Genomic DNA, 144,179 nt, shown 5'->3' with positions numbered 1-144,179 from the left:
GGTCGGAAAAGATACTTGATACGATTTCAATTTTCTTAAATTTACCAAGGCTTGATTTGTGACCCAAGATATGATCTATCCTGGAGAATGTTCCATGAGCACTTGAGAAAAATGTGTATTCTGTTGTTTTTGGGTGGAATGTCCTATAAATATCAATTAAGTCCATCTTGTTTAATGTATCATTTAAAGCTTGTGTTTCCTTATTTATTTTCATTTTGGATGATCTGTCCATTGGTGAAAGTGGGGTGTTAAAGTCCCCTACTATGATTGGGTTGCTGTCAATTTCCCCTTTTATGGCTGTTAGTATTTGCCTTATGTATTGAGGTGCTCCTATGTTGGGTGCATAAATATTTACAATTGTTATACCTTCCTCTTGGATCGATCCCTTGATCATTATATAGTGTCCTTCTTTGTCTCTTGTAATAGTCTTTATTTTAAAGTCTATTTTGTCTGATATGAGAATTGCTACTCCAGCTTTCTTTTGATTTCCATTTGCATGGAATATCTTTTTCCATCCCCTCACTTTCAATCTGTATGTGTCTCTAGGTCTGAAGTGGGTCTCTTGTAGACAGCATATATATGGGTCTTGTTTTTGTATCCATTCAGCCAGCCTGTGTCTTTTGGTGGGAGCATTTAATCCATTTACATTCAAGGTAATTATCGATATGTATGTTCCTATTCCCATTTTCTTAAATGTATTGGGTTTGTTATTGTAGGTGTTTTCCTTCTCTTGTGTTTCTTGCCTAGAGAAGTTCCTTTAGCATTTGTTGTAAAGCTGGTTTGGTGGTGCTGAACTCTCTCAGCTTTTGCTTGTCTGTAAAGGTTTTAATTTCTCCATCAAATCTGAATGAGATCCTTGCTGGGTAGAGTAATCTTGGTTGTAGGTTTTTCTCCTTCATCACTTTAAGTATATCCTGCCACTCCCTTCTGGCTTGCAGAGTTTCTGCTGATAGGTCAGATGTTAACCTTATGGGGATTCCCTTGTGTGTTATTTGTTTTTTTTCCCTTGCTGCCTTTAATATGTTTTCCTTATATTTAATTTTTGACAGTTTGATTAATATATGTCTTGGCGTGTTCCTCCTTGGGTTTATCCTGTATGGGACTCTCTGTGCTTCCAGGACTTGATTAACTATTTCCTTTCCCATATTAGGGAAGTTTTCAACTATAATCTCTTCAAATATTTTCTCAGTCCCTTTCTTTTTCTCTTCTTCTTCTGGTACCCCTATAATTCGAATGTTGGAGCGTTTAATGTTGTCCCAGAGGTCCCTGAGACTGTCCTCAGTTCTTTTCATTCTTTTTTCTTTATCCTGCTCTGTAGTAGTTATTTCCACCATTTTATCTTCCAGGTCACTTATCCTTTCTTCTGCCTCAGTTATTCTACTATTGATCCCATTGAGAGTATTTTTAATTTCATTTATTGTGTTCTTCATCATTGCTTGGTTCCTCTTTAGTTCTTCTACATCCTTGTTAAATGTTTCTTGCATTTTGTCTATTCTATTTCCAAGATTTTGGATCATCCTTACTATCATTATTCTGAATTCTTTTTCAGGTAGACTACCTATTTCCTCTTCATTTGTTAAGTCCAGTGTGTTTTGAGCCTGCTCCTTCATCTGCTGTGTGTTTTTCTGTCGTCTCATTTTGCCTATCTTACTGTGTTTGGGGTCTCCTTTTCACAGGCTGCAGGTTCGTAGTTCCCGTTGTTTTTGGTATCTGTCCCCAGTGGCTAAGGTTGGTTCAGTGGGTTGTGTAGGCTTCCTGGTGGAGGGAACTAGTGCCTGAGTTCTGGTGGATGAGGCTAGATCTTGTCTTTCTGGTGGGCACGTCCACATCTGGTGGTGTATTTTGGTGTGTCTGTGGCCTTATTATGATTTTAGGCAGCCTCTCTGCTAATGGATGGGGTTGTGTTCCTGTCTAGCTAGTTGTTTGGCATAGGGTGTCCAGCACTGTAGCTTGCTGGTCGTTGAGTGAAGCTGGGTCTTGATGTTGAGATGGAGATCTCTGGGAGATTTTTGCCGTTTGGTATTACGTGGAGCTGGGAGGTCTCTTGTGGACCAGTGTTCTGAAGTTGGCTCTCCCACCTCAGAGGCACGGCCCTGATGCCTGGCTGGAGCACCAAGAGCCTTTCGTCCACACAGCTCAGAGTAAAAGGGAGAAAAAATAGATAGAAAGAAAGAAAGAGACTATAATATAGTGAAGTAAAATAAAGCTATTGTAAAGCAAAGCTATACAGACAAAATCTCACCCAGAAGCATATACATATACACTCACAAAAAAAAGGAAAAGGGGAAAAATTAATATCTCCTGCTCCCAGAGTCCACCTCCTGAATTTGGGATGAGTCGTTGTCTATTCAGGTATTCAGCAGATGCAAGCACATCAAGTTGTTTGTGGAGATTTAATCCGCTGCTTCTGAGGCTGCTGGGAGAGATTTCCCCTTCTCTTCCCTGTTCGCACAGCTCCTGGGGTTCAGCTTTGGATTTGGACCCTCCTCTGCGTGTAGGTCGCCTGAGGGCGTCTGTTCCCCGTCCAGACAGGACGGGGTTAAAGGAGCAGCTGCTTCGGGGGCTCTGGCTCACCCAGGCCGCGGGGAGGGAGGGGTACAGAGGAGGCGGGGCGAGCCTGCAGCGTCAGAGGCTGGCGTGACGTTGCACCAGCTCGAGGCGCGCAGTGCGTTCTCCCGGGGATGTTGTCCCCGGATCCCGGGACCCTGGCAGTGGCGGGCTGCACAGGCTACCGGGAGGGGCAGTGTGGAGAGTGACCTGTGCTCACACACAGGCTTTTTGGAGGCGGCGGCAGCAGCCCCAGCGTCTCACGCCCGTCTCTGGGGTCCGCGCTGATCACTGCGGCTCGCGCCCTTCTCTGGAGTTCGTTTAGACGGCGCTCTGCATCCCCTCTCCTTGCCCGCCGCGAAACAAAGAGGCAAGAAAAAGTCTCTTGCCTCTTCGGCAGCTGCAGACTTTTTCCCGGACTCACTTCCGGCTACCTGTGGTGCACTAAACCCTTCAGGCTGTGTTCACGCTGCCAGCCCCAGTCCTCTCCCTGCGATCCGACTGAAGCCGAGCCTCAGCTCCCAGCCCCGCCCGCCCCGGCGGGGGAGCAGACAAGCCTCTCGGGCTGGTGAGCGCTGCTCGGTGCCGAGCCTCTGTGCGGGAATCTCTCCGTTTTTTCCTCTGCGCCCCTGTTGCTGTGGGGTCTGCGCTGATAGCTGCGGCTCGCGCCAGTCTCTGAAGTTCGTTTAGGCGGTACTCTGAATCCCCTCTCCTCGCGCACCAGGAAACACAGGGGGAAGAAAAAGTCTCTTGCCTCTTCGGCAGCTGCAGACTTTTTCCCCGGACTCCCTCCCGGCTAGCTGTGGCGCACTAGCCCCCTTCAGGCTGTGTTCACGCCGCCAGCCCCAGTCCTCTCCCTGCGATCCGACCGAAGCCCGAGCCTCGGCTCCCAGCCCCGCCCGCCCCGGCGGGGGAGCAGACAAGCCTCTCAGGCTGGTGAGTGCTGCTCGGCGCCGAGCCTCTGTGCGGGAACCTCTCCACTTTGCCCTCCGCACCCCTGTGGCTGCGCTCTCCTCCGTGGCTCCAAAGCTTCCCCCCTCCGCCACCCGCAGTCTCCGCCCGCGAAGGGGCTTCCTAGTGCGTGGAAACCTTTCCTCCTTCACAGCTCCCTCCCACTGGTGCAGGTGCCGTCCCTATTCTTTTGTCTCTGTTATTTCTTTTTTCTTTTGCTCTACCCAAGTACGGGGGGAGTTTCTTGCCTTTTTGGAGGTCGGACGTTTTCTGCCAGCATTCAGTGGGTGTTCTGTAGGAGGAGTTCCACGTGTAGATGTATTTCTACTGTATCTGTGGGAAGGAAGGTGATCTCCGCGTCTTACTCTTCCGCCATCTTCTCCCTCCCCCCTTCTGACTCTTTTGTTCTTCCTTTGTTCTTTTCTTTTTCTCTTGCTTTCTTCCCTTGTGATTTGATGACTTTTTGTAGTGTTATTCTTAGATTCCTTTCTCATTATCTTTTGTGTGTCTGTGATAGGTTTTTGTTTTGTGGTTACTGTGAAGGTCACATATGCCAGCCTATATAAATATACCGGTCTATTTTACATTGATAGCAAGTTAAGTTTGAATACATTCTAAAACTCTGTATTTTTATTCCCCCCCTCAAAATTTTATGTCTTTGATGTCACATTTTGTATCCTTTTATCTTGTGTATTCCTTAGCTAATTATTGTGATCATAGTTATTTTTATGATTTTTGTCTTTTAACTGTCATACTAGTTTTATAAGTAATTAATTACCTACTTACTACATATTTACTTTTCCAGTGAGATTTACTGTTTTATATGTGTTCTTGTAACCTATTAGCACCTTTTCTTTTCAGTATAAAGAAGCCCTTTAACATTTCCAGTAATGCTGGTTTAGTGGTGATGAACTTCTTTAGCTTTTGCTAGTCTGGAAAACTCTTTATTGTTCCTTCAATTTTGAAAGTTAAATTTGCTGGTTAGAGTATTCTTTGTTGGAAGTTTTTTCTTTTAGGACTTTGAAAATATCATGCCACTCCCCTGGCCTGCAAAGTTCATGCAGAAAAATCTGCTGATAATCTTATTGCAGTTCTCTTGTACATAACAAGTTGTTTTTCTCTTGTTGCTTTTAATATTCTTCTAATTTTTAGGGGAAAAAAACATGTTTCTTATTTTGTTGGTATTCAAGTTTGTAAAGATGAAAAACTGAGGTACATTTGTCATCATTTTGCTGGACATCAAGAACTTTTATAGGGTGACATTATTTTCATGATACAGGTTTGGGGGCTTGGCAAGCACGTAAGCTGGGTTTAATCAGTCAATATGGAGATGATTAGATATACTTTTTAAATTTACTGGAGATATATTTATAATCTAGGATGCCAAATTATTTCTCTACAATGAGACATTTCCCTTTTTGGTAAAAAGACAATGTGCATTTTCTGATAAGAATATTCAGTCTTGATATAAATGTACATGGGTATCTAAATTTAGTAATTATAACAATATTTGGTACAAATGGAATTATGAAGGCAAATAGTCTTGAGTGATATTATTTAAAGTCCAGGGAAAAGTCTGTAATATCTTTCTGCCACAGCAGAATGTGTCTCATTAGTAACTGGATTATTTGTGTCTGCCAGAGATATATTTTAAAGTGCTTGAATGTTGATGAACATGGATTATCAAAGCTTGTTTTAGGACTTGCCTTTTCCATATTTCATTTCTAAATATGACCCTTTGCTGATGTTTCAGTCTTTCCTTAGCTATGTTAATAATACTGAGTAGACTGGATAAATAGCTTGATACCATGAGCGTAGAAGATATTCCTTCTCTTTCATTTTATGTTGTACCAATTAGTATGAATTTTCCAGGGTAACCTTATCTTTTTTTTATCTTTATATCCTTGCAGGTCAACTTACTTTTTAAATATATTTTATATACACCCACCCCCCCATACATACATATGTACATATATACACTTGTGGTTGAAGAATGAGATGTTTGGTAACAATTTAAAGAAAAGATTAAAAATGTAGGAGGGATGGGAAAATAAGATCTCTTGGGCTACAACTGAAAAATATCAGGGAAAATAATGACCAATCAGCTAATACTTGGCCAGAGAAACAAGGTGAGGTAGATAATGAGAGTGATCAATTAAAGTGAATGAAGGTTGTGAATAAGAACTAGAGGTAACTTTAGGTTGGGAAGAGAAAACAGAAACAATAGATTGCACAGCATGAATTAAGTTTTTTTGACAATGCAGCACTGAGACAGTTAAATAAGCTTTGGGTGCATTTTTCTTTCTGTTGGCAGAAAAGAGGTTGAGACATAGGGATAGAAGGCAGCAGAGTCAGGAAATTGTGTTTGGCTAAAATTTATCATTGAGTAACAATCATATCTGTTATATAAATCCTTGTTTTTAGTGATATATTCAGTGAAGTACCACCCTAGACACACCAGAAATATCCCAGAATTAGTCCCACTGGGGTTGTGAATTGGAAAAATTAGAGTCCTAACATAGAATCTTATACAAACCATACTTCATTGTAAGAAGCTCAGAGGATACAGGTTTCAGCAAAGGATACAGGGATATATCTGGATGGAGTTGTTTGGTTAGTGCTGGAATTTTTCCCCATTCCATTAAGGAAAAGATACTCAGGTGGTGGCAATGATTGCCAGCTTCTCCACAGTGAGATCTGCCATGCTAGGAGTTTCTGAATGAAGGTTTTCTCAGCTTCTGGTACCCACATCCATATCACTGAAAGCTCCAGCATAATCTTGTGTAGTTGCAAAAGCAGCCATGGTAAGCCATGCCACCCAGATCAATTTCTAGGTTTAATATCTTACTTTGCTACCAACCTCATGTTGCTCTATTTCGCCTTGAATTATATAATAATGACCAGCTCCTGCTCTATACATTGAAGCAACATAAAAATGACCAGTCTTAGGCAAAACTTCCATTACTTCTTTCTTGTGCAAAATGTTGATGGAGGGGGTGCCAGGGACACCAAATGCAGCAGGTCTTCACCCCATTTTACCTAATGTCATCTTTTGCCGTCTCAAGCACCTAAGTTACCAGAGCCATAGTGAATCTGAAACATGGGTATCAATACAAAGAGCATTAGAAAGAACTGAAATATCAGACAGATGTGGTAAAAACCATGTTTTAATTTTTATTACTTTTCACTTATCTTTAAGGAAATCAATGTGGGAAACAGATTAAGAACCGGGAAACCAGATAGGCTTCATCCTGTATCTCTGCTTTCTTCAGCTGGTTGCAGCACTTGGGTTGAAATGACTAGCTTCCCTCTGGATTTTTATTTTTTATGTTTTAATTTAATGATTCAGATTACTTTTCTTCCTAAATATATAAGACAAAATATAATTTCTACTATTTTTTGTTAAATTGGCTTTACTATATTCATATAAAGATCAAATATAGATGATGAAGGAAAACAGGCTACTTATTGATTCCTTCTCACATTTTATCGTGCACATTCCTCCCACCCAGTGTGGTTAATTCTGCTATGATTTTTAGTTTAAAGCTAAGAATACAAAGGTCCAGAGAAAGCATGTGACTGCCTATGGCCACTACTTTATAAGTAACATGGATGTGACTAGAATCAGGTACCCTGATTTTAAAGACTGCTTACTTTCTACAATACTACCACCTTATTATATCCACTTTTGTAACTTCAGTGTCTCATTCTAATATTTTAATTCATTTACTGTAGAGCTCTTTCACAAAGATGTTACAGAAATATCATGGAAGGTTGATTACCAAAACTTTCTACCTCTGTTGGGTCCCCAGGACATATAGATTCTCTTACTGTGCTACCAGAGGGATAGAGCCAGCTCCAGTGTATGTGCAGTTGTGTTGCTGTCACTCATGCAAAGGCCTTTCGGTACTTGGCCAACTATATGTCAGCATGGCTATGCTTTCAAATCTTGAAATTTGTTTGTTCCATTCTGAAAACATGAATGTTCAATTTAAGAAAAATGTAGAGGCATCTATTCAGAAAACAGATCCTGTGAAAAAAGCAAACATTTCTTACCAGCGGTGGCTTATAATTTAGTTTTCCACATAAAGAAATGTTTCAGTGTTACACATGATAAGAAAAAAATCGAGGTAGAAGCAATATACACTTAGCAAGGAGGGTGAGGAAACATGAGGCATGAAGCATCTGTTAGTCTATCAAATCAAGTGACGGATACAACATCTAAAAAAAGAAAGGTTTTGTGAGATGAGTGTGAAAACTTTTAAAATAAAAAGAGCCTAGAAATTGAAACAAGTTCCGTATCTGCAGGTAATAGCACAGAGGGCTTGTGAGACCTCCATCTATTTTATTGCATATTTTTGCTACACCATTATTAAGATGAATTGTCAGTTATACATAAGTAACTGATATTTCCTCTTACAATTTTGTTTTAAAAATAACTATTCTAAAATCTTATCCAGCTCTTTTGCCATCATTAATTCTCAGAATAAAGCTTAATAAAATATTCTGAGCCAGATTCATAGGCAATATCAACATGATTCAGATTTGCTTCTTACGTATTATTTTTGTTGGAGGCTCTTCTTTTGGATTGAACGAAGAAATACTTATTGAAATGCAGATTCCTTGGCCCTATAACAGACTTGTTGCGTCAGCAGGTCTGGAACGGGGTCTGAAATCTGGATTCTTAAGAATCTTGCCAAGTGAGTCTTGTAGTCATGCAGGTGTGGGAACATCTGCGCTATGCAGACCACTTTTGATAGTAACTGGATTATGAAAAAAATACGGTAGTGTTTAGCAGCAGGGATGTTTATTTTAATGGCTTTGTGTTTTGTTGGAAATATGACCGTGGGGTAGGAATGTGTAAGAAGAACTGTGGTAGTGAGAAAAGACCAGCCATTGCTCTTGAGCAAATGAAAGAAACTTTTAAAGTTTGGGTGACATAGGGATGTTTAGCTTCCGGATGCGATGTTTAGTTTTTACAGCTTTTATGGTTATAAAAGCATTTTTTAATTTAAATATTGCAGGAAAAATAACTTTTTTTTTTCCTGGTCTGAAGTTCCCTTGCCCTTAATTTTTTTCACTAGTTTTATTAGAAAATAAATGTAATAAAACTGTTATATTAATATTTTGATTTTGTTTTGAGTTCTCTTAGGAACTCACGTTATAGCAGAGAAGGCTGCATGCTACTTTAATACTCACACACTTATGAGATACCCATTATTATTCTCATTTCATAGATAAATGAACAGAGCCTCAAAGAGGTTAATTAACTTGACCAAAATCACACAGCAAATAAGTGGTAACGCCAACACTGATTTCAGGCTGCCTGGCTCCAAGTCCAAGGAACTTTCTGTAACATCATGCTACTCACTTCAAGGAGTGTACTTGTTGTTCTTCTTTAAAATGGACATTCTTGTCTTCTGTGCCCCATAAGCAATGTAAAAATCCACAAATTGTATTCTTTAAAATCAGTTTGGTCAGATGGTTTGATGGTAGTACTCTTTTAAATAGAAATTCTAAGAACAAGTTCACAAAGGACCACTGTAGTGTGTGTGTGTGTGTGTGTGTGTGTGTGTTCTGTGCTGCAAAGTGAATGAGGGGTGGTTATGCTATGAGCAGTTTTGTCTAAATAGGCAGATAATTTTCCATTCTGTCACCATGTACTCTTTCCCTCATGATGTTTTCATATCCTTTATTGCAACTTTCCAAATGGAAATTGCATGATGTCAGGCTAGTTGTACAAGCATGCCTTTTCCATTTTAAAAGCATATGTGGAACTCTGCAAGAAATCAACCACAGACTACTAAAATCTTCTCAGATTTGAGCCTTCTGCACTATTCCAATTAAAGTGGATCTTTCTCTCCACCATGGGAATTACACTGTATGACTGATTACCAAGCACATCATGTAAACGGCTCTTAGAAACTGCAAACAGCCATTATGGAGAATGCAACTTATTAACAAAGGTCATATTAGAATTTCACCCTGGTAACTAATCGCATCAAAGGTACAGTACATCAATAGGCACATAGACTAGGAAGCAGTGTTTTCCAATTAAGTGCATCAGTTTCACCTTTTGAACTATAAATAAACTGCAGCAACAGCTCCTGATTAGGCTTAAGGAGTCTGACTTCCATGGCAAACAAATGCCTCAGAACTTAAGCATACTTAGAAAGTTAATCCTGTAAGGAGTCAATGAACAGATTTAAAGTTTCAGCATTAATGCCTTGGACCTGAGTTTCCTCAAATTTCTGCAGTGCAGGCAGAATGGGAATGTATCCCCCTGAATAGATAAACAAGTCCTGAATTAGTTTTCAGCCTCCCTCAGGATAACTAATTTAACAGAAGTAAACCCATTCTCAAAACAGAATAAAAATATTTGCTTCCCTAAGTATTTTACTTAGCAAATAAAATATTTGCTTTCCCAAGTAATAGCTTGGTTGGGCTCCTGCCCCTTCATGAATAAGTGCAATTAACTATACTCAGTGGAAATTTTAACAAGTATGTTAAAAAACAGATTTTGACCCTTGTTTATTTTTATTTGATGTCTGTCGTTAGAACTAATTCAAAACCCATTCATTCAGTTTAGATCTGAGTTTAAAATGTACTCCAGTTCCTTAATTTAAAAGCATTGTACTTAGTAGTTATATAGGGCCGACAATGCTGGCCCATCTTCAAGGGAGGGTACACTTGAGCTGTTTCTCTAATGTTGGTACTGGATTTCTGTAACCTTTGTAGGTCTCAGTTTTCTCATCTCTTAAATGAAAGCCTTGGACTAAATAAGATTTAAGCCTCTTGTAGCTAAAATTTCTATGTATCTATGTACATACATAGCTAACAAAAGTTCAGACATTATTTAACCAGCCCGGATAGAAATGATTAGTTTTCAGTATCTACAGTATTCACTGTAATTTTTGTTATAATGTATGGGAGAGAGATGATAAATACATAAGCATGTAAATTTCTGCAAGTTCAAGGAAATAATGGTTAGTATATTTTCCTATTAGGAAGATAAGAGATTTATTAATTAGAAATACAAGCCCACTTTACATAAAAATCATTTTAGAATTTTTATATAAAACATTCAATTTCTGAAAACAGCTTTGAATAGCTATTTGTGCTCTTTAAATTTGCATAAAAAGTCCTAGCCTAGGGCTCTGACTGATGATAGGAGATAATAGGAACTGGGTTTTTTCATACCATTTCCTCTTTTACAGAAACACTGGAAACAAGAAACTGAACTTAGAAATCTCCCATATCAAATCCCATTATTTAAATTTATAATCTCTTTACCTACTGGGTTTAACAATTCCAGCAATTCCAAGGCAGGGATAGAGGAGGGGAGAAACATTTCCTTTTTTTTTTTTTAACTTTTTATTTTATAATGGAGTATAGCTGATTAACAATGTTGTGATAGTTTCAGGTGCACGGCAAAGCAGAAACATTTCCTTGAACTAAGATTCAAGAGTATTTATTTCAAGTGTTGAGAAAGGGTAATGTGAGGTTGATTGATCATACAGTAGGTGGTTTTGGGGACAGACAAAATTGACCTGCATCCCATGAAGTTGCAGATTGAATGTTTTATTTGACATAGAATGGTCCACGACTTGGTAATAGTTTGACTTACGACTTTACAGTGATGTGAAAGCGATACACATTCAGTAGAAACCGTACTTAGAATTTTGAATTTTGAATGTGTATCTTTTCTGTGGGCTAGATATACTCAGTATGATACTCTCTCACGATCACGAGGGTAAACAACCAGTATGCTTACACCCATTCTGTACCCACACAACCATTCTGTTTTACCCTTTCAGTACTGTGTTCAATAAAGTAGATGAGATATTCAACACTTCATTATAGAATAGGCTTTGTGTTAGGTGATTTTGTCCAACTGTAGGCTAATGTAAGTGTTCTGAGCATGTTTAAGGTATGCTATGCTCAGCTATGATGTTCAGTAGTTTAGGTGTATTAAATGCATTTTTGACTTACGATATTTTCAACTTACGATGGGTTTATTGGGACATAACCCCATCCTGAGCTGAGGAAGATCTGTAGTGCAATGGTTGGAAAATGAACTCATCATCTAAATATTCTAGGGTAAAATCTTGGCTTTTGATAAGGTTTTTCCTTAAAGTTTTATACACATGAATGCAGAATTACTTACCATGACATGCATTGATGTGTGAAGTGAAATTATAAGGTGGGAAATGTTTCTTCATTTTGCCCTCTGTCTGTGTACCTTTTTTGTGTCCTTAAGCACTCTTGTCCTCTAGATACCACTTTTTTTCCATCTCAAAGAAAGACATCTGACAGGTAGATTTACAAGAAGCTCTCATGACTTAATATATCATTCCTTCCAGAAGATTTAATATACTTAATTTAATATTTAATGTATTTAAAAGAGGGTTAGAGGATTAACTCAAGTGACTGAATCTCTACTAATAATATGCTACCTGGATCCAGGAGATATTTCTAATCAAAAGGATCTTCTGGATGCTCTTCTTATTCTATAACACAGGCAGGTAGCTATTATTCTTTCTTTTCGCAAAGCTGTGAGAAGATGCTGAGATAGTGTAAGCTCATCAGGGTTAGCATTTTTGTTCACTTCAATGACTATTTTTCCCTAGCACTTAGACAAGTGCCTGACACAGAGTAGGCACTTAACACATATATATTAATTTATGAGTCCTTACTATCTCTTACTATCAAAATTCAGGTATGTCAACTCAGGGCCAGTAGGGACTGCAGCCATCTGTCTGTGAAGCTTAGTATATTGGGAAGCCCAGATATAAGTGGAAACTGGATGAAGAACGATAATGGGCCAGTGTGGTGGAGACTGCCATGGACGTACCAAAATAATTTTCTCTTCTTTCTGAGCAGATAGCTAGACTACATTTCCCAGCCTCCCTTGCATTTAGATGTGGTGGCCATGTGACTAAGTTTTAGCCACCTGAATGTGGGCTGAAGTGATTTGAAATATTGCCAGTCCTAGTTCTTCAAAACCTCCTTTATGATTCTTTATACTTCCTCTTCCCCCATTTGCCATCTGGAAAAGGATCCTACAGAACATTTCACTTTCCTAGGGGAAACTGGAAGGAGACTGGATGCTGAAATGATAATGTGGAAATCACCCTGACTGAACAGGAACATCTGTGTTGGATTTCGTGTGTGTGAAAGATAAACTTTTTTACTAAGCCATTATGACTTTTAATTTAGGGGAGAATGGAGGACCATTCAGAAAAGGAGTGGTGAAGCAAGATAGGGCAACAGGTAGGAGCAAGGCCGGAGGGATAGAAATGTGGTTGAAACATTAGTCTGGGGAGTATGAGAAGTAAGCAAGTGGATAATTTGGGGTCAGAGTCTGATGCTAGGGAATGAATGACAAGAAACGGAGTTACTGGCTGAAAGCTACTGATATTAGTTAGTCTTAATATTTTGGGCCAGAGTCTTCCTTTGAAGATAATAGTTATTACATAAGCTCAGCCCCAGCTATTCATGAGTGTTCATCATTCTACCACATAAAACTTAAGATCTCATGGCCTTATTGCCTAATAAGTCTTCTCTTAGCAGATAAAAGCTTCTCCAAAGACCTTGTTTAGAGGTAACACTGAAGTAATTTTCCTTTTATCCATTAAAGTTTTAATTAACAGTTACTTTGTCCTTGAACCTTTCATATTTAGTGAGAATTTATTTCCAATAAGTCATTAATGTCTTAAAGTCTCCAGCTGTTGCGCTTAATTTGTCTGGTTTATGTATTTATGGAGAAAAGCAGTGTAATAATTTTTGATTCTTCTGCCAACATACTTCAGTGACATTTTTTTGGCCATTTTTAAAAAGTTTCTTTACTTAGATTTTAATCTCCATAAGTGTGTGTCAAGCTCAACCATCTCCTTAGGGAGGCTTTCCCTAATACTCCACCCCTCAGACTTAGTTGTTGACCCCACTTATGTGTTTAAAAAACAACAACAACAAAAAACACCGAGCTTTGTCTTCCCTAATCATAGGAATTCTACCCTGATACAACTGTACCTAAGCTTATATGTCTCCCCATACTAAACTGTGAGCTCAAGAAGTATTATGTCTTATGCCTACACTTTCCACAAAGTAGATGCCCCAAAAAGTATTACTGAAGAAATAATCAATGAACTAACTAAATATTGCTATTGTATTATATTATTTTAGTGCTTAAAGCTAGTGCTGTATAAAATTTCAAGAATATAATAAATGCCACTTTTGTGATAATGATAAATGAAAAAAAAAGCCTTAAAATTTTTTATCAAGGTATAATATATATAAAGCATATAGAGTGTGCTAATCTTAATTGTACAACTCAACTAATTTTTCATATATATTCATGCATTAGCCTCTACCTGTTTCCCACACCCCAGGAGTTTCCTTTCTGCATCTTCCCAGACAACACCAATCCTTTCCTCTTCCTGAGATAAACACTATTCTTACTTCTATCAATTATTTTCATACTTAAAAAAAACTATACTACAGTCAATACCAAATATTGTTGTTGGTGAAATAAATTACTGTGAAGTAACAATAATGTGAAGACCTGACCTACAATACAGACTACTGCCCAATTCCCAAATAATCCCTTGGGGCATTTGATATAAGATAAAAATTTAAAATTAAAAAACTCAATGCAAAACAGGATAATTTCAAAGAAATACACACCCAAACTACCGAAAAACAAGGATAAAGATAACAAAGATAAAGGTTCATTCTTTATACATGCATACACCACTTATTATCTATTGCTATGGTAATCCCAAAAGATTGTCAATGACTGAAAGCTAAAGGAACATAAAAATGTGCTTATAGGAAAAAAATGTAAAGTGTTAGTAAGATATATTTTATGAGAATGGGACAGTGGTGACACAAATCTTTGAAAACCAAGATTTGATCCTTATACCCTAAGTGCTATGTTTCTCAACAGAAAGATGAAAGAAAGGGAAAATAGAATATCATGAAATACCAAGTCCACTTGGTGTTTAATTCTGTTTTTTTTTTTTTAATGTTGGAACCTTCAGCAATATTAGGTTAAAATTTCATTGCTCTTTACAATGTGGAATGGACTTCAGTTCATCACAGTGCTAGACAAATGCTTTGAAGAAAAGAAAGTCATAGGTTTGTCCCATGTAACTAGTTATTTTGGGATGTAGTGAGGGAGTGTCTGTCTGCACTTTAAGATGCAAAAAGAACATGAACTGTGAGAGGCTTTCCCATCAGGGCAAAGGCAAGTATACAGACTGCTCCTTTGTGTTTTAGTAGGTAATTTCATCTTTGTCATAGGTTTTTTTTTTTTTTTTTTAGGGTATTAGAATTCTATAAAGTTGAATTTTCAGGTACTGAATGGCAAGTTCCCGGAAATAGGAGAGGAAATTGTTCTAGCTAACTCTGCCTCTGAGGCAAATGTTTACTGAAGAACAGCCACTAATTAATCTTGGAACAATAAAGCCCTTTTCCTGTCCTGTCTCCTGTTAATAATGCATGACTGAAAGTTATGTTCTAACTGTAAATCAGGACAAACAAAACATACCACAAACTTATTTTCCTCTCAAGTCCAATAGCTTGATATGTGTGTTGTTTTAATATTCCCACTTGGGGCTGTACATCTAATGTTATCTTTGAAAATGTGCTAACAAGCCTGAAAGTATTGGGGCTTTTTATCACATTTTTATTACAATGGAGGATTTTGAAAAATGAAATCTGATGCTTCTTATTCAGAATGTAATGTGAAAGCAAATTAGGAAATAAGAACATGGCAGTAGAATTTATGCCACATGGTAGAATTGTCTTAATTCATTATCTTGCATGAAGTACATTTTTTCTTTCATCTATGACATAGCTATTTTTATGTTGCTAACATATTTTTAATAAGAATGCTGTTCAGTGTACTTTTTTTATTTTCCTCCAGAAGATCTTTTATAGTTAAACAGATCTCTAGGAAGGGGGCTTGGATGACCCAATAGTAATGTGTTAAGGCCACTGTCATTGCCTTTAAAAATGTAACAGACTATTAGGAATAATACTGAGGTGAAGTTTTAAAATTCTAGAGAAGATATTTTGGAACTCTGGGGAGAATTGTTGAGTTGGAAATTAACTCATCATTCAGATACATAGTAGTCTGGTTCAAACGAAATGGACTTCTTTACAAATATCAATAATGCTGACAATTATGAGTTATAAATTCATAAATTTACCATAACAAGAAATGTGAGGCCACATTGAATACTCTAGGACAGTCCAGTTTAATTACTAAATGCCTTTGTAAAGTGGATAATTTACTGAATTCCATTGAGACTTATTTCTACATAGTAAAATGCAAAGATCGAATTAGACCTGTGTTATAAAAAATACAATTCAAGGACCCATTAGGTTTCATAGACTGATATCTGGGAACTTGGTGGGGAGAAAACTTGTGTGGTATTAGGATCTAAATTGAATACCCAATTGCCATAATTGGAATTAATATAGCTTGTTGTGTGGATCTCATGCCTCCAAAGATTTTTAGGAAAAAAAAAAAGAAAAAGACATGATAGATCTATTGGTTTTCTCCTTACCTTAGGAAACAGACATTCATCATAAAGCTACAGATAGTGCACCTTAGTTAAAGTGAGGATGAATCAGATTGTTTATCCTAAGCCTAGTTGTCATCAGAGATGATGTCAGAAAAGAAAGAACTATGGGCAATATCTGTGATAGTTTCCCTTGGTGAGGGGTCTTCTCTGGATCCTAATAGGGGAAACTTTCAGCGGTAACAGAGGCCTCCACTGTGGCTCCTGTGTGTATGGATATTTCAGGAGCTTCTGGTCAGTCATCTGGGCAGGACTGGAAATATCTGGAGCAATAATCTGGGCAGAAAAGCAGCAATAGAAGCAGGCATTCAATCTGCCAAAAGTAAAAAGAGATGCAAACTCTAGTTGTGCTGCTTCAAACAGGCACTTCCAGTAACAATGGGGATGGTAACATCGCTGGCAATCAACTGTTCGTTATTTTACAAGAACTTTCCCAAAGATGGAAGTAAAGTATTTTATTTTTGCACAATTCATATATCAATATATCATTCTCCTTTGACTTATGAAAGAGGAATGAGTTTGATAACTGAAAGAGCTCATTTATCTAACAAAATTTAAAATTAGCTGTTTCTACATGACAGTCTTATTTTTTATTTCTTTGGAATTGAAAGGAAAAAGATTCTCCATTGTAAGTGGATTAGTTAAGTTGATATATAATATTCTCCTTTACATCATCTTGCCATATGTTTATAGGACAAAGATCATATTGCTGAGTTCACAATATAAATTACAAGTATCTTTGTTATTACATGAACCACTATGTAATAACTAATTATCACTTGTTGTGGTAGTTAATTTTATGTGTCAGTCTGGATCATGAGATGCCAGGTATACGGTTAAACATTATTTCTGGGTATGTTTGTGCAGGTGTTTCCAGAAGAGGTTAGCATTTGGATCAGTGGACTGAGTAAAGGGAAATGACCTTCCCAATGTAGATAGGCTTCATCCAGTGGGTTGAGGGCCTGAATAGAACACAAAGGTGGAGGAAAGAAGGTCTTTCTTGTTCTAGCTCTCTTTTTCTTTCTCTTATTCTCTACCTGACTACTGAGCTGGGGCACTGATCTTCTCCTGCCCTTGGCATTCCTTGTTCTCAGGCCTTCACACTTGGACTGAAATCTACACCACTGACTCTCCAGCTCTCAGGCTTTGTAACTACACCATTGGCCTTCCTGGGTCTCCAGCTTGGAGACTGAAGATCATGGGACTTCTCAGCCTCCATCATTGTATGAGCCAATACCTTATAGTAAGTTTCTTTATATATATTCTTTGCTTCTGTTTCTGTGGAGAACCCTGACTAATACACTTAAATCACAAAACAGACATTGCATAGATATAAATTATCATAACTATAAGTACTTATAAATTATCAGGTAATCGGTCAGTTGTTTTTGAGCAAATGTTCTATTGTTGGAAATTTTGTCAGTGCAAAAATTATCTACTGTTAAAATTTTATGAGTAGGGGCTTCCCTGGTGGCACAGTGGTTGAGAATCTGCCTGCCAATGCAGGGGACACGGGTTCGAGCCCTGGTCTGGGAAGATCCCACATGCCGCGGAGCAACTAGACCCGTGAGCCACAACTACTGAGCCTGCGTGTCTGGAGCCTGTGCCCCGCAACAAGAGAGGCCGCGACAGTGAAAGGCCTGCACACCGTGATGAAGAGTAGCCCCCGCTCGCCGCAACTGGAGAAAGCCCTTGCACAGAAACGAAGACCCAACACAGCCAAATAAATAAATAAATAAATAAATAAATAAATAAATAAAGTTATCTCCTTACCATGAACCCCCAGTAAAGATTAAAAAAAAAAAAAATTTATGGGTTTATTATGTTCATATTTTTTCAAACTGTTACACATTTAAAAATAATTTCTAAGTTATTATATGGTATTTTTCTCATATGTCAGGATAAAAATGTAGGTTTTAGAAAACAAAATGGAAAGCCATCAGAGAAGTAAACAAAAGAAAATATTTTGTATTATTTAGATACATTTTTGGAGAAAATAGATGTAATGCTATAAAAAGGAGATTTCAGAGCTATCAATCTCAGTGTAATGTAGCACTAATGTGTCACTGATGAAGAAGGATGCGAATTTAGCTTCTAGCTTCATGTCAACCAGAAATGGTAAATTTCAAGAAAAACTGGGATAAAATGTACATGAAGATTCATGAAACCAAATGTATTTTCTGGAGATCTGGATACTTGATGTAACATGAATATTAAAAAATGGAAAATTTAAAAATTACCAAATGACAGAACAGACTTTAGAGGCATTAATGAGTTCTTCCAAATTGCTAAAAATATACTAGATACTTGTTACTTTATTACAAACCAAAGGATTTTATATATGTTTTTCTATTTTGCAAATTAGGTGGGGATGTAAAATGTTCAACTGAAGAATGAGAAGGGGCAAAACATAGACAACATTCATGACAACATCTTGACAAAGATGAAAAGAGTGAAAATAGCGTTGTGTTCAAATTTGAAATCCGATAAACTATTGAAGCTTTCTAAACAGAGTAGAAGTGAACATAAGAATACTGGCAAGGTTTTGTTGAGCAAATTATATACAAAATTTAGTTTTTGCCAAGGCAATGACTAGTGTTCAGAGGATAATCCAAGAAGCTCTATGATATTTATATCATGGGATTTTCTTCTACTGTAGAAAAATGTATCAAAATGAACATTTTAAGTTTTCTTTTAAATCCAGCAAAAGACATAGTCATAGAACAATCATACATATTCTTGGAAGAGTACTTAAAGAAAAAAAGAACAACCAAAATCTAGATATAAAAACATAATTTGAGGTGTAAGAGATACAATAATACTGCACATATGCTTGGAAAAGAGAATGGGTAGAAGATACTCAAAATAGTTAAAGATATTTTACACGTCTGTGCATTGTCTAAATTAGTGGTAAATAGTAAGGTATTGGGTGGGCCAAGAGTTTCGTTCGGTTTTTTCCGTAAGATGGCTCTAGTAGCACTTAGTTGTCTTTAACTTCATTCAGTTTTTAGATTGTATATGAAAGCTGTCATATGAGCGTGCATTTTGAAAAAGACATCAAAATTGGTGAATTTTTGTGTAGCCATTTTAATATTGAAGATGGAAGAAAAAAAGCAACATTTTTGGCATATTATGCTTTATTATTTCAAGAAAGGTAAAAACGCAACTGAAACGCAAAAAAAGATTTGTGCAGTGTATGGAGAAGGTGCTGTGACTGATCGAAGATGTCACAAGTGTTTGCAAAGTTTCGTGCTGGAGATTTCTCGTTGGATGATGCTCCACGGTCGGGTAGACCAGTTGAAGTTGATAGCGATCAAATCGAGACATTAATTGAGAACAATCAATGTTATACCACGCGGGAGATAGCCAACATACTCAAAATATCCAAATCAAGCATTGAAAATTATTTGCCCCATCTTGGTTATGTTAATTGCTTTGATGTTTGGGTTCCACATAAGTTAAGCGAAATAAACCTTCTTGACTGTATTTCTGCATGTGATTCTCTGCTTAAACATAATGAAAATGTTCCGTTTTTAAAACAAATTTGATGCGTGATGAAAAGTGGATACTGTACGATAATGTTGAACATAAGAGATCGTAGGGCAAGGGAAATGAACCACCACCAACCACACCAAACGCTGGTCTTCATCCAAAGAAGGTGATGTTGTGTATATGGTAGGATTGGAAGGGAGTCCTCTATTATGAGCTCCTTCCAGAAAACCAAACGATTAATGCCAACAAGTACTGCTTTTAGACCAACTGAAAGCAGCACTCTATGAAAAGCATCCAGAATTAGTCAACAGAAAATGCATAATCTTCCATCAGGACAACACAAGACCGCATGTTTCTTTGATGACCAGGCAAAAACTGTTAACAGCTTGGCTGGGAGGTTCTGATTCATCTGCCGTATTCACCAGACATTGCACCTTCGGATTTCCATTTATTTAGGTCTTTACAAAATTCTCTTAATGGAAAAAATTTCAATTCCCTGGAAGACTATAAAAGGCACCTGGAACAGTTCTTTGCTCAAAAAGATAAAAAGTTTTGGGAAGATGGAATTATGAAGTTGCCTGAAAAATGGCAGAAGGTAGTGGAACAAAAGGGTGACTACGTTGTTCAATAAAGTTCATGGTGAAAATGAAAAATGTATCTTTTATTTTTATTTAAAAACCTAAGGCACTTTTTGGCCAACCCAATAAAAATCTATATTGATTCCTATACATTTAAAATGCTTTTCAGTGTGAACTAATATTGAAGTATACTAAAAATATATTTACCTGCATAAGTTTGCCACCATTGTCAAAACAGCAATGAGAAAGTCGAATTGATGCCTTTGTGCCATAGAATACTCGTTAGTGGATACTCTTCTAATGCTCTTTTAGAAATTGTTGATGTAATGAAAAACAAAGATATATTTTAAAAATATACTTTAAAAATTTGTTTGGTCTGCACTAATGATATTTTAAGCAAACTTAATGTTATAGGCAAAATGATGCATGAACAAAAATCAGTGTATAACAGTCCCTGAAATCATTGAAAAGATTATGAAATTCTTTGAAGAAAACAAATGGTTGACATTTATGAAAAATATTATTGATGCCACATAAATTACACACTACCATTACTGACACCAGTTTATCCAATTCAAGAAAAAGGATAAAGAAGACTCATTTTGAGTGTGAACCTCATAATCAGCACATCTGTGATTCAAATATAATCTGAAAATCAATTTTTCCATGTCAAATGCAGTTTCTTCCTTATGAAAGGCTTACTATGTTGAAAGAATTAGATTTTATATGTTTAAAGTAGCATATATATTTACCAATAAAATTGACTGATGAACATAGTAAGAAATGTGCTATTGATGATACCTCTATTCTTGAAGAACTAAAATGCTTAAATTTTATAAAACCTAGTACAGCTTTCATTATCATCTTGTGATATATTTGGACACAAACTTGCTGGACATCTTTTAAAATACCTTCATAGCCCTTGTTCTATATTACCTTTGCCAGCAAAGGAAGAAGTTCCTCATAAAATATATTAAAAATGACTTAAGATCCACCCTGTCACATTAATCAAATTTATTTTTTGATAGAAAACAAATATTGGAGCAAGTATGCATGGAAGTTGTAATAAACACTTTCATTTCCATGAAAGCAAGGAGTGTAACTCACAACAAATTATTATATCCTAGTGACCTTAACTTTTAAATAACTGTAATTAAAACTTCAAATTTGTTACATTATTTTCAAATTTTGATTGATAGTAGTTGTACAGAATGACTTTGTTTTTTGTCACTGTTATTATTAAAAATGAAAAAAATACTTTCACTTCTTTCTTTGAGTTGAGGATGGTATGATTCTTTTCTAATTTGCCTAAAGACTGTCTGCTCCAAATACTCCCTTTTACATTTCTAGAGCCGTGTCTGGGGTTCTCAAATCATAGAATTTTATTTTTAAGTCATAGTTAGGATTTAAGATATGATGGAAGGAAAGTTTCCACCAGACAAAGAGGTGAAGGAGAAAGTGCTGTGCTTTTGTAAATGGGGCCAGAGGAAGGGTGACTATGATGAGAATTTTGCCTAAGACCACCATGGAAATAAGGAGAAAGCAGAGTTTCTTTGAAGAAGCAAGAATATCTGCATAGATAGGATATTAGATTTTTAAAATTTACTGTGTATTTCCCAAACAGCAACAGCAAAAAAACAACAACAAGCGTCCAAAAACCACTGTTTTAAAACTGAGATAGACTAAGATAGTTTTGGTGCCGAGTTGAAGGTCTCGTCACACTGCTTCCCCTCTTCCCACTGTTGAGTGGGAATGGGGAATCTGTAGTAGAGATTAGATCTGTTTCTGGTAAAAACACAAACAACATGTTTCAGCCATCTAAATTGTAGAGTGTAACTTTAAACTCATGCTACATTAACATTTAACGTTTATTATGCATTAAAAACGCTCTAAGTCTTTTATATCTGTTCAGTTATTGTTCATAAAAACTTATGAAGTAAGTTTAAAGAGATTAAGCAAATGCCCAAATCATAGAAAATTACTTGCTCCACCAAAAATGTGTGCTCTTTGCACTTTATATTACCTCTTGATAACAAAAGTTTATTTTATAATTATTTCTGGAGAAAGAAAAGCAGATGGCAGTGGGGGGGTGGTGGTGAAAGAGAAGTAAGCCCAGGCAGAGGGAGGATGGGAAGGAAGGAAAGAGTGAAGAGAGGGAGGGAGGAAGGAGGGGAGGGAGGAAGGGTAGAAGGGACTGAGAGAGGAAGGTGAGAGGGAAGGAAGGAATTGAGCCCACTCCTTGGGTTTAGAGGTATAAATACACATGAGAAAGATGTGAAGAGATTATAACTGCTCAAATTGTTGTCCTCTCACTCAAAGCAAATACCTGGAAAGGAAGACAAAGGAGAAAACACCTCCAAAGGATGAAGAAATTGTAAGGGAATGATTGGATTCTAAAAGTAAGTTTTTACATTTCTTTTATTCTAGGATTAGATTCTGTTCTATGAAAGAACTTGTAGAAGGAATATTAGAGAGTAGCTTCTAAGAATTTTAAAGACTAGGAATTCCCTGGCAGTCCAGTGGTTAGGACTCAGTGCTTTCACTGCCAGGGCCCAGGTTTGATCCCTGCTGGGTGAACTAAGATCTCACAAGAGGCATGGCCCGGCCAAAAAAAAAAAAAAATTATGAAGACTAAGATGAATGTCAGAAAAGGATATTGGAAATTGTAATTTGAATTTTTACCATGGTAATATGGGTCTAGAGAAAATAGCATTATCAGATGGATATATAAAGGATTGATGGTATCTAAGCAGTCATGATGAATAGCTTGATATTAAACTGGAGGGAGAATTTTAATGCAGAAACAATGAGTTTGCCTCTCAACACTGGCAATGGCCTACATTTTGTAGCAATGAGCTATATGGAGAGAGATGTGCTATGTTTGAATTTGCAAATTACACAAAATTGAGAGGGACGGTAAAATACTGCATGATGAAGAAAACTAGAGGCAAATTAATGTCAATATGTTGCTGTGATAAATATAAAAAGATATAAACCATTCTGCAGTTTATTTAAAGAAAACACAGGACTTTACAAGTATAAAATTGGCTTAGACCAGTGAGCTTTCAGGTGACCTGCAGCTCAGTATGAATTGTTATTGTCATGTGGCTGCTGGTAAATCTACTCTGAGCCTGGACTTCATTAAAAAGAGGCACATCATCTCAAAAAAGGAAGTGCCATGGCTAGTTCCGTGCCCCATTCTTTCAAAGAGACACAAGAAGACAAGCAAAGGGTCGATTTGGAGAAAGTGACCAGTCCAGAGGCAGAGAGCATTGCAGGCCTTTAAGGAGCCAGGCTTCTTTCAAACTGCCTTCTGTATTTAAAAGCCTGTGTGGTGAAAAGTCAGCACACTTACTCAGTAGGCTCTCTGGTTCTGTGGAAATAGTGTTAATGAATAGAAATTGCAAAGTTAACTCATTTTTTACTTAATTTAAGGCAGTATTTCTCACATCGCAATTGCCTGAATGAGCTGCTCCAGGAGGTAGTAGGTTTCCTTTCACTGGAGGTCTTCAAATAGAAGTTTGACGACCAGTTGGGGGAATGTATTTAATACTGTTCATTGCTTTGTCACCTGTCCCCAAAACAATGTGTGCCACACATTATTAGCCACCAACAAATACTTACTGAATGAATGATTGAATAGAAGGAAGTTACTTGTAACTAACATTTATGGAACCCTCATGATTGGTCAGTGACAGCTAATTTTCCAAAACTTGATAGGAGGGGACAGTTACTTTTTTCATTTGGCAGATCAGAGAAGTGAAAGCTAGCAAAGGGAAAAACACTTGCTCAAGTCACCCAGAAGTGAGTGGAAGAGGCAGGATTTTGATTGTGCTGTATCAGTGTCCTGAGCCTGTTTCAAGTTTCAGAATGTGGTTGACCTAGATAATTTATAAGATTCCTTCATCAAACACTCCCTGATATATGCTGTTATTAATTAAACAAGGAGGCCAGGAGATGAGGTGGTTCTAACACCTTAGCAGCCTTTATAACAAAACCAAAACCTAAGCCTGTAAACACCTCAAGGTTGAGAAATCAAAACCTAAGTGCAATCAATCACAAACAGCCAATTAAACTTTTCCAAATAAGGCAAAAGCTTAAGCTATAGCCAATCAAATAATTTTCTTGTTTTGCTTCTTCCTTTTCTCCGTAAAAATGTCTCTCCTATTTCCTATCAGTGGAGAGCTCTAACCACTTCCAGTTTGCTACTGCCTGATTGGAATTGATTTTTGCTCAAAAAAACTCTTAAAAATTTTAATATACCTTAGTTTCTCTTTTAAAAATGCTGGTAGGAAGGACTTGAATTTACCAACTCTTAACTGCATTAGAACCAATTTATTGACAGAATTTGTTACCATTAAAATAGGTGGGTAGGGATTTGGTCTCTGAGACAATTACATATATGTTATGGACATTATACTTAATTAGCAGGAAGAAGCACAGGAAGGCAGCCAGGCAGATTAATAACAGTGTATATATAGGTTTGAGTAGCTGGAGGCCAGGATGGCTCTGGAGCTCTGTTGTATCTTGGATGCCTAGAAGAAGTGTATGGCGATAGTGGAAGGTGGAGCTAATAACAGATTGCACTACTTTGCAGTCTTGCTGGGTTTAAGCTGTTAGTTACATTTTGAGGATTAATGCAGAGTGTGAACTCTTTGAGGCCAGGTTTAACACCTTACTAATATTTACATCCTTTGAGCCTTACACTGTGACTTTCAGAAGTATTGCATGAAGGATATAGTCAGGATAGGATAAATGTGTGGTGATTGCCATTGTCCTTAGGGCAGCTGGAATGGTACTGGCTTTACTTTGTAACTCTTACTAGTAACAAGCCCTTGCTTGTTATGGTAACCCTACAATTTACTAGTAGCTTATCTTTAAGATTTACCTCAAATTTTATTCTGGAAAGTATTACATGACCTACTTGTTTAACTACCTTGGTTTGTTTGCTGTTTTTAAAATTATTTATCATTCTGTGTATCCATTTTATAACACCACTATGACAGATTGTAATGACCTCTTTAATTATCTGCATGCTCCCACTTCCCTCGCTCCCAACTCCGAACTCCTTGATGGTGTGGTAAACATGCTACTCATCTAGGGTTACCCTCAATGTCTAGCAAAATGCTTAACAAGTAATTAATGCTGCCAAAGCAAAAATTGCACCAAGATAGGCAAGGAAGACTTTATTTGAAGCTACTGCAATAGAGGAGAGAGGCCAAAACTCAGTCTGAGGTCAACCCTACTGAACCAAAGGGTGGAAGAGTTTTTAAGAGCTGGGTGGAAAGATAAACTTTTTCCTGTCTTCATGACGGAGGGTCGTTTTACAGCTTGGAATAAGTTAGGCTTCTGCCTTCCCACAGAAACTGAGAAATAGGGTTCTGTCTTGCTTGATGATTACATTTCAAAGGGATGGCTTGTAGGTCCTTGAGAAAGACATTCTTGGGTTGTAAAATTAGAAAGAGTCTTTTAAACAAATTACAACTCAAAGGGTTAGAGAAATAATTTATTATTGCAAGTTTTCTAAAGTAAATTCTCTAAGTAAAGGGAGTTCAAGGGCATAGAGTCAAGAAGAAGCTTGTCTAAAGTCTAGTTAAGCTGAGGGGAACATTAAGGCCATTTTGGTCAGTGCTCACTCAGTAAGTTGTTGAATGAACGAACAAATGAATAAATAAAGTTCATTCCTTAGGATCCTAATATTAAATGTGTCATCTTATTGAAAAAGTAATATTAAAAGTAATTAAAGCAAATTAAAATAATATTTAAAAGCCTTCTTTTATCTCTTGTTGTTCATTTGATACTTCATTTTGTAAGTTCCACACCCCCCAAAATATGTTACATGTTGAATATGCATAAGGTTTTAAAAAATTTAAAAAACTCCCCCATTTTTCAACTAGAAGCATCTTTATAAATCATTTCTTGCAGTGGAACACACAATGATATATTAAATAACTTAAAAAAAATTTTTTTTTCAGAAACTGTTGTATTTTCAACATTTTTCTTCATTCTCAAATCAAAAACATTACATCAGACTCTGAAATATTATGTACAAACTTTCTCTGTGGTAGCTACAGCTATAAAATAGAAATAATAATGCTTTCTCTTCCTACCTTGATGGGTTGTTTATAAGGAGCAAATGAGAATGTGAAAGCACTTTAGAACTATAAAAATAATTGTAGAAATGCAAGGATAAAATGAATAATGAATATATAAAGTCGATTATGGAGATATTTTTATTTTCTTTAATAATAATTTCTAAAGATATGATATGAAGACTCAGGCTATCTCCTAGGACATGGAAAATAATATTTGGTAACCATTACCTTAAAATTATTGGTAAGTCTGAGTTAGTGATATGTTTATTGAATTTTTAACAATCAATACAGTTAATGTTTCAAATATACTGAGTAATGGTCTCTCAAAACACTATAATTTCTAGAAGAATAATTATCAGGGAGATAGTGTCAAATGCTTGTTAAGATTACAGACTTTATTATTTGGATCCTGGTAGTCTATTTTCAAATCCCAGGTCTGCTACGTTTTAGGTCTATAATCTTGAAAAAGTTATATGAACTCTCTAAGCCTCTGGTTTGTCATTTGTGAAGTAGGAAAAATATCTACCTCCTTTGGTTGCTGTGAGGATCAAATGGGATGGAATATGTAAGGCACTGACTGAGCACAGTGACTGACTCATAGGGAGGTCTCAAAACTTGTATAAAATACACACACACACACACACACACACATACACACTTATACATAATTAGACCTAAAGCACATATATGTAATCCTAACCTGTACAGATTAACTTTTGGTTATATGTCATTGGAACTTCCAGTGGTCTTGAAACAGTTCATTTTTAAAAATTTAAATGCCAATATTTATAAATCTTTATCACACAATCATTTGATGTATGTTTTCTGTTTCTGCAGAAATTTTGATGGTGCAGAAATTTTAGCAAGCCTCATATAATATATCATTAATTTTAAATTACTCTTGAAATAAAGACATTTACCAGACCATATTTGGAAAACGTATCAGAGGTACTGTAGTACAGAAGCAATAATACTGGTTGGAGTTTTTGAGATATAGGCTTTTCATTTACCATCTGCCTTTGAGGAAGTCACTCATATTCTAGAATCCCAGTTTACGGATCTGTAACCACTTAGATAATTAAAACCACCTGAAAGGATTATTGTAAAGATCAAAGAGTTAATACATTTAAAAACACTTTATAAAATTTAAGAACTTGTTTAAGCCATCCCTCAGAAAAATGATGAACCCTCCTCAAAATTTGGTTTGGATGTCAAGACTGATGTTACTACGTACACACCAAGAGGGTATAAAAAGGTTTATGACTCACTGAAATGAGGTTTTCTGGGCAGAGCAAGACAGACTCCCAAGATGGTTAAAAAATGGCTTGAGAAAGCAGGGAAAGGAGGCTAGTAAGGGGTTTTTATGGTGGTTAGGCAATGGAGCCAAGGTGAGGGTCCCATGGTGCCAAATGTGGGAGTGCCTGGGATTATTTCTTATCAGCTTGTCCAGATGGGGGGCAGAAGGGGTGGGCCTTAAAAAGCTGTCAGCGACCAAACATCAAAAGTAGAGCCAAACTATCTGTTTAGCCAGTGCCAAATTATGAACTTTATTATTAAACTGTCAATGCTGGTACTGTGGTGCTGTTTGCTGCTCCACAGCCACTTCCTTTCTTCCTCTTTGTTGAGAACTGATCTGCCACAATAAAGGCTGAAAATGAAACCTGGCCAGTGGGACCTGAGGGGAAGTCTGCTGGAGGGCTATTAGGAATGATTTTACTCTCTAATAAGAAGAGTTGCATAGGAGTCAAAATGCTTCATTTCAAAATATCATCAGGATATTTTGTGATTCAAATTCACAATTGAATACATTAATAAAATTTAGATTTATTCAAGAACATTTCAGCATGAATCCAGAAAATCTAATGTGTTCCAGAAAGTCTAACCTGAGCAACTTAAGAGAAAGATAAGTAAATGAAGGCAAATATGATGTTTCTTTGTGGTACCAACTCATTGTAATAACAGTAGCTACCTCCTGGTAATCAAATGATCTAATTGTTGGTAGTAAAGTACTTTGATTGATAAAAGCACAATGAATTTCTGGTCACTTAATAAATATACTTTGTAGACTAGATACAAAATTTCAAAGTATGGACTCTGTGTGTGAAGCATTCTTGGCTGTGATCAGTTTAGATAGATTGATTTAAAGTATGACTCCTTTCTTTGAGAATCAGTACTTTAAAAGGGGATTGTAGTAGACAGAATAAAATGGCTTCCTAAAGATGCCAAACCAAAAGTCCGGAACCTGTGACCATGTTACATTACACTACATCACTTTGCAGTCAGTGAGGGAAAGAGAGTTTTAGGTGCAAAGTCCTGCATTCTTCAAACACTATCACAGACTTGGCGGTCTAATTTCGTTCTCATAATCTTAACCCTGAAGTCATGGGCAAACATAACTGTATTTAACTGACTTTATGGGTTTCGTCCCCCTGCCAGTCTTAGTGAGGTGGCATCATGGAGATATAACTTTTGAATATCTATCTGACAGTTTTCCAACCAAAATTATTTATGTAAATAAAACAGCCTGCATTCTCATGGAATTATTTAAATGTATTGAGGAGAAAAGTACTATTTTCTTCCTCAATTGAAGCCCAGGAAAGTAAAGAATTTGTAGATCCTTCTTTGTTCTTAAATCCTAACATCAGCTTTTGTATATTTTTAAATGTTAATTATTGGAAATAGACAAGCTGTGAATAAAAAGCTTCAAATGTTTTTTTTTATTTAAAAATTTCCAAATATCTTTTCTACTTCAGAACCTCTTTTTTAAATTCCACCTTCTCCATTTTCCCTTTTTCTGTGTGGCATTTGAGGGAGAAATGTTGAAAGCTAAAGTGCTGTTTTGCTTCTTGGTAGTTGTAGCTTCTACTGGGTATCCTTTGACAATACAATTATGTAATGATAATAAAAATAATAATGCATCATCATATACCTTAAGGTTATGTTTCTGATTTCTCCATCCAGTCATCTTGTTAAAGGGCCCTCAATTCAGAAACTATAAGGAAACATAAGTCAACAAATCTATTTTTTTCCCTTCTGTTTCTTAATTCTCCATTTCTTAAATTACATGGCAACATTTCTGTGTTAAATGTTTGGAAAATTGTATACTTGTTTTTGCATGAATAAATAGGAAATGAGGCTGGCTTAGTTTTTCCTGAGGAATGGTCCCTGTCTTAGAGTCCCTTTCTAAGTATATATTGATCATTTTATAGTTATACAGGCAGCCATGCATAGCTGAAACATGATCATATTAAAGTTGTTTCTTAGATATACAGTTTTGGCTGGTAAATTGCAATTCTGAAACCATATCTGTAAGTTACAGTATCTGTCTTAGAATAGCATAAAACCTGACATCTTATTTCATCATTTGGGTTACTTGTCCCTTGCCTTATAACCCTTATCATTAACAATGAGGTGAAGAAATAAGCAACTGATTTTCCCTACAAAAACCATAAATCTCATGTGCTTAGTTATCCCAGATGTATTCTGAGAGAATTTATGCCAAAATGATAAACTTGGAAAGTCCATGTTATGTCAAAAAATATTCGTAAAGGAAAACTTTCCAGTATTTTACTATTAAGTGATAAATCTGCATTCCTTGTGAACTTTACTGTAACTGTTAATTGCCATGACTCCTATGTGTGAATCAAAGTGTCAGCACTGTATTGGTATCTTTACATTCAGAAGACGTTATATACTTCTAGAAGTCATATTTCCTAGTCCTCACCTAGGAAATATGAGTCAAAATATCTTTTGGCTCCATTGCATACCATAAGAAACCATTTTTGATATATCTGGATAATATACACCATTGTGGGTGGTGGGATGTGACCCCAGGTAGCTCATTTAATAATAATATTCATAGCATATCTAAATTGTGCAGTTGGCTTGAGATAAGCGTGTTGATACATAACATCTATTTTAAGAGACCAGTAAAATGTGGGTAAACAGAGGCCTTCTGTAACTATTGAAGAACATTATTATATTCCCAGGAGTAAAAACTGACTCACAGACACAGAATATGTAATGTGGAAAAGAGTGTTGCAGTTCTAATCCAATAAATCAATCCAGTTAAGTTCCACTGTAGCACTTATTCATCTCTGTCTCATGGCAGAGTTAGTCATTTTATATGTCTCTCTCTTCTACTAGACTACCACTAATTGAAGGGTATGTCATATGTATTTAAAAGCAAAGAACAGGTATTCAGTATATGATTGTGGGATTCAGTTGCTTAATGTAGTAGAGAAGAGAGAAAAGTTGGTGAAAGGGGAAAAAAATAGACTAAATTCAATTTGTGGTACTTGCCATTGATGCTTTATGCGCAAAAGACCATTGAAAGAAATTGGAGGTTATTACACAGAGTACCAAGCACCTCACTTATTAGTAAGTCTCCTCTCTGGCAACGTCAACTACATAGAATCCAGATGCCTTGGACATATGCTTTTCTGTCAAGCATCTCTTTAGGGAAATGGCCCCACTTTATTCTTGGTCTATGTGTTTAATGTAAGGTTGATCTCACCTGCTAGGTCTAGGTATGAGAATATCCTGTACAAAGTCTGTGTAATCACAGCACCTCAGAGACAGGTTCAGGAGTTCATGACTCAAGCAAAGTTGGTAAGAGACCTACTCAGAGGATTTTGTTAGAACTCTTAGAAAATAACATCCCTTTATTTCCTAGAATTATTACCTCTCCAAAAATTTAAGCCTAGAGCTGCCAGGGATCATCCTCACCATCTCATAGAAAGAATTTAGCCCATAAATAAGCCAACATGGGAAAAGTAGAGTAGAGCGATAGAAAGAGATGCTCAGATGACTTGTTTAAATCATCCATTGAGTTCAGCAGCCCCTCTAGCCAGTTGTACCCAGAACTTTAGATTTATGATATTTGGAAACATAAGAAACCTAACCAATATTATAAATAGGAAATGGGCTTGTACTTTCCAAGTGGCAGACCCTAAAATGTGGAATGTGCTGAATAGAGATAGATTGACTGGCAATGGAGATTTCCCTCCCAAGGCTGCAGTGTTGGCATATTTTTATATACATAATCGAAGTAGTCATCAAACTGCTACCTATTTTAGATAAAATGTCTTTCAAGGTCTATATTTTAGGTCCCTAAAAATTGCCAGACTGTGAATAGCTTCTTGTCAATGGGACTTGGTGAAATAGACATCACTCACAGGTGTTAGTCATCGAGCTAGAGGCAATAATTAGATAAAACCTTGGGTTAGTTCCCTTTGTAGATAGAGTGTTTTGTACTTTATTTTTTATTTTTTATAAATTTATTTCTTTCTTTATTTATTTTTGACTGTGTTGGTTCTTCATTTCTGTGCGAGGGCTTTCTCCAGTTGTGGCGAGTGGGGACCACTCTTCATCGCGGTGCGTGGGCCTCTCACTGTCGCGGCCTCTCGTGGCGGAGCACGGCTCCAGACGCGCAGACTCAGTAGTTGTGGCGCACGGGCTTAGTTGCTCCGCGGCATGTGGGATCCTCCCGGACCAGGACTCGAACCCGTGTCCCCTGCATTGGCAGGCAGACTCTCAACCACTGCGCCACCAGGGAAGCCCGAGTGTTTTGTACTTTTAATTGAAGTTGGAATAGTAGAGTTATGTTGAAACTAGAATTTTGAAATTCTGTGGGAAGAGAAGTGTGCATTCACAAAGTTTGGAACGTAGTGGACACAGTGACCACAATAACTATGTGAAGCCACGATTCCACCATTTTTAAATCATGGGGCTCAAGGTAACCTGACTCACCCTGTGAGTTCAGGAAAAAGCATGAGGCACAGTCCTGACTATCAGAGTAAGATGGAGGTTAGTTCAAGGATAGGGATACAACCAAACCAGGCCAATCAGTGCCCACCTCAAAACATTTGCAGCATAAGAGCACTCTTCTTTTTTTCTTTTAAATTTTATTTTATTTATTTTTTATACAGCAGGTTCTTATTCGTTATCTGTTTTATACATATTAGTGTATACATGTCAATCCCAATCTCCCAATTCATCCCACCACCTCCACCACCTCCCCCATCTCCCCTTGCTGTCCATATGTTTGTTCTCTACATCTGTGTCTCTATTTCTGCCTTGCAAACCGGTACATCTGTACCATATTTCTAGATTCCACATATATGCTTTAATATATGATATTTGTTTTTCTCTTTCCGACTTACTTCACTCTGTATGACAGTCTCTAGGTCCATCCACACCTCTACAGATGACCCAATTTTGTTCCTTTTTATGGCTGAATAATATTCCGTTGTATATATGTACCACTTCTTTATCCATTCGTCTGTTGATGGGCATTTAGGTTGCTTCCATGACCTGGCTATTGTAAATAGTGATGCAGTGAACATTGGGGTGCATGTGTCTTTTTGAATTATGGTTTTCTCTGGGTATATGCCCAGTAGTGGGATTGCTGGGTCGTATGGTATTTCTATTTTTAGTTTTTTAAGGAACCTCCATACTGTTCTCCATAGTGGCTGTATGCATTTACATTCCCACCAGCAATGCAAGAGGGTTCCCTTTTCTCCACAACCTCCCCAGCATTTGTTGTTTCTACATTTTCTGATGATGCCCATTCTAACTGGTGTGAGGTGATACCACATTGTAGTTTTGATTTGCATTTCTCTAATAAGTAGTGATGTTGAGCAGCTTTTCATGTGCCTCTTGGCTATCTTATGTCTTCTTTGGACAGATGTCTATTTAGGTCTTCTGCCCATTTTTTGATTGCATTGTTGGTTTTTTTTATATTGAGCGGCATGAGCTGTTTATGTATTTTGGAGATTAATCCTTTGTCCATTGATTCATTTGTAAACATTTTCTCCCATTCTGAGGGTTGTCTTTTCATCTTGTTTATAATTTGCTGTGCAAAAGCTTTTAAGTTTCATTAGGTCCCATTTCTTTATTTTTTTTTTTATTTCCATTAATCTAGGAGGTGGGTCAAAAAAGATCTTGCTGTGATTTATGTCAAAGAGTGTTCCGCCTATGTTTTCCTCTAAGAGTTTTATAGTGGCCAGTCTTAGATTTAGGTCTTTAATCCATTTTAAGTTTATTTTTGTGTATGGTGTTATGGAGTGTCCTAATTTCATTCTTTTACATGTAGCTGTCAGGTTTTCCCAGCACCTCTTACTGAAGAGACTGTCTTTTCTCTATTGTATATCCTTGCCTCCTTTGTCATAGATTAGTTGATCATAGGTGCATGGGTTTATCTCTGGGCTTTCTATCTTGTTCCATTGATCTATATTTCTGCTTTTGTGCCAGTACCATATTGTCTTGATTACTGTAGCTTTGTAGTATAGTCTGAAGTCAGGGAGTCTGATTCCTCCAGCTCCGTTTTTTTCCCTTAAGATTGCTTTGGCTATTTGGGGTCTTTCGTGTCTCCATACAAATTTTAAGATTTTTTGTTCTAGTTCTGTAAAAAATGCCATTGGTAATTTGACAGGGATTGCACTGAATCTGTAGATTGCATTGGGTAGTGTAGTCATTTTCAAAATATTGATTCTTCTAATCCAAGAATATGGTATATCTCTCCATCTGTTTGTGTCATCTTTGATTTCTTTCAAGAGTGTCTTATAGTTCTTCTGAGTACAGGTCTTTTACCTCCTTAGGTAGGTTTATTCCTAGGTATTTTATTCTTTTTGTTACAGTGGTGAATGGGATTGTTTCCTTAATATCTCTTTCTGATCTTTTGTTGTTCGTGTATAGGAATGCAAGAGATTTCTGTGCATTAATTTTGTATCCTGCTACTTTACCAAATTTATTGATCAGCTCTAGTAGTTTTCTGGTGGCATCTTTAGGATTCTCTGTGTATAGTATCATGTCATCTGCAAACAGTGACAGTTTTACTTATTCTTTTCCGATTTGGATTCCTTTTATTTCTTTTTCTTCTCTGATTGCTGTGGCTAGGACTTCCAAAACTATGTTGAATAATAGTGGTGAGTGTGGGCATCCTTGTCTTGTTCCTGATCTTAGAGGAAATACTTTCAGTTTTTCACCATTGAGAATGTTGTTTGCTGTGGGTTTGTCGTATATGGCCTTTATTATGTTGAGGTAGGTTCCCTCTATGCCCACTTTCTAGAGAGTTTTTATCATAAATGGGTATTGAATTTTGTCAAAAGCTTTTTCTGTATCTATTGAGATGATCATATGGTTTTTCTTCTTCAGTTTGTTAATATGGTGTAATCACATTGATTGATTTGCGTATATTGAAGAATCCTTGCATCCCTGGGATAAATCCCACTTGATCATGGTGTATGAGCCTTTTAATGTGTTGTTGGATTCTGTTTGCTAGTATTTTGTGGAGGATTTTTGTATCTATATTCATCAGTGATATTGGTCTATAATTTTCTTTCTTTGTAGTCTCTTTGTCTGGTTTTGGTATCAGGGTGATGGTGGCCTCATAGAATGAGTTTGGGAGTGTTCCTTCCTCTGCAATTTTTTGGAAGAGTTTGAGGTGGGTGGGTGTTAGCTCTTCTCTAAATGTTTAATAGAATTCACCTGTGAAGCCATCTGGTCCTGGACTTTTGTTTGTTGGAAGATTTTTAATCACAGTTTCAATTTCATTACTTGTGATTGGTCTGTTCATATTTTGTATTTCTTGGTTCAGTCTTGGAAGGTTATACCTTTCTAACAATGTGTCCATTTCTTCCAGGTTGTCCATTTTATTGGCATAGTGTTGCTTGTAGTAGTCTCTTAGGATGCTTTGTATTTCTGCAGTGTCAGTTGTAACTTCTCCTTTTTCATGTCTGATTTTATTGATTTGAGTCCTCTCCCTCTTTTTCTTGATGAGTCTGGCTAAAGGTTTATCAATCTTGTTTATCTTCTCAAAGAAACAGCTTTTAGTTTTATTGACCTTTGCTATTGTTTTGTTTGTTTCTATTTCATTTATTTCTGATCTGATCTTTATGATTTCTTTCCTTCTACTCACTTTAGGTTTTGTTTGTTCTTCTTTCTCTTGTTCCTTTAGGTGTAAGGTTAGATTGTTTATTTGAGATTTTTCTTGATTCTTGAGGTAGGATTGTATTGCTTTAAACTTCCCTCTTATAACGGCTTTTGCTGCATCCCATAGGTTTTGGGTCATTGTGTTTTCATTGCCATTTGTCTTTAGGTATTTTTTGATTTCCTCTTTGTTTTCTTCAGTGATCTCTTGGTTATTTAGTAAAGTATTGTTTAGCCTCCATGCGTTTGTGTTTTGTACGTTTTTTTCCCTGTAATTGATTTCAATCTCGTAGCATGTGGTCGGAAAAAATGCTTGAAATGATTTCAATTTTCTTAAATTTACTGAGGCTTGATTTGTGACCCAAGATGTGATCTGTCCTGGAGAATGTTCCATGTGCAATTGAGAAGAAAGTGTAATCTGCTATTTTTGGGTGGATGTCCTATAAATATCAATTAAATCTATCTGGTCTATTGTGTCATTTAAAGCTTGTGTTTCTTTAATAATTTTCTGTCTGGATGATCTGTCCATTAGTGTAAGTGATGTGTTAAAGTCCCCTACTGTTATTGTGTTACTGTTGATTTCCTCTTTTATAGTTGTTAACGTTTGCCTTATGTATTGAGGGTCTCCTATGTTGGGTGCATATGTATTTATAATTGTTATATCTTGTTGTTGGTTTGATCCCTTGATTATTATGTAATGTCCGTCCTTGTAACTGTCTTTATTTGAAAGTCTATTTTATCTGATATGAGTATTGCTACTCCAGCTTTCTTTTGATTTCCATTTGCATGGAATATCTTTTTCCATCCCCTCACTTTCAGTCTGTATGTGTCCCCAAGTCTGAAGTGGTTCTCTTTTAGACAGCATACATATGGGACTTGTTTTTTTATCCATTCAGCAAACCTGTGTCTTTTGGTTGGAGCATTTATTCTATTCACGTTTAAGGTAATTATCGATATGTATGTTCCTATGACCATTTTCTTAATTTTTAGGGCTTGTTTTTGTAGGTCCTTTTCTTCTCTTGTGTTTCCCACTCAGAGAAGTTCCTTTAGCATTTGTTGTAAAGCTGGTTTGGTAGTGCTGAACTCTCTTAGTTTTTGCTTGTCTGTAAAGCTTTTGATTTCTCCATCAAATCTGAATGAGATCCTTGCTGGGTAGAGTAATCTTGGTTGTAGGTTCTTCCCTTTCATCACTTTAAATATATCCTGCCACTCCCTTCTGGCTTGTAGAGTTTCTGCTGAGAAATCAGCAGGTTAACCTTATGGGAGTTCCCTTGTATGTTATTTGTCATTTTTCCCTTGTTGCTTTTAATAATTTTTCTTTGTTTTTAAATTTGTCAGTTTGATTACTATGTGTCTTGGTGTGTTCCTCCTTGGGTTTATCCTGCCTGGAGCTGTCTGCACTTCCGGGACTTGGGTGGCTATTTACTTTTACATGTTAGGGAAATTTTCAACTATAGTCTCTTCAAATATTTTCTTGGGTCTTTTCCCTCTCTCTTCTCCTTCTGGGACCCCCATAATGCAAATGTTGTTGAGTTTAATGTTGTCCTAGAGGTCTCTTAGGCTGTCTTTATTTCTTTTCATTCTTTTTTCTTTATACTGTTCCACAGCAGTGAATTCCACCATTCTGTCTTCCAGGTCACTTATCTGTTCTTCTGCCTCAGTTATTCTGCTATTGATTCCTTCTAGTGTATTTTTCATTTCAGTTATTGTATTGTTCATCTCTGTTTATCTGTTCTTTAATTCTTCTAGGTCTTTGTTAAACATTTGTTGCATCTTCTTGATCTTTGCCTCCATTCTTTTTCTGAGGTCCTGGATCATCTTCACTATCATTATTCTGAATTCTTTTCCTGGAAGGTTGCTTATCTCCAGTTCATTTAGTTGTTTTTCTGGGATTTTATCTTGTTCCTTCATCTGGGACATATTCCTCTGCCTTTTCATTTTGTCTGTCTTTCTGTGAATGTGGTTTTTGTTCCACAGGCTGCAGAATTGTAGTTCTTCTTGCTTCTGCTGTCTGCCCTCTAGTGGATGAGGCTATCTAAAAGGCTTGCACAAGCTTCCTGATGGGAGGGACTGGCAGTGGGTAGTGCTAGGTGTTGGTTGTTGCTCTGGTGGGCAGAGCTCAGTAAAACTTTAATCCTCTTGTCTGCTGATGGGTGGGGCTAGGTTCCCTCCCTGTTGGTTGTTTGGCCTGAGTCGACCCAGCACTGGAGCCTACCTGGCTCTTTGGTGGAGCCAATTGCTTACTCTGGGAGGGCTCACGCCAAGGAGTACTTCCCAGAATTTCTGCCAGTGTTCTTGTCCTTGAGGTGAGCCATAGTTACCCCCCACCTCTGCAGGATACCCTCCACCACTAGCAGGTATGTCTGGTTCAGTCTCCCATGGGGTCACTGCTCCTTCTCCTGGGTCCTGATGCACACACTACTTTGTGTGTGCCCTCCAAGAGTGGAGTCTCTGCTTATCCCAGTCCTGTGGAAGTCATGCAGTTAAATCCTGCCAGCCTTCAAAGTCTGATTCTCTGGGAATTCCTCCTCCTGTTGCCAGACCCCCAAGTAGGGAAGCTTGGTGTGGGGCTCAGAACCTCCACTCCAGTGGATGGACCTCTGTGGTATAAGTGTTTTCCAGTTTGTGAGTCACTTACCCAGCGGCTGTGGGATTTGATTTTATTGTGATTGTGCCCCTCCTGCTGTCTCATTGCAGCTTCTCCCCTGTCCTTGGATGTGGGGCATCTTTTTTGGTGAGTTCCAGTGCCCTCCCATCGATGATTGTTCAGAAGTTAGAAGAGCACTCTTTTTTAACCTGCTGTTAGCTAAGCTGCTGGTGACTACTTTTACAAATGTGGAGAAAGCCTATTTTAAAGTGAAAACAAAACAAGAAATCAGAGGTGAAAAATGGAGAAAAAATGATGGTGAAAGAGAGAGAGGAAAGAAGAAAAGGAAGGAAGGGAGGAAAGGATGAAGGAAGGGAGGGAGGGAGGACAGAGAGGAAATCTGGCAGTATTCTTGGATCCAGTCTTTATTGAGGCTAGACGTATTTCTGATATTGTCTACAATGTGAGTCAATAAATTGTCCTTGGTCTAGTCAAATTTGAGTCAAAAATAAAATCGAGTTGTATTTCTGTTTTTTGCAACCAAGAGAGTAGTTACAAAGATCACATTTTAAGAGACAGATTTCCAAGTAGATAAAAGAAATATCAAAAGGTTCAACTTCAGAAGCTCATGTGTTCCTCTCATGTGAAAAAAACCTTAGATCTTAATCCACAGCCAATACGATAGTATAATTTTGCAAGCAATTCCAACAAATTTGATTTTTTGAGTTTTCAGCTTTAAGTAGATAAAATACAGCTGATTTGTTATAGGGAAAATGCTATGGACAGGCATATTAATGACAGTAAGTTATAACTGACTGTATGATATAAAAGAAAAGATATAAAATCTGTGAAAATTTTACACAAATACTAGAAAAATCTATAGTTATATAAGGACAACTAAAATATGAATAAAGTCCTTACAATGAGTGCCATTTATTGAGACATAATCAGTTAATTTTATTGTTACCTCATTTAGTTCTCATAACCATTCTGCGAGTTAGTTGTGATTATGTTCCCTATTCTCCAAATTGGAAGCTGACTCTCACAGAGGTGGCCTTAATCATCATATATTGCTGGTGAATTAGTTAGGGTAATACAGGTGAAGCTCTAGTAACAAATACATCTCAACATTTCTGTGGCTTAACCCTGTAAGTCCTTGCAGGACATTTGGTCCTATCCAAAACATCCATAAGACATTTGGTTTATGCCGAAACTTCCTTGATATTTCATCGTATCCAAAACCATTTGGCATGGATCAAATATGCTCATGTATGTTTTGGATAGGACCACATTTTTAGGACCTTTTGGCATGAACCAAATGTCTTATGTACATTTTGGACAGGACCAAATGATTACTAACCCTGTAAGTGTATTTCTTGCGTAAGAGTTTTGAGCAGATAATAAGGTCTGCAGAGTAGCTCTCCTCTCTGCTATCCTCCGTACTTGACTTTGAACATCCCAGTCACAGAAAATAGAGAGACCATGGAGGAGCCTGTGAGGGAAGAATTTATGCACCAGATCTTGAAGTGGCACATACCATTTCCATGATATTCCATGCACAGAACTTACTGCAAGGGAGGCTGCTTTATGTTGCCTAGCTGTGGGCTCAAAAAAGAACGGACCATTTTTAATGGATAGCTAGAGGTATTGCCTTCCTTGTTTACTTTAAAAATTTTAGTTAATATAGTGTTAATAAAATTACAGAGAAAGGTGCACTGGAAGAAGAAGAAAACAACCATAAAAAATTTAAAAATAAATCCCGTTCAAGACACTAGAAACTAGAACAAGTTCCTGGATGGATAATTGTCAAAAGTAAAGATAGGGTAAAACTGAAAATTCCCAAAGGAAAAATTATTATTAAGTTGCTTCTGTTTTCACATTTCAGAAGATCAGTAAAGTTTTAGAAAGAGCATGGGATTTGAGATCAGAGAGAACTGGGTTTAAATTCTAGCTTGAACATTAACTAACCATTTGATTTTGGATAGCTGTCTGTCATCTCTGAGCTTCTGTTTCTTTGGTGGAAAATGGGTACAATACATACCAAATAAAATTCTTGTAAAGACTAAGTTGATATAAATAAAGGATCACTATGTGTTATTTGCTACTCTTAACATCGTGTGTAAAAAAAAATTGAGTAGCTAGTTCATTTTAATTGTATTTCACTGTTTACAATGCTCAGCTGTGGATTTTTATATTTCCCCTGTAGTACAGAATTTACCTTGAGCTGGGATTTGGGGGAGGGAGGGATGTGGTGAACAAATAGTTTTAGATGGAAAAAGCAAAAGACTGTAGGGACAGAGAATGAGGTGGTTCAGGGGTGTGTTTTGTCCTCTAAAGCCACATAAAATTCATGTGACTACTCTAAATTTCTGTGGTGGACTAAATTGTTTGTCGTGTTTTTAGATTCACTGAATTAAGTGGCTTCAAAGCTTGGTTTTCTCACTTTCTTGGAATCCAATCTCATATAGTGTTTATGGGAATATTTATTTGTCCGTCAGGATTTCAGCAAGAGTAAATACTGTGAGAATAAAAGCTAATTAGAATAAAACAAACTGTCACTAACTCCCCAACAATAATAAAAATTAAGCTTAACTGTGGACCTCAGCTGTCCTTGAAGATTTAATTTGCTTTTTCTAATTCTTTGTTGTTACCTTATTTTTGGTATCTGCATTACTAATTGTGAAATACTGAAGTAATGCTTTGAGGTATAAATCTTTATAGTTTCATTATCTCTAGCATAGAGCATAATGCCTTACATGAAGCAGATTTTGCATGTACTTATGTATGTATGTATGTGTATTCAATGTTTAATGTACTCAGCCTATGTCTCAGAAAATGTGAGACTGAAGAAATGCAAACACAGTATGTGGTTAATTGGTTGCTTTTAAAAATAATGTTATCATTTACTTTCATTGTTATATTTTAGCACATTAAACTCCCTTGACCAGGAAGTGTTCTTTCTTACTTTCTAGTTGGTAACCAGGCATTCATCCATTCATTCATTTATTTATTCATAATTAATTCATTTATTCATTTGTTTAGCATAGAACTCTTTTCTCCTCACCATTTTCTCTTCAATGACTCTTATTTATCTTTCAAGTCTCAGAGTATAGGTTTCTCCTTCTGGAAAACCCTCCCTTATCCCAAATTCAGGAGAAATATTCTTTTTTTTTTTTTTAACATCTTTATTGGAGTATAATTGCGTTACAGTGTTGTGTTAGTTTCTGCTGTATAACAAAGTGAATCAGTTATATATATACATGTATCCCCATATCCTCTCCATCTTGCGCCTTCCTCCCACCCTCCCTATCCTACCCCTCTAGGTTGTCAAAAAGCACGGAGCTGATCTCCCTGTGCTATGCCGCTGCTTCCCACTAGCTATCTATTTTACATTTGGTAGTGTATATATGTCAATGCTACTCTTTCACTTTGTCCCAGCTTACCCTTCCCCCTCCCCGTGTCCTCAAGTCCATTATCTACGTCTGTGTCTTTATTCCTGCCCCTGGGTTCATGAGAACCATTGTTTTTTTAGATTCCATATATATGTGTTAGCATACGGTATTTGTTTTTCTCTTTCTGACTTACTTCACTCTGTATGACAGACTCTGGGTCCATCCACCTCACTACATATAACTCAATTTCGTTTCTTTTTATGGCTGAGTAATATTCCATTTTATTTATGTGCCACATCTTCTTTATCCATTCATCTGTTGATGGACACTTAGGTTGCTTCCATGTCCTGGCTATTGTAAATAGAGCTGCAATGAACATTTTGGTACATGACTCTTTATGAATTGTGGTTTTCTCAGGGTATATGCCCAGTAGTGGGATTGCTGGGTCATATGGTAATTCTATTTTTAGTATTTTGAGGAACCTCCATACTGTTCTCCATAGTGGCTGTATCAATTTACATTCCCACCAACAGTGCAAGAGGGTTCCCTTTTCTCCACACCCTCTCCAGCATTTATTGTTTGTAGATTTTTTGACGATGGCCATTCTGACTGGTGTGAGGTGATATCTCATTGTGGTTTTGATTTGCATTTCTCTAATGATTAGTGATGTTGAGTATCTTTTCATGTTTGTTGGCAATCTGTATGTTTTCTTTGGAGAAACGTCTATTTAGGTCTTCTGCTCATTTTTGTATTGGGTTGTTTGTTTTTTTGATATTGAGCTGCATGAGCTGCTTGTATATTTTGGAGATTAATCCTTTGTCTGTTGATTCATTTGCAAATATTTTCTCCCATTCTGAGGGCTGTGTTTTCGTCTTGTTTATGGTTTCCTTTGTTGTGCAAAAGCTTTTAAGTTTCATTAGGTCCCATTTGTTTATTTTTGTTTTTATTTCCATTTCTCTAGGAGGTGGGTCAAAAAGGATCTTGCTGTGATTTATGTCATAGAATGTTCTGCCTATGTTTTCCTCTAAGACTTTTATAGTGTCTGGCCTTACCTTTAGGTCTTTAATCCATTTTGAGTTTATTTTTGTGTATGGTGTTAGGAAGTGCTCTAATTTCATCCTTTTATATGTAGCTGTCCAGTTTTCTGAGCACCACTTATTGAAGAGGCTGTCTTTTCTCATATTCTTTTTTAATTTGATAGAGCTGAGTAGTTCCTCTGTTAAACCATACTGCATTTGCATATTTGTCTCTTCTCATATTAAACTCAGTAGAGAAATCAACAATCAAATTATTAAAAAGAGATCCATTCTTTGCTCACTGTTTCTCAAAGAAGGCCAACTCTAATTTTTAACCAAAGCAATAGTTCTTAAAATTGTTTTCCATAGTAGATGCCCTTGAAGCTTCTCTCCAAGCCCTATTTTTCCTTCCTCACCAAAAATACTTCCCCAAATTGAGGCCAAAGTACTCTTGGCTCTTTCACCCCTCCTGTCACCTACCTGGGCCTATGGTTTTCTTTTCTTCCTTCTTCAGTATGATATCTTCCCATGCAGTGCTCTTCTCAGAGCACTGTGCAGATTCATACTGATCCTAGAAATAAATGTGTGCTGCCAACAGAAATGAGAAAAGTACAGAAACTGAAAGGAAACACTTAGAATCCTTTATAGCATATTGGTAAGTTCTTTTGTGTGATGAATCTAGTAACCAAACATGGGCTTTAATTTTGTCTTTTTTAATTTCATTTTTATATTACTTTATTTTTATTGTATTTAAAAATTATATTGGTGTGTGATGAATTGGGGAAAAAGCTAGTCCTTCAGCACAGTTTGAGAAACATTGTTCTAGTTTCTTTTGGGGTTGATATCCAATGTATTTAACTACCTTTACAGCACATATACCATCTAATTGGAGTGGAAGCCAAAACAAACCATGTTTTTTACCTTCTGAACAAGTGTTTGAATATCATCCCCACCTCTCCTAGAAGTCTCTCTTTCCTGATTTCCCCAATCCTATAAAACAGCTCAGGAACAAAGCAAGCCTTTACATGGTGAGGCAGCAGGAGAGGCCAAGAAGCCAAAGACAAAGTCCTCTTTTGCAGCCTGCTAAAAGTCTAGGGAGGGTGGCAGGCAAGAGAAGTAGAAAGGGTCAGAGGCTAGGGTTTGTCAAGTACATATAATTTAGCATCTTTTCTTCTATACTTATTACAAAATATAAAATTATTTTAGAGGAAAAGGACCGAAGACCTGATATACATTTATATATAAGATTAATCTCTTTTGTTACGGATTTGAAATTTCAGTTTTTTAAGAGATAATAGCAGATATCCAAAGGGAAGGATGTTAACAAAGATAATGCAGGAAGATAAGAAGAGATATTGAGTTTAAAAATGACTTTAGTAGATACTTTGTATTTTGTGCTTCATTATAAAGATTTTGAATAAGACCATAGAAGTCAAGATGATTAACCAGAAGGAATGTTCTGTTTAAGTTAGGTTACTTTTCATGTGTCTGTTATTATCCAGTTTATTTGATTGTGTCTGATTTTATAACAAAAATTCCACAAACGCTCTAGCTACTGCTGTACTTTTAATCCACACATGCTATATATTCTACTTTAAAACAATTCCTTTAATGGTCTATTGAGCTGTTTAAATTCTTAGATGGCAGTGTTTCTAAAAATAAAATGTTTATGAGATAAATTGTCTTGAGAGATATGTATTTGTAAGGCCATTTGCATCCCATTTTGAAAATGGCTTCAGGTTGGCTTTCTACCCCGTCCTTTGTTTTCTAAAGGCATTTCCTTGGGACCCACATACTTTGCTTTCTCAAAGCTTTTATTATACAGGAAATACTTTGCATTATTTAGGAAGGCATTTGAAAATAACATGGTTAGCCACCTTCCTTCTAGCGTCAGTAATCTCTTCCTTTTGCTCACATCATCGTTAGATTTCAAATGTTGATCCATGTTATAAGTTGATCATTTTATGAGGTAAGTAGGCTGTATAACCCATTCTCCACTCATATACGCTGGCTACATCTTTCTCTTCCATTCATATTTACTGCTTAAAATATCATCACATTCAGACAGCTCTCAAATCACCTTCAGTTGTAAGCATTTTCCTTGTTGACAATCTCAATTGTCAGGAGCCTAATGAATACCTTTACTTGCATATACCTGGGTTCCTTAAACACAGTACAGTTGAAATGAAATGAATTTTCTCTACCCACTCTCATTCTCATCCCTGATGGAATAATTTACTCTTTTTTATTGTCATTATTTTTATTAGTGGTGACACCAATCTTCCAGTTGCCTAGGATACAGTATCTTATCCTTCTCCCTTTCCCCTTTATGTGATTAGTCACTAAATCATGATTTTACCTCAAAAATGTCTTTTGTATCTTATCTCATCTTTTCTCTTCTCACTTCTCTTCCTTTGGCCTGCACTTTACTTCTTACTTTAAATTTCTTGCCATCAATTTCACTCCCCATTCTACCACTAATATTTTCTTTCTGAATCACAGGTTGGTTCATAATGACCTTTCCTCATCTCAAAAATCTTCCAGTTTTCTACTACTTGCAGAATAAATCTAAACTCTTTAGCATGGAATTCAAGGCCTTTCAAGATATGTGGTTTAATATAAATAAGAACCTCACTGAATTCAGTATCTTCCTCATTTCTAGGACTTGCCCTTTCACATGTCTCTATCTTTTGGAATATTTTTCTTTCTAATTCTTTTGTTCACATATCATTGTTCTCGTAAACTTTCAAAGTTTACCTGAATTGCCTCCTTATTTCCTGTACATAGGAGGCTCATTCCTGTGAAATCCTAGGGTAATTGGTTTGTATCGCTGCTTTGCTTTGGCTTTATTACAAATATAGTGTAGTTTTATCACAGATTCATTTAACTTAATCACCTATATATGTGCTCAGAATTTCAATAGTACTGTTGAATCTACCTCTACCTGCCATCCTTTTCAAAGAAAGCATGAGTTGAAAGTCGTAGATTTTGAGTTCTCCATATTGGTCTCAGTTCCCACGGGCTTTTGGTAGCAGTATCTTGCTGAGTTATGGCCTGATGTGGTCCTTGTTTGGAAGAATGTAGCATATTTTGTGTATTTTAACAATGTCCCAAAATACTAGTCAAATGGTAAAGAAATAATTCTTACTACGTCATTCCTTCTCAGCCTGTGCTGGACTAATTTAGAGATGTATGTTCATTTCCAGTGTGGCATTTTCCTAAGGAGATTTTTGATTTTTGAATATGAAGCAAATCTGCAAACTTTTAGGTTTTAAACTTTTAGTTTTAGAGTTTTGAATTTCATGTGGGCATCTGTATGTCATTTGTTTCCTTTTTAGTACATATTGCAATGCTCTACTCATAGTGTTTGGGGCATGCTCTTTAAGCTAGATTTATTTTGGCTGTGTCTAAACAACATGGGCCTCAGAGAGAGCAAATAGTCTCAAGCAATATTAGGATTCTTCTATTCTGCTGTTTTTGTTGTATGGTAGGAATTCTATATATCCTCTCCTTTAACACTACATGATCAATTGAAACATGCTACAGGAAGCCCTTACTACTGCTTTTGTGAATTACTAGAATTGGTAAGAATCTTAACTTCTTGTTTCAGTAAGTAAAAGTGCTGGGCTGATCTCATTGGATTTGCTTGAAATTTAAGGAGAAGAAAGTTCACCTCAGCCCTCCAAAGAATCAGAAAACAGTGTCAAGTGGCTCACAAATGTGGTGAATTTGTGTCACGTGGATTCAGACTCACATATTATAGTTAACTGTGACTTCCAGGCATTCTCAGTGCTTTTAGTTTGATCAAGAAAACAGTGGTTTAATGTACTTACATGAATACATATACATATATATATAACTTTATATATGACATATAACCATATAACATTATTACATTTTAGAAATAATAAACTCTCCTTTTCTATGATGTTGTGACATTTTAATGCCTTTGCAGGAAAAAATGACATAGAGTCTTCTGCAAGTTATAGCATTTCAGTTTTACACTTTAGAGATTTCATCTTTTGATGGAATCCTTTTTATAACCTGACTAATGTAAGGTTATGTTGTCTCTCATTCCACCTTTGATCATCCTCTCAGCAGAGCAAGGCTAATGTCATCATCATTAAGCTCTGGAAGAATTTCCTGCTGGTTTTTTAGATAATCACAATATTTTTCATTTTATGAAAAGCATGAAAGGAGTTTCTACTTCTCTCTCTTATTTCTTATATTGAGTGTTTGGGATGGAGGCAAAAAGGAGTAATAAAATAAGGATCCTGAATAAGGCAATCTTAACTATCCTTCTAAATTAAACCTTCTCCCAGAAGTATTATCCCATGTGATTTCTGGATGGGCCTCTGCCTGAAAATGAGGCTTTGGATTTAGGAACCAGGTTAGATATTTATCTAAATTGTCATATTTCAACTAGATCTTTAAACCTCATCGTGGATAGCCAAGTACAGTAGCTACCAGAAATCTAGCCTGAAACTGAAAGCTTATTGTTTTTAGTGTTTGGCTTGCTATCCTGCCTAATATTTTCTACTACTGTTCACATTCCAATTAAGCTATTGAGAATAGATTACAGTTTTATTATGTTAATGCCATATTTTGGATTGTTTTTGTAGAACTTTTTCATAATTGGAATATGATAAATACTATATGAAATTATTTCATTTATGCAAAGCATATCTGCTGTGCTTATATCAATGTCAAGGAATATTATTAGTATCTGGACTGCTCTAGAATGATGGTGGAATCTGAATAATTAATTGTCTGCTGAAAGGTCAGCTTGGTTGTCTTCACAAACGTTTTGGAAGGCACATTATGTTTCAGTCATAAAGTACTTAACCATAGCTTTGATTGTTTATTTCTTACCGCCATTATATGAGGTCAGAAAGAATTATCTTTGTTGCTGTGACTCTATGAATAGAGGAATTGAAGGATAGGGAAATAGATGGATACTGTGCTTAAGCCAGTTACCAAAAGTTATAACCAAGGTCACAGATACAATAGAAATCTGAAATTACGTGTCTAAGCCCCTGTGTGTTGTTTCATTGTTCAATCAAAGGAGGCAGATTACTTCTTAGATGTGGTATGTTTGCAATTTTTAGCTTGGAACAAAACAATATCTTATATTTATATAGCACCTTTAAACTTCATCTCATCCAATCATTCAGCAAATACTTCTTTAGTGTCTACTATGTGAACTGCACTGTGAAGGAGTGTGTACATGACAATGTCATATTTTCTGTCTTTAAGGAGCTTCATATAACTGATTCATCTTAATATAAGACATAAAGGAGGGGAAAGACACAGTAACCATTGAAAGGAAGCATTGAATCAAAGATCAAAGGGCAGAAGTTGATTTTAAATCTTTTAAATCTTTTAAATCTTTCTTTGCTTTCCTAAGTTCAGATGTAGGCCTGAGGCCAGGGTGTGTGGCCACCTGGACAGCAAGTGATTTGGCATGCCTTTGAATTAATAATCTTTAAATAGTTGTTTAATATTTATTTGCGTAGATAAGAAAAGTTAATTTCCTATTTACTAAACTTATAAATCTTCTTTTAGTTTCAAAATGAGCAATTTATAAGTTGCTAGGATGAGTGAATCTTGGTTCAGAGTCTCAGATGTGAGATTTAACGTTTTAAATTTTTAAGTCATCCATTTAATTTTTGCTTTTGAACCCTTGGTTAGTGCTATACTGATGAAAAACTTTGGGCCTTCCATGAGTTCCTGCCATCCTAGGGTCATGTCATAGTGACAAGAGAGGGATAGAGTATATTAAGTTCTCAAGTACTGCTACAAACTGAGTGCTAATAAAAGAAATGGAAAAAAAGTAGGAGCAAAGTGTGCACAGATTAATATCTCAGAATATTATTTCAGGCACACTCTCTTTCAGTAAATTGTTGTATAGTCATCAAGTTTTTTCATCTAGGTTCTTTTTCTCAGAGCTGTCCAAGAAGACCAGACATGACTTCTTATCCCAAGAAAGTAACTAGCAGGTTTTGCAAGTCTAATAGAGTTGAGTAGGTTCCTCAGCAGGTGATGCAGCCCCGTTTCCCCATGAGATCCTCTTTCCTCCCAGCCTTGGGCCTCTACTCTTACCCCTCTTCAGAGAGCCAGGCACAGGCAAGCAGAATTCCCCTTGCAGGACTGGAAGAAAAACAACTATCTGTGGTTTAAAGCCATCCATGTGGGAATTTTAGGTGTTAAGCTGCCAAAGGCATTATCACTTACTTAAAACCCTACTGTCATCTCTTTCTTTTAATATCCCACCAACTCTCTGGACTTCTTAGTCTGAGCGATCACCCCAGGCCGCATCAACTCTGTCTAAATTTGCCCACAAAGAGTTCTGGAAAAGGAGGAGAGCTCTCAATCAAGTGACCAAGTCCTTATACCTCCACATTTCCGTCATGAGTGGGCATTTCTGACTCTTTTACTTCCTGGCCCATGTCACTATTATCTGGCATGATGGAGAAACTGGAGTGGAATGTCACTAGATCATTATGGAATTAGAGAGGCTCCATTCCTGTTCCATCTCTGGATTCCTGAGACCACCCCTAAAAGCCTTAGCTTCCGTGTCATTCGATGTGCCCCCTGACCCCTGTGTACAACCCGTTATGCAGTGTTCTTCTACTCCATGGGCAAATCAAAGAGGAGTCCTTCCATTTTACTAGTTGCTAGTTGCTGCCCTAGTATGTTCATCCTCTAAGGCTCTCTACAAAGAGAGCTGCCTGGCCTTAGAGGGCGAAACCAAAACTTACAGAAAAGAAGGGAAACAAAAACTTGCTAACAAGGGAAATAAAAAAATACTGTAGGTTTTGGTTTCTCTTCCGTATTCTTTGGTAATTTCCTTAAATACACAATTTCTTTGGAAGACATATCAAAGGGCTTAATTTAGATAATAAAGTAAATCTGTAAATTTGTGCTTTGCACCCTCTGGTTTTATAATTTCAACTGACTGCAATTTCTGACTCAAGGTTCCAGGGCTGGCTGATGGTTTGACCTATAGTTGTACCCCTGAATTTGAACATCTGAACCAAAAAAAAAAAACCCAAAATAAAAAACAAAAAAACACACACTGTACAGAGATAGGAGTCATTGACAAGTGATCCTCTCTAATTCAGAAGGAGCATGATCAATGTGCATTTTGCCATTTTGTTAGTTATGTTATAAATATTTCTTGTTTAACTTGTATCATATTTTCGATTCTGTCCAGTGATCATTTTAGCAACTTTTGCTGTTGGTATCTCAGGCATCTGCCTGCTTGGTCCATCCTATAATCTGACAGTTTGGTCCACCCTCATGTCTTGCTTGGACCCCTGTAATAGCCATCTAATTAGTTTCCTGTCTCTGGTCTTGCCTTATTCCAGTCATTCAGCCACAGGGTATCCAGAGGTGTGTATCTAAAATGCAGATCTAAGCATGTTACCCCCTTGCTAGAACCTTTCAAAAACTTTCCAGAATCTATGATAGTGAACTACATAAGCTACATGTTTAGATTACCCTGGAATGTCTTTAAAAGTGCAGAATACTGGGCCCTGCTTCACACATACTGATTGAGAATTTCTAGTGGCACTGGGAAATCTCTGGTGGGGTTTGGAAATTTGCATTTGCATTTGAGCAAGAACCCTGGGAAATTCTTATGACAAAGTTTAAGAATCACTAGTTTAGAGAGAGTAAAAAAATAAAAGTCATTAAATATGATAGCCTTGCTTATCCCTGTACCATTATTATGGACTCTCTGTTCAAGCCATGCTTGATTACTTGTAATTTCCTATTTCTTTTATGTCTTCATGCTTTTGCACAAGCTGTTTCTTCTTTCTTGAATGCCCATTCTTATCTTTTTAACTGGCTAATTCCTACTTGTTCTTTAAGAGGCAGTAGGAACAATTTTTCATCTGTGAAGCCTTCCCTGACCTCCCACCTCCCACAGAGAACCATTTTCACCCCTTTAGGTGCTCCCATCACACAATAAATACTATCATTACAGTGAGAAAAGGTTCAAGTTAAAGTTAGTGGGCAGCTGTGAGTATTGTGACCAAAGACAGAGCATGAACTAATGCACCTGACTGTAACTGTGAGGGTGGTAATTATACCTTATCCATCTTCTATATCAGCATGCACTACAATGGCTGTGGTGTAGAAGCTATTCAGTAGTTTTTTTGAATAATGTATTAAAAAATAAATGTGTAGTAAGAAAAAGATAGGACTTTGTTTCCTAGGACTTAACCATTCAAGTCAGGCCAAAGCTGAACAAAAAGTCACTAAATGCATTCCATTTCTAAAGATAGCTAACAAAAACTGGTACCACATTTCTCCTGCCAGGCCTTACTAAGTGCCATTGGAGTCAGTCTTTCTTTTACCACTGATGACCTCAACTTTGCTTTCTGCTCAGTATATCTAAGAAGTATAGAGAGGCAAGGGATAAAGGGGGTGTTGTCAGCATCACGGGCCTCATGGGAAGTAAACTGTGGCTGGTGAGAAGCTTTTCCACTGTGAGGGTGAAAGGTGGGCACTCTGCCGCCAGTTTAAATAATGGGGACACTCTAATGGAATCACTCACATACCTGTACTACAGTGAAAGAGACTGGTGTTCTTTCCCTCGATTGAATATACACTTGGGCAGTGGGTTTCTAACTGTTCCTCTGCCTTTCTAAGTAGCGGAAAATAATTGGAGAGAGGGAGCAGGGCAGGCTGGTGTGGGTGTAAAGCATTCTGCATGCTCACTGGCGTGGTATGGATGTGTGAATTTCCCTTGTGTCTGGTGCACAGTATGAAAGGTAACTGATTTTTAGCCACCCTTGTGAGAACCAACCCGGGAGGGCTGAGGGCCAAGGAAGATGCCTTTACATAAGGCAGATACCTTGGGGTGGAAGCTGGGAGGATAGTGGTGGAGGAGGATGAGCTTGAACTCCCATATCCAGGAACTGTGGAGTGGAAAGACCTGTGAAGGGTGGTGGTACTCCGAGGCAGATGTGCCTCATGAGAGAGGCACACTTGACAAGCAGAGGCCATCAGTCCCTGTTGGTCAGAGAAGCAGCAATAGCCGCTACAGAGAGAATTTTAGCTGTACCAGTTAAGTTCACTGACGTTCACCATTTCCCATTCTTTCTCCTTAGCCTCATTATTAGAGTAGCTATTCCTAGAAGAGGAAAAGAAAAGAAGGACTAAAAAAGCAGACATGACTCCTTTCCAATGAATGTTCCTGAAGCCATAATTACAGCCAACAATGGGGACAGGGAAAGCTTTAAATAGATCATCATGTGAAATTTTAAACTGAGTTGGACTAACTATTTAGTCAACAATGTCCAGAAGGCTATAGAAATTTCCTAAGATGGTCGTGAAAGAATCTGGTTCCCAGTGGGGAACAGCAATTCAATAGAACATTTTGGAAGGCAGCGATTAAAGAAAAATAAACCATTCTATATTTTTATACCATCAAGTTGAGCTTTCTTTTAAAAAATCCAGTTTACTTGAATGAAAATAATGAACACTAGAAGCAACAAGCATTCACCAAGGGCTAGTTATATCCCAAAAATATGATTCCACTTTTTGAAAGTGTTTATAGAGGTTTGGAAATACTCAAGTCCAATCAAGATGAACAAAGAAGCCTCAGGATAAGAATGAAGATAAAGAAACTTGTAGTTTGTACATGGGTCTAAGGGAATAAAAGTGTCAACCGGAGGGAGAGTAAGGTTTATATTGAGTTTAGAAAAGGAAAAATAACAAAATTTCATGGACAGTTTTTACTTGGCATTTCACATTAAGGAGAAGCATTGTATTGAAGTGGAGAGTTTAAGAGTATAGCAGGGAATAGGAAGTTCCTAGGCTGGGCTTTGATGTCAAAGGGACCTGAATATGCATCCTGACTACACTCCCTAAAGCAATGAGGTGTTCTCTGGACTTCAGATCTGTGCCTAGTAAGTGAAAATAACACCATCACCCACTTTGGATGCAAATACTGTTGTGTAAATAAGTGAAATTATGTATATGCATAATATGATAGCTGACACAGAGTAAATCTTAATAAATGTGAATTTCTTTTTTTTTCCAAGAGAAGGGTATTCCACTGCTAGAGAAGGTATTAGTTCCTCGCAGTTTTCTAACAGATGAAACCTCTTTCAAAAATGTCCACCTTTAACACTGGTTCAACCCCCATCAGGCTACATTTAAATAGTAAATTCTGCCTTCTGGATGTTTTGATTCTGACAGTGGGTGATTTGGATCAAGACACCAGTGTAGCTAGGTTTATGAAACCCAAACCCAGAGCTCCATTCTTTCTTAGTGAATCATCATTCTCTTCTGGGTTTGGTTACTCACATCCTCACTTGAGTCCCCAAAGACTGATCAGTTCTTGATGACATGATAAAATTAGGTTTCTGGGTTAGCAAAGCTAAGGGCTAGCCCCTGGAAAGTGGTGACCCTGTGAGGGTGCGACTTCCCACTCTCTAAGGGCCAGTTAATCTTCATGTGTCAGGTTGCCGCTACCTCTCTTTTGAATTGCTCTGTGGAACCACATTATGACCTTAAGAACAGACAGTTTGGGGAACAAAGCAAATCTAGACTGTTTCATGAAACTATAGCTATAATATAGACATGCACAAAATGGCAAACTCATCAGGCAGGATAGTTAGGCAGATTAAACAGCAGGCACACTCTTCCCCTCAGGGCAGAAAATGACATGAAACCGCAAGCCGGCATTAAGGACAAAGGTTGGCAGTGGTAAAAAATTGTTAGCCACCTGCCGGTTCAACAGAACAGCAGGTGCACATGTTAAATGTCCATGAAATCAGAATGATGTTTTAAAGCTTTTGTGTGGTTATAATGTCACTTTTCACCCTTTGGAAACAAGACCGTGCTGAGGTGTGGTTTTAAGTCTTTGTCTTGAGAATAAATGATCATTTTATTTCTTAAGTTGAAGAAAAATGTTAAAAAAAAAATTCTGAATCAATCCATGGACATGCATTCTTACAATAAACTTTCAAAATTTAACCTTTCCCCCCATTATAACATTTCAAGAATGTTAGGAATTATTTGGTTAACTCTGCCATTAATTTTGATTTCTTATATAAAAATAATTACTTTTACCCAAATTGCTGCTTGATAGTATTCCTTGTGGTTTGCTGATGGCTTGGTGTGTTAAAAATGTAACTTGCAAAACGAAGCTTTCTGAAATACTCCCTGGGATTATGTGTTGAGCCCTTGTCTCACTGAACTTTGCATCTATGTTAAATTATGGTATCTGACAAATAGACACTCAGTAAATATTTTTTCAATCAATTCATTAATTATGTTGCTTAATAGATTTCAGAAGATGTCTTTAGGAGGATAAAACAATTTGAGTTGAAAAAAAGTTCATGGATGTTTCATAAAAGCATAGATGTTTAGTGTTAAAAAATATATCAAAGGCCATCTATTTCATCTCCTTAATTTTAAAAAACAGTAAACTAAGGGCCAAAAAGGTGAAATGACTTGTAAAACATTATCGGCTAATCTTTTAATTTTAAGCATATAGTCATCATTATACTAATTCCACTCCTACTTAAAGAACTCAAGAAAATAATTTTCTTTCTGTTTTTTTTTTTTTTTCAAAGCTTTTAAAACTGTTTTTACTTTTCTCCTTTCCTTAACTACCAGGTCTTATGATGATGATATACAATATTCCTTTACCAACTAAATATGTAACTACATTATTCTTGTAAAAAAATGTGAAACATACAGATTCAAATGATTATTCCGACCAGAATTTTGAATCAGTACCACTTGTAAAAATCTTAATTTTCTTGGTGAAGGTCAATGAGTTGCTGAATGTATCTTGCAATTCCATATGATTAGCAATGTAAGATACATATAAAAACTATTTCTTGAAGGTTTTATCTAAAATCCCCTTATTTGTTTGGTTTTTTTTTTTTTTTTTTTTTTTTTTTGGAAAGAAAAAATCAAGAATTATGTACTTTTTCCATCAGAGAAAGTTATTTTAAAACATAAAAAAAAATTATAAACACAATCGTACAAATAAAACAATGCAACATTTTGCTACTTTACTTATTTAGGAACATTGGTACCTAAGAAAATAATTTTTTAACATCTTTAATCCATCTGTGGATGATGCAGTTCTCATCTGATTTCCATTGGTGATTTATAATATCAGCTGAGGATCCATTTAACCTCAAATGAGTAACACAGTCTAAACTTTTCTTCAGTATTTTCACTAAGGTAATGTTTTATAATAAATATACCTCTATATTCACAACTAATGTGGATATGTTTAGTATTATGAAATAGACCCTCAAAACATTAAAATATTTACTTTCTGGCCCTCTGTAGAAAAAGTTTGCTGACCATGCTCTAAACTTTGAGAAATACACCTGTGAGATCTTGAGATTTTTCTCTTAGGTTCCAAATAAAGTTTATTTAAAATTAGGTTTTTCTTTCAAACCTGAAGCACATTCTCAATCTTCTGTAACCAGGTCAGAACTGGAAAAAGAATGCCAACAATAAAGTGACAATATTTTAATAATCTATTAAAATACATCAGATATAACCTTATTTTGTAATACCAGGAAAATAAATAAATATATTAATTGTTTCACAATTCATTCAGTAAATTATTTCTTTTTGAGCACCTAATCTATGTTGGGAATTGTTCTAGTGTCTGGGTATACAGTGGTGCCTTTCATATAGTTTATATTCTCCTGGAGCACTTAGTCAATAAGTGCTAAAACTACGTAAATAAGTTAGGTAGTTTTGAAAGTAATCTGTTTTGAAGAAAACAGAGTGAACTGAAAGTATAGCTAGTGGCTTGTGAAGGATGGGGGAGTACCATTTTAAATAATTGCCAACATTTATCAAACAACTACAGTGTGCCAGATAATGTTCTTTGCAGTTTACACTTACTAACTCACTGAGGGCTAGCAACCACCCTGTGTAAAAATAAACCCATTTTACAGATGAGGAAACTGAGACAAAGAAGAGATCAGTAACTGCCTAAGTCACACAGCTAAGTTGTGGTAGGAGCCAAGATTTCAGTCTAGGAAGTACAAACTCAGAATTCACTATTCTGCTGAGCAATCAGTGAAGATTACACTAAGCATACTTACTGAATCATAATATGGATCAAGCCATAAAAACTCCTTGTGGAAGAGAGTGCTGGGCAGAGGGAATAGAAAGAATACAGGATCGGGGCTGAAATAAACTAGGGCTGTTTGAAGAGTAGATAGTATGGTTATTGCAGAAAGCAAGGGGAAAAATAGTAAGAAATGATGTGAAACTATATCGCCACATGAAGGCCATGGTAAAGAACTTAGATTTTATTCTGTTTGGGATGGCTTTAAATCAGGAAGTGACTTGATTCGATTTATGTTGTAAAAAGACCTCTCTGACTGCACCTGGGAGATGGACTTCAGGAGAACAAGAGTGGAAACAAGGTATAGAAGAGACTCCTAATCGCCTACCCAATATCCCTTCCTTCTTCTTTTTTCTACTAACATAACCCCAATTTTCTTCAGGTTGCAATGCACACTGGTAAAAATTCCATTTCTCAGTGTCCCTGGCAACTTGGAATGGTCATGTAATTGCTATGGCCGAAAGAGACTAGCTGAAGTCATTTGGTGGGACTTTGGGCAAAAGCTCTATATATGGAGCTAACTCTGCTGGCAGCTGTTTTTCCTTCTCCTGCTGCTTCTTCCTCCCCAGAACATGGAGATAAAGGATGGAGATGCAAGGACCAAATTGCAACTGTAAGTAGATCTACAGGGTGGAATCTGTAATCAAGGACGTCTGAGGGACAGAATGACTCAGGGACGCGGACTGTTGCACAAGGCCTGAACCACTATATTACAACTTCTAGCTTCATGAGAGAAAAATCATCTTCAATTTTATCTAAGCCACTCTTATTTTCCAATATGCAGTCAAATTCATTCTCTGCAAACTGAAAATAAAGGGTTCTCAAAGTAGTCCAAGCAAGAGAAGTTAGTGGTTTGGATACAGTGGTATCTATGGAGATGGTAATTCAATGTAATGCTGGTTTAGAGAATGCACTCCATAAATATTTACTTGAAAGAAACAATGAATGAATCAATAAATGAATGAATTGAATACTTTAACTTGCTAAAATGATAAGGTAGTTAAAAGACTATATAAAACTAATATTCACCATGATTGCAATCATGTTAGAATATCTTTTAAGAATTAAGTGACGTACAAAAGGGAAATTAGTAATGTCTTTCTAGTTAAAATAAAAATGACTAAAAAATTCCATTTAGCTTCTTAAAGCCTCATTTAATCATAGGTTCATTTGGAAGAGAAAGCAAACTAAATCCATCTAGGCCACCATATACCGGCAGCTTCCCAGGGACAGAAAAACATTTAAATTCTATCAGATGGGGGAAGCTGTCTTTTTCTGAACTCTAAGGAGACAAAGTCATTAATCTTTTCCTTTCCAATCCTTACAGCTTTACATATGCCACATTTGCCAGACCGATACTTTTGGTGGGTACATTAAAGACTTTTTAATCCCTCTTCTTGTGAGATCAATGTAATCTCCATCTACTGCCTACTTTATACATTAGGGGATTCTATAAACCAACCAAAGAATTTAATAACAGTGATGGCTGATGCACTGGATAATTTAGAGATGCAGCCACCTGACAGCTGATTCTTCAGTGACTCCTCTTCTACTGAGAGAGGTAAAAGAAAATGCTGAAATTGTCAGTCCGCTTCTATTTTTTATGAGCAGATTTTGTACTTTTTGGAGCTATGGGATGGAAGTGCATTGCAGGAATGAACTTCATGTGCCAATCTGCAAAGCAATCCTTGCTCTTTCTTGTGATGGGAATAATACTTGTGGAAGCATTTTTCACCTGAGGATGGCAAAGCTCCTCATTAAAATGGATTTATTAAATCTCCAGGGCCCTCTGTAGAAGAGGAATGGTCAGCTGTTATTTCATCAAGATGGGAAACCTGGGCAAAAAGGAGTACGAGTGACCAGATTACAGTATCAAAATTTGGCAAACTTTATATGCTTTCTGTCCTGGTTTTATAACTGAGGTCGGTACAGCCATGAGGCATATTGGTACTTTAATCACCAATGGTGTACAAGAAAGAGGAAAATGTTAGATGCAGGATTTCTCAATCTCAAGACTACTGACATTATGGGCCAGATCATTCTTTTTGGGGGGTGAGCTGGGGGCTGTCTTATGCCTTATAGGATGTTTAACAGCATCCCTGGTCCCACTGGATGCTAGTGGCATCCCCCATTGTGACCACCAGAGAATGTCTGGGACATTGCCAAATGTCCCACAGGGGACAATATGCCCACTGTCTGTTCATCAAGAACCACTTTAAACTGATGTAAGCTCAACAGGGAACTTAAAAACAATCTAGATTCTAGAACTGGCACTTTAGAAGAGTATCCAGCTGCACATGTAGAACGTCCAAAGATAAGATGCAAACACAAGCTTGATTTCAGCAAACATCATAATAAAACAGTGAGATGATTCAGAGCCCAAGAAGGCTTCGGGTGGCAAGTAGTAGTAAAGGCATTGGAGAAGGCAAGAGTGATTTAATTTGAGTGATCCATCCATTCAGCACAAGTGAAAGAAAGTTGGTCAAAGATAGGTGAGGTCTCGGGGCCTCACTGAGCAGGCTGGGATACAGGGCTGGGTGAATGTCAGGCAAGAAGCTGAAACCTGACTAGTGACGTAGAATGAACCAGTAGCGTAGGATGAGAGAGCTTTCTCTCTCACTTCTAGACTGTGCCAGAGGATAACTTCTGTGGCTGAAGACACCGCACATAAACTTCCTTGGGAAGTGAGTGGTGCTGAGACTGGTAGGGAAAGGCATCAATAATGATTGAGGACAAGGGGGAGTTGGGGGTCATCATTAATCAAAGTTTCACTCTCTTCATAATTAATGATTAGTTGCCAGATCCTAATTTATCCCCTGAGTCTATATTAAATCAATTCTGAAGCTGTAATTACTGGGAGAAAGTAATTTTTAAATATTTAAATACCATTTAAAAAATTTTAAATAGCAACTGTAAAAAGCATTACTATCATCGTCATCTAGTATCTGAAAGAAAAGCTTTCCCTTTGGGGCTGGCAATCCTTTTCTCTCTGTGTGATTGTGTATCTTCTTTCAAAAGTACTAAGAATATTTTTTCCCACAGTAAAATATATTCCAACCAGCTTAGAATTTATATGGGGCATGGTAATTTTTACAGTAACCTGTCACTCACTAATTCATTTATCCATCCATCCAAACAGTCCAACTACAAACGTTTTTTGAGCATTTTTTGGTGTTAGGCACACATCTAAATATGGGGCGTGCAAATGTAAAAGACCTCAGTTAGATTATAGAATCTTAGGGATATGATAATTAATTATGGCAATGTTAATTCATGCCATTTGCAACACATTGCAGATAACCATGCCAAAGGCACAGTATTTCAGTTAAAATTTGAAGAATTACTGACGTTTCACTGGATGAAAACATGGATTTTAGGACATAACAGTCAGAACCAGCAGGGAATACAGAGGTGTGAAAGAATGTCATGATAAGAAGAAAGGAACACAGTTGACAAAAGCAGTTGGAGCTAAGCCTAGGAAGATGGGCAGGAGCAAGTTTGTGAATATTCTTATTTGGCAGGCTAAGAGATGGAGATTTTAACTTTTCAGCAGAGGACTTACAGCAATGGAGTGACTTGACCAGGTTCGTGTTGTAGAAAGATAACTCTGAAAGTAGAGTGGAAGATTTATTAGACTTGAGACAGAGACCAGGAGAGACTGATTAGCTGGTTATTGCAGTAGTGAATGTGACAGTGATGATGGCCTGAACTGAAGGAGTGACAGTGGGATGGAGAGAAGAGAGTTGGTCTGAGATATGTTTAGGTGGTAGGAGTAAATAGATTTGGGAATTGGGTTGGTTTTATATGAAGATGTTAGCAACTGAGGAAACATGGGCCAGTGTTCCGAGTCTGCTTTTAGGTCAACATGATCTACCTGTGAACAGTTTGGCAGTTGGTATCAGCCACAAACCATGGACATTTCCCTACCATTATCAACCATCACTCAGGAATTTTCTGGGTATTTTTGCCACAAGTGTTTTATCTTATTCTATTTTATTTTCTTAGCTTTGACTTAAGGTATTCATTTGGCCCTAGGCTCACCACTCTTTTCCTCTTGACTATCTGGAGACAGGACTGCTAATCTCTCCCTTGTTCCTTGGACTCAAATTCTAACATGGATATACCTTATCTATTTAAAGGGAGTTATGGCAAGTTTTTATATTGGATGAGTGGATTAATGGAGATCCTTTAATTTATAAGAGAATATCCAGTTGTAGATGTCTAGTACCAATTACATACTCATTTGGTAGCTCAAGAATCAGGACCGGGCAAAATGCAAGTATGAGTATTCTCAAGTTTTATTTGGCCATTGAATTCATGAGAATAAATATGACCTTGAGAGGGAAATGTATAGAATAACAGAGGGTTAAAGATAGAAGTTAGGAAACAAAGTACTTTAGTGCTGAGTGAAGAGGTAGGGTTAAGTGAAGGGAAAAGAGGGAATTGGTAATAGACTTAGGAAGAGAACAATATTCTGAGTTCAAGAGGGGGAAAAAACATTCTTAAGAAAACAACAGTGGCAAATACCTCTGAGAGATCAAGCAAAATAGTAAATTTAAAATGCCCACCAGGACCTAATGAAACTTAAAAGCTTTTGCACAGCAAAGGAAAGCATAAACAAGACGAAAACACAACCCTCAGAATGGGAGAAAATATTTGCACATGAAGCAACTGACAAAGGATTACAAAATATACAAGCAGCTCATGCAGCTCAATATCAAAAAAACAAACAACCCAATCCAAAAATTGGCAGAAGACCTAAATAGACATTCCTCCAAAGTAGACATACAGATTGCCAACAAACACATGAAAGAATGCTCAACATCATTAATCATTAGAGAAATGCAAATCAAAAGTACAATGCGATATCATCTCACACTGGTCAGAATGGCCATCATCAAAAATTCTAGAAACAATAAATGCTGGAGAGGGTGTGGAGAAAAGGGAACCTTCTTGCACTGTTGGTGGGAATGTAAATTGATACAGCCACTATGGAGAACAGTATGGAGGTTCCTTAAAAAACTAAAAATAGAACTACCATACGACCCAGCAATCCCACTACTGGGCATATACCCTGAGAAAGCCATAATTCAAAAGGAGTCACGTACCACAATGTTCATTGCAGCTCTATTTACAATAGCCAGGACATGGAAGCAACCTAAGTGTCCATCAACAGATGAATGGATAAAGAAGATGTGGCACATATATACAATGGAATATTACTCAGCCATAAAAAGAAACAAAATTGAGTTATTTGTAGTGAGGTGGATGGACCTAGAGACTGTCATACAGAGTGAAGTAAGTCAGAAAGAGAAAAACAAATACTGTATGCTAACACATATATATGGAATCTAAAAAAAAAAAAAAAGAAGGTTCTTAAGAACCTAGGGGCAGGACAGGAATAAAGACGCAGATGTAGAGAATGGACTTGAGGACGCAGGGTGGGGGAAGGGTAAGCTGGGACTAAGTGAGAGAGTGGCATGGACATATATACACTACCAAATGTAAAATAGATAGCTAGTGGGAAGCAGCCGCATAGCACAGGGAGATGAGCTCGGTGCTTTGTGACCACCTAGAGGGGTGGGATAAGGAGGATGGGAGGGAGACGCAAGAGGGAGCAGATATGGGGATATATGTATATGTATAGCTGATTCACTTTGTTATAAAACAGAAACTAACACACTATTGTGAAGCAATTATACTCCAATAAAGATGTTAAAACAATAATAAATAAAATAAAATAAAATCTAAGCAAAGTGTTTGCACATAAAAAAATAAAATAAAAAAATAAAATGCCCACCAGATTCTGAACCTAAGAAGTACCTAGCTATAATATTAAAATAATTTTATTAAGTAATGAAGGCAGAAGTCATCTCTGGATTAAGAAGGGAATGGTAAGTGAGAAAGTGAAAAAAAATAATTGTAGTCTGTTCTTTCAAGGACTTGGGCAGTAAGGTGAATTACAGAGCAAGGATCATATACTCTGGGAAGAATATATGGCAAAGAAAATATATTTAAATGGGAAAGAATAAATATGTTTAATATGCTGAGAAGAAAATTGCGAAGTCCCAACAGAAAGGGGGTATCATCAATCAAGCAGGGTCCCAGATGGAGCAGTGGTGAATGAGATTGTTAACATAGATGGAGCTGTCTGTCTTGGAGGTGAGGTGGGGCATCTAATTTGAGACATAACGGAAGGAAGGAAGAATAGGTGTGGGGGAAAATAGTAGGTTGGTAGATAGTAGATAGATGAGTTTGAACGTGGTAAGAGGAAAGTTGATGGAGTTTATGTTTCGTAGCCTATTAGATTCTCAGAGGAGTTATGAGGCAAGATAATTTTCTGGGACTGAGGGTAACAGACTGAGATAGGGTTGTAAAAATATAATAAGGACTTAGAATAACTAAAAGAAGGTACAAAGGGAACAGCCTAGAAAGCAGTAAAAGGAATCTCAAGCTTTACTGGAATTGTTTAGTTGAGGCCAGATATGTTTTTATTGCATCAAGTTTAATAGCATAGTCGCAGAAGCGTTCCTGTTAGTTGGCTAGGTTTTAGGGTAGGAATTAGCAGTGAATTCTTGATAAGGACAGAGAAAAAGAAGAAAGGAAAGGGGCAATTAACCTTTATTTAGCCTTTATATCTACTGATCAACTTTACACACATTATCTCATTTAATCAGCACAGAATGTTCAGAGGCAGACATTATTTCCATTTTACTGAAGAAGAATCTAAAGTTGAGAAATTATAGTGCCTTAGAGAAGGTCACAAGTTCCAAATGGCAGACACAGGATTTTAACCTGTATATGTCTTATTTTACATTCAGTGCCCTTTGAACTAAATTATGCTAGGTAGGAATTAGGAATTATCTGAAGTCATTAACCAGTGGGTCTAGATAGAGTGAAGAAAGCAGATGAAACATAGACAGGGCTTTTGAAGGAATAGAATAGAGTAGGGTCAAGAGAAAGGGTAATTAAACGTTATTGAATAATTGGTGCATTTAGTGCATAGCCATAGAGGATGTAAAAGAAGAGAAGGATATAGCCAGAAAGTAGAAATTGGAAGGTCTAGAATCCAAAGGTGAAGAACATCCAAGTGATAGAGAATCCTAATGTGAGGTCCTAAGAGTCCTTCCTTACCGTAAAGGTGAATTATTCTGGATTCCAAGGAACAGTGATATTAGGACATTGATTAAGTTAACCAGTTAACCATGTGAAAGCTGAAATGGTCCTAAAATGAAAGGACTTAGGTTGGCAAAGAAGAGGATGAACCTCATCATTAAGGTACCAGAAAGACAACGGTAAAAATTCTCACTCTGCCACTTTTATTTATTTATTTATTTATTTATTTATTATTTTCGGTTGCTTTGGGTCTTGGTTGCTGTGTGCAGGCTTTTTCTAGTTGCGGTGAGCAGGGGCTATTCTTCGTTGCGGTACGCGGGCTTCTCATTGCAGTAGCTTCTCTTGTTTAGCAGCACGGGCTCTAGGCGCATGGGCTTCAGTAGTTGTGGCTCATGGACTCTAGAGCGCAGGCTCAGTAGTTGTGGTGCACGGGCTTAGTTGCTCCGCGGCATGTGGGATCTTCCCAGACCAGGGCTCGAACCCGTGTCCCCTGCATTAGCAGGCGGATTCTTAACCGCTGCGCCAGGGAAGCACTCTGCCACTTTTATTTAGATGCCACCTTTGGAAACTTGAAATCTTCTCTAAGTATTGAGAGACAAGAACCTCAGGAACAGATGGAGAAGAAGGGTTTTATTTTATGATTTGTTTTTAACCAGCCTTTACTTTCAATCAAATTTCTACTCCCAGTTAATCTTTCATTAAACCCATAAAATTACACTTTTTTGTAATCTTTTAATACGTTTTGTCTAAACCTGGAAACCTTTTTTTTTTTCTTTTCAACACTAATAAGTGACTTTTAAATATCTTTAGTTCACTTTGGGTAACAGTGATTAAAGCAGGATGGCTTACTTCAGTGGAAAATTGGAAAATCTCCTTGCTCTGTTGTCTTGCCCCTCCCAATTTATTTTGAAGTACAGAATAATGGAATAGATTAATCCTGCTCAATTTATAGTGCTGCATTATTAACCAAAACTGCTTTTTAAAGTCTGTTTATAATTATGTTTCAACAAACCATAGATAAATGGTTTTACTATAGGGGATTTATGCGAAGTCAAATTACTGGGAAGGAATAAAATCTCTGTGCTTCTAATTACAGCACTTCCCATTATTATTAGAGAAGAAGATGATTTCTCTAGTGGGTGCCAAGGCTATGAAAAGCATTTTTATTCTTTCTTTAACAGAATCAGAAAAGGAAAATGCTAAAACCAATCATAAAGGTCCATAAGTGACCTAAGCACAGTTTCCTGTGTAGAAGAATGAGCCCCAATACCACAGATCGGTTGGTTACCTCCCACTGTGTGCTACTCTTTCAGTGCCATCGTACATAACTTTAATGTAGTTATTTTTTCATCTTCATCACCTGTTAGTGTCTTCTGGATGTCATCTCTGGCCAGAAGAACTAATACTAAAACTAATAATGTAAAATAGGGTGTTACAATATTATTTGGTAACTGGCACTTATAAATGGGAGCAAAGTTTTATCTTTTACAATCAGAGAACACATTAACAGCATCTTTCCTTAGACAAAAAGGATGCTCTTAGTCTCCAACCTATTAATAATTCTCATGTATGCCCTATAGGTTCATTTTGTCCTTTGAATTTACTGTTTTTTTTTTTACTTAGCCTTATTCAATATATTTTCTAAAGGTGCTATAGTGGACCATTTACGTCACTATCCTTGAAAATACTGCTTCTTCGGATTTTGTTTAGATTCCTTTTGTGTTGCTCATGACTAGGTGGGATGGAAAGGAAGCAAGTTGGTGGTGAATTAATGAGCGTAAAGGTAAATTTGGAGACTTAAAATTTTGTTTGTATTATTGCAAAAGACAATGAGGATAAAAATCAGCACTTTGGGTTGATAAATATATAAAATAAAATTTTAATTTCAAACCTGTGTAACCATTGTGGGGCACTCTTGAGTATGGAATGGAGCAAAGTCAATAATTAAGCCAGGACAACAGAATTAATCCAGGATTGTCCTAGGCAAACCAAATGCATGGGAACTCTGCTTTTATGCCCTGTACACCATTTCATGCTATTTTATGGTTATTTATGATGCTGCCTTATTTGTTTTTGGTCAGTTGAAAGCTTCCTGAATGTGATGTTATTTCTCTCTACATGCCATTGTATTTTCCACAGTGATTTGCATGTAGTACATCTTCAGTAAATCTTTTCCCAATAAATGATGAATATTTGAAATAGGAATTAGCATCCTCTACCACAGTGTGACCAGCATGGCACATAGCAACTTCAGGTTCACATGAAAGACGTTTTTCTGATGTCCTGCCTCTTTCCTTTGTATAATAATCCTGTTAGAACTCTTATTACCCTCCAGAACTCCATCCTAATTTTTTATCTTAAGCTCACTTAAAAGTAATATTTTTGTATTTTGTTATCTGTAATTAGATATATATTCTACTTGGCTTCCACTTGTTGAGTGTATGAGGTCTTGTCCCAAATTCACCCAGTTTATACAAAATCAAATCCTTGGTATCTCTCTAAAATATTTTCAGTCTCTTCTCTCAGCTATAACTGATTCAATTTACAGAGCAGTTACAAGTGAAGGAATACTTATTTTTCAATTACATTTGGACCTGTCATGGAATTCTAGAACTTTAGATGGAAAAAATTCACTTAGATATTATTTAAGTCAACTACCTCACTTTTGGATATTAAGATCCTGATAATTAAAATTACTTACCCTAGGTCAAATAGTGGTAGAACAGAGACTTATATCAGTAAATCCTTTACATTTATATTTTAAATCTTTATGTGTGGATTGTAAAGATTTTCTATTTTGAAAAAAATAATCTTTTTGGATAGTGTATCCCCTGCAGTGATCAAAAGTTTGCCTATAGTGGTTTATTCAAACAAAAGCCTATGTGTCATAGATAAATAAAAGTCTAATGCAAGTGATATAGTGATGATACAGGAGCTTTAAAACATCAATATTTCAGGCTTCTACTGTCTTTCTTCCTGTCTGTCCATAGCCTGTAGGTTAATTCTCCTGATTTTCTCATAATCTCAAAGAAGCTACCTAATTTACACATTTCCATCCAATTTTTAGACAGGAAGAAGAAGAAAGGACAGTACGTATATTTGGAAGGCAAAACATTCCCAGAAGTCTCTAGGAGACTTATACTTGAATCTCATTGGCCACCATGGATGTGAGAAAGGGTGGGACATGTAGGCTGTTTCTTTTTAAACTGATACATTACCACTCAAAAAACCCTACAATATTTTTCTAATAAGGAAAAAGAATAATTGAGTGTTCAGTAGGCATCTAACAGTGGGCTTAAGTAGGAAGGGAATTTATGAAATTATCTGAGTATATTTAGGAAGGTCAGAGAGTCTGACTCAAACCATGGGACCAAGAGTGACACCCAAGCAAGCCTCACTGTCATTCTGGTACAAACACAATTCCTACTACTTGACACCAACATCTCACCATGCCGGGACTTGATAATTATCCACTCTACACTTGCTTTCCCCAAGGAGCTAGACTTGCAACTTATTTTCCTGCAAACATTCTTTTTCATATTGATTATCTGCAAAACTTGTGTCCCTGATGGTTTAACTTAATGAATTCAGTCAGATTTGGTTGATAATGACTGAAGATGATCTGAAGCTATGTTGATATGTTACCACTTTTTCTGACACTTTTACATCCACAGGTCCTTCTGTGGTTTTATGCAAGGGGAAACTAGTGATGTGGAGAGTTTAGGTTCCACTGCAAGGCTTTAGTATAGACATGTTTTAGGAGACATAGTCTTTCCTAAAGTGTCTGAAAGAACATTAAGCAGGGAGTTAACCTCGGTCATGTGATTTATCATAGGGAGAGAGCACATGATTTTGGTTTTTGGAGTCAGAAATTTCAGATTAACATCAGCCACTATAACTACTGTAATGTGACCTTGTCCAAGTGTCTTCAACCAGTGTTTCAGAGGTAAAATGAGGGAAAGTAAGTCTTCCTTAATAGGCTACTCTGAAAGTTAGAAAGAACTATGTGTGTGATGACACTGTCATAAACTGTAAAGGGCTATGCACCCTTTACGTGCTAGATTTTATTAGTAAAAGATAAAAATATGTAAACTGAAAACAGGTGCTGACCTTCCTTTAAAGAACAGCTCTGTCAGGGCCATGAGCTTTGTTTTAAACGCTTGCATGCTCCCCTTGCTGCCTCTGCTGAAATCACTTAAACATTTCTGGATTTCAACTTCTTCATTAGTAACAGAGGATGACTTGCTTTTTGTTATCACAAGAAGGATGTGGTGGTGTAGATGTTTAAGAATCAAAAAAAAAAAAAAAATCTACTGGTCTCCTAGGAGTTGCATAGGAAAATATGTTTACAGTGGAGAAGAGCATAAACCTAGGAGAATGGAACCAACGTACCTGGTCAAATCATAGAGATCAAAAACGTACACTGGACATACATTTATAAGACACTGATGAAAGAAATTGAAGACAACACAAACAGATGGAAAGACATACTGTGTTCATGGATTGAAAGAATTAATATTGTTAAAATTTCCATACTATTCAAGGCAATCTGAAGATTCAGTGCAATCCCTATCAAAATGACATTTTTCACAGAACTAGAACAAATAATTCTAAAAGTTGTACTGAAACACAAAAGACCTCCAATAGCCAAGACAGTTCTGAGAAAAAAGAACAAAGCTGGAGGTATCATGCTCCCTGGTTTCAAGCTATACTATAAAGCTACTATCACCAAAACAGTATGGGACTAGCACCAAAACAGACATATAGGTCAGTGGAACAGAATAGAGAGCCTAGAAATAAGCCCACACTTACATGGGCAGTTAATCTATGACAAAGGAGGCAAGAATATACAGTGAAGAAAAGACAGCCTCTTCAATAAATGGTGCTGGGAAAACTGGATGGCTACATGCAGAAGAATCAAACTGGAATTCTCTCTCACATCATGCACAAAAATAAATTCAAATGGATTAAAGACATAAATTGAAGACCTGAAACCATAAAACTTCTAGAAGAAAACATAGGCAGTACTCTTTTTGACATTGGTCTGAGTAATATTTTTTGGGATGTCTCCACAGGCAAGAGAAGCAAAAGCAAAAATAAACAAATGGGACTACATCAAACTAAAAAGCTTTTGCACAGTAAAGAAAACTACCAGCAAAACAAAAAGGTCACCCACTGAATGGGATAAGATATTTGCAAAGATATATCTGATAAGGTGTTAATATCCAAAACATAAAAATAACTCATACGACTCAACATCAAAAAAAACAACCAACCTGTTTTAAAAATGGGCAGGGGATCTGAATAGACATTTTTCCAAAGAAGACATACAGATGGGCAACAGGCACATGAAAAGATACTCAACATCACTATTGCTCAAGATCACTAATTGTCAGGGAAATGCAAATAAAAGCCACAATAAAATATTACCTTATACCTGTTAGAATGGCTATTAACAGAAAGACAAGAAATTACAAGTATTGGCGAGAATGTGGAGAAAAGGGAACCCTCTTGTACTGTTGGTGGGAATGTAAATTGATACAGCCACTATGGAGAACAGTATGGAGGTTCCTTAAAAAACTAAAAATAGAATTACCATATGACCCAGCAATCCCACTACTGGGTATTTATCCAAAGAAACAAAAACATTAACTCGAGAAGATATATGCACCCCTATGTTTACTGCAGCATTATTTACAGTAGCCAAGATAGCTACCCAGGTGCCCATCAGTAGGTCAGCGGATGAAGAAGATGTGGTATGTAGACATATAATGAAATGTTACTCAGACATAAAAAGTATGAAATCTTGTCATTTGTGACAACATGGATGTACCTTGTAGGTATTATGCAAAGTCAGATAAGTCAGAGAAAAACAAATACTGTGTGATTTCACTTATGTGTGGAATGTAAACAACAAAACAAATGAACAAATATAACAAAACAGAAACAGGGTTATAGATACAGAGAGCAAACAGGTGGTTGCCAGAGGAGTGGGGAGGAGGAAAAAAAATAGGTGAAGGAGATTAAGAGGTATAAACCTCCAGTTGCAAAATAAATTGAGCCATAAGTATGAAATGTACAGTGTGGGGAATATAGTCGATAACTGTAATATCTTTGTATGGTGACATATCACAACTAGACTTACTGTGATCATTTTGAAATGTATAGAAACATCAAATCACTGTTGTATAACAGGAACTAACATAGCTTTGTAGGTCAATTGTACTTCAAAAACAAACAAACTCATGAAAAAGAGATCAGATTTGTGGGGGATCAGAAGGGGAGTGGGGGAGGAGGAATTGGATGAAGGCAGTCAAAAGGAACAAACTTCCAGTTATAAGATAAATAAGTACTAGGGATGTAATGTATAACATGATAAATATAATTAACACGGTAGTGTGTTATATATAAAAGCTTTTAAGAGAGTAATTCCTAAGAGTTCTTATCACAAAAAAATTTCTGTTTAATTCTGTATCTCTATGAGATGATGGATGTTCACTAAACTTATTGTGATGATCACTTATTGATAAATCTAAGTCAGATCATCGTGCTGTACACCTTAAACTTACACAGTGCTGTATGTCAATTATATCTCAGTATAACTGGAAGGAAAAAAACATACACTGGAAAGAACTGAGGTGAGAGACTGGAAAAGGGAAAATTCTGAAGGACCTTAAAGGGCAGAATCATTGGCTTTACTATCAAGTCAAAGAAAATGGCACTAGCGCAGAGCAGTGTCTCCCCCTATATACTGCAGGCAGAGGTTTCCAAAACTCATTAAAGGAATCTCATAACTTTCATTTGGCTGCATTCAGTTGCAAGTTTCCAGAGAAAATAGGCTCTCTTTATTGTCTCATACTGTCTTCTTTGGATGGCTTTTCGCATTTCCTCCTTCAGCATCAGTATACCTAATTCATAAAGTGGAGGTCATATTTAAAGGGAGAGTGGTCAGTGTAGGGGAAGGCAGGGTGTGTCATGGTACCATCTTGCCAAACATCTAAGCTTCTGTTTCGTTCTGCTCCTCACTCACCACAATTTTAGAAGCTCAATATCATTAAATTCTCTTTGGATCTATTAGATCAAAGCCTGAGCTTTTGGGACACTAGCATGTCTTGGGACTTTGTGTGACTCAATGCAGGAGAACCTTTGTCACATATTATGGCAAACAATTGATTGGATGGGGTTGCTTTCTGTTGATTTGAGAAGACTACAGTGTCAGAAGTTAATTGTGAGCTGCCTGATGTTTTTATAGCTCTACAGACAGAAAGAGGACTGGCAATAATTTATTTGTTGTACGCTATCTTTTGTTGAATGCCTACTGTGTATATGTCATGGTGTGAAAACTATTAAATACACTATCTTTTAAAATTCTCCTTACAATTCTATAATGCAGGTAATGCCCTTTTACAGATGAGGAAGCTGAGACCCAAAGAAGATAAGTAACTCACCCAAAGTTATACAAATAGTACACAGTGAAACCAGGGTTTAAACTCATGTTTGGATGACACCAGTGTTTTTGTAGCTAATGACCACATTATTCTTCTTATTCTGCTATTTAGAATATCTTTTCCATTAACCATTAAAATTAAGGCAAAAAAAAAAAAATCAAATACTTTCAGGAAGGTGTACCAGTCTCCTTGAAGACAGACATCACTTTTCTATATTTCTGGTGAAAGTATGCCACCAAACAAACAAACAATGAAAATAAAAACCACTGGTATGTAGGTAAATTCAGTTACTGATTGAGATTAGAAAACAGAGTAAGTAGATTTAGCTATAGATTCAACTAACAACATTTAACGTATTTGCTCTTAAGAACTTGGAAATCTAACCTCAATAATTGAAAACAGTCTTTTCACAGAAAGAGTCTTGGTAGGAGGGCAGTATATTGGCACAAGAGAGATTTGGCATTTACAGCACCCACATGAAAAAGAGGGTGGTAAAAGTGAAAAAAAAGAGGCAGAAGCAAAGAAAATATTTCAAAGTATTCCTATGACTGTTTCATGAAAGAAAGCACTACTCATCACACCAACAAAACACTTTTAATTAGGGGGTCTGTTAATCTTCAGTATTCACCAATCTATGAACCATTCCAAATTGCATTTAGTTATAAATAAACTGAATCTTCTCAGACTTTGAATCCTCTCAACTGACTCGGGCACGATGAAGATTACCCTTAGATGTTGCTGCTTGTATCTAAGGCAGATTAAGAATTCCACTACATTTTTAATCCATAATTGTTTCTAGTTTTGACTTTTCAAACATTCCCGGGGGAGTTATGACTGCCCTCTGATGTACAGAGTCTGGTGGTTTGATCAGCTAGTCCCATCACGTGCATGAAGAGCAGGAAGCAGACTGCTCCACGCCGCGCCCCAGAAGTAACTTGCATCATGTTTGAGGCTACCTGACACCACCAGGGAATGAGATACTCAAAAAGGATTTCTCAGTCTGTGACATTTCAGAAACTGTAGAACAGCTGAAGGCTTGAATGTCATTAACCGATGAGATTTGTTCAGGTTACCCCATTCCTCCTACTCTACCCAGTTTAATTGGTAAGTCAGTGTGTGGATCCATCCTGTGATAAAAGACCAAATGTCTACTGGTTTTCCCAGCCTGACTGGTGAGTTTAAAGGAGCTCTGGAGTTGCTTGTAGACAATGAGACCATTCAGTGAACCTTGCTATTGAAGTTGACAGAGGAGCAGACTGAGTGCAGGGAAGAGTATTTCCACATGCATTATTCTAGTCAGATACATTATCAGAAGAGAATTGGAGTAGCTGTGAGGCCACGAGCTTGTGTAATGCCTTTCTTTCTTTTCTTTCCTTTCTTTCTCCTTTAAGAATAGAGTAATTAAAAGTCACAATATAATCCAGGCTTTCTTGGGTAAGGCAAGATTTCACTTTATGAAATGGGAAAAAAAAGGTTGGGAAAGAAAGTAATATTTCTAGAGGAAAAAAAATTAATATCCTGAGATTGGGTTTTCTTTTATGTTTCTGTTTTTGTTTGGCTGTACTAATGCTCTTTCAGCCAGTGTGCCCTACCTATTGCATGTGTTCTGCAATATCTGCTGTTGAATCTGAATGGCCTGGTAAACTGTTTGACCCATAATATCTGCCATAAGATGTCAGATAAATGATAGGGTTGGACTGTTAAAAAGAATCAAAAGAAGTATATAAAGTGGGATGTTAAATAGGCCTTTAATGATGGCTGGAGGCACATTTCTTGTCCACAAATGCACAAGAAGGTAAACAGAGCAGGGATTTCTAGAAATATTATGAAAGGTATCAGAAATATCTCTGCATCCTGGGCTATTTGACCAGTTATCAAATAGGTGGTTGGAGCCTGTCATGAATTCAGGTGATCAAAGAAAAGGATGAACATGTGTCAGTGAAAGACACTAGGATTGCGTCACCAGAGAGACAGCATCACGGTGCCTTTAAATAGTCCTGATTCAGCGTCCCCTCCCATTTCCAGAAACTCATCTTTCTACTAAGAGAAGACTGTGAGCATAGTTGTACACACATCTTCCTTTTCGGAAATGGTTAACTATTATTTATCCAACTAAGCTCACATCTTGGTACCTTTCAAGCTTTATATTCTAAAATTCCTTTTACATTTCTTACCTTCCAGTCAAACCAACTCATTGATTGCTATTTGAACATGTTTTCTGTTTCTATGTCTTTTCTCACGCCGTTCTGTCAGATAGTATGCCCTTTCTTCCATCTTATTCCATCCGTCAGACCCTGGCTACTGTGCTGCCTCTTTTCTGAAACCTTTCCTGGTGTGCCCAGCCAAAAGAAATGTCTCCCTCCCTTGAATTCCTCATACGTTTTTATTATCTCTCTGATGAAATTCATATTTTACCTTATATTATGTTTTTCTTCCCTACTATAGAAAAAGCTCCTTGAGTGTCCCATCCTTAATATGATACTATATTTTAATAATCTAGTTAGAATTTCTATCTTGTCAATAGAAAACAATGTAAGAGTAAAGAATGAAGATTTTCCATTTTCGTTTATTTTTTTTAATACTGTATTTTGAAAAGTTATGTAATGACATTCTGAAATGAGTGTTTGTATAGTAATGATGAAATAAGTAGCTTAAATGGAGAGAGTATATAGTTAGGGAATTCTGTGTGTCTAGCATAAAATGTTATTCAGTATGAATTCAATAAAAGTTTAGTCATTCCTCATTATATTCACTAGAGAATGTATTAGAGGCATATAAATGATAAGACATTTGTGGACAAGTTACTTAGAATCTATAATATGCAGGACAACAAGTTAGGGATTTAATAAGCTATCTCAGGTCCTTATAACAACCATGCAAGATAGATATTATCTCCGCTTACAAATGGTAAAACCAAAGTTTATGAAGAGTAAATGACTTGCTAAAGGGCATGCAACTAATAAATATAGCCAACAATTCCAAAGCCTGGCCTTAAAAATGTCAATCTTTAAATCTAACAAAAGAAATCTCAGTAAGAGATGAAGACAAGGCAGCTGCTGAAGAGGAGATATCTTTCTGCTTCATTTATTGATTGATTCATCCATTCATTCATTTGACAAATTTTTTTTTGTTATAAGCTTTTTTAAATTTAATATTCACAATACTCCTGAAGTATAAACATTACTCTGCTTTACAGAGAAAAAAAACTGGATCTTAGACTATGTAACTGACTCAAGATCAAAACAGCTATATAAATATTACAGCACAAACTTAAAGGTTTTTCTGACCCAGTCCCTCTTCTTAACCATTATGCATGTAACTTCCCTTCAAATTCTCTGTATGTTGGTTTTCTCATCTGTTATATAAGGGGAATGTAGCACAACCTAAACTTTTCTAAAGTTCATTCTGGCCTTTTAAGACATTGGTATTCTAGTGAGGTCTGACTCTCCCCACCCCCCAAAAAAGCACATTGTATCAATAGATCTAATCAGCCTCCTTGTTGGAACTTATGTAAGTGAACAAAGTTATCATTACTATGTGTAATGTAGAAAGTAAAAATCCATACATTAAAACGTACAGATGAAAGGATCACAATGTTGACAAATATTTTTGAGTCCCATATCAGCCATTGTTCTAGAACAGAATACCGCAGTGAACAAATGTATTTGGTCACAAAAGAGCTGATGAATCTCTAGCCATCACATTTACATCCCAGGCAAAAGAAAGGGAAAAGAGAAGAGACATATCCTAGTCTCTGCCTTTTAAAGGGTTTTTGCTGGAAGTCATTTTTAAACCTTTTTCTTATAGCTTACTGGCCAGTGCGTAATCACATGGCCACCCCCACGTGCAAGCCAGGCTGAGGAATGGAGTTTTCAGTTGTGCTCATTATTTTCATGCAGATTGTTTCCGTGCAGTTGCCAATATGGCCCTATGCAGCTTCAAGATTCTGTTCAACCAGCCTGGCAATTCTAGTGCATTTAAAGTGTCTTTGCAAAACACCACTTCCTAAATAATTTCTGCAAAGCTTCCACAGTTCGGTCTTACTGCCCTAATTTAGGTTACATTTACACTATCACTGTGCCGAGAAGAGTGACGTTGCAAAATGAACCAAGCCAGTTTGATCATGTGCAACTATTAGATTCCTTTTGGTAAATGTCAGTAGCCTCCAATAGTTAGAGGCAAGTGATGGTGGGGGGTTCTCCCCACAACAGTGTCATACCAGATACCAGTGAAAACAAGTCTGGAATATAATCCTGACGCAAGTACAAGAAGACACAAAGTCCTCAGACAAACTGTGTTATGGCTTCATTAAAGCCCCAGCTTTATTTTGATGCTTCAAATGTGATAATCATCTGTTGGAAAGATTCAGCTCACATTACTGGTGGGAGTCAGGAAAGCAAAAATCATCTGAACTAAGTAGATACACATAGGACTGTTTAGGAATAAAGCTGAGAGTAGGATTCCTAAGGACAAGATTACTCTGCTTCCTTGATTTTTATGACCTGTTTATTCAAGGGCAGGAATGTCTCTGAAGTACTTCTACTGAAATCTATATGTGTTGAAAACTACTAATCCACTACTGAAAACCCATCTCTAATATCCATTATGTTCACTAACAGCCAATAATTTTAACTTTAAAAATTCAATTCTAGTATGTGATTATGCTAATTAATTAAAAATTCTGGTGTTGATTAAAGATAAAGATACTTGGAATGCTATCACCAGCCGCCTTGGAGTTAGTCCTTTGGAATAAAAATCAAGCTAATTATATTTGGAACCTGCATTCCAAATTAGCACAAGTTGATCACCCTTAGGTGATTATGTTAAAACTAACATACGCTTACATTTATATCTCACTGTCTATACTATATTTTATTTAATTTTTTAACATCTTTATTGGAGTATCATTTCTTTACAAGGTTGTGTTAGTTTCTGCTGTATAACAAAGTGAATCAGCTATACATGTACATATACCCCCATATCCCCTCCTTCTTGCATCTCCCTCCCACCCTCTAGGTGGGATAACATCTAGATAACATTTTCATTAACCTTAGTGGAAGTCTCTCTCTTTTTTTGGCAATTAGTATCATCTCACGATAGAGTCTGCATTAAAGATTGTTCCTTCTCTCACTGTGCTTGTTTACTCTGATTCACATGACAAGTGCTCAGTGTGCTTGTTTGATTGTTCAGGCAGTCACCACAGGCAGGTGGCTCATGGGCCAGAGATGATCTCAGGATGTGCTTTGTGGTCTTCAGGTGGTTGGCTTCCAAAGTAATGGAAAGCACAGTTTTTAAATTTGAATTACTTTGTAGGAGTTTTCTATTAAAAATAAGAATTTCCAGCTTCTCTTTGAAATTGGAACACTGGTAAAGAGCATGCATATTCCTATGTGGCAACAGTTATTTGAGACTAGTAGTAGCTGTCTTCTTGAATGAAGCTTTACATTATCCACTTCACTGAAGTCTGTACTATTCCCTGTTCCTTCTCTGTGTCTCATGGGGACAGTCAGTTCCTATTTACCATCTTATATTTTACTCATCGTCATTTATGTACATTTACTTCCAGGCCCTGTAGGCATTTGAATTTCAAACTTTGACCCAAACTCTGTTACTCAGTGCCACCATTACTCCCTGAAATTTTTATTTATTCTATGGAAGTCACAGCCTCACCACTCCATTCTTGTCTACTATAATATCCAAAATATATGTTTTATGAAGACTAAACTGTGTTATGAAGATGATTTATTCTTTTAGGTATTAATAGATGTTCCTCTAGAGCAGAGGAAAATAAAAATACTTGGAGAAAATGAGGCGAAGCATAATGGAATGGGTCTTTGAATGGGACTTTAAGATGCTACTCTGCATTGTGGGTCTCCTAAAAAGAGAAGCAGTCTGCAGCATTTCCTAACTCGTTAAACCATAGAAAACTCTGGCATCATTCCTCGTGGATTCTTATCAGTTGGAAGGATATGTCTTGCTAGGCTTATGTTTGTAGTGGTATTAATTTCATTTTTGTTGATCTTGCATCCTCACATGCTCTTCAGCTACTGCAAGCTCACTCTTCTACATCTCCCATTTTTTTTCAATTTACCAGCCTCATTATGAAGTGAAGCCTTACTTCACTTGCTACCCTGCTTAGAAAGGGGCAGCCATTTTAACAATACTCCACCTAGCTCATTTGAATGGTGATTTTTCAGCTAGGGTGGTCTGGAGAGGAAGGAGGGCACTAACACAATCAAAATCACATGGGTATTCTAGTGATTTTCCAAAATACACCCTATCCCTGAATCTTCTTATAGACCTACTGGTTCCTGAAAGTTCTGATATTCTCTTGAGGGGCGCATGGCCATAAACATTTTCATTGATTGCTTATTATTACTAGTCATGAGTATTTTATCTCAAGAAGCATTTACTAGTAATAGCCAGTTCTTCTTGATTTTGAAATGAGGGGTTTTGAATTAAATGTTTCCTTCTGATAAAAAACATGGTATAGCAGACACCAGATAGATGGACTAGAAATTCAGTAGTAGAATCAGCATTCCAACCTAGCTTGATTTGGGTCTGGTGTTAGAACTTACACTAAGCTTCTACACTGAAGCGTTTCTCTCTGGGAACAGGTGTTATACTTTCATAATGGTGACTTAAGGATTATGTCAGAAAACATGTAAAATACTCAATATAGAGTAGTTTCCCTCTAAATGCTATTCCTTTTCTTCTGCCAGTTAGAATGATTAATGAAATAAGCCACTGTTAATTTCCTTAAGGGAGGAAGAGGTTGAAGATTAGGGCAGTTCTCTGCTGAGAAAGTATTACACTGTTCTGGAATGAGGTGTTATTTGCCCTGTAAATGATGACTTGTTGCTTTAACAGTTCTGTAGAGGAGAGGAGATCTTGCTTCCTCTCAGCAGTCCTTATTAATCCCCTTGCCTGGGTGACAGAATGCTGTAATACGTAAATTTTGCAGAGTGAGTGTTTCTCTATTATTTACTCCTTGTGAAGAGAAACATTGATCAAATCCCAGCATATCTGTACTGGTGATTTATTATTCCATTTTATTCTCTTGCAGGAAGATTAATGATTGAGGTAAAAGTCCATTCAACTATTGGAGAAATAAATATATATGCTACTTGGTTATTCTGTTGCACCAAAAGAATTTTAAATCTTTAAGGTTACATTGGGTTTAAGATAGCTTTGAGCAAGAAGTTCCAAATTTCCCCAAGAGTTTTGACTGAGGGGGTCTTCTCTGTTCTTTTTTGTTTGTTTGTTTTGTAATTAAGTTATAATGTCCTGAGTTCTAAAATTCACTGTGAGGGACTTCCCTGGTGGTCCAGCAGTTAAGGCTCCACGTTCCCAATGCAGGGGGCCTGGGTTCGATCCCTGGTCAGGGAACTAGATCCCACATGCCTCAACTAAGAGCCCACATGCCACAACGAAGATCTGCATGGCGCAACTAAGACCCGGTGCAGCCAAATAAATAAATATTTAAAAAAAATAAAATAAAATTCACTGTGATATTTAAAGCTTATAATAAGTCATGTTAATGGAAGCAGTTTCAGGCATAAATACTCTGGCACTCTGATCTTCTAAAAAGAAAGAATTGTTCCCACATGAGGAAATAGAAGGTGGGTTGGAGAAGCCTCACTTCACCTGTGTCTTGAGAGGTCACCTTGGGGAAACCAAAATCTACAATGAAAGAGTGAAGCAGAGTCCTCCCATCCTTTAGGTTGTACCTTTATTTCAGCAGTCAAGTAATTCATCCTGTTATTTTAGACACAGTACCTAATGCATCTGGGGGTAAAATACTAAATAGTGACTAAAATTGTCCTACTGATTTGCTGTCCCTACATCTGCTCCTTGGTCTTGGAGTTGTTTGCATGATCCACTTCTTACCAGATCCATCACCTACGTTCTGCCTTCTCTTCCTTTCTTGTCTATTCTAAACTTAATGATTAATCTTTTGAGCTGCACTCTTACCAGCATCTTCAACTCACTTGCTCCCCTAGCTTTCCTTCTGACCTAGTCAGAAAAATCTCAGTCCTTGGTCAGTCCTATAATTCTCTTTTTTTTTTTTTCCTGGTCTTGAATTTTTGTTGCAAAAAAAAAAAAAAAAAATTCCAGTTTTGAATGCTGTTGCCACTAAATATTCATGTCCTTCAACTTTAGCTGCACCCAAGCACTGACCAGTCTGTCATTTTACATGGACTGGCCATGCTTTTTACCATTTTTCTTAGCAATGATACTACTCTTCACCACAATCTTCAGTCATGCTTCACACGACAATCTTGCATTTAATGCAGCTAGAATTCCTTAGGTGGGTCTAGCACACATAACAAAGAGACAATCTAGTGATGAGGGGCAAAGACAAATTCAAGTCTAATGTGCATTTTCTATACAACATACAATACCATTTTAAAAAGATACAAATGAAAAAGTATGAAAATTAGACTAAAATGATTTTTTAAAAATGTCTTCAGGTACATTCTCTACTTTTCCATATTCTCCCCCATATGCACAAATATAGCCACTTTCATCTTTATCTCCTTTAGTTTCAGTTACCGCAGACTTGAGATTATCTTCTTTTTTTAAATTTTTAAAATTTTTTCGTGATGAATAGGCAATTATTTTATTTCAGTTACTTCAAATAAGTTAACTCGTGTGTTTGTATGTTTGGTCAGGTAATGGCCATGAGATTGGGTCAAAATTTGAAGTCCTAAATGTATGTTTTCTTTTTCTTTTTTTTAAAAAATGTCTTTATTGGAGTGTAATTGCTTTGCAACGTTGTGTTAGTTTCTGCTGTACAACAAAGTGAATCACCTATATGTATACATATATCCCTATATCCCCTTCTTCTTGAGCCTCCCTCCCAGCCTCCACGTCCCACCCCTGTAGGTCGTCACAAAACATTGAGCTGATCTCCCCGTGCTATGCAGCAGCTTTCTAGTAGCCATACATTTTACATTTGGTAGTGTATATATGTCAGTGCTACTCTCACACTTCGTCCCAGCTTCCCCTTCCCCCTCTGTGTCCTCAAGTTCATTCTCTACATCTGCGTCTTTATGCCTGCCCTGCCACTGTGTTCATCAGTACCGTTTTTTTAGATTCCATGTATGTGCATTAGCACACGGTATTTGTTTTTCTGTTTCTGACTTACTTCACTCTGTATGACAGACTCTAGGTCCATCCACCTCATTACAAATAACTCAATTTCATTCCTTTTTATGACTGAGTAATATTCCATTGTATACATGTGCCACATCTTCTTTATCCATTCATCTGTCGATGGACACTTAGGTTGCTTCCATGTCCTGGCTATTGTAAATAGTGCTGTAGTGAACATTGTGGTACGTGTATCTTTTTGAATTATGGTTTTCTCAGGGTATATGCGAGGTATATATATGAGATTGCTGGGTCATATGGTAGTTCTATTTTTAGTTTTTAAGGAACCTCCATACTGTTCTCCGTAGCGGCTGTATCAATTTTTACATTCCCACCAACAGTGCAGGAGGTTTCCCTTTTCTCCATATCCTCTCCAGCTCTTATTGTTTGTAGATTTTTTGATGATGGCCATTCTGACCAGTGTGAGGTGATAACCTCATTGTGGTTTTGATAAGCATTTCTCTAATGATTAGTGATGTTGAGTATCTTTTCATGTGTTTGTTGGCAATCTGTATGTCTACTTTGGAGAAATGTCTATTTAGGTCTTCCGCTCAGTATTGGATTGGGTTGTTTGTTTTTTTGATATTGAGCTGCATGAGCTGCTTGTATAGTTTGGAGATTAATCCTTTGTCAGTTGCTTCATTTGCAAATATTTTCTCCCATTCTGAGGGTTGTCTTTTCACCTTGTTTATGGTTTCCTTTGCTGTGCAAAAGCTTTTAAATTTCATTAGGTCCCATTTGTTTATTTTTGTTTTTATTTCCATTACTCTAGGAGATGTGTCAAAAAAGATCTTGCTTTATGTCATACAGTGTTCTGCCTATGTTATCCTCTAAGAGTTTTATAGTGTCTGGCCTTATATTTAGGTCTTTAATCCATTTTAAGTTTATTTTTGTGTATGGTGTTAGGAAGTGTTCTAATTTCATTCTTTTACATGTAGCTGTCCAGTTTTCCCAGCACCACTTACTGAAGAGGCTGTCTTTTCTCCATTGTATATTCTTGCCTCCTTTATCAAAGATAAGGTGACCATATGTGCGTGGGTTTATCTCTGGGCTTTCTATCCTGTTCCATTGATCCATATTTCTGTTTTTGTGTCAGTACCATACTATCTTGATTACTGTAGCTTTGTAGTATAGTCTGAAGTCAGGGAGCCTGATTCCCCCAGCTCTGTTTTTCTTTCTCAAGGTTGCTTTGGCTATTCAGGGTCTTTTGTGTTTCCATACAAATTGTAAAATTTTTTGTTCTAGTTCTGTGAAAAATGCCCTTGGTAGTTTGATAGGGATTGCATTGAATCTGTAGATTGTTTTTGGGTAGTATAGTCATTTTCACAATGTGGATTCTTCCAATCCAAGGACATGGTATATCTTTCCATCTGTTTGTATAGTCTTTAATTTCTTTCATCTGTGTCTTACAGTTTTCTATATACAGGTCTTTTGCCTCCTTAAGTAGGTTTATTCCTAGGTATTTTATTTTTTGTTGCAGTGGTAAATGGGAGTGTTTCCTTAATTTCTCTTTCTGAATTTTCATTGTTAGTCTATAGGAAAGCAAGTGATTTCTGTGCATTAATTTTGTATCCTGCTACTTTACCAAATTCATTGATTAGCTCTAGTAGTTTTCTGGAGGCATCTTCAGGATTTTCTATGTATAATATCATGTCATTTGCAAACAGTGACTGTTTTACTTCTTTTCCAATTTGGATTCCTTCTATTTCTTTTTCTTCTCTGATTGCTTAAATCTAGCAACTTCTGGGGCTAGAAACAAAATATTACTTCTGTCTCATGTATCTTTTCTGTCTAATCACTCTTGACTCCTCTTTGTCTAAAAACATAGTCAAGTGTCTTCCATTCCTCAAAAGAACCCTGCTTATGTCATCTATCCCTTTTCAGTTACCATCTAGTTTCTCTTTTGCCTATATCACCCAAACTTCTTGAAAAAAATGGTTAGGCCTCATTTCTATCCTTTTCTTTACTCTCCAATCTACCATAATTTGGTTTTTGTTCTTAAAACACTATGAAAATTACTCTTGCCTAAATAACCAATAGTTTACTTATTGCCAAGCCCAAAGACCACCTGTAATATTTGAGACTCTTAATCACAATATCCATGATAATAATCATATTAATGAGAACTAATATTTACTGGCATTTTCTGATATGACTTGTTTATACTACGCATTTTCCATTCATTATCTCATTCAATCCCCACAGTGACTGTATGAGAGAGTTACTGTTATTATCCTCATTTTACTGACAAGGTTAGAGTCAGAAGTATTACATAAATTGATGTCACACTGTTAGTAAGTGGCAAAGTCATAGCTGAACCTAGATCTCCTTAAACTGTCCAATCCCTTATCTTTGGGGAAACCACACTCTCCTATTTTTTCCATTGACCCCTCTGACTCTACCATTTATTTTTTCTTTGCAGATTCCTCTCTTTCATTCACCCCTTAAAACATTGCTTCAGAATTCTTTCTGTACAACAGAATTAACTGAAGATATTTTTAAGACTACAGATATCATGGACCTACCCCAAAGACTGAATTAGAATAGCCAGGGTTGGGATATTATATACATACCTAGAAATGTGCATCTTAATCTCTCACATCATTTGTAAAATATAGTATAGTTTGAGATCCACTGCTACACAATCTTCTAATGATTTCATCTAGTTTCATGATTATGCCTACCAGTATAAACTGGTGTTCCAAAATGTATATTCCCTAGCAAAAGGTCTCTCAGTTTTTTATTCTGTCCTCAATCTCTGGTCTCCAATATCTTTCTACCTTATGGAAAACTGAATCTGTACATCGTGCAGTAAACTCATCATTTTCCCCCTGAAGCCCTTGGAGAAACCAGGCATATGGTCATTCTTTTTCTAACTGCTTGGATGACTTCCTTTAGCTGCAAGATAATATTTGAGGCTCTTAACATGGTATGCATAGCCATGGCATGGTAATCTGTCCGCTACCTATTCTACAGCTTTTTTTGGTCAGTAGTTAATAACCCAAAATGTATTTGTCATCTTTCTGGAGTACTTATACCTCCTTCTATACATGCTGTTCCCTGCCTGTTTTGTTTTTACGCTGTGGCCTAAAATGATATCCTCGCTTTGTTAGCCTGTTTTACTCATTTCAGAATTGTATAGGTATCACCTTTTCATGGAATTGTCGATTAATTATCTTTTCCATTAGCTACACATTTTGGTTAGATGTGCCTCCTCCACATAATACCCTATGACTACTCACTGCTGTGCCCCTGTCTGCTGCTGCATTGAACTGAAGTGATGGTACTTTCTAGCACATTGCTGCATGTTGGAACTAAGCCTGAGTAGCCCTAGCTGTTGCTTGGTGTTCGCTGATTTCCGTTTTAGAGGGTATACATTGATTCTAGTCAGTTTCCCAGACTTGACTGGATAATACCCTGCTTTATTCCTGTTTTTTACCAGGCCATGCTGAGTTCCCATTGGGCTTGAAAATGCTGCAATTATGACGAGCTTTAGTTCTAAGTGATGAAGTGGACAAATTGGGAGATGATAAAATACCACAGGAGAAGTATATAGAAGTGTTAAGGGAACAGAGAAACAACCCAATGATTTTGCTACTGAGAGGGTGTTAGGGATGTATTCCTAGATTAATTGAATTTTGAGTTGGGTCTAGTTTCATAAATGTAGATACTTTAAGTTTCTGGAAATTTTGAATGATGCCGGAGGTGCTGTATTAAAAAAAAAAAAGAATTGATTGCTGTATTGTCAATTTTTTAAACCATGATTATTTCTTTATCATTTATCTATACTTTCAAAGAATGCTTAATGTAGTCTATCCATGATTACCAGCATTGAACAACTCCATGGACACCATCAATATTTTCTTCTATCCCATTTGATCTTGTTGACCATGGCTATCTTCATAGTGCTAATAGTATTCACACTGAATGCTATATGAATAGTATTCCTTGGAGTTGGGCACTAGAGTATCGTGGTTGAAGGCAACTAATAAATACATTTGTAGAGCATTGGTTATATAGCCAATCCTGGGCTAGGTCCCCTGTGCCTTTGCAGGTACAAAAATGAGTATTAGATCTGCTTTCCTGAATCAAGGATTTTTAGGCAAGGTTATAGGAACGAAATTTATTTATGTGTCTGATAAGGGCAGTGAACTATATTATATAAATAGGTGGTACATTGTTAAGCATAATGAAAATTGCTAGAAGACAGAAATCAATGTCAACTGGAATAACAGAATTTTCTGAGAAGTCTTTTGAAAGCAGAGTAGGGTATAAATAATCAGGGAAAGGAGATGAGTAATGTACAGCAAACTAAAGCATGACATATGGAATTGCACAAATGATACCAAAATCTGGAAGAGGGTTCAGAAAATCTTTCAAATAATGCTTGTTTGTGGTCAGCAGAGGATGCTGAAAAATTCTCTCACTAACCAAGGCTAATGAGATCAGTGTTTTGTTCACTTGTTTGTTTTTCTTTCACAACTTAATATCTTACTGTCTCATAAATACTATCCAGGTTTTGATAAAGAACCATCACCCATGGGCATCAAGGCAAACCAAGTAAACATTTATAAGGAGCAGTTAGTTCCTTTCTTCCTGGCCTTGATTTTATTTACTCAATTAATTATTTATTCTTAACAAGGAACATTGCTTCCCTATGCTCTTTTCATCCTTTTGAAGTAATCAGCAGTGAAGGGAGGCAAGGCAGTAAATGGACTCCGTATGGAGGGATAAGAGAATTGCAGACAACTGTTGTTTGAAGTCCCATGACTATAACAGCAGCAGCTTGGTAATAATAATAAAAAAGTAATTTATATTGAGCATATCTATGAAAGGTTATTATATAGAGAATGATGACTGGTTGTTCTCTATCACAAGTAGGCACAGAAAAAGATGATCGGGATTTAAATATTAGTAGACTATATAACTGAAAGAGATAGTAATATTTTACCAGTAAGACTTTGACATAAGTAGGAATGGTTATTCATCTGTCAAGAACATTTTAAGTTAAAGTTTGTATATAACTAGGCGGTTGGATTCAAAACCTATCTTGTATAAAGATTATCACTATTTTTTTTTAATAACTTGGAATCCTAGAGAATTAATTCCTAGAATAATAGCCTGTGTTGCTTAAAAAGCACTTTACATCATTATTTTGTTTTCTTTTTGAGATGGTTGCTTGACTCCCCATATTCCAGTGGAGAAGATACACCCTGAATAATTATAGAACCTGCTCAATGTCACACAGCTACTTAATAGTGGTGGAGTAGGAGCTCAAAACTAGGTATTCTGACACCAAAGTCAATGCTTAAACTGCAGCTTTGCCATGAAGAACCCTTCAAAAATATTCTACAGTGGCTCTCAAGTTGTAGATAAAGAAATTGAGACCAAGATAATTAAAATTACAGAATTTTAAAAGGAACAGAATTTGAATCTCCTGTCTTCATGCAAGTGTGCTTCCCACTAAGTACGACTCTCCTGAGCACTCCTACGTATGCAGAGAGCAGTCTGAATGAGTGCTTGTGCATCCACATTCTCCTTGCACGTCCAATTTGTAGCAGGGACACAAAACTCCACTTCCTTCTGCTGCTTTTTGTTCTTTAGTGACAGGATAAAACATGAAAGTCAAAGAATTCATAATACTGTCCTCATCTCCTGTCTCCTAAAGATATAGTATTTCTTATGCTGATGGTCTCCCAGGAATTTGCTGATGGTGTTGACAAAGTCATAGGAAACCTGGAAGAAACTAGACAAGAGAGTTAACTAACGTGTCCATTAGAAAAAGCATAGAGTGCTTTATGGAAGGAAATTGAAAAGGCTGGATGAATGGGTAGGTGAAATAGTGGAGAGTGGGGTGGAATGGTAGAAATGGAGAAGAGGTAAATTTGTGAACAACGGCTATGATGAGAGGATTTCTCAGAAGAGAGATGTCTGTAGAGGATTTTTAGGAAATTTTGCGCTGTTTGTGCAATTTAATTCCTTCTTCCTGATCCTCTACCACCTTTACAAGGGAATTCAGTAAAATCCTGCATTGCTCTTCAATGCTTTTAAATTACATTTTTGAGGTAATGGGGGAAATGCTTCAATGATCACTTTATGTGAACAAGAAGCTCAATCCTTTGGTTTGTTCTTATACTTATGCCTTTAAACACTGAATTTCATGCCTGGTGTTAAAATTTTATTACAGTGAAATACTAATCAATTTTATAATCTCTTATGTGTTTATTTATTCACTTATTTTTACTTTGGAAATTAAGGGTTTGTTGTTTTTAGCTAGTAAAGTTTATTATGGTTTCTCTTTCTTCAACATCTTTCCTATCCAGTCAGTCTTCTTGTATGTCTGTTAAATTTCTGACTTTACCACTCCATGCTTAAAATCTACCTTCAAGATTAAATCTTTACTCCTTCTTTGGCATATAGAATGCATCATTATCTAGACACAAACCTACCAATCATGTCTCCTAGTAGGCATGTACCTAGCGTGTGGAGTACCTGATACATTGTCCCACTTTAAGGTCTCTAAACATGCTGCTCTTCTTTCTTGTCAAGGACCTTTGCACATACCATCTTTGTATCCTTTCTTTTGGCTTTTTTTTGTCTGATGAATATAGTCTTCAAAATGCAGCTTAAAAATGCCATTTGTCTTGTCTGCCCAAAGCACAGAAAGTTTTGCTTTATTTGTATAGCTTAAGATTTTGGAGCTTCCCTTTGTTATGGAACATACCACAGTATTGTGCAGTGATGGTCTTCATGCCTGTGTGGTGTTGGTTTTGATGATAGAGACTGTGTCTTATTCACATACGTTTGTTTAGAACAGCGCTTGGCATATAGTAGGTGCCAATAAAAATTTTGCTGAATTAAATTGAATTTGACTAGAGGATCAAATTTCTTAAACAAATTACCTGATATTTCTACATGGTTTAAATCAAGGAATTTTGGGGAAAAGAAGAAACACACATCACAATCCTTGGGGCCTATTACTCCATTCCTTCATTTATGCAAATATGATTGATAGACTTCTCACTAGAGGTAGAATTCTTTGAAGACTAGGCCCTTGTCATCTGTTGAGAAGGTGGCCTGCAGAAGTCTTATTCACAAAGAGATAAGATTTCTGAGATTTTGTATTGTGACATATTTTGAGGGGTGGACTGCCACTAAATGGGGTAGAAGAAAGACAAAGGAAGAGGGAAGTCTCCAGGTTATGGGGTGCTGGGTACTACATAGGTGATGGAGAAATTGCATGAACAACAGCATTTGTAGGACCAATACTGATTCCTATATTACAACTCATTTAGATTCTAGAATTCTCCTTGCTATGTGGTCTACTGGAGATACGGCCTCGAGCAAATCATTTCATGCATTTTAACACCTCCCATCTAAAATTTTTGAAGAGGTGAAGACTGATTAATATGAAGAATTAGGAGAAAATAGGGCAGTTTGTGTGGTATGTTAGGATGAGAAAATGGGGTGGGTTATTATCATGTGTGTATAACACCTCCATTTTGCCTGGTTTCTAATAATTTTAGGTCTGTTTTAGTATTAACTATCTGCAGCATCCCCCTTCCCTCCTGGGGCTTCCCGTTTACAACTGGATCCCCAGAGATGTTTTCCAAGGCCCTCTTATAATTTAGTCCCAGAAAATAGACTAATTTGTGGCATTTTTAAGGACAGTTTACTTTCAAGGATCAGAAAGGGAGAAATGGGTCTTATCTTCACTACTTTACTGAACTGTCGATATTAATTTTGCTAGTCCAATGTTAGAAAGCAGTAAGAAGTAGTAAAATTCCTTCTGCATTCTCTTCAGTGTTATCTCCACTGGAACATTACATGTTTCTGGATACCTATTTAGAATACAAAAGACACTGCAGCGTGAACCTGACAACTCTTATGAAAGAGCAAACAGCCACTGATGAGTCATTTGCTCAGAAAATTTTTACCTTGCTCTTGTCAGTGCCTCAGCCAACGTCTTACGCTCTAGAAGTTGCCCTCATTGCTTAGAGGAATCCTTTGTTGCAAATGTGCTAGAAGCTGATAAACTCAATCTTTGAGTCTTTTATGTTTGATATTTCATTAGACAGTACAGTGACTTTTTTTTTCTTTTTCTTTTTACTTTGGCCTCTGATGGTAATAGCAGGTATCTCTCTTTCAATTTAAGTATAATTGAACTTGAGATTAGCTGTTCACAGATGCTGGTAAACTTTGCCATGTGTTGCCTAAAAACAAATTCTAACTTCAATTTGAATAGCACCTTCACGTCAGTGCTCTAAATTGCTTCGCAGTAATACATCATCGATATTTTGCAACAAGGCATCACTGAGCAGCATATTCAATGACTTAGCCATCATTTCAAATAATCTAGAGAAGCAATAACCAGAGTAAAGCAGGTCTTTTTTTAAAACTGTATAGTGATATAGATTTAATATTTTCCAAGTGTTTCACCCTTAAACCATGTTTAGAAGAACAGTCTAGCAGAAAGATGTAAAACTGCTCCAGAGGCACCATTAATATTTGCATCAGTATATTCAAATCAAACAACAAAAACAAACCACTACTATACACATAAGTTTATACCTGATATTTCATTTAACACTACAGCTTTGAATGCAGTCTGTGAAACATTTTTAAAAATTAAGAACGGGTGTACAATTTGCCCAAGCTAGGAACAAGAAAAGTCATGCTGGATATCTTTCTCCTCTTCTTCACCATATCCAGTACTCTAATGCCTCCAGAATCCATATTATTCCATTGTCATATCCATAGTTCAGTGCTTGTTTTTTACTTATATTAAAAAATACCCATACATCTGACTGGGTTTCTTGAACCTAGTTTTGCTTGGACATTCTACCTTACCACCTTATATATTCCTCATAATAAGTGCCAGGGTGAATATAATGGAAATGGATAATGTCTCTTCTTAGCTAAAAGTACTTTCTAATGACTTTCCATAGATTTTTAAATGTTTAAAGTCCTTAGCATGACACATAAGGCTTTTCATGAATTGACTTCTATCTACATTTCTACTCAAATCTCTTTTTACTCACAAAATGAACACTCATGGTGTCTCAACACGTTAAACTCTTTGTAGTTCCCTGAACATATGACCTTCTCTATCATATTTGGACTTTTGAATGCATTAAATCTCCTGCCAAGGAAATATAATCATCTGTTTACTCAATTTTTTCCCTCACCAGGGCAAGATCTGTTGCATATAGTCATTAATGTCTGATATATGATACCTAATACTTGATTTCTGAATTGAACATAATTTAATATGAAGCAATAAAAGTACCACTCACATCTTCTGTTTATTGCACAAAGCTAGACACAGGCTACAATCTCAAAATCTTAAATTTTTAATATTTTACAAATGTTATGAATCTCTTTTAAAACCTGTTGAAAGCTGTAGACTCTCTCAGCAGAATAAAAGGCACAGATACTCTTGCATACACAAATTTCCATTCAGCTCCAGAATGTTCATAAACACCTTGAATTCAATTTGGAGATTTGCAGCTAAAAAACCCTGCTCTAAGGCATTCCCATGTTGATAAACATACCATTGGGGAATTTGTTCATTTGTGTTAGCTTACTCTGTCTCATTTCAGTTTAGAGAATCATGGAATCTCAGGATTGGCAAAACCTCTAAATATTTATCCCAATTTCATATCTAACATATGAAACATCTCTACAATGTTTATATCACATGCTTTTATTTTTTGTGTCAAATATTGTTATTTAATGAAAGTGAAGCCACTATCTCCTAAGCTTGACCAGATACACTTTGAAATATCCTGTCTAGTTAAGAATTATCTGACACTTCTCACTTGAGCTCAGACATAAATGGAGCTGGAAAGTCATCACTCTCATCCTTAAAATAAGAAAAAGCTAAGTAAACTTAAAATCAGTGACTTCTTTTGGACCCATCAGAGAACTGAGATTGAAGGGCAAACTGTCTCCTTGAAGTCTGGAGACACAGGAGCATCCAGAGTTGTAGCCAAGATATGCTTACCTGGAGTAGAAGCCATAAACTGGTAGGAAGAATTAAATGGTAATTTTAGGGACATCCCTGGTGGTCCGGTGGTTAAGACTCCATGCTTCCACTTCAGGGGGCGTGGGTTCAATCCCTGGTCAGGGAACTAAGATCCCACATGCCACGCAGTGTGGCAAACAAAAAAAAAAAAAAAAGGTAATTTTAATGAATTTCTGTAGATTGAATTAGGCTAGCATGAAAGTGAGAAATTCTCGGGGACCCCAGTCTTGGGGGTGTCCTGAACACTACTTTTGAGTTTTACTTCCAGAAGTCTACAAGGTTCCCATAGTGGAAGGTTCCCAAGGTTCCAAGATAGTTCCCCCTGTAGCTCTGGCAAAAATATGGGGAGACTAACCGTTGTGAAATACATCTACAGCATTCTCTGTTAACAGAGGCTTACTGTCTATGGAAAGAGACTTTACGGGAGCCTTATTCTACTTGGGGACAGACACTGCTCTCACTCCAGCCATATCCAACTTTCTTATCTCACCAAAGTGTGTATGGGGAAACAGAGTCAACAGGGGTCAAGCTACAAGGAAATAGACTGGGAACACTGAGGCAGGGAAGGGTAGGGAGAGAAAGCTATACCACTGGAGAAACAATTCTGAAGGTTACAGCTCTGATATATAAGCCAGCTAAAATGCTGAGATTTAATCAGAAAATTATAGACTGTTTCTACTTCTTCACACCTTACCACCATACTAACAAGCTCCAGTATAACAACAGGGGATTACAGCTGAAAGAGCTGCAAGACACAGGCTCTCTCTCTGAACATGAATATTTACAGAGGTCCAATATCAAGAAAGAGGAGAAAAATAAGGACAATAGAGCAAACTGAAGCCTTGGGCATCTATAGTTATAGCAAACATTAAACACAGCCCAACTCCTAGCCAAATTAACATAAATTCTTACACTAAATCCTATTTATCTCAGTTCCTATTGCCCAATACAACATATATGTCTTTCAAAAGTAATTATAAAGCATGTCAAAAAGGAAGATAAAACATAATCTGAAGAGAGAAAGCAAGAATCAGAACTAAACTCAGGTATGACACAGATGTTGGAATTTTCAGACAGGAAATTAAAATTAATAATTATTAACATGTTAAGGGATCTAATTGGAAAAGTAGACAATATGCAAGGACAAATGGGTAACGTAAGCAGAGAGGAAAACTCTAAGAAACATTCAAAATAAAATGCTAGAAATCAGACACTATAACAGAATGAAGAATACTTTCAATGGGATCATCAGTAGGCTTGACACAATTGAAGAAAAAAGTGCGTAAGCTTGAAAGTTGATCAATAGAATCTTCGCAACTGATCTGCAAAGAGAAAAAAGAGAACAGTAATAATGAAAAGCAACAGAACAGAACATCCAAGAATTGTGGGACAATTTCAAAGTTGTAACATATGCACAATTGGAATATTAAAATGAGAAGAAAGAGAGAAAGGAGGAGAAGAAATATTTGAATTAATAATGGTTGAGAAGTTTCCAAATTAATGACAGACACTGCACAACATACCCAAGAAACTCAGAGAATAGCAAGCAGATCAAGAAGAATAAATGTTAAAAAACAAAACAATAAAACAACAAAAAACAAATAAAAAACTTGATGCCTCATATTCAAATGTGAGATAACCAAAGACAAAGAGAACATTTTGAAAAAATCCAAAGAAGACAACAAAAACACCTTAGAAGAACAAGGGAACAAGGATAGGGATTATACTGTACTCTCAGAAACCAGATGAGTGAGAAAAGAGCAGAGTGAAATATTGAAGAAGCTGATAGAATAAAAACATGAATATAGAATTCTAGATCCAGTAAAATTATCCTTTCAAAGTAAAAGAAGAATAAATACTTTATCAGAAAGAGAAAAACTGAGGGAATTCATCTCCAGCAGGCCTGCCATAGAAGAAATAATGAAACAAGTTCTTCAAGCAGAGGGACATAATATAGGTCAAAAACTTGAATCTGCATGAAGAAAGAAAAAGCATCAGAGAAGAAATAAAGGTAAAATAAAATCTTTTATTTTTCTTATTCTTAATTGATCAAAAACCTAAATGTGTGTTTAAAGTGGCAATAGTAACAATATATTTAGTGCTTATAGCATATGAATGAGTAAAATAAAGGACAGCAATGCCGCAAGGTATTTGAAGAAAGAATTGGAGATACATGTTTTAAAGTACTTGTACTTCATGTGAAGAGACAGTGTTATTTGAAGATTCATTAAAATTAGTTATAAAATTAGTTAAAAGGTAAACTCCAGAGCAATCACTAATTTTTTTAAGGATGTATAATTGATACACTGAGATAAAAGATAAAATAGATTCATATAAGGTGCTTAATTAATACTAAAAAGAATAGAAAAACAGGAAAAATGAAGAAGAAATACAACAAATAGAAAAGAGTTACAAACATGGTGGTTGTTAATTCAGCCACGTTAATATTCACTTTGTGAATGATCTAAATACACTAATTAAAAGGTAGAGGTTGTCAGATGTATAAAAACCAAGACCTACTATATGCTATCTATAACAATTTCACTTAAAAAATAAAGAGATGGAGAAAGATATACCATCGTAACACTAATCAAAAAAAGCTGGAGTAGCTACATTTCAAACAAAACAGACTACAGAACAAGGAAAAGTTGCAGGGATAAAGAGGGACATTATATAATTATAAAGGGTTCAATTCTCCAAGAAGTCATTACAATCCTATAAACGAAGCATAAAAATATATGAGGCAAAAATTGGTAGAACTGAAAGGAGAAATAGAAAAATGCACTATTAAAGTTGAATATATCAATACCCCTCTGTCAGCAATTGATAGATAAATAAAAATTAAATCAATAAGGATAGATATAAACTCAAATGCCACCATCAGTAATTTGATCTAATAGACATTTAAGAGAATACTCCATCCACAACAGCATAACACATTCTTCTCAAACTCTCATGGAACATTTACCAAGATAAACTACATCCCAGACCACAAAACACATCTTAACAAATTTAAATATATAAAAATATTTCAAATATGATCCCAGATCACAATGGAATTAGACTAGAAATCAATAAAATAAAAATAATTGACAATTGCCAATATTTGAAAATTAATGAACACATTCCAAATAACACATGGGTCAAAGGAGAAGTCTCAAGAGAGATTTTAAAATATTTTGAGTTCTTCAAGATCAGCAAAATTGATAAACTTGTAACCAGGTCGGAAAAAAAAAAAAAAAAAAAGGAGAGAGAGAGAAGGCATTAAGTGTGCATATCAGAAAAGAATGAGTCATCATCATTACTGATCACATGGACAGTAAAAGAGAGGAAAGGAATACTTCAACCAACACTGTGCCCACAGATTTGATAACTAAGATAAACTGGACCAATTCCTTGAAAGACACAAACTACTAAAACTCATATAAGAGAAATAGATAAATATCTGTTAAAGAAATTGAATGGATAATTAATAAACTTCCATGAAAAAAAACCCCAGCAGGCCCTTTTGGTTTTACTGATGAATTCTACCGAAAGGGTAAGGAAGAAATAATATCAATTCCTCACAATTTCTTCCAGAAAATGGAAGCACAGGGAACATTTCCTAATTCATTCTATGAGGCTAGTAGTATAAATACTACAACTAGATAAAGACATTACAAGAAACAAAATGGCAGACCAATATATTTCATAAACATCGACTCAAACAACTTCACAAAATACTAACAAATCAAATACAATAATGTATAAAAAAAGTATACATCATGCCCAAATGGGATTTATTCCAGCTTTGCAAGGCTGATTCTATATTCAAAAATCGTATGTTAAAAATAAAGGAAATTAAGTGTGGGGTATATTAATAACATATGACCAAATACCTAGTACTGTAGCTTAGCCAAGTTAACAATAATATTAACCATCACAAAGACTTACTATAATGTTACAGTAATAAATATATCATGGTGTTAGTTAAAGAATAATACATGGATCAATGGAACAGAATAGGGAGCATAGAACTATACCCACACAAATATAGTCATCTGATTTTTGACAAAGGCACAAAGGCAATTCAATGGAAAAATAATTGTCTTACCAACAAATTGTGCTGGAACAATTCGATGTCCTTATGATAAAAAGAATTAACCTAGATGCATACCTTATACATTACATGAAAATCAACTCATCAAAATAAATTATGGACCTAATATAAAATGTGTACAAGTAAACACAAAATTGACAAGAGTTTAAGTTTGGTACTGAAGTTTTAGATATAGCTCAAAAGAATTATACATGAAAGAAAAACTTGATATGTTGAATTTTACTAAAATTAAAAATTTCTGCTCTGCAAAAGACAGTGTTAAGAAAATGAAAAAATGTGCCACAGATTGTGAGAAAATATTTGTAAAGCACATATTTGGTAAAGGACTTCTATCCAAAATACAGAAAGAATTCTTAAAATTCAACAGTAAGAAAACAACTCATTAAAAAAATGGGCAAAATATCTGAACAGATAACTCACCAAAAAGGTGGACGGATACCAAATAAGGATATGAAAACATGCTCAGTATAATTTATTAGAGAAATGCAAATTAATAATGAGTTACCACTACAAACCTACAACAGTGGGTAAAATTTTAAAAATCTGGCAGTACCAATTGCTTGTGAAGATGTAGAGCAACGGGAACTCTCATTTTTTAAATTAATTAATTTATTTATTTTTGGCTGTGTTGGGTCTTTGTTGCTGCATGTGGGCTTTCTCTAGTTGCGGCAAGCAGGGGCTACTCTTCTTTGCACTGTGCAGGCTTCTCATTGTAGTGGCTTCTCTTGTTGCGGAGCACAGGCTCTAGGCACTTGGGCTTCAGTAGTTGTGGCTCACGGGCTCTAGAGTGCAGGCTCAGTAGTTGTGGCGCACAGGCTTAGTTGCTCCGCGGCATGTGGGATCTTCCCGGACCAGGGCTCCAACCCATTCCCCTTCATTGGCAGGTGGATTCTTAACCACTGTGCCACCAGGAACGTTACACTCTCATTTGTTTTTGATGGGAATGAAAGTTGGTACTGTCACTTTGGAAGACAGCATGGCAATTTCTTAAAAAGCTAAACATAGTTTTGCCATATGACCCAGCAATCACATTCCTAGGTGTTTACCCAAGTAATTTGAAACTTTGCTCAAAAACCTGCATGCAAATGTTAATAAGCATCATTATTCATAATTTCCCAAAATGCAAAGCAAGTAAGATTTTCTTCACTAAGTGAATGGATAATCATACTGTAGTACATCTACATGATGGAAATCTATTTAGTAATAAAAAGGAATGAGCTATCAAGCCACCCAAAGACATAGATCTTTAATTCATATTGCTAAGTGAAAGAATCTAATCTAAAAGGGCTATATACTGTATGATTGCATTTATATGACATTCTGTAAAAAGAAAAAATATTGAGATGGTAAACAGATCTATGTTTGACAGTGCTTTGGGGAGAAGTTGAATAGAAGTAAGGGAATTTTTAAGGTGGTGAAACTATTCTGTGTGATACTGTAATGGTAGAAACACGACACTGAATTTGCAAAACTCATACAGTTTTACAGCCCAAAGAATGAAAATTAATGTACAAAAATATTTTTAAAAATCACTTAAGAGGTCAAGGAATCTCACTGTGGAATGCAGAATGTGACAGATGAATTTACCTGTAGTACAGATGTATGAAAGGACTCACTGAAGGGACTGGGGGCAAAGGTCCTGACCTATGCAACTTTGGAAATGAGTGAGTTTGTAAAACTAGAGGTGATGTCCTCTAGTTGATAAAATTGTTTCCCATGAGGATATAGGTTAACAGTTTAACAATTAAGTGGGTAGTGGTTGGTGGGAGCCAGGTTTACACTGTTGGAGTGGGAGGTTACGAATAGCAAGTAGAGGATGCTAGAATGATCCTTGTGGGAGGGGATTAGAGTTGGAGACATCAGTCTGAACTGAAGTTTGGGCTTAATATAGATAGATATGTTTATACCTGAGTTGGTATACCATATATATTTCCTTGATCTTTCAACTGAGAGGCACTAGAAACAATAACACTCTAGTAACAATGAACACACATAACACCTAGAACTTAGTTTCTAATCATCATTCTTTGATGTAGTGCCAGAAAGTAGGAAAATGCACACACACATGCATGCACACACCCCATCAGTGTGATATGTCAAAGGGATATAGGTGCCAACTGAGAGAGCTTCTAATTGCCAAAGTTGAAACAATTTGGGCATCAAAATAGATAAAGTAATATTGAATTATAACTGAAAGTATAAAATAAATATCCATGAGTCCATACTGATATAAATGACTAACTAACTAAACTAACAAATATGAGAGCATAGACAAATCTCCCATGCAGAAGAATTCCAAATTATTTTATGTGCCTACTCTGACATCCACTCTTTAAGTGTGGGCGACACACTTGAAGTGACTTCATTCCAAAAAGTACAGTATGGAAAGGGAAGGAAAAGTAACTTTGCAGTGTAGAAACCTGACCAACCCTACCTGAACCAGAAACAGGTGGTCAAGGTTAATGTCAACAGTGATAAGTCATATTGGCACTATATACCCTTGATACGATGTGATGAGAATGGCACTCTACCTCTTTGGTCTTCCTCCCTGAAACTCATAACCCCACATGAGGGAGACATCAGACAGATTCCAATGAGGGACATTCAACAAAATACCTGGCCAGTCCTCCTCAAAATACTGAGGTTATCAAAAAACAAAGAACATCTGAGAAACTGTCACAGCCAAAAGGAAGCAAATGAGATTTGATGAATAAATCTAACGTGATTTGCTGGATGTGAAAACCTGGAACAGAAAAAGGATATTGGTAAAACTAAAGAAATCTGAATAAAACATGGATCTTAAAAATAATAATATGTGTTTGTTTTTTAATTGTTACAAATGTATCATACAAATGTTAGATGTTAAAAATAAGGAAAACTGGGTATGGGGCATGCATAAGCTTTCTGTGCTATCTTTGTAACTTTTCCATATATCTAAAGCTATTCTAAACAAAGCATTTATTTTAAAAAGTATCTAATGTAGTAGATTCCAAGATAGTATGGATGCTATTTTCTATATCTGTATTATCAAGTTCACTAACAATCTATTCTTTGCTACTTAAAAATTAAATCCAGAGTAGGCAGTTTTTCTCATTGCCCTTCTCAATCTGTTGAGAAATGAACTTGGCTGAAAGATAAATAATGCTGTTATTTTTCTTTTGTTTATTAGATGATCTGCTTTTAGTAGAATCAGAATTAGATGTCTGAGTAGTTGCCTATCCTTTTATATATCCTGAATTAGTGCCAGTTTTGTGATTTTTATATTAAAAACAATCTGTGGATCTACATTCTCTACAGTGTTAAGTAATTTATTGCCTGTTCTCAAAGTATCAGTTTTATAGTCATATACTTGATCATTTCAGGCAGTTGTTTTTTTTTTTTTTGTCTCATTTCTCTCAGTATTCGGTTCTTATCTCTATTATGTTTTCTCCTTGTTGACCAGAGGTGAAGAGCAAGTGGAAACAGGAAAGGCCTCTTTAGTCCTAGGTTTGAAACTAATACACCATTAACCCTGCCTTCCTCCTTCTATTGGTGAAATCAAAGCACATGGCCTTTTCCAAAAATCAAGAGCCAAGCAAGTATTCTCCATCCACAACAGAAGAGCATTTAAAAATTTTCAAAAGATATGGTAACAGAGAAAGGAAAATTAAGACTAGAAACACAATTAACATCAGTATTTTTTGTTCACTTTTCTACCCCTTGATCCTGGAATAGAGCCTGATACATAATAGGTATTCATTAAATTTCTGGTGAATGAGTGGATGAGGGAATCTTTGGCTATGTAGATAGATACTTCACTTTCAAGGTTCTTAGATACAGAGATGCAGGTGTATATTGCATGTAGAACTTACAGTGACTTAGAATGATCCTAACATTGTCATGTTGTCTTTATGATTCCCAGTCAAACAAGTCTTCAAGCGTCTACAAATTATATTAAATTTCAAATGTTGTGCTCATACTTTGTGTATGAGAATATAGTCATCTATATGAAATATTTTTTTCCGAGTTTTTCAATTTCTTTCCTGAGAAAGTCTCTCTGTGTAATAAGCTTTCATATTTTCTTGTGAGATTTGTGAAGATTCTCTTCATGTTGCATGACCTCTTTTTAGAAAATTATCTCACTATTAATAAGATGTCAGTGAGTAGAATCCTTACATTGATTTTTGTCTAAGGAGCATTTTCTTATGTTGTTCTTGTTTTCTTTTATCTTCTTTTTCTTTCAAGTGTAAGAAAAAGCAGCACTGTTTGGATTGCTGTGTCTTAGATTTTCTCTGAATTTCTCTGTATTTTGAGATTTTGAGAGAAAACATGTCACAGAAATCCAATCAATGCATAGAAATACACTGATACCTCTAGGAGCCGACAAAGATAAGAATGATTCTGGGACCTATCAGGCGATTTCTGAGGATGTATCAATGTTTAGGTTTTAAAATCAGAGAAGACCGAGGGCTAAAAACAACAGTTATACTATTGTTGTGGGTGTGGATCCTCCCTTCAGGACGGAGGCTGTTATTCCTCCTGTTGGCTGATGGTCCACACAAGCGTCCCTTTCCAGGAGCGCCCTCTGTGCAAGGGGCTGCCTCACCAAACCTTCTCTCGCCCCTCCCTCAGGGGAGTCCTGCTTCCAGTGACTGGTTTAATGCGGGTTGCAAATGCCCGGCTCCTGGCTTCTACTGGAGGTGACTCTAAAGAGCTGGAGCTCCCTGTGAGACCTGCTGAGTCCTCTGCTGAAATCACATCACAGGTCAGCGTCACCCTCATCTCAGTCTTGCTTCTGTCTCCTCTTTTCAGGCATTCTTCTCCATTCCTCAGTAAATCTCCAGCACTCAAATCTCTATCATGGAGTTGGCTTCCAGGGAACCTGAATAAGCCACTACCTGTAAGAATTCATTCAGCTCACTTGTAGGGATGTAGACAACTCTGTTCCTTCTCTTTCTTTTCTTGTCATATCACATTTATAATATAAGATAGCGTATGTTCTCTGGAGAGTCATTTAATTGAGGAGTTTCTAGCCTGATGCAAATGGGCTGTAGATAGTCCCACAAAATGATATTCAGCTACAAATATTCAGCACAAAAGAGAATTAGAAAAATTGTTTCCAACTTCCACACTGCATAGGGAAAGTTTTCTCAACAATGGATGATTGTACACAAATGTACAGATGTAAGAGAAATGGAGCAATGATATATCAAAAATAAAATATGTAAATCTACATCTTGATCAACAGGCTTCTGTAAGTCTTAAAAATAGCAATGGCAAAAACAAATGCTGCAGAGAATTTGAATTATTGACTAGGATACCCAGGAAGAGATTATCAATTATGAATTGTGATAATGTTTCTAGCTATGTTTTTCTTTAGTTGAATGTCTTATCAATAATTACTACATGTTTGCCACAAGAGTGAAAAAGAGAAATCAGCAGCTTTTCGGAAGAGAAAAAAAATTCTTCTGTTGGACATAAGTAATATTAGTTATATAAATATTCTTCAGTCTGAAACAGCTGAAGAATATATAACATTGTCCTAAGGAATTAATGCACTTTCCAAAGTACCAAAACTATTACTAAAATTAATTTTTAGTCTCATAGAACCTAGTTTAATATTAATAACCATTTTTTCTCCATATTAAAATATAGATAACTTTTTAATGTTGCTTTGTAAACTTCTGGGGAAAAATATATCACCCTTGTTAATTACCTTAAAGTGAAATTGTAGCTTTATTTGGCATTTAAAAAAAAGAGTGCTTTATAGAAAGCAAAGAGAAATCAGGCTCTAATATAGTGATATTACAGTTCACTAAGTATAAAATATAATAAGATGAAGGAACACATGGAAATTTCCAGTTTAACTGCAGAAGTATGGCTTATATGTGTACACACTTTTACATATATAGTTACTTGGGCATGGTTTCGTGTGTGGTTGTATGAGCATGCATGTGTGTGTGTAGTTGTGTGAGCTATGTGTGTGTGCTGTTGAGTGGTGAATTACTCTGTACTAGGGTAGCAGAAGGAAGATTCCACATATCCTAGTCTAGGATTAAATATCGATTTCCTTAGAAGGTAATGAATTAGAGAATGAAAAGATATTAAAGTATAAGTACTATCATCAAGCTATCAAATACATTTATTGAAGATGTTTTTAATGTATGTTTTTATACACAACCCTTCCCTAAATAGGAAAAGAGATGGATCCTACCCATGAGGAGTTTATATTCTAACAAAGTCATAAGCATCCTGATTTATACTATATTGATTCACTTAATGTTAGCAACATAAATACTTGGGGACTTCTTAATCCAAGCTTCTCTCCCACAGCCACCAGGCAAATATTTGAACAGGACACCTGCATTCTTAACTTTTATTTTCAGAGTCTACCAATATTCATACGAAAACAAAGAAGAATCCCTTCTGCAAGTTGGTTCTGGTCCCCTGACTCATCACATGCAACTACTGATAGAATGATTTGATTTGTTCTCTTTTTCCTCCTTGACTTTGAGTTCTTTCCTCTCTCCCTCGCCCTCTGTCTCTACCCACCCACCCCCCAAAACCCTGTTTCTCTTCTTGAAATAATTACTTCAATAGAAAATTTCCCCTAATATTTGCAGTCAGGGAGAAATTTTATAAATTATCCACTTAGGGAATGCTACAATAGGGAATTGATTACATAAACTGTTGCAAATCTGAGCCTGAATGCACCATTGCAGATTTCCTGGCCATATCTTTACAAATATGTCAGTGCTGAGCTGACTCATACTGAGGTCATCTTCCACTCCTGCCCCCACCCCCTTGGAGCTTCCCTTGCTGTGGTACCACAGCTGGGTACCAAAGTAACATCTAGATGACTATGGCCACCTAAATCCTCCTTGCATCATGTTATTTCCCCTCAGTGTCCATCTGAAACATAGCACCTTTCAATCATCCTTCATCTTCTTTGTACACATTTCTATACTATTTTGCCCTTTAAATTCTGAAACCTTTCATTTATTACCCCAGCACCTACTTCCATGATAAGCAGCCTTACTAAATCTTCAGCCTCTTCACTGAGCCATCTAGCTACCTCCTGCCTTAATAAAGACTTGTTGATACATTGATGATATTATTATTACTATTATTGTTATTCACAGAAGAATACTTTATGCCACACCCAACAACATGGTCAAAAGCCTGAAAGTAAGATTAGCTTTCTTCTACCTCTTCATTGCCATTTCCAAATCAATACTCTCTCTGTGGGGAAAAGTCCCTGCTCTGAGATTAATAGTGTATGTCTATGCCACCTCATCTCTTTTTATCGCAATCACTAGCCAACATCTTAGTCATTTCTTTCTATCTGGTGAAGTCTTTGATGTTTTCTTTCTACTACATAATTCTAAGCATTAGCCAGGGTGATTTCAGTATTTTCAGTACTCATGTTGATAATGAATCCAATACCTTAGCTCTTTCTGTTCCATGGTATCCTGGATTCAAATGAAATTTCATTTCTGTTCTACCTTAATAATCAACACACTCAGTCACTCTGTGACTCTGGCTATTATAAGCACCAAACCCCAATATCTTACTTTCTGTTTATAGCGTTAATGGTTTCAGTTATTTTATACCCTTAACTTCAACTATTTTTTAAAATCACATAGCCACTCCTATTTCCTTGATGCCACTGTCTTCTCTCAGTAGTTCAGCTTTCTTTTGGCTTCACTTTTGTTGCTCTCAGGGTATGTTTTATGGTTCCTGATCAATACCATCAACTATGTTGCATTCCTGCTTCTGTTTCATCCTCCCAGCAAAACTACAACCCTGGGTTCATGCTACCGATTTCCTGGGGCTAAAGGAGTTAGAATAAAACAAGTCAGCCTTCAAGCTACAAAAATCATATTCTCCAACCTCAGATGGTACCTCAACCTAGCAAAATTATTTTACTTGTTCTTGGCTAGTTACTTATGTTCTCCACAACAACTGCACTAACCCTTCACTTGCTTGCTGTCTCTCAGCAGATGACTTTACTTTCCTACTTTCTACTTCAAAACAGAACAATTAAGTATCAGTTACTTCACTCTCCTGCCCCAGATTCACTGATAGCAGAATGTATCCGCACTTCCTTTCCTATAATCTCAAAGGAAAAGATGCTAAACAGCACTAGCTGCTACAACAGGCAACCCTGAAATACCGTACATAGCCCAGTAATCACAGCTCCATATTTATGTTTATTCCACATATAATTGCCATATCTTCTTTGTTTGTTTTTTAATTCCCATGTATCACTTTCTCAACATAATGGTAGTTGCTCAACATAATGGTAGTTGGCTTAAAGACTGCTTTCGCTGTTCAGGGAGTTCATTCAGGACCTTGCAGCTCAGGATTTCCCTCTCTGGTTGCCCCACAGAGGGCACACACATAGTATTTCTGACCACCAGGGTGACTTTGGTTTTAGCCAGGTCCTCTTTGACAGGCTGTTTCCCTAGTCTTCCCATTTAGCTTCTGACTGGTCTGTCTTATCGTTATTACATCCAGCTGTTAGACTCAGTTAGTTTCTAGCTGACTGATCCATTGTTTTCAACAACGCCCTGGGTTATACTTTGTACCAGTCTGAACCAAATAAAACTACGCCCTTTGGCAGGAGCAGGGTGTTGCCAGCTTTTGGGCTTGCTCCACCCTCCCATTGGATGGATGCGGAGGATGGTTGCAGTGTGGTACGGCACTGCTGCGCTGTACAGCAGGAGCTGGGGAGACTGGGAACTCAGTCTTCACCAGCTTTCCCACCCGTACCCTCCCTGTGTGTGTGTTGGTGTGTGTTTGCGGGGTTGGGCGGGCAGGCAACAGAAATGGGTGCTGCTGGCTGGATGCTGCTACCACATTGTACAGATCTTGTGCAGCCCAGGGCTGGGGAGATGGGATCTGCCAATAGTCACCGGCTGTCAAATTTACCCAGGATAGCTTTTCCACCCCAGAAAACTGTGGAAATGGAATTTGCATTTTGGCTGCCAAGCTCACCGTAGGAGTTCTCCCTTAATACAGAGTTTTAAGGAAATAGGGGACTACATGTACTCTTTATCTGTTGATGCATCCGTATTCTATGTAGTAGGAGTGGGGACTGGGGGAATGATCACACTGCCTTGTGCCACCACCTGCTTGGTGTAGGCCTTCCACGGCATGCGGCTCTGGGAAGCAGGGTCTGCTGATGTTCACTGGCTGTTGAATTCACCCGGAATAGCTCTTCCACCTCAGGGATCTGAAAGAGACGTGAACTGCTGGAACAGTCTACAGCAGCACAGAGGGCCAGGGGTATGGATGCAGCCTTTAGCTCTAGTGTCACGGCCTCCCATGACATGACTCTTTTCAGTAGGCTTCACAGATTATGTAGAATTAATGTTTCTTGAATTGTAAGCCCTTTGATCAATCTGTAGACAAGTTGACTAATTGACTTTGCTAATTTAGACCAGCTTAATATCTCTCTGGGGGAGAAGTTTCCTCCAGGTTCTCACACTGTCATTTTAGAAGTCCCATCTCTGAACTCATATTTTATCCAAAAATCTGATTCTCTGTTATTAATATCACTAAACGATATTAATATCACTGTACACTCAGGTAGCCAAGCAGTAAACTGTGTAAGTTTTCCTAGATTTCTCTATTTCTTTCACCACCATATCTAATTAATGACTAATTCCTGCCAATCTCACCTCTTAGATATGCTTCAAATCTCTCTGTACCTCTCTAGTCCCACTATTTACCATTCTACTTAAGACTTTCATCTTCTCTCTCCTGCAGTATTAGAATGGTATCCTCAGTAATCTCCATGCACTCATTCTTGACCATCTTAAATCTATCCTTCCCACTCAATTCAGAATAACATGTATAAGACGTGAATCATTACAATCACCTACTAAACACCCTTTAACAACTTGCCTATAGAATGAATTACTAAATCCTATCGTGGTTTTATGGCCCGTATGTGAAAGTCTCAAGTCTTTCCACTCAGTGTCTTGCCTTTTATTCCCTGGTAATGATAAAATGTCCGTGTGTTCCACTTAGGCCACTTATTTCACATTTTCATTCCTTTACACAGATTATTCCTTTGCCTGGAATACCTATCTGTCTTCCTCCCTCTTGATAATTTTTACTCCTTCAAGACAAAATTCAGGCATTTTACTCCTCAGAGAGGCTCTCAGGATCCTCACCTTGTGAAAGGTGAAATAAAATGGAGTTGCTTACATCAAGCGTTTCTTAAATGGAGGAGGCCATTGAGGAGGTGGGCCTTATGCACGTCCTCACTGGGTAGGAACATGAACTGTTGAACTGGGCCAAACTGCGAATATTCCAAGAACTCTGCAAGAACTCCTGCAACTTGCTCTGGTAATCTAGGACTTTTGCTTAGTGATGGATTTAGCAACTGATCATGTTTAACCAAGACTAGCTTTCTGCCAGCAACACCAATTAAAATTCTTTGTGAACAACTTCTATAAGCATTCCTTTTTGTCTTGAAAACCCCTGAGTTTTTCTCCTTAGTGGGACACTATTTAGGTTGCTACCCAAATCTGTGTACCCCGAATTGCAATTCTTTGGTCCCAAATAAACACTTTTATCATTGCTTCCTAGAATTTTAGATTGACAAGCTATATGTCCCCTGTTTTGCTCTCTTAACCCCCAGTGAAAACCTCTTCATATCATCAGTCGAATTTTATTATCTGTGAAGTTCCTCCTGCCATATCCTGTGTTCCATGAGGCAGGGGCTATGTTTTCTTCCTCCAACTCCTCAATGGCTTCTTACTTTTCCGAGGATGGATACCGAAATCCTTAAAATGATCTACAAGGCTCTGGGTAAACCATACGATTTCTTTTCTTGAGGCCTTTGCAGATTCTGTTCTTCTGTTTGGAATGGCCTCTCACACTCTGCCCCTACTCTTGCCGCCCCTCAAACACTGACACACAGATTTCTTCTCCTTGTTAACTTGAACTCATCCTTCTTCTTTCACTTTAAATACCATTTTATCAGGGAAAACTTCTCTGATCCTAAAATTAGATTAACTTGCACTTGTATTCCCTAGATATCCTTTTTATTGTTTCTTCATATCAGTTTATAGTTATACATTTTTCTGATTATTTGATTAATGCCAACCCTTCCCCAGGAGGATTTAACTCTGCTGACAAGGATTGTATTTACTTTGTTTTTCCTTTTACCCCTCATACTTTACACCTTGCCTGGCACTTAGAACACATTCAGTAAATAAACTGGTTGGCTAAGCTCATGAATGGCTAATTTACTTTTACAATGACATCGGTGCTCAGCTTCATGCTTCATGTATAATAGACTTTAAACTATGGTTTTTGAACCGAAATTAATGTTGCAAAGGCTGACATTCATGAGATATTTAACAGTGAAAAATGAAACTATTAGTAAACAACAAAAACAAGTCAAAAATATATATTTCAATTTTCCACTGAACTATTTTTATTGACAACAAGGCAATATTTAATGTATTCAGTATTTCGGGGCTGCCAATTAGATGGACTAGACTTAGATTTCTACAAGTGTATGAAAATACCAGTCTTCCTTTTCCTCAGCAGGAACTCTTCTGTGAAGTCTTGGTTGGAACCCTCCCATCCCCCAACCTGTCACATCTTGAGTAAATCACCTCTGCCCAGAAGGGTTCTCTGGATGTGTAGTACCTGTCTCTGTCATCTCACTTGGGTACATTAAATAATTTGTTTACATGCCTGTCTTCTGGGCTGGAATGTGGGCTCTTTGGGGAAGCAGTTTTGTCATTTTAATCTTCATCTCCTCAGCATCTACCATGGTGTCTGGCACAAGTAGGTTTTCAGTTAATAGTTGTACAATGAATAAATGAGTCAATTAATGAGTGTCTCAGAATCATGAAATGCTTTTCATAATGAAAATTATAATAAATGGCTTAGCCTAGAGTTATTTCATCTGAAAAAGCCTTTATCCTCACAATAAGTAAGCCAAACGATTATTTGCTGAGTTTTCTTTCTGCTTGACATATTTTATGCTTCTACTTTTAATCTATTTGTCATTTATTCATGTATCTGCTTCAGTGTGCTATCTTCTCTTGTGGGAAACTTTTGCTGATCTTGAAAAAAACCCCAAGTCTGAAATTGATCATCAAGGAAAATTTAACACAACTAAGAGAGTGTGGTTCTAATTACATTAGAATAAAAGTAATTGTTCTTGCATTTCTATATAGCATCTTCCTTTGAAGTCTCCAAAATACTTATATAAAGGAAAAAAGAAATTCTCAGTTTTCTGATCTAATTCTTAAAGTGGTATTATTCTAGTCACCCCCTCAAATTGTAATGATACAGTAAAATATAATGGAAAATAACAACTAAAAACAATTATATATTTTCCATCAAAAATCTCATTAGCACTCTAAAGACATTTCATTTATTTTATAGTGCATGTCAACAACTGCTTGTGTATAGCTTGTTATCAATACTTCTTTCCCAGGTTGAACTGATTACTACCTGCCAATGGGTCTGTACTTTTAAAAAATGTATTACCATAGTATGCTTGGTTTAATATACTATCTAATATGCTAATGTACTATGCATTATGTGATGTTATGGGACACAGGCAGGGTAGTTAACCTCAGACCAGGTTTTAGAGCATCCTGAAAACCCCTGAAATCAGCCACGCAATGTATTTTTGACATTGACATCTTTTGGGGAAGGGTGGTCTTAGAATTTAAAAAAATTAGCAATTCTGAATCCCGATTCTCAATCCCAACTAACTCATGTTACCTTTCCACTGGATAGGTACAAGGTTTCCAACACAGATCCCAACTCTGAAACCTGTTTGATTTAGCCAGGCTGTTTTATATTCCATTAACATAATGACTTGCTTTTACTCAGATAAATTCTTTATTGGTTAGGAAATTTGAGAGTTCTTCCCTTTAAGAGAGGCATTCAAAATATATTGAATGTTTCTGTCTTTATTGACTACTTTTATTTATTTATTTTGATAAATCTCAGCTAGCCAACTCAATACAGTCTGATAAATGAGTGGGCTTATAATAAATAAGAAAGTCTATCAGTTGGCAGGGATGGTAGCACACAAACTAGAGGATACTAAGAAAGCCCTGATTGAATAATATATGACATGCTACAAGCCTACTAGAGTGAAAAGCTTTTCCAGACTGAGGGGTTAACTCTCATTTCCTCTGGTACAGGCTTGTAAAGGGGAGTGTTTAAGACATACTAACAATGCTAGAGTGCTGCATAATAAGAAGAAAAAACTCACCAAAGTGAAAAGGGTAAAAATAACACATCTCAGTAGTTACTTACTTTTGTGTAACCACTCGCAGAGGCTGACTTATAATTATAGAAGAAAAATGTAAGCAAACAGAACTAAAACATAGCTTACTCATTTCCCCAATAAGATTAGGTTTAATTCAAGCAAAACAACAAACCAGAAGATTTAAAGAGAGAAGACCATAAAAAGGTTGCTTATGAAGCTATTTCCCATGCTCTGCTTATTCACATTTTCATCTGTAGAGACCTGTCACATTATGTCCTAATGGCATCTTTGATAACATGGACAAGCACAAGTAGAAATAGAGTAGCAGGGCTTCCCTGGTGGCGCAGTGGTTGGGAATCTGCCTGCCAATGCAGGGGACACGGGTTCGAGCCCTGGTCTGGGAGGATCCCACATGCCGCGGAGCAGCTGGGCCCGTGAGCCACAACTACTGAGCCTGCGCGTCTGGAGCCTGTGCTCCGCAACGGGAGGGGCCTCGATAGTGGGAGGCCCGCGCACCGCGATGAAGAGTGGCCCCCGCTTGCCGCAACTAGAGAAAGCCCTCGCACGGAAACGAAGACCCAACACAGCCAAAAATAAATAAATACATAAATAAATTAAAAAAAAAAAAAAAAAAAAAGAAATAGAGTAGCAGCAGCAAATCAGCTGATTTACACAGTACTTTCCAGCATTGGAATTAACTTCACATGTGAATTTTTGCTCCCTGTAGGCCAAAAGCCATCCCCCAAAGCAGGCTCATTTGAACCTCTGCGGTGTACTTAATATGCTCTGGATTTCAGTGGCTCTAGGAATGGAGGCTGAGCACTACCCAGTGTCAAAAAGTGTTTTCCAGCCTTACGTCAGAGTCCTTTAGCACTGCAACATTTGTAATTTCTGAACAATTCCCATAAAATTGTCGGAATTTTAGTGGTTGTCGACCTGAACTAAACTCCCTATGGCTAACAATGTCATTCTCTCTCTCGTTTCACTTTCCAGGTTGATAAAAATCAATACTTTCTCTCATAGAATTCTGGCTTTCCAAGCAGTGTTCAGGTTTATGTGAAATGTGTGGAGCAGATAGGACAGGAGCTGTTATTTGATCTTCCAGAGCCATTTCCTGCATTCATCCAAGTAGGGCACAATGCTAGAAGTGTTGTAAGAAACAATCATTTTGAAATTAATCATTTGTAATTTTTGAAAATAGTTCACTATGTTATTAACTTCTAGCTTCAATCAAACTCCTCTCAAAATAAAATCTTAGAGCCTAATGCCCATTATTAACTCCCATTTGGTTTGATTTCAGTTGTCACTGATTTATTCTTAAAGTTTATAGCTACTGTATGCTTGAAATTAAAAAAAAAAAAGCTAAGAAGAACATAGTGCTGTGTGTGACCTCCTGTTCGGGTTTTACTCTGCATCCCCCTGAAAAATGAGGAGAAATGGATTTGCTAGCGATTCTTCTCTTTTTTTTTTTTTTTTTTTGTTTTGGAAGAAGCTCTTCATGGTGTGAAACTTTCCTAAAATTAAATTAATGTAACTAGACATTCTGAAAATGATTCCATTTCCTATTGTCTGGGCTGGTAAAAGATAATTCAGTCTCTTCTATGTGATAGGTTCACTTCTATGCCATGCTCTAAGCTAAGAGTTGGCAAACTTTTTCTATAAAGGACCAGATAGTAAACAGGCTTTGCAAGTTCTATATTCTCTTTCACAGCTACTCAACTTCTGCCATGGTAGTGTAAAAGCAGCCATAGGTAACACGTAAATGAGTGAGTGTGTCTGTATTTTACTAAAACTTTATCTACAAAATCAGGTACTGGGCCAGACTTAGCCCTTAGTCCATAATTTGCCAAACCCTGATCAAAACTAATGATTCTCAAACTTTGGTTCACATTGGAATCATCTGGGAGCTTGGCTCAGACCTATATTGGGGATTCACCACGTAGCTAGTGAACAAAATGGATGCATTCTGATTCCCTGTACATATATATATATATAAGCAGAATTTATATATTTAATAAGCAATTCAGGTGATTCTGATGCATTTCAAAGTATACATCATTGCTCTAGGACATATAATTCTTTACTTTTATTATTTTTTCCATGATTTTTTATTTATTATTATTTTTTTATAGAGCAGGTTCTTATTAGTTATCTATTTTACACATTTTAGTGTATATATGTCAATCCCAATTTTATTTTTAAATTTTCTTTTGGCCATGCCACACAACTTGCAGTATCTTAGTTCCCCAACCAGGGACTGAACCCAGGCCCTTGGCAGTGAAAGCTCAGAGTCTACCATACATCATATTTTTTTCATCACATCTACTTTGGGACATTATGATATGAAAGTTGCCAGTAACCCAAATTCCGCTGTAGCCTCCCTTTAGTATTATCACCAGATGTCTTTTTAAAATATTTATTTCAAATCACTACCTAATTCTACATAGATTTAGTACTATATATTTTCTTATTTTTCTCTGAACTACGTTACATCAATGCTTTTTCTCTTATGCATTCTCCTTACTACTGGACAAATCAAGAGTGTTTACACTTAATGTGATTTTTAAAAATCAAGGATCTTAGTTCTACAATAACTGTGGTTTAATTGGATTCTTTTAATAATGTGAATAGAAACTTCTAAATAAACCAACGTGTGGTTCTTGAGAATGTAGGGAACTATCTATGTATAAAGCTGGAGGTAATTATTCTGCACCAGTGTACACAAGAAAGGTTATAAACTATGGACAGAGGCCTGTGGTGGTGGCACTTGGAAGGGCAGGTGGAAGGCAAGACTAGCATTTGCACAACAGAAGATAAAACAGTAAACCCAAAAGCTGGGGTCCAATTCCAGGAGGTACTTTGTATAAGAACTGAGCTCCAGTTTGCAGAGTACCAAATCAACACACAAAAATTTGTTGAGCTTCTGTGCACTAATAACAAACTATCAGAAAGAGAAATAAAGAAAATAATCCATTTCACAATTGCATCAAAAAGAATAAAATACCTAGAAATAAATTTAACCAAGGAGGTGAAAGACCCTATATATTGAAAACTACAGGATATTAATGAAAGAAATTGAAGAGGTCAGAAATAAATGGAAGGATCTTCCTTGCTCGTGGATTAGAAGAATCAACATTGTTAAACTGTCTATACTATGCAAAGCAATATATAGATTCAATGCAATCCCTATCAAAATCCCAATGATATTTTTCACAAAAATAGAGCAGACAATCCTAAATTTGTATGGAACCACAAAAGACATTGAATAGCCAAAGCAATCTTGAGAAAGAAGAACAAACCTGGAAGCATCATGCTCCCTGATTTCAAACTATATTACAAAGCTATGGTAATTAAAATGGTATGGTGTTGGCATTAAAACAGACACAGAGATCAATGGAATAGCATGGAATAGCCTAAGAATAAACCCAGGCATGTACGGTCAATGAATTTACTGCAAAGGAGCCAAGAATATACAATGGGGAAAGGAAAGTCTCTTCAATAAGTGGTGTTGAGAAAAACCAGAGATGGCCCCATGCAAAAGAATGAAACTGGACCACTATCTTACACCATACACAAAAATTAACTCAAAATGGATTAAAGATTTAAAGGTAAGGCCTGAAAGTGTAAAATGTCTAGAAGAAAACATAGGCAGTAAGCTCCTTGATACAGGTCTTGGTGGTGAATTTTTGAATATGACACCAAAAGCAAAAGGAACAAAAGAAAAATAAGTGGAACTACATCATACTAAAAAGCTTCTGCACAGCAAAGGAAACCATCAACAAAATGAAAAGGCAACCTACTGAATAGGAGTAAATAACTGCATATCATATATCTGATAAGGGGCTAATATCCAAAATACATAAAGAACTCATACTACTCAATAGCAAAAATATATAAAATAAAATCTGATTAAAAAATGGGCAGAAGGTCTGAATAGACATTTTTCCAAAAGAAGACATATAGATGTCCAACAGGTGCATTAAAATATCCTCAACATCATTAATCATCAGGGAAATGCAAATCAAAACCACGATGAGATATTACCTCACACCTGTTAGAATGGTTATTATCAAAAAGACAAGAAATAACAAATATTGGTGAGGACATGGAGAAAAGAAAACCTTTGGCACTGTTGGTGAGATTATAAATTGGTGCAGCTACTCTGGAAAACGGTATGGAGGTTTAAAAAAAATTTAAATAGAATTATCATGTGATCCAGTAATTCCACTTATGGGTATTTATCCGAAAAAAATGAAAACACTAACTCGAAAAGATATATGCACCCCCATGTTTATTACAGCTTTATTTACAATAGCCAAGATATGGAAACAACCTAAGTGTCCATCAGTGGATGACTGGATAAAGAAATTGTGATACACATACACATGCACGTGTGTGTGTGCACATACACACACTGAAATATTTTCAGCCATAAAAAGTGAAATCTTGTCATTCGTGACAATATGGCTGGACCTTGAGGGCATTAGGCTAAGTGAAATAAGTCAGAAAGACAAATACCATATGATCCCTCTTACACATGGAATCTTAAAAAAACAAAAACAAAAACAAGCTCATAGATACAGAGATCATTTGTGGTTGCCTGAAGTGGGGATCGGGGGTTGGGAAAAAATAAAGTAAAACAACAACAAAAAAACCAAAAACAAATAAAGCTTTCTTACTAAATAAAAAAAAAAAAAATTAGCTCCATAAATTCATACTCCACATTTGTCTTCTCTACTGTTATATTGCCACCATGCCTGGTGCTAGAGTGGACATTCACTACATAAGTATTGACTGACTCACTGACTCAGGAGTAGGTGACAACTAGGATGAAAACTATACCAGATTGGAAAAAGAATTCGTGGGCTTTTTATACTTGTGATATAAAATTTAACATTTATAAAGACATCACTGAAATGCATTTACATCCCATGTAATGGGATTAAATGCCCAGTGCCCCCAAGAGTTTTGGGGCAAGCCCTACTACCTAAGGTATTTGCTTCATGCAACTCAGAAATCCCAGCTTGTTCTATGGAAGTTCATTTATGGTAAGTTACAGAAGAAATTTTCACTGGAATTTTATCTCATTTATATTTCCAAGGAAATCTTTTACTAGGGACCAAAATGCAGTACTTATTTTATTTGTGCAATTGTGTTATGACTGACATCAGTTTTATATACACATTAGATTTCTAGTTGATTAACCTCAAACTGTCAAAATCATAAGGAAAGCATTACTTACGTAGTGACAATAAAGAAGCATTCCTTTGCTAAAGCATAACATGTGGGAAATCTTTGTTTTAATGCAGATGTTGTAAGTATCAACCTTAAAACATATTGATTTTCTTAAGCATGCAAAATAATTATCTTACCTTTTAAATCTTTTTTTTTTTTCTCTAAGAAGCTGAAGGTAATAAAAGCTTGCAAACTAATATACGTTGAAAAACACAAGTGATCTTTGGGGAAAGTAAATAATCTGTTTCTTAATGCTGTTTCTTCACTCAGAACTAAGTTTCATTAAGTAGAAATGACAAAAGTGCATTTCCTCTTCATAGAGCATGTCTCACCCAGGACCTTTTATTTCCTTTACTTCTGTGATACAACTCCCAAGACTACTAAAAGAGAAGACACTGGGAAAGACTAGGACACTCTATGCACATAGGAACTCCCTATGAGTTCATCTTTTCATATGTATGCATGCCTGCGTTTGTGTGTGTGTGTGTGTTCTATTGTATACTATAGTGGAATGATCTCCAGAATAGAGTACAAATATATGAATATCTTGTCTTTGATAAACAGTAGAATACTATATGCTCCACTTTTACTCCCCATTTTTTCACTTAGCAATATATCCCAAAGATCATCCATAGTATATAGAGATAGTTCATAATTCTTTTTAAAGTTGCACAGTATTCCATAGTGTGAACATACAATAATTTATTCAACATTTGAAGTTTACAAGTGGTGCTGTGATAATCAGTCTTGCACATTTTTTTTTTTCATTTTTTGCCTGTGTGTTTTTTAGATAGATCTCTGAAAGTAGAACTGCAGACTCCACTGGTAAAATGCGTGTGTTCATTTTGCTAGGTATTGCCAAACCAGCTAGATCTGAGACAGCTTGCTTTCCCACTGCCTCACAAAAAAAAATATGCTGTCAAATTTTTAGGTTTTTCCAGTCTGATAGTAGATAAATGAATATTCCAATGAGTTTTAGTTTGCAATTTTCTTATTATGAGAAAGCTGAACAGGTTTCTAATCATGAAAGGCTTGAGGCCAATTTCTAAGGTTAAGGTCCATTGCATTTCCTTTTTCTTTTTCATTTATTTCTATAATGTTGTTAGCATTTATCTTCTTTGTTTCCAGGAGTTTTATATATTAGGGATCTCAACTCTTTGTGATGTAAGTTGTCATTATTTCCCGGTTTTTCATTTATCTTTTTTCTTTGCTTAAGTGTGTTTTGGCATACAAGAAATTTTCTTGTTAAAATTTTATGTAATTAAATTAAGTTAAATTAAATTAAAATATTTTGTTGATTTTGGACTTTGTGTCATAATCAGTAAGATTTTCTCTGCTTCCAAATTGTAGAGAAAATTGTACATATTTTCTTCTACTACCTGTATAATTTCACCTCTTTACATTCAATTCTCTAATGCAGTTAGGGTTTATAAATTGTAATTAATCCAATTTTATTGGGGTTTTTTTCCTATAAGGACCTTCAGTTTCATCAACATCTCCTATTAAAAAGAGTAATTTTCTCCTGAGATTTGAGATGCTGCCATTACTGTGTTTGGAATTTCATGTACAACTAGACTATTTCTGGATTATCTATTCTGATCTATCCAGCTGTTTCTCTATTGATGCATTGATACCAGACTTTTTTAATTACAGAGGTTTTATAGTATGCGTCAGTGTTTAGTGGGACTATACCCCTATCAATGCGGTGATTTTTTTTCTAGTGGGTTTTTTGTTTTGACTTCTTGCTTGTTTTTTTCCCAAATGAATTTTATAATCAGTTTAGTTCCAAAAATGTAAAGCATCGACAACAAAACTGGTAAATAAGAATTGCATTAAGTTTATAAATTAGCATAAAGAAAACCAATATCTTTATGATGTTCAGTCTTCCTATCCAAGAATATCATGTTATTTATTTATTTATTCAAGTCTAAATATATGCCTTTCAGGAATGTTTTATGGTTTTGTAAGTTTTGGACATTGTTTATGCTATTTTTTAAAATTTTAATTTTTTAAATATCTTTATTGGATTATAATTGCTTTACAATGTTGTGTTAGTTTCTGCTGTACAACAAGGTGAATCAGCTATATGTATACATATATCCCCTCCCTCATGAGCTTCCCTTCCACCCTCCCCATCCTATCCCTCTAGGTGGTCACAAAGCACCAAGCTGATCTCTCTGTGCTATACCACAGCTTCCCACTAGCTATCTGTTTTACACATGGTAGTGTATATATGTCAGTGCTACACTCTCCATTCTGTTTATGCTATTTTAAGTGGCAAACATAAAAATAAAATCGATTGTTTCCCTTTTATGTAAGATTCTAGTTCTTAAATTGATGTATATACATTTAGTTATACAGTTCATTATACTAAGGTAGTGACCATCAATTCCTATATTTAAGAATTTTTAATATGAATGGGTATTGTATTTTATAAAATGTCTTTTTTAATGTAAATGTACTTTATTTTTCTAGAAATATTTTCTTTGCTTAGCTTCCAAAACCTATTTCGTTTCTCCTCCTGCCACCCTGGTTTTTCCTTTCTTCCAAGCCCTAAAATCTGTGTTCTTCAAAGTTGGGATGATTTGGAACTCATTCCTCTATCATCTTACCTATCTGCTCTCTCTCCTTAAGGGATCTTGTCCAGGCTCCTGTCCAGGCATCTATACACTGATAACTATCAAATAATTATCTGGAAGCCTTAGATTAATATATCCATCTACTTACACATCTTCTTCCCTTACATAGCTAATAGCTATTTTAAACTAGACTAAATTCTCGACTTTCTTCATCTCAGAACTGCTTCTCACCCCACTGTCCTCCTCTCAGTTATATTTCAGCAAACACTTAGATGGGGCATACTATGTTCCAGACACTATTCTAAGTGATTTATTAACCATTAACTCATCTAACACTTATAATAACCCTGTGAGGTAGTTACTATTACCATGCTTATTTTACCAGTGGGGAGACAGAGGTATGGAGAACTCAAATGGCTTGTCCAGTATTCCAGTTAGTAAGAGAAAGCTCTAAGGTTAGTGGGCACTTTGACTGCAGAGTGCTTTTTACCATCATACAATGAATTCTTCTGCTTGTCCAGGCCAGTGAACTTGGAAGTTATCCTTGACTCTTCTGTTCCTTTTGAACCCCACAAATACTGTACTACCAAATCTAATGACTCTTTCATCAAGATAGATCCAGAATCTGAACACTCTTTACCTCATTCATTCTGAACACCTTGATTTAAACCACCATAATTTCTTGCCAATAATATTAAAATTAAATATTAAAATAAACTAGTTCCCTGCCTCTTACGCTTTTTGCTTCTATAGTGTATTCTCCACATGGCTTCTATTGTCCCATTTAAAACATACGTCAGATCTCGTCTGTTCTCTGCTGCAAACCCTCATGGTCTTCCCAAATTGAATAGCAGAAGTCCAAAGTTTCTAAAATGACTTGTCTCCTACTTGATCCAGCCTTGTTAATCTCATCATGCTTTCTATGGCATCCTTATGGTGCCTTGAATACACCAACTACTCTCTCAACTCAGAGCCTTACAACTGGTCTACCCTCTGTCCAATACACCCTCTCCCTAGATGTCTGCATTTTGCTTTCAAATTTCTTTCAATTCTATACTCATAGGTCATCTTCTGAAAAAGATCTTTCTTAAATATCTTTTGTTAAAATAAAAATTTCACTCATCAATCTCATCTGCTTTTTTAAAATAGCATTAATCATCATCTGAAATATTATATATGTATATTTTATATATATATATATATATATATATATATATATAATTTATTTGCAACATACCCCAATTAGGGATTTTAAGTTTTTTACTGTTAGATCTTCAGTACCTGAAAAGGTACTTGGGAACCAAATAAGCACTCAGTAATTATTAGCTGAATATATAAGTAAGTAGTATGCATGGTTCCCTTAGCTTAATTGATTAATAGCTCTTCTCATGGAGCATTCCACAGTGCTAATGTTCCGTGGAACACTATTTAGGAAACTGAGTTAAGTATTAGACATGGTGTTTTTATTTGAACTTGAGGGGAAGCTTACCAGTTTCTATTTTGCTTTGATTGTTGACTAGCTAAATGATGATATTGAATTAAGCCAGTTTTCTCCTGCCTCTGTTTACTTGTGTCCCAACTGCATCTAGAATATATTCCTTTAACTTTATCCAAACTAAACCTGTGTGTGTTTTACAGAATAGATATCCCTCAAATATAGGTCTCCTATTCTTTTCTGCTTATCTTCAACATACTCACCAGGATTGGCTAATAGATTTCAACTTGTCATCCAACTCATAGATTCATTTGAGGCCAAGAAGAATTAAAGTGTTGCGGTAGTTTAAGTGGCTTAGTCAGGGCTCAGGTAGAGTGTCTTTGATAAGTCAAGATTGCCTAGGGTCAGAAAGGGTGAGTGACGATGAGTGACACACATCTTTCATGTTTGAATTACAATGTAAGTTCCTGAGAGAAATTAATTTATTCACTTAAAAAAATCTATTTACTATCTAACATAAAACACTGTTAGTATATTGCCAATAATAGATACTCCAGACATATTTGTTGTTTGCATGATTATTCTGTGAATGCTAAAGAAACATTTATTTGTATCCTGAGCATGAATCTCAACCCTCTGTTTCCTAGGCAGACTTTTCCTTTGTAAGAGTAAAAGATCATTAATCCCTAATATATTCTAGATAAATCTTTCTGTGGCACCCAAATGTCACCTGTCCATATATCATGAAATAGAGTTCTACAAGTTATCATATGAGAGAAAAGCATCTCTTTTATCTGTATACCTTTCTTGTGAAAAATAAAAATAATTTATATTTTTTTGGGGGGTAACAGGTGTTATAATACTCCTCAAAATAATTTTTGAAACACTGCTAACATCCAGTAGCTCAGTGTGAATTCTTGTTGAACTCAATAGAAGTCCACTTATCATTTTCCTAACTGATAAAATCATGCTGCTGACAAGAATAAGAAAAGATACAAGTGAAGAGTTTACAATGCCTAATTTTTAAAAGAAAGTTTCCCAACAGGTTGCCTCTTTCTCAAAACAAAAACACACTGTACCAGACAATACAGGTACATGATGATGTTTCACTATATTTCCAATAGTCAGTACTTGACCTCTAGGGTAGTGATTTGAAGCAAGTGAAAAGCACTCAATTTCAAAGCATTTACCAAACTTCAACATGAAATCAGACTTTTTTGTGTATGTGTATGTAATTGTTTCTTCTCTGGGTTCTCAGCCTGCTTGTTGTTTTTGATGTTTGTTTTTTTTTTTTTTAACAAAATCCTTTTAACGAAGCATAGCCATATTTACAGACCTTGTTTCTGTGGTCTCTGTGGGTTTAATTGTTCTTACCTCAAAAAGAAAATAAATCATGCACCACCATCAATGAATGCCTGAACAATGGTTGGTAATTATATTTTTACCATTTCTCCTTTTTATTAAGTCCATCAATCCATCAAATCTGTCAGCTAAGCCATTAGGAACCTGATCTAGAAGCTTTCATCTCTAGATAAGAAACTTCATGAGTGTGGTGGTATTTGGCCGGCAGCAGGGTGTAATGCAGACCTGAATCAGGTGAGCTGTGAGAAGCATAAGGAATTTGATGTTAGTCATATCTGATAAAGCTAGCTTCAAATCCCAGCTTTGTTATTTATTACATGACTTAACTTCTTCAGTCTCAGTTTCTTTATCCATAAAATGGAGAGAAAGGTAGGGAGCTTATAGAATTGTTATTTCTAAAGGAATCCTTGGCATATTAGAAGGAAATCTGTAGACAGATATAAGCCAATTACATTCTAATTTAAATAAATAGTTTGCCTTGCTTTAATATGCTACCATTTTTGTATCAAGTTATCAGTACCTCCTCTATGTTCTCTTCTAGTACTGTGATATGCAGAAATAAGCATAGAGAAGTCTACACATAAAGCATTACAGGAATGCTTGACTATTAGAATATCTTTGTTACTTTCTAATTAATTCTTCACATATGCCATGAAAATGTTCTTTCACATATGTAAATCAAACTACGTCACCTACTTGCTCAAAATTATTCAGTGGTTCCCATTCATCCATGCTAAAGAATAAATTATATACTCACTGAAAATCCAACTACAAGTTTCTACTCCTCTCTCATTTCAGCATCATATTCCAGCAACATTGCTTTCTGATAAACTCATCTACCTCAAATTCAACTCTCATGAAGTCTCTTCTGACATACTAGGCAAATATACATTTTTCTTTTACACTCTTACTCCATTTAAAGCAATTAATATCTTGTAAAGAAGCATGTGTATGAGTGCATGAAATGTGACTCCAAGACCCAGTGATGGGATGGTCACAGATGCAACTTATGAGGGTTGCCTAATTTGCAAAATAGGGCCAAATGGGTAAACTTAGTAGAACCAACCTTGCTGCACTAATAACATCTAAGGGGGAATAACACCTTGGGTATAGCTAGTTTACATACAGCTAATCATAAACTCCTAAATGCATGGGCCTTGTCTTTCATGGTTATATACTTATTAGCACCTGTAGGCAGACAGTAAATATATATTAGAGAATGAATGCTTTGTCTTACTTGCAGCATGAGCCATGCCCTAAGCAAAAGCAATTTTTTACAAACATTTTATTTATTAGGAAAAAATCTGAAGTTAAAATTGGCTCTCAAAACATCTAATGTTTCATATATTTGAAATGTGAAAAAAATGTCTAGCTGATTTTTTTTTTCAAGTTCCAACACATTTATTAACTTCTCAGTTACTAATAAGAAAACAGACATTTTGTCAAAGAAGACATACATTTGGCAAATGAACACAAAAATGTTCAACATCACGAATTGTTAGGGAAATGCAATCACTCCACAGTGAGATACGTCTCCACTCTTTTAAAACAGGAAATATTCAAAATACTGACCATACCAACCAAGCATTTGTGAGGAACACAGGGGAACTGGAATGCTCCCATACTGTCGATGGGACTGCATTTGGGTACAGTCATTCATTTTAGAATACGAAACCATATGTTCATATAAAGAATTTTATATACATATTCATAGTAAGCTGATCTGTGAGAGGCAAACTGGAAACCACAAAACGCCATCCTGTAACAGATGAATACCAGTGAAATAATGGTATATCCAAACAGTATATTTATCAGGAAAAAAGTGAATTATTCACATCGGCAACTTTGATGATTCTCAAAGTAACTATGCATGGAGATAAAAGAAGACAAGCACAAAAGTAAACATTAAGGCTCCAATGGTATAAAAGTCTAGAAAACACTGACTAATTAAATGGGAGAAAAGTCAGTCAATAGTAATTGCCTGAAAGTCCTGGGAGACATGTCAGAAGGTAGATATGGCAGTGATGGATGTTTGTTATGATGATGGTTCCGTGGCTTTACAAGTATTAAAGCTTACCAAGCTGTGCATTTTAGGTATGTTCTGTTCAGTGCATACCAACTATACAGCTAATTAAATTTCAATAGAAATTGGCTTCACATAAAAATCTTAATCTCTTTGCTAAATCTCCTTTTCAATAGAACTCTGGCAACCATACATTAACCCCATCACCTCTCCTTGCCCATGGGAGGGAATCTGTAGCAGTAGCAGTGAAGACTGGTGAGCAGTGAAAGGTGTTTCCACTTAAGTTATCCAGGAACTCTGCCTGGGTCCTAAAATTCACATGCCTGAACTACACAATTTCCACTCTCATTCCCCATTGTTTTCACTGTGCTATGTGATTCCTAAAACCTTTACATTATTTAGTCTGACACTGACTGGGGGCTCAGGAGGAGAGAAACAGCTCTGGAACTCCTGAGAATTTCTTTAAAAACCTTATCCTAAACAGTCACAGTCAGTGGAACATTTGTGGATGAAACTTTAGAAAAGGCTCATCCCTTCTTGTTTGTTTGTCTCTCACTCCCTATTAATTCCATGAGTGTTTCTGTACGAAATTGCTCCCACCTGATGTTCAAAATACTGACCATACCAACCAAGCATCTGTGAGGAACAGGAACACCAGCCTACCACTTTGTGCACATGATGGCACATGGCTCTTTTCCAGCTGGACCTAGAGAATTTCTTCTCTTGAACAGTACTGGGGGCATGATGTGACATCCCATGTGAAAAAGAGAACCATTCATGCTGCTCCAAAAATCACTGGTGGTTCTCACAACTGTCCTCATCTCAGGGTGACCTCAGGACCCACCAAAAATCCTGACATTCAGGACTCAACATTAGTCCCACAGAGCCCTGCAATCTACCCTAGGAGGCCTTGGACAACAAATTGAACCGAAACTGGAGTGAAAACTATTCTCTTCCATGATGCTATCCTCACTGAGGTATACGAAGTTTGGAACACTCACAAAACCTGTTCCTCATCATCTTGACAGTCCAATTTGGTTCTCAGCACCAGTCTGACAGTGAACAAACCCCAAGATGAAAGGTGGATTAAATAATAGTCTTTATTATGGTATAGAGCAGAGCAAACTGAGGCAGATAGTTCCCAAACAGAGTGACTTGGACCTAGAAAAACCGATCCTGAGCATGATATGAGACAATGCCATCAAAGAAGTTGAAGCTCTGTGAGCCACCAGCAGAACCCAGACTGGATTCCCATGGTCAAAGCTGCTTTGGTCCTGACAGGACCAAAAAAGAATGACAACACCCAAGTGCTCAGGCTATTCATGCATTTCTAAGGGGATAAGAGAGCACAAAGGTCTACCTACCCTGATCACACTGAGGTGACTGGTACCAAGTATGGGGATCTGCCACTTGGGAGAGGTAAGAAACTCACAGTGACATTAAGTCAGAAAGTACAGCATAGCTCCTTAAAAGCTTCCTACGAACCTGGTAATTGTAGGCACTGTGCACACTAGGGCTCTTCAGATGTATGGCATTCAACTTCCAGCTGATGACTCCCTTACAGAGCCTATTCAATATGATGTATTAACTAAGGAGACAGCTCATTCACTGCTCTCCTCATCTCATTGGAAGGCCTTTCTCCAGTGTGAACTTTCTGGTGATGAATGAGGTTAGACCTTCAGCTGAAAGCTTTCTTACATTCACTGCGCTCATAGTGTCTGTCTGGGCTGTTAAGTTTCTGGTGCTCAGAGCAGACCTTTGACAGAAAACGTTTCCACATTGGCTGCACTGCTGAGGCCTTTCTGTGATATGAACTTTGTGGCGTTGAGTAAGCTGGGTGCTTTGGCTAAAGAATTCTCCACATTTAGTGCACTCGTGGTTTTTCTCCATTGTGAACTCTGGTGCTTAATAAGAGTAGAGCTTTGGCTAAAACGTTTCCCACATTCACTGCACTTATAAGCCTTTGCTCCAGTGTGAACTCACTGATGTGAAACGAGACTAGAGTTTTGGCTAAAATGATTCCCACATTCACTACACTCATAAGTCTTTGCTACAGTGTGAATTCTCTGATGGACTTTAAGGTGGGAGCTTCACCTAAAGAACTTTCCACATTCACTACACTCATAAGGCCTTTCCCCGGTGTGAATTCTTCTATGTTTAATGAGACTGGAGATGTACCTAAAGACTTTCCCACATTCACTGCACTCATAGGGCCTCTCTCCAGTGTGGATTCTCTGGTGCTGAACAAGCATGTGTTTACAGCTGAAGGCTCTCCTGCATTCTCCGCATTCATAAGGCCTTTATCCCGTGTGGACTCTCTGGTGCTGAACAAGTTTGCTTTTAGTGGTGAAGGTTTTCCCACATTCACTGCACTCATAAGGCTTGGCTCCATTGTGAATTCTCCGGTGCACAATAAGTTGAGAGCTTTGGCTGAAGAACTTCCCACATTCTCTACACTCATAAGGCCTTTCCCCTGTGTGTGAATTCTTCTATGAGTAATGAGGCTGGAGTTGCATCTAGACTTTACCACATTCACTGAACCCATAAGGCCTTTCTCCAGTGTGGATTCTCTGGTGTTTAAATAGTATGGGTTTACAGGTAAAGGTTTTCCCACATTTGCAGCACTCATAAGGCCTCTCTCCAGTGTGGACTCTCTGGTGCTGAGCAAGTCTGTATTTGCGGCAGAAGGCTTTCTCACATTCACTGCATTTGTAAGGCCTTTCTCCAGTGTGAATTCGCTGGTGCTAAACAAGTGTGTGTTTGTCGCTAAAAGCTTTCCTACATTTGCTGCACCCATAAGGCTTTTCTCCAGTGTGGACACTCCGGTGCTGAACAAGTATGTATTTACCTCCAAAGGCTTTTGCACATTCATCACATTTGTAAGGCCTCTCTCCAGTGTGGACTCCCTGGTGCTGAGCAAGCCTGGACTTCTGGCAGAAGGCTTTCCCACATTCGTGGCACTTATACTGCCTTTGTCCATTGTGAGAAGCCTCCATACACTCGGTGTCCTTTTGTGGAGTGACCTGGTGCTGGAGAAGGCCAGAGGTACCAGGGAAATCCTTCCCAGGCTCCTGGCATGTGAAAGACTTCTTGCATGCACGGACTGTGTGGCTCTTCATAAAGGTCTTACCCACGTCTCTTCTAAAGAGTCTCTCTCCACTGTGCTGGTGAAAGTTCACACCTGCCCCACACAGTTTCTGACCAGGGTTTGTGCCAAGGTCCTCAGCTAGATGCAAACCACCTTCTAAGTACAGGCAGAACCTCTGCCAGGGATAGGACTTCAGGGTGGACAGGTGTCTTTGAAGTATTTATTGGTGGCACTTCTACAGAAACTTTATGCTCAGAAAGTGTCTCCTCATCCTCTGCTCTATGTCAACACCCAGGTGAAAGACACAGGATGGGGTGGAACACACAGAGGAGCTGGGGTCCACAACTCACTCCTTTGGGAATGGTTTTCACCAGGGCCTTGGCTGCTGGTGACACGTGTGCTGTGTGGAAAGGTGTGTCCAGGCTCAGGAAAATCTGACTGTCACTGAGTAGCTGCGTTCAAGGACTATTTTAAGGATAGGTGGGGAATTCATGACACGTTAATGTAGGCCAATATTGGAGAGCACATCAGAGTGAGGATGGAGAAGACCACTGAAGAGTGGAAGACAGACAGGTGAGGGATAATCCTGGGTTCGAATTCAGAGTTGAAATGATAGAAGGAGCAAAGTATCAAGAATGGGTAGGAAAGATAGAAATGAGGTACACAGTCACTATAATTGGCCCTAAAACATTGTGGGGCACAGGACGTGTTCCTGATATGATCTGAACCCAGCCATGATATCACTTCTTCCTCCTGATGCCAATCACCAAGGCAGGTCCCAATTTGGGTCTCTCTAGCTGTGCCTGGAGTCATGTCTACTCTGTCACATACCCAGGGTTCACCTCCCAGCTCCAGTTGGAAAACAACATAGGACCTAAAAGATGAAAGTCTCAGCCTTGGCAACCACAGCACAGCCAACAAGGAAGCAGTAATAGAGATGTGGTCACTGTCTAGCCAATGACACAACAAGTGGCAAAGGTCTCCAGGATCACATCACGGTACAGGAGTCTCTGGGCCTCATCAAGAAGCCTTCATTCCTCCTGGGAAAAAGTACACAGCCACGTCCTCAAAGGTCACACAGCCCGGTCAGGGTTCATAAGTGGTTTCTGCTGAACGTGGAACCTGAATCGGACCCATCAGCACGGCCCTCCCAGCGCAGTCTGTGGGCGAAGCAGGGGCCCAGGCCCGGCGGCCGGATGGCACCCACACCGAGCCTCAGACCCCCCTCAGAGCAGCCAGCACAGCGCCCTCCTGGCTCCCTGACCTCACGCCGGCCCAGGGTTGTGAAGCTCACCACCAGTAAACAGACCAGAGTTTACAAAATGTCGCCCGCCGTCCACGCTGGAAAACCTGCCCACCTTGCTGATTTTTAATGTAAGTCCTATTTAAACGGACAAAATGGGGGAAAAAGCTCATATATGTACACTCTGTATGTAATCAAAGAATTTTACACGTAAACAAGTAGTTGATGAAAGTATAGCATATGGTCTCAATGACACTTTGCTACAGAGTGAGAGCTATAAGGCCCATCATCTCTAAGATTGCATTCCCAATGTGTTAATAGAATAAGGTTCAGTATAACACGGACTTGAAACCCTAATGACCTGGAAATGTGGTTTCAAAAGAATTTTCCTCCATTTAATAGAATAAATTTTGGATTTCCAATGGATCAAATAGCAGATCTCTTTCAATTTTTGTTTCCTTCCCTGGTATCAAGGTCCTTGCGAGTGTGTGTGTGTCTGTGTGTGGTTACTAGGTATATTTCAAGAGGTCCTCTCTAGCCTGCTCATATTTGTATGTTTCTTTCTCTAGAGTGTCCGAAATAAATACTGTCAGGATTAGGGGCCTTCCCCATGGTTATTGTTGTCTTATTGGGATTGAGGTGCCCTAGGTTTAAATTGGCTTGGAATTAACCTCTTGGCGTGTTGATAAGCCATGACCCTCAGTTGAACCCAGAGCCTTTGTTTTTACAAAGTAATTTGTAAAAAACTGTAATTTTGCAGTTACCCGTTAGGGTATGGTGTCTTCTAGTTCTTTAATAGGGATAGGGATGAAACATTTGTGTCATGGAGTGCCATAGGTATTTTCTTCTATAACCTTAAATATCAGGGTCTTTTTTGGTGACAGAGGCATGGGCAACAGTGGTAGAAATATGTAAGGCCTCCTAGGATCCCAGTTAGGATATCTGGTTTTGGGAGTATGGACGACTTCTTTCACATGAATGACTACTTGATGGGCTCATAGGTGGCACAGGGGATCAGTCTATCTACTGAGTTCCACAAAATGAAGAGCAATACCTTATTGAAACAAATAACCATGGTCACAGGATGAGGGTCATTCTCCTGAGTGTATAATAATCATGGCTTATTCTGGAATAAAAAGACATGACTCAATACAAGACACAAGGAACCCGAGACACAAGGTACAGGCCGAGACACACAGCCCAGCTCCGTTTTAGGGAGGGCCTCAATCCCATATTCCTGCCCCTAAACACCAGTTTTTAAAACTTGCAACTTGGGTTCATAAATCTAAAACAGACACTTGGTAAGACTTTGTAAAAACACCACAGCATAGATCAAAGCCCAATCTTACCAGCAGGCAGCAGCACAGCTCCAAGTGCAGGTTAGCCAGCGGGCAGCCACTCCAAGGGCTTGCTCACCAGCAGGCGGCAGAGCCAGTTTGCAAGTCAAAGGAAGAGACAACCCTACAGATGATGGTGGCTTAGCTCCTAATCATTCTGCTCACAGCACTGTGGAGGGTGGGATCAACCTTTCTTCCCGCAAATTGCTTCAGATGTCAAGACAGATGATGTCACACATGCATCGAGAGGATCTGAAAAGGTTTATTTCACACAAAATAGAGGAGGGCAGGTACACACACTTGTCTGGAGTGCCTTGAGCTATGTGGAGGTAATGGCTTTGGTTTGTATCGTGGTTAAGGGATGGGGCTGAAGGGAACATTCTCACGTGTGGATGAGGGTGTGCATGGTTTGATCTTACCTCTGGGTGCCACAGGAAGGAACACCAGACTTTCTTACACAGGGCAAGAAGGGGTAAAGGAGGGGTGGGTCCTGAAAGCTGTCAGAAGCCAAACATCAAAAATGGAGTCAGACTCTTTAGGACATGAGTTGATCATTTAATGAAACTTTTGATTTGCAATGTTTCCTCAGATTGTCCACCAATGATTTTCTCCTTTTCTTTCCACTTCTCCAAACTCAAAAAGCATCTGATAAAAGACAATGATATGCTTCTCTCTCAATTTCTGTCCATATTACATATAAGAATTAAATCAGTTTCCCAAATCTTAGTTACAATTACCTGTGCAGTGTTTTTCTTCACCACTCAATTATAAGCTCCCAGGAATGGCATTTGGTTTTTGTACCACTGTCATATGGTTTGTATCCAAAAAGATCCATTAAATGAGTTATGAGTTATGGATATAGCATATTTTAGTTACTCATTACATGGAAAAGTTCCTAAATGAATTTGACTCGAGAATGAAGAATACTCTCTTAAAAATCAATAAAGCACAATGCAATAACAAAACACACAGTTTTGCTCTTTATATCCTATGTTGTCTTTGACAAGGCATTTAATATCTTCAAACCTCATTTTCCTAACCTGCAAAATGAAGAATTACTTTCTCTGAAAACCTGTGAACATTTTTTCCCAAGATTTTGTCTCTGGAGGGAATCCAAATGATAAATTATTGCTTAAATATTAATAGAACTTCGTCATTCCTTCACCTGAATAGTCATCTTCTATTGATAAGTAATGATAACCTGAGGGTTTTAAGCTCAAAGGGTGGATGTACAATACATTGTAAGAGGGGAATAGAATGGCACCCCACCTAAAATTGAGTTCCATCCACTTAAATGAGAGGTCCTCTGTGCCCTCTTAAATGGTGCTTCAATATCATCACTTATGCACGTCAACAAACATCACAGAATAATTAGGGAGAGTAGAAATCATTATAATGTCAGCCCTTCCTATTATAGAATTGTAACCACTCAATATGGAACTGCCTAAAGCAATTGCTGAATGCGGTACATCCAACTGTATCTTCTTCGGAGGCCACAGAACCATCTTACTGTAGCCTGCAGGTTTCACACAAGTCCCTTTCCTCAATTAGGATTTAATCACCTTGGAGAGCAGCTGAGAATTTCAATCATTATTTTTTTCCAAGTTCCCATCAATCTTGTCTATTGAAGTAACTTGATTATATTTCTTCCTCTACAAGTATGCTAAATCTTCTTGGTGAAGGAAAATGATGGGGGGAAATAAAGTGAAAGAAACTAATTTTTATGGGATATGTAAATGAAACTCCTAAATAATTGTTGTTTTAAACCACTCCATTATACCTGTACCTTAATACCTTGGGGACAGGAAGGAGTCCCTTTAAGGGCCACATTTCTTATTACTTTCTGCAGCAATTTGGACCAAATTTGCCATTAAGGTCTGAGGTCAACACATACTACGGTTAAGAGCTAGGGATTTAGAGACACATGGCTCTGGTTTCAAATCCCAGCTCCACCACTTATGAACCACGTAACATATATTTACTTATCATCCTTGAGACTCAGTTTCTTTATACCTAAGAATGGAAAGTAATAGTAGCTACTTCAGATGAAGACTGTAAGTTAAATGCAGGCAATGATCTCAAGTACCTAGAACAGTTCCTGACACATAATAATATTTTTAAATGGTACCTATCCTTTTTGTGAATTTTTGAATTTTATTTTATTTATTTTTTATACAGCAGGTTCTTATTAGTTATCTATTTTATACATATCAGTGTATACATGCCAATACCAATCTCCCAATTCATACAACCACCACCACCACCACCCACCCCGCCACTTTCCCCCCTTGGTGTCCATACGTTTGTTCTCTACTTCTGTGTCTCAGTTTCTGCCCTGCAAATCAGTTCATCTATACTATTTTTTCTAGGTTCCACATATATGCGTTAATATATGATATTTGTTTTTCTCTTTCTGACTTCACTCTGTATGACAGTCTCTAGATCTATCCACGTCCCTACAAATGACCCAATTTCATTCCTTTTTATGGCTGGATAATATTCCATTGTATATATGTACCACAACTTCTTTATCCATTCGTCTGTTGATGGGCATTTAGGTTGCTTCCATGACCTGACTATTGTAAATACTGCTGCAATGAACATTGAGGTGCATGTGTCTTTTTGAGTTATGGTTTTCTGTGGGTATATGTCCAGTAGTGGGATTGCTGGTTCATATGGTAATTCTATTTTTAGTTTTGTAAGGAACCTCCATACTGTTCTCCATAGTGGCTGTATCAATTTACATTCCCACCAGCAGTGCAAGAGAGTTCCCTTTTCTCCACACCCTCTCCAGCATTTGTTGTTTGTAGATTTTCTGATGATGCCCATTCTAACTGGTGTGAGGTGATATCTCATTGTAGTTTTGATTTGCATTTCTCTAATAATTAGTGATGTTGAGCAGCTTTTCATGTGCCTCTTGGCTATCTTATGTCTTCTTTGGACAGATGTCTATTTAGGTCTTCTGCCCATTTTTGGATTTGGTTGTTTGTTTTTTTAATATTGAGCTGCATGAGCTGTTTTTGTATTTTGGAGATTAATCCTTTGTCTGTTGATTCATTTGCAAATATTTTCTCCCATTCTGAGGGTTGTCTTTTCATCTTGTTTGTAGTTTCCTTTGCTTTGCAGAAGGCTTTAAGTTTCATTAGGTCAAATTTGCTTATTTTGGTTTTTATTTCCATTACTCTAGGAGGTGGATCAAAAAAGATCTTGCTGTGATTTATGTCAAAGTGTTCTTCCTATGTTTTCCTCCTATGTGTCCGGTCTTACATTTAGGTCTCGAATCCACTTTGAGTTTATTTTTGTGTATGGGGTTAAGGAGTGTTCTAATTTCATTATTTTACATGTAGCTGTCCAGTTTTCCTAGCACCACTTATTGAAGAGACTGTCTTTTCTCCATTGTATATCCTTGCCTCCTTTGTCATAGATTAGTTGACCATAGGTGCGTGGGTTTATCTCTGGGCTTTCTATCTTGTTCCATTGATCTATGTTTCTGTTTTTGTGCCAGTACCATATTGTCTTGATTACTGTAGCTTTGTAGTATAGTCTGAAGTCAGGGAGTCTGATTCCTCCAGCTCCGTTTTTTTCCCTCAAGATTGCTTTGGCTATTCGGGGTCTTTTGTATCTCCATACAAATTTTGAGATGTTTTGTGCTAGTTCTGTAAAAAAATGCCACTGGTAATTTGATAGGGATTGCATTGAATCTGTAGATTGCTTTGGGTAGTATAGTCATTTTCACAATATTGATTCTTCCGGTCCAAGAACATGGTATATCTCTCCATCTATTGGTATCATCTTTAATTTCTTTCATCAGTGTCTTATAGTTTTCTGCATACAGGTCTTTTGTCTCCCTAGGTAGGTGTATTCCTAGGTATTTTATTCTTTTTGTTGCAATGGTAAATGGGACTGTTTCCTTAATTTCTCTTTCAGACTTTTCATCATTAGTATATAGAAATGCAAGAGATTTCTGTACATTAATTTTGTATCCTGCAACTTTACCAAATTCATTGATTAGCTCTAGTAGTTTTCTGGTGGCATCTTTAGGATTCTCTATGTATAGTATGATGTCATCTGTAAACAGAGATAGTTTTACTTCTTCTTTTCCAATTTGGATTCTTTTTATTTCTTTTTCTTCTCTGATTGCTGTGGCTAAAACTTCCAAAACTATGTTGAATAATAATGGTGAGAGTGGGCAACCTTGTCTTATTCCTGATCTTAGAGGAAATGCTTTCAGTTTTTCACCATTGAGAATGATGTTTACTGTAGGTTTGTCATATATGGCCTTTATTATGTTGAGGTAGGTTCCCTCTATGCCTGCTTTCTGGAGAGTTTTTATCATAAATGGGTGTTGAATTTTGTCAAAAGCTTTTTCTGCATGTATTGAGATGATCATATGGATTTTATTCTTCAATTTGTTAATATCGTGTATCACATTGATTGATTTGCATATATTGAAGAATCCTTGCCTCCCTGGGATAAATCCCACTTGATCATGGTGTATGAGCCTTTTAATGTTTTGTTGGATTCTGTTTGTTAGTATTTTGTTGAGGATTTTTGCATCTATGTTCATCAGTGATATTGGTCTGTAATTTTCTTTTTTTGTAGTCTCTTTGTCTGGTTTTCATATCAGGGTGATGGTGGCCTCATAGAATGAGTTTGGGAGTGTTCCTTCCTCTGCAATTTTTTGGAAGAGTTTGAGAAAGATGGGTGTTAGCTCTTCTCTAAATGTTTGATAGAATTCACCTGTGAAGCCATTTGGTCCTAGACTTTTGTTTGTTGGAAGATTTTTAATCACAGTTTCACTTTCATTACTTGTGATTGGTCTGTTCATATTTTCTATTCCTTCCTGGTTCAGCCTTGGAAGGTTATACCTTTCTAAGAATTTGCCCATTTTTTCCATGTTGTCCATTATATTGGCATAGAGTTGCTTGTTGTAGTCTCTTATGATGCTTTGTATTTCTGCGGTGTCCATTGTAACTCCTCCTTTTTAATTTCTAATTTTATTAATTGTGTCCTCTCCCACTCTTTCTTGATGAGTCTGGCTAAAGATTTATCAATTTTATTTATCTCCTCAAAGAACCAGCTTTTAGTTTTATTGATCTTTGCTGTTGCTTTCTTTGTTTCTACTTCATTTATTTCTGCTCTGATCTTTATGATTTCTTTCCTTCTACTAACTTTAGGTTTTGTTTGTTCTTCTTTCTCTGGTTCCTTTAGGTGTAAGGTTAGATTGTTTATTTGAGATTTTTCTTGTTTTGTGAAGTAGGCTTGTATTGCTATAAACTTCCCTCTTAGAACTGCTTTTGCTGCATCCCATAGGTTTTGGATCGTTGTGTTTTTGTTGTAATTTGTCTCTAGGTATTTTTTTATTTCCTCTTTGATTTCTTCAGTGATCTGTTGGTTATTTAGTAACGTATTCTTTAGCCTCCATTTGTTTCTGTTTTTTACGTTTTTCCCCCTATAATTAATTTCTAATTTCATAACATTGTGGTCAGAAAAGATGCTTGATATGATTTCAATTTTCTTAAATTTACCAAGGCTTTATTTCTGACCCAAGATGTGATCTATCCTGGAGAATGTTCCCTGAGCACTGTAGGAGAAAGTGTAATCTGCTGTTTTTGGATGGAATGTCCTGTAATATCAATTAAATCTATCTGGTCTATTGTGTCATTTAAAGTTTGTGTTTTCTTATTAATTTTCTGTCTGGATGATCTGTCCATTGGTGTAAGTGAGGTGTTAAAGTCCCCCACTATTATTGTGTTACTGTCGATTTCCTCTTTTATAGCTGTTAGCATTTGCCTTATGTATTGAGGTGCTCCTATGTTGGGTACATATATATTTATAATTGTTATATCTTCTTCTTGGATTGATCCCTTGATCATTATGTAGTGTCCTTCCTTGTGTCTTGTAGCATTCTTTGCAGTCTATTTTATCTGATTCGAGTATTGCTACTCCACCTTTCTTTGATTTCCATTTGCATGGAATATCTTTTTCCATCCCCTCACTTTCAGTCTATATGTGTCCCTAGGTCTGAAGTGGGTCTCTTGTAGACAGCATATATATGGGTCTTGTTTTTGTATCCATTCAGCGAGCCTGTGTCTTTTGGTTGGAGCATTTAATCCATTCATGTTTAAGGTAATTATCAATATGTATGTTCCTGTTATCATTTTCTTAATTGTTATTGGTTTGGTTTTGTAGGTCCTTTTTTTCTCTTGTGTTTCCCACTTAGAGAGGCTCCTTTAGCCTTTGTTGTAGAGCTGGTTTGGTGGTGCTGTATTCTCTTAACTTTTGCTTGTCTGTAAAGCTTTTGATTTCTCCATCAAATCAGAATGAGATCCTTGCTGTGTAGAGTAATCTTGGTTGTAGGTTATTCCCTTTCATCACTTTAAGTATATCATGCCACTCCCTTCTGGCTTGTAGAGTTTCTGCTGAGAAATCAGCTGTTAACCTCATGGGAGTTCCCTTGTCTGTTATTTGTTGTTTTTCCCTAGTTGCTTTCAATAATTTTTCTTTGTCTTTAATTTTTGTCAATTTGATTACTTTGTGTCTTGGCATGTTTCTCCTTGGGTTTATCCTGCCTGGGTTCTCTCCGTTTCCTGGACTTGGGTGGCTATTTCCTTTCCCATGTTAGGGAAGTTTTTGACTATGATCTCTTCAGATATTTTCTCAGGTCCTTTCTCTCTCTCTTCTCCTTCTGGGACCCCTATAATGCGAATGTTTTTGAGTTTAATGTTGTCCCAGAGGTCTCTTAGGCTGTCTTCTTTTCTTTTCATTCTTTTTTCTTTATTCCGTTCCACAGCAGTGAATTCCACCATTTTGTCTTCCAGGTCACTTACCTGTTCTTCTGCCTCAGGTATTCTGCTATTGCTTCCTTCTAGTGTATTTTTTCCATTTCAGTTATTGTATTATTCATCTCTGTTTGTTTGTCCTTTAATTCTTCTAGGTCTTTATTAAACATTTCTTGCATCTTCTCGATCTTTGCCTCCATTCTTTTTCCGAAGTCCTGGATCATCGTCACTACCATTATTCTGAATTCTTTTTCTGGAAGGTTGCTTATCTCCACTTCATTTAGTTGTTTTTCTGGGGTTTTATCTTGTTCCTTCATCTGGTACAAAGTCCTCTGCCTTTTCATTTTGTCTGTCTTTCTGTGAAGGTGGTTTTCCTTCCACAAGCTGCAGAATTGTAGTTCTTCTTGCTTTTGCTGTCTGCCCTCTGGTGGATAAGGCTATCTAAGAGGTTTGTGATGGGAGGGACTTGTGGTGGGTAGAGCTGGGTGTTGCTCTGGTGGACAGAGCTCAGTAAAACTTTAATCTGCTTGTCTGCTGATGTGTGGGGCTGGGTTTCCTCCCTGTTGGTTGTTTGGCCTGAGGCGACCCAGCACTGGAGCCTACCCAGCTCTTTGGTGGGACTATTGGCGGACTCTGGGAGGGCTCACACCAAAGAGTACTTCCCAGAACTTCTGCTGCCAGTGTCCTTGTCCCCATGGTGAGCCACAGCCACCCCCTGCCTCTGCAGGAGACCCTCCAACACTAGCAGGTAGGTCTGGTTCAGTCTCCTATGGGGTCACTGCTCCTTCCCCTGGGTCCTGATGTGCACACTACTTTGTGTGTGCCCTTCAAGAGTGGAGTCTCTGTTTCCCCTAGTCCTGTCGAAGTCCTGCAATCAAATCCCGCTAGCCTTCAAAGTGTGATTCTCTAGGAATTCCTCCTCCTGTTGCTGGACCCCCAGGTTGGGAAGCCTGACATGGGGCTCAGAACCTTCACTCTAGTGGGTGTACTTCTCTGGTATAAGTGTTCTCCAGTTTGTGAGTCACCCACGCAGCCATTATGTGATTTGATTTTATTGTGATTGCATCCCTCTTACCGTCTCATTGCAGGTTCTCCTTTGTCTTTGGATGTGGGGTATCTTTTTTTGTGAGTTCCAGTGTCTTCCTGTCAATGATTGTTCAGCAGTTGTGATTCTGGTGCTCTCGCAAGTGGGAGTGAGCGCACATCCTTCTATTCCTCCATCCTGAACCAATCTCCCAAGTTCACGCTTTTAAAGTGTACAATTAAGTGATTTTTAGAGTATTCACAGAATTGCACATCTATCACCACTTGGTAGCTATCTTTTTTATTTCTTATTCTCTGTTACACTTGACACACCTATCTTCAGTCCCTCATTAGGTCAAATGAAATAAGATGGATTTTCGGAAGATTATCTTCATGGGGGTATCTAGAATTAGTCATCATTCATTTTTTGAAATCATAGAGTTTAGAGAGATCTACAAAGGGAGGCCAAAGTGGGGAGAAACATTGTTTATCTTTGCTTTTATTTTAATCTTTGAATATTTGAAGATTAAATTTAACTGGTCATTAAATACATTTATTGGCATATAATGGTTAATCATTCACTATCATTGAATCAAAACATCCTTTTCATTTAAAAAAAATTAATTCTTTGAGATTTCTGTAGGAAAATAATATGAGTTGCTGTTTTAAAATAAACTGTCAATACTGTATCTTTTAACCTTAAATTAAGGCTACAAGTACTCTTAGGCAATTATTTTTGGTTCTTTCATTACACTCTAACTAGACATCTATTTGCATTGCCTTGACATTATGTGTTTTTATATCATCCTTTACCTCTTCATTCTGAGCTTGTCAAGGTTGGGAAGCACATGCTTCATCTTTGTATCAGATAAGGCCTCAACAAAAGCCATAATAGATGCTAATCACCCTTTATTGAATGAAGAAACAAACAGATGGGTGAATGAAGAAACAAACACATGGGTGAATGAACACCCTCTGCTATCAGGCCAATTTAGAACTTTACCCTTGTATTCAGAGGATCCTGGATCTGCCTAATTTTAAAGGGCATCAGAGAAGAGCATTTCACAAAATTTTCTGACTTTGTGTTTAATTCTATATCTATCAAGAAATTTTTTTCTTCTCTAGCTGCAACTGCACATACTTTCAGGACACTTTCTTGAACTTTAGCCTTAGTGTAGGCTACAGAACCCATCCTTGGTAATATAACCCACCCTTGGTAATACATAGCTCACAAGTGTTGAAGAGTATTGTCTTTTACTCTCCAACCAAGTAGTCATATCACCCATTTTTCTCAACACCTTTTTTCTCATCTCCTCAAGCTATAATAGTAATAATAATTATTATAATTATAAGTAATATATAATAATTAACATATGCTACGCACTCTTCAAGCACTTTGCATGTATCAAATAATTTAATCTTCACAACACTCATATGAGAGGTATTATTGCTATCCACGTTTGACATATGGGGAAATTGAGGCAGAGAACATTTAATGATTTGGAAAAGGTCACATAGCTAATAGGTAGCACACCAGGATATAAACCCAGGATGTCTGCTCTTGTCCACTGAGCCACCAAATTACTTTCCCCAGAGCAAAAACTTCTCTCTCCAGCTTATCATTTCTTTGGGGTTCAGTTGTGTGGTATGGGTGCTGTCTATGATAATGTCAAGTCACACATGGTGTCCTTCATTTTGTGAAGGATAGAGTGAAAAAGATATGAGGACTCCTGGTATTGGCCAAGAAGAGATTAATTGCCATTAGAATAGCACTCCTTTGATACAACCAGAAAACTGGACTAATATATGAAACAACTGTTTTTCAACATTAGGCAATACACAATGATCTACAAAAAAGGGGTAAAAAATGAGGTTAATCTATGATTGCTTCACCTTCATATCCAAAAGCAGTTTCCAGACTGCTACAGAGAGAGGTGAAGAGGGGGCAAGATCCTAAACAGAGCGTAGCAGTCACCCTGAATTGAGAACATAGAAATCAGAGTGACAGGAAGGCAGGGTGGCTAGAATATGTAGGGCAGAAAGAGACCTGCAGATTTGCAGAGAAGTGACGATGCTCTAGTCCTGGCTGTGTACTTAGTTGGACATCTATGAGATAAAACTACTCAAACGTGGTGGGAAAAAAAACACTAGAAAATAGTAGCTGAACAATTTCCAGCACTTACTCTGGTATAAAAATAGTTTGCGTTCCCACTAGAATAGGGAGAAGTGGCCCAGGAAAGCACTGCATGTCTTGGTAGGTAGGAGGTCTTACTTTTAGAGAAAAGGATATTTTTGTGCTCACTATGTCATCTATACTTAAATAGAAACATTCAAATTGAGTGATCCAAAGTCCTCTTTGGTGTCTCTCTGTTGGGAAAAGCAGTGAATTAGCTCACCTAGTTTTGGATGGTTGCTAATACATTTCACACTAGAGCTAAGAATTTAATCTCATAGAATCCTCATATAAGGGGAGAAGACCTAACAGATTTCCTTTTAGTACTTAGAGCCCACTGGGCAAGGAGAGTAACAATTAGTGTTAGATAATTGATTATTGCATTCTGCACTTTGGAACATTTAAATCAGAAATTAAGAAGAGACTCCAATGTTAAGGAAATAATAGAAGAGAATGGGGAAAAAAAGAAGAACAGAATGGGAAAATGGAAATAAAATAGTTGGTGCCTTTTTTTTTTTTTTTTCCTTTTTTTTTTTTTTTAATTTTTATTTATTTATTTATTCATGGCTGTGTTGTGTCTTCGTTTCTGTGCGAGGGCTTTCTCCAGTTGCGGCAAGTGGGGACCACTCTTCATCGCGGTGCGCGGGCCTCTCACCATCGCGGCCTCTCTTGTTGCGGAGCACAGGCTCCAGACGCGCAGGCTCAGCAATTGTGGCTCACGGGCCCAGTCGCTCTGCGGCATGTGGGATCCTCCCAGACCAGGGCTCGAACCCGTGTCCCCTGCATTGGCAGGCAGATTCTCAACCACTGCGCCACCAGGGAAGCCCCAGTTGGTGCCTTTTGATATTAGAAAGTAGACATATTGAGTGGCACTTAATAAATATGCTCTGCTTATAGCATGTCTGCACAAATTCTTATTGTTTCAGCTACAAAAAGTGTCTGATATTCTAGGCCTTCTTGGTGATGAAGCAGACAGTTGTAATGAAAGAACTAGAGATGGTTTACAGACACATTTTTACTCATTTATATACCTTTGGACCCAGTATTGTTTGATATTTCTTACAGTTGGAGTGAGAAGAAACATGTAGATAATTGTTAACGGCAAATAATCTTTTGATTTAGATTTCCAAATTTTAAGGTACAGCCAACTGATTCAGTGCAAATGTGGGAATATTAAATTTATTATCAGTATTTCAGAGGGAATGATGATCAATATCAGGCTGTGACTTACCAAAAGATCTTTTAACCTCCTGGCTTGATAGTTGTCACTAGCTAGGTCAGGTTAATAATGAATCCGTTACCAACTATATTAGTTTTCTGTTACTGAATAACAAATATCATAAGCTTAGCAGCTTAAAACAGCACACATTTTATTATTTCATAGTTTCTGTGGGTTAGGAGTTGGGAATCTAGTGACAGAGTAGCTGAGACGTCTGCTCAGGCTCTTAGAAAACTGCAGTCAAGATGTGACCAGACTGCACTCCTATCTGAGATGAGGAAGAATCCATTTCTAAGCTCACAAAGGCTGTTGACAGAATTCATTTTCTTGTGACTATATACCACGAGACCTGCCTTCTTGCTAGCTGTCTGTTGGAGGCTGTGCTCAGCTCCTAGAAGTTGCTCACAATTCATAGAGGCCACCCACAGTTCCTTGCCATGTGTCTTTTCCAACATGGCTCCTTACTTCATCAAGCCTACAAGTGGAGTCTTTTGAGAGAGTCTGTTAGCAAGACAGAACCTTGTAGATAGTAACGCAATCGTAGAAGTAGCATCTCGTCACCTTTGCCATGTTCTGTTGGCTAGGAAGGAGTGACAGGCCCCACCCATGTGCAGGGAGTAAGGGTTATAACAAGGATGTGTATACTAGGAAACAAAGATCACAGGCAGCTGCCCTGGAGTCTGTCTGCCACACCAGCTAATGTATTAGTGTTGTCACAGTGAGATAAGAGTCGTGTGGCATGGATGTATCTCCTTTTGAATTTCACCTGTCATCTGATTTTCTTTATTCTTGTTATTGAATATAAATGCTGAAACCATTCTGATGAACAGTGTCAAAGTTAGAAAAATCCAGAAGGACTAAAATGAGCTCTGTCATTGAGATGTTTTATGTTTGGGTTGCATTTTACACTTTTTAGAGCATTTATGTATTTTTTCATCTTGTTTTTTTGCAAGGAAAACAAATAGTTTTATAAAAGATCTGTAGCTAGAATATAGTCCTGTCCATGTTTAATTGAATGTTCCTTCCAGTGGATTTCACTAACTGAAAATATTAAGGAAGTTCTCTTCTCTTCTGCTTATTACTCAGCAATTATGAAGCTGGGTAGTTGCCTACAGAATGTGACTGAGAATTCCACATGAATATGGAATCAAACTTTATTTTAAAATAAAAATTTGAAAATAGTGATAAAAAAGTGAGATATGATTTCTCCAAATGAGACTTCTTTTTTGTTTTTGAACAGAGTGAATACAGCATTGAGATGATTAAGCTATCCTCTGCGATCATGATAAAACACAGTATTTCTACACATATTCTATCTTATAGTTTCTATGTGTTCTTATTATAAAAATAAGACTTCTGATATTGTTAAATAAAGTTCTATCAAAACAGATAAAAAGCCTGTTCTTTCCTATGTAAATTTCCACTTTTAATGTAACTTTTTTTGTTTGTTTCTTCTATAATTTTCTCTAGGCACTGAAGAGAGACCAATAATTTGCATTCCATTCCTCTTTACCAAAGGAATACAATGTGCATACTGCCTAGTTTGAAAAAACTTAAAATTATTGTATATATTAATACTGAGTTCTGCAAGAAAAAGCTTTTTTCTTATCATTAACTCCAATGGGCTGAATCTAATTTCTCAGCCATACTGGGCATTCATATATATTTTGTATATTAATTTTCAGATATCAAAAATGTGAAAAGTAAAATAGAACAAATGTGCTTTGAGAACTTGCAAAAGAGAAGCCATCAAAAGCATCCAAGTTGTCACAATTCTCTTTGATTCTTTTTTTTTTCGGCTGCGCAGCATGTGGGATCTTAGTTCCCAAGCAAGGATCGAACCCGTGCGCCCTGCAGTGGAAGCGCAGAGTCCTAACCACTGGACCACTAGGGAATTCTCTTTGATTCTAAAGCTCATTTACTTTTCCCTAGGGCTCCAGTGCCATAAGCACCATCATGCTTTGCTGCCTCCCTAAGGAGCATATTTCAGTGAGTGGTTCATTTATCGCCTTACTTGTAAGTAGGGGAAATATTGCCAGGTAGAATACCAAGGAATTTTATTGTATCATACAGACTGGAAGCATATTGGTGAAATACTATAAGACAGTGTATAGTAAGTGCATGACTTATTCTTGAACAGTAAAATGAGACTCAAAATGTCAACTTGTGTGAGTGACAATTGTTTGAATCTGGAATGAAATGTTCTCTCTATTTCAGTTTCACTTGGTTGCTCTCTATTAGGAAGTGCTGGAGGAATCCAGCAGTATGACTAAAAAGATTGTCAAAAGGAATGTCTTTAGAGGAAGCCCAAGCTATTATTTAGGTTGATACGATAGTATTGAAATCACAGCCATTAGGGACAAAGCAAAGAAAGAGTTAACTGCAAAAGGTACTACATGAAGGGCAGAGACAGGAAGATGTTTTCCTGGCTACTTATATCTAAATTCAAAGACTCTATAATTGATATACACTTGGAAAAGTGATGATGGGACATTTTCTAGTAATGACATAATTCTAATTCATCATGGCTGATCATCCATCAAAGCTTTGTTTGTGATGCTTTGACTGATAGAATGAGAAGAAAGAAATCATTCCCTATTTTAGTCAGAGAGCGAAGGGACAAATGCACTTTAAAAATTGCACTCTGCTTTCAAGATAAAAATAAATAATCAAATGGACACTATCAAATAAATAGCTAATTGTAACAGATCCTTGTCTTGTGATAGCAATTAATACTGCCATGAAAACAGGCACACATAAACACCGCCATTAGATGACAAGAGTTAGCCTTTTGTGTTGAATCCCTCTTAACTGATGGGCCTAGGCACTGATGAGAGTTTCAGGAGTGTCCCAAGGGTGCCTGGATGTGGGTCACTGTAGGGCAAAGGACACATCCATAACCATGGGAGCCAGAGTAGCTCCTTCAAATAGTCTTTTGAACAAAGTTATTGCCAAGAGCTAAGATGGGGAGATAAGAGGGTAGAAGAAGCAAGTAAGTCAAGAGAAAAGTTGTCTGGGCTAATTCTGGGCATGGGGATATGCAATAGGTGAGGGACAATATCCATGTGCAGGAAAGTTTCATTTAAGGTGAACAGGATGAAATGGATAGTGTATACATGTTTATGGACTCCGTATTATGACTTGGAGGAAAGCAGCAAACATACATATTCCAGAGAAAGGCTAACTCCATGGAACAAATATATCCACCTAAGGAGAAGTTGAAACAATTACTCGTGACATACACTCATTCTTGTTGAACAATTTCAGAGTAAATGGACACTGTAACTGGAATTGATATGTAAACACTGTGATTCATAGAATCATACAGACATTTTTCTACTTGATTTTATTTAGAATTATATTATCGGACACAAAATGAGAAATACATTTAAAAATAACAAATAACATTTTAACAGGTTGTTAAAGTAGAACATTTGATTGAGTCAACAGAATCAAATAAAGATGATATTACAAAATGAAGAGCCAGAACGAAATGCAAAAATATTAAGGAAATATTCGAAAATCAATTATATTATCCCTTGCCAAAATTTGTATTATAAAGTATCAGATTATTGGAGATTGAGAAAGAATTTCTTTGGAAAGCCTCCACCATTGACCCCTCCTTTTAATCCAAGTATAGAGGGAGAACATGACACATGCCGTGTGCATTGGAGGAGCAGGAATAGAGGATACCATGGATTAGTGTCTGCATCCACCTGAGATACCTAAATGGTCAGGGCTGAAGTGACTCTGTGAGGATGGGCCTACACTCCCTGAGCATGTGAAGGCTAAAGACAAGTGACTGTGTCACTTGAACATGATGTGGACAATGGTGAGATCAAACTTGAGTAAAATCATTTCAGGTCCTGACCAAGTGGGTTGCTTAGAGGAGCAAACAGACTCAGCACAAAAAAGTTGGACATGAATTGCTGGACTCTGATGGGCTGAGGAAGAAGGAAGTGATAAGGTGAGAGCACGGTCTAAATCAAAAATACTCCAGATGAGAGGTCGGTAGCAACTGGGGCAGGACCAACCAATGTGCTGTGCAAGAAAAAGCCCAGGACCAGAGAATATAGAACCAGCTATGACAGTAACAAGTACAAATGTTCGCCTCTCTAATTAAAATCTCTCCCTCCTTATGCTTCAGCTTCAGAGGATTCAGAAACCATGGTTAGCAATATAGTGGAGGAACACAGGGAGAAAAAAGTAAATTGAATATGCCTTCTTACTTGGCTCATTTATTTTTCTATCTTCTGTAGGCCCTAGCAGGGAGCAAAGTAGCTATAACTTTGAAGGAAAGTGGGATCTTGGATTATTATATTAGTCTGGATATGCTAAGAAGTGAATCAAGTCTATGCATTTGTTGCTTTAAGGAAACTTTGTATTGTCTAAATTTTGAGCAGTAAGCAACTATTATCCAGGATAGGAAAAGCAAGCTTTTCCAAACAAAGGTAAAAGGCCAGGAAAGAAGAAAAAAGAAAATGTTGCTTTGGAATTGGATTCCATTAGTCTTGCTTGTTCAGTGTTCTGGTTGTGTTATATGTTGGATCCATTCAGGATTTTTTTTTTAACAATCTATGCACATTATTACAGTTGCAGGCTGGATGTGCCTCAAAAATCTTTAGACATAAAAATGAAGCCAGGACTTCACAGAAAAATTAGATGAAGATCAGAGTTTTAGTATTATAGTCATTCTAATTTTCTGAGTCTCACTGTGTTTGACAATTTGAAGTAACATGGCTCTTATTATCTGAGTCATCACATGGGTCATGACAGTGCCTGAGTTTTTATCCAAGAGCAGGCGAAGAGCTTACCACACGAAATGAATTTGAAAAGACAGTGGGAGATAAAACAGTCTCTTTGTGATTATCCGCCATGTGTCATGATTGTAGGGCCTACCAGTCAAAACGAGAAGAAAGATAACAACAACAAACAAACTCATCTCACGAGAAACTGAGTTTATATTCAGCACGTGATTTAGGCTCTTGAAAGTTTATGATCTCCATCTCTGTAAGAACTTGAATGAATCTCTTGATGCTAAATTGCGGTTATTTGACAAGAGGAAATTCATGCTGGTCAAAATCCTATTGCCATTGAAAAATACCTGCTTTTTCATTCTTGGGGATTTTCTTTCTCTGTACCTCCAGGTAATAACACTATACTCATTACAATGCTATTTAAACTTTTGGGAGGACATCACAGACTCCTTTTAGAATCTGAAGAAAGTTTTCGACACTTTCTTCTCCTGCTTATAAATATGCATATAAGACACTTAGGACTGATCTGCTGCTTTTGGTGGCCATACCACTCCCTCTTTCTTAGGGTAAATCTCCCCCCTCTTCATTGGTGGAACCCATTTAATTGTGGTTTATTTGGAGCTGATAATGTAGTTCCAGTCCAAACCCAAAGTCCTGAGAACCAAGTGAGCCAATTGTGTAAGTCCCAGTGGGAGTTCAAACACCCGAGAACCAGGAGCATTGATGTCTGAGGGCAGAGGAAGATGGACGTTCCTACTCAGGCAGAGAGGTCCTTTCTCTGCCTTTTTTTTGTTCATTGCAGAGTGGGTGGATAGCCCCCTGTAACTGGTGAGGGCTAACTAATTTCTTTACTCAGTGTACTAATTCAAATGCTAATCTCTTCTGGAAACACTCTTACAGATACACCCAGAAATAGTGTTTTACCAGCCATCTGGGCATCTCTTAGCCCAGTAAAGTTGACACATAAAATTAATTATTATATTCCTCTGTGGGGAGGGTGCCCTTTTTCCCTTAAATTTTCAGGTGGCAGGATGTGAGTCTTGGGCAGGTAGAAGTCATCATTTCTGCCACATTTCAGAGATCTGTATTGAGGTAAGGAGAAGACAGAGCCCTAATATTTTTTGAGCTTTGGGAACAAGAGTTTCTTGAAGCCAGCTGTACTTTTTGACTTTTTGGTATCACGAGCTAAGAAATTCCCTTTCTCATTTAAACTAGTTTGCATTGGTTTTTGTTTCTTTGTTTTCTAACACATGTACTAAATGCTAAAGTTTGCTTATAATTTCATGGATTTCTGGATCCAGGAAATTCATTAACCTCCCAAACCATGTTAAGAAAGCTGCTTTTTGTGTAATGTATTGAAATGGAGCCCTGAGAATTGAGAAAAAGAGAAACTGTCACTGAAGGAGAAGGAAAGACAAGTAGTTCATAATTCTTGAGTGTTTCCCAATTCCCTAGTGTTCCTGGTTTACCTCTATTACCTCTAAGAAAGAAGACACATATCTCTTTGGAACATTAAAAAATCCAGCAAGATGTTAATTATACATTGTTAAAAAGCTGCCAGCTCCTTCCGCAGAGGAGATGCCATCTCTGTGATTGGTGAATCAATTTTCTCTGCTAATCTGCGAAAGTTCTTCAGCCCTTAAGTTCTCTGGAAATATGAATGCAAGATATTGAGTGTGAAATGTTAATAACTAGTTATTCATGCCGTTCAAATGCAATTTGTTTATAGGAAAGACCTGATTTTTCTGAAGTGGTATATTCAGGTTTCAAATTAAATACTTATACTAAGAAATATGTTATCTTATGATGTGTGTAATTATAGTTTACCTCTCAATTCTTTTCTTATCTTTCATTCAGTGTGTTCAACTTATTTATATCTCTGAAAGCATGTGGTACATAACAGGTGATCAAAAATAACTGTCACATGAATGAATGAATAAGTTATGGGAAAAGAATGGACAAACTTTGTGGGTAACTATGCCCAGTCATGAACGCCACACGTGTTTTTACAAACTTGCTACTTCTTCATTGTGCTTCTTAGAATGCTATGACATTTTTAGCCACATAAATACATGAAGTATTTTCCTATAAAGAGTAAAGTTGCTGGTCATAATGGTAAAGAGAGGGTGGTTTTGTGTGTGTGTGGTATGTGTATCTCTATAATTAGGCGCTAACAAAATATAGAGTAGGCACACTCGGCTATCTCTGAGCAGGAGTGGATCAAACATCAGCTCTCCAATTCCACTGACATTCGTTGCACTGGAATATGATTGTGCTGAATCTCAGGACAACCAGAGGAGGCCAGAAGTTTAGGTTAGTGGGTCCCTCACAGGAGTCAGTCTAAAACAGAAAAAGCATTAGTGAGCCACATGCCCCAACAACTCAAGTTAAAACAAAAAAACAAAAAACAGAAGAAGAGAGAATAAAATAATTTTAAGATAAAAATAACTCAGGTTAAAAGTGACAATCAAAATTTCGTGCCTTGAAGTAGAAAACAACCTTAGGCATTACCTGACACAACTTCCCAAATAATGAGGAAATATTCTATCCTATCCCACACCCCTTTTATCCTTCTAGTGGTGTTCCACCTTCTAAAAAAAACTGTGTTGATAAAACCCCAGGGTGATAAGCCTCATGAAGACAGAGGAATCCCTGGGTGTTTAGAGAAAATGACAGAGGCTAGTAGGGCAGAAGTCCTCCTGGGCAGGTGCTCCCTGGCAAGGTGGATTGCAAACCTCAGTTCTTCCTCACCTCCATATTTTACTCTCCCATTTCCTTTCTTTCTTTCATTTTATTTCCCCTCCCTTTATCCATCGTTCCTCCCTAGTTCTCTAGCTCTCTCCTTTATCTCTAATATTGCTTTCTTCCATCATGCTGAATTTTCTTTAATCAAAGTAAGTTCTTTAATCAAGCAGTGGTTTTTATTTCCATCTTATGGGGCTTCAAAATACAGAAGACAGAAATAGGAGAAAAATGGTGAATTAGGGGCAGAAAAATACGTGAAGGAAATCTGACCCTCTGCACTCTCCCGTATTCCTCTGTAAATTAGATTCTATGAAAGAATGGTGAGGGGTGGATGGCAGACAGCAGAGCCAGAAGGGGATCAGGAAGTGAAATGTACTTAAACAGCTTCTTTGTATTCAAGTATAGGCTATCACGGATCATACTGAACACACTGAATGAAAAATAAGAAAAGAAATGAGAGGTAAACTATAATTACACACATCATAAGATAACATATTTCTTACTGTAAGTATTTAATTTGAAACCTGAATATACCACTTCAGAGAAGTCAGGTCTTTCCTGTAAACAAATTACATTTGAACAGCATGAATAACTAGTTATTGTTTTTAACATTTCACACTCAATATCTTGCATTCATATTTCCAGAGAACTCAAGGGCTGAAGAACCTTCACAGATCAGCAGAGAAAATTGCTACACCCATCACAGAGATGGCATCTCCTCTGGGGAAGGAGCTGGCAGCTTTTTAACAATGTATAATGTCTCATGACATTCTAGTAGGGATTTGAA

Source organism: Balaenoptera acutorostrata, chromosome 5 (assembly GCF_949987535.1).
Source record: "Balaenoptera acutorostrata chromosome 5, mBalAcu1.1, whole genome shotgun sequence".
In the NCBI taxonomy this organism is placed as follows: Eukaryota; Metazoa; Chordata; class Mammalia; order Artiodactyla; family Balaenopteridae; genus Balaenoptera; species Balaenoptera acutorostrata.
Note: the sequence above shows the minus strand (reverse complement) of the source record.